Source organism: Mytilus californianus, unplaced genomic scaffold (assembly GCF_021869535.1).
Source record: "Mytilus californianus isolate M0D057914Y unplaced genomic scaffold, xbMytCali1.0.p SCAF_9, whole genome shotgun sequence".
NCBI classification, from domain to species: Eukaryota; Metazoa; Mollusca; class Bivalvia; order Mytilida; family Mytilidae; genus Mytilus; species Mytilus californianus.
This window is the reverse complement of record NW_026262745.1, coordinates 11,243,215-11,387,393: the sequence shown is the minus strand read 5'-3', so window position 1 is coordinate 11,387,393 and position 144,179 is coordinate 11,243,215. Positions and strand designations below refer to the sequence as shown.

Genomic DNA, 144,179 nt, shown 5'->3' with positions numbered 1-144,179 from the left:
CCAAGCTGAAAATGAAATTACAACAATTTTAGGAATTAATGTGAATCTGGCAAATATTGGGACGGATACATGGTAGGCAAGTTTAATTGACCTCATCACTATTTTAAAAATAAACATGATTCCTTCCTAGCACAACAGATAAAGAAAAATTATTCGCATACAATTTTGGTAAATTGCAGCTTGCAAATACAGGGAAAAATCATTGGTTGATACATGTATCTTTTATATTTAGATTAACAGTCACTATACTTCAAAAAATGTTCATTTTACTATTCTATCCTTTTTCTTTATTTCTAATTTAGGAATTTGCAATATTTTATTGGTAATATATTGGTGGTACATGTAGTAATCTATTTATTTTGTTATTTGCTTTAGTGTATTGAATGTGAGATTTCTTGGTTAGTATTAATTTTGAAGAATTGGTGTATAATCCACTCCTTTCCTTGAAATGGCCATTTTTGATTTTTATTTGTATGTCAAATCTGGTTATTACTTGGGTAGGTTTGGTGGAAATGTCAACATTTGGAGCAAATTTATAATAACATAGATTAATTACCATTAAAAACTCCTATTCCCCACTTTGGTTTTTTTTAAGAAGCTTCACTGTATTGGTTTTTCTCTATGTCTAAGAGTGCTGTCTCGTCAAGTTGCTTAAATCTGCTTGTGTTTGGTAGGTGACCACTTTGGTGAAATTCAGCCTGATGTGTTTCAGCAGTGTCTAAATCCTCTGTATTTTGGTCGTTTAGTGTTACAGTGTGCTGTTCTTGGTTTTGATTTGTTTTAGAGTTCTGAACATTCTGGATTTGAGGTCATTTAGGATTCTGGTCATTCTGGATTTGAGGTAATTTAGGGTTCTGGTCATTCTGGATTTGAGGAGGATTTACAGGTTCCTTTGTTATCTCGTGTGTATCAATGCTTTGACAAGCTTCAACTAGCATTTCATCTAAGCCAGGAACATCTTGCTGCAATACCTCAAGAAGCTCAACGACTGCTTCAGTATCCCAATCATCAGGAAAATTCAATTCAAATGTTACAGGCGGTGGTGACAGATTTTCTACCTCCGAGTCGGAGATAACCTCCGGTTTCATTGTTTGTCCAGTAGTGAGTAGCAGACGGACTCATGCACGTGAGTAACATTTATTTTTTATGGTGAAAATAAATAATTTAATATCTTATTATCATTCAAATAAATATTTAGTATATTATTTCATTACACGATCAACGGGAAGTGAAAATAATTTTTTCTATCGTCGAGCGTTATTATCGCCGCCATCTTGTTTACATTGGTTACAAAAAGTAGTTCCGTCAACGTCGTCTATCGAAAAATAAATTACTTTAAGAGCTGCTACCGGAAGCCCTCTCGACCAATCATATTAACGTATTCCCTAATATGCAAATCATATAGGAATTATCAAAACATAATTTTCATTTTTCCGTATTTTTAGTTTGGGCAACACGACTACCGTTGATAACAAGAGTGAATTTAGGATACGAAGATTCTGCAACACTAGTGACACCCATCATTTCACGCATGATAGTTGGAAATCTGGTGATTAGTCGTTTCCGGTAAAATCACATCCAAGGATAGGTGGTCCGGATTACGACTACGTTCGTAGTCATTTGTGACAAAGATTATCCATAACAGTCAACCAAATTGTGATGGCGTCCTTAACGCTGTCGAACAGATGTCTTTAGATTTATCACCATTGGTTCAATGACGTCAAGTGTACGATATATAAAACAATTACGTGTATACTGAATTTTCACTTCTCCTTTTCCAACGATAGTTATACCCTGTTCATGAATCCATCTGTCCAGCTAACTTGAATGCATGATGAATTATCTCAGAAAATAATTGTACTTGAATTGGTCGTGCAGTGGATTATTCTTGGTACAAGCCCGTACACAGGGGGTCGGTGATTGGGGAGGGTTTGCAACCGACCCTCTCTGAAATCCAATAAGACGTTAAAAGTTTCGTTCGATAACAAATATATGCAGTATTATGGTCAAGATTGATGACTTTAAAATATGACTAATGATTATAAAAAGGTCTAAATATAAGCAAACGTTCGAACCTATATGCGTGTTGGATAAAAACAGCAATCTTTATATACAGCAACCTTTATACATGTACATGCAAAACTAATTTATCAGTTATAAGGTTTAAAGTACAGAACTTATGTGTTTTTTTTTTCGAAAAATTCTTAGTTAACCCAAATGTTAATGTTTTTCGATAACTTAATCTAACCTGCACGGATCGCCTCATAATTTGCATACAAACATTATTTATAATATATTAATGTCTCAAAAAAATTATGAAAAAATAATTTTCATTTTTCCGTATTTTTACAGATCATTGGACTTGATTTTCGCGAAAAACATCTTGGTGAACCTGAATTTTAAAGTTTTTTGAAGTTCAATTACTTTGTTTAAGTTTATTGTATATATATATATATAGTTTTAATACCTTCAAACAATATTATTTAAGGTTAAAACATTATAGTTCAATCAAAAATTCATAACAATAACCTTTTTTTTGTGTGGGAAAGAGACTCTTCTCACAAAGTTACACTGCAAAAGGGTCGAAAATAGAGATTTATGTCAGAATCGAAAAATTCGTTTAAATTTTTACCGCAATTGGGCATAGGAAACATAGATCGCACTTTTCGACTAACTAAATATTCAGATAATTTATTTGCTATTACAAACATTATGTTCAAAGATAAATGTGACAACGCATGCTCTTTATGTTTCTGGCCCAAAACGCCAAATGAAATTTGCATGTTTTCATTGAACTCAGTAGAGAATTATAATTCATGTTGATTATGACGTCATAAAAAACGCTGTTATTTAAATTTTGAAACAAAATTCTTATTTCCTATCACGTCATTGTTAGACCTATGATATATTGTGATAATCGCCATTAAATCTGTATTTCAAAATAAAGCGTAAACTTGGAGCAATATAAGGCCCTAGTCGAACATACTCAATCGATTTATGACTTTTGAACACCGGTACACTACTGTTGCCTTTATACTCCTTTTGCAAAGTAACAACAATCAATCAATTAATCTTGTATTAAGACAACGTAGTTATGCCTTTTCACACGTTTTAGATAAATAAAAAAAGAGCTCATATTTGTCATTATTAATCAAACCTTTACTTGTTTACTTTATGAAAAATTTATAAACTTAACTGTGGTATACAAAACAGATATTTCAAATAATAATATAAAATATGAATCATAAAATTACTTCAAATAATTCTCAAATTCAACCTCATTCTTTTTCTTGTTAATATCTGTTGCCTTATTATATTACCTGTGTCATGCAATATTCTTGAACATATATAAGTAGTTGTCTAGTTTGAACTTTAAAGCTCATTGATGACTTTTTGCTATACTTATAGTAAAATGAAGAAGTTATTGTTAGTGTCAGTATTTGCAGCTTATCTGAGTATATTGGTTGTTGCGTTTCCAAACAAACGTCAGATGACATCGACATCAGATTCAGGTATTGTTCGGCTTAGTTAGAATAAATCATCACTTCATTACCCAATCATTGGTCTGTGCAAATAATAAATAAATAAGTAAGTGAAAATATTAATTGTGCAAACATAATATACATATGTGTCTAACAATTACGGTTATAATTTTCTGTTATTTATTGACATGTAATGCTACAATCAGTGTATTACTAATACTAGTACTATATTACAAGTTATGAAAGATGTATATTTTTTTTTCAAATGGGTTGTAATGTGCTATTTCAATGAAAGAAAAAAAGCTAAATTTACGGTTTTTTTTATAAAAAAAAATATGATACAATATTGTTTAGCATCACGATAATTCAACATGATTGATTGATTGTTGCTTGTTTAACGTCAAATGAAAAATATTTCCTTCATATTTAGGACGGATACAAATTAACAATAAGTAAGTTTTGTAAGGTAGGAGTCAACCGGTGAAATGCGAAATATTTGGACTGCCACTGGAAACTAATAGTATGTTAGATAGGGGCATACAGTTTGACTTGCCAAAGATCACCTACAGAATCCTAATAAATTTGTAGCAAGGGTTTGTTAACCTGCAGAGTGCGTGCTATTCACCCTATAAAAGGCATCAGATTTATCGTCCCCATTCCTACCGGACGTGGCTATTTATTTTCACATTCCACACAGCCAATCGAACGCCAAACTTAAGCAAGGAGTTTACTGACAGACGGGAGAAATCCAACCCTTGGGGTCTGATTATTTAACAATTTTTGTTTTTAAACCAGTAATGAATTTATCACTTATATTAGTTTTAATTATGTGATGGTTATTCAATGAACCAAATATATTTTGTTGATGAATGTTATAGGAGTTTGTTTTTATGGTAAAACTGCTGAAAGTGTTCTTGATATTCTTGCAAACCGGAAATACAGAACAGTCACTCCTTCAGGTTTGTACTAAATTTTTATCATATTACTATGTAAATCGATTGTATGGACATAACAGATCGTTTGTGATTAGAGTGCCAAACGTTGTTGATTTCAAAGTTAAAATCAGATCAAGTTTAACACAAATTTCCACTGTGAATTTTTAATCGTAAATGAATTTAGGAACAACAGTAACATGTCTTAAGAATTGTCATGGCTAAATCCATAATTGTGCAATGGTAGTTTTTCAATGACACCGATCGGTAATGATTGAATTGACACCAGACATTAACCAATCAAAATTGGCGTACAACATGTAACATGTAATATTCCATTAAAATTGAAAATGAAATTAAGAGACTAAAGTACTACATAAGATGAATAGGAGGTATTCAATATTGTTTAACTTAATTTTTATATTTGCTTTTCGATATATCATGGAATGGGTTTTTTCATATTTTTCCAATTCACAGTTCGAAGACCAAAAGACTGTTCGGTTTTGGACCCTGAATTAGACTCAAGTGGGGTATATACGATATATCCGACAAACGGAAAAGGCTTCAAGGCTTATTGCGATATGAAAACCGATGGTGGACGTTGGACAGTGAGTTAATATCCAAAATGTATTGTCACATTTAGTTAGGTCTATCTTATGTTATGAGTAACGATAGAAAAAAATAATGAAGGCTACTTCTTGTTCTTCACAAAGTTCTGGTGTTCTTGGGACCAAAATGTCGAAAAGGGTTTTAACATTTTCGGTCACTATCAAAACGTCCCTTGGTATTTACTGGTTCTTTTTTATTACATATTATTCATTTGAAAAAAAGAAAGAGATATATTGTAATACAGGACTGTAAGGATAAAACGATTATTAAAATAAATGAATAGAACAAATAGTCAACTTGACGGATAAAAAGCAATAAATCAAGATTTTGTTATCGCAATCAGGTGCTTTTTAGTGTTCGTACTACGAATATTATAGTACGTACTACGAATATTATAGTACGTACAACGCATACATATTACACATTGAAAACTATCCCGGCGAAATGAAAAAGTAGGTTAAAAGTGATAATATACAAATAACATAGAAACTGCAAGCCCACAGACAAATTGGCAAATTTAGACAGAAAATGCATGTAAGACATTACAATTTAACTTCCTTGTATTGGTCAAATGAGATCTAGCTTATCTTAGTGGTGAAAACATCGATATAAGGTACATGTTCGCAACAATTTTGTTAACATTAAATTTGTCTGTTGAAATACTCAATCTCACCCTTCACACTCATTTTGTAGGCTTTAGTGTCGGGGTAAAGATCAAGATTTTTTGCAACTATATAAATCTATAATATTAATAAATAAATGGGTTTTTAATATGTAAAGATGAACCATATATATTTGTGTATTTAATGTTTATTACGTGCGAAGGTAGTTGTAAGACGAATGGATAGATCCCAGGATTTTAACAAGAAGTGGGATGAATATGAGAAAGGTTTTGGAAACCTTCATAGAGAATATTGGCTGGGTAAGTATAGTAAATAAAATTTACAAATATACATGACTGTAATTGAAGCATATAGTAACTGGTTGTATTTCAAAAGGCTAGTTGTAAATTGATAATGATGAACTTCCATGGAATAAGATCTAGAGGAATGGTATTCTTTTCAGTAAAAAAGCAAAAAACTAAATCTCATTATTAGCTTTTTTCCCTCACACGTGTTTTCTTCTATGTTTGTTGAAGTGCATTTTTATCTCTAACAATTGCTGTGGACTTCTAAGAACTCTTTGTTGAATAAGATATTACAAACGTGTGAAATAAAAATTGATGTGTCTAAAACTGTTCTAGTTTATATTTTATTTTTGGCAAATTGATGGCACATGAATTATTTATGTCTGATATTGTAGGAAATAAGTACTTACATACATTGACATCAAATGGAAAAAATGAAATGAGAGTAGATATTGAAAATTTCAAAGGCGAAAAAAAATTAGCTAAGTACTCTACATTCAAGGTTGGAAATGCTGCCTCTAAATACAGACTAACTGTTGGTGGATATACAGGAAACGTTGGTATGTAGCATATCATTTTATAAACACATTCTCGATTGGTATGCATATTAATCCATTGTTATGTTTAATAGACAAAACAAAGGACATGGGGTATCCATCCATGACAAAAAATCAGTGCATGCATAAGTAATAACACACATAAAGCAATGGAACTGCGCTTTTATTGCTGTTCTTCATCTCAAAGTTACAGGGAGGCCTTAAACACGGAGCAAAAAAAGAAAAACCTAAAAAAAAACCCTTAGCTCACTGCAAGTTTAAGAAGACCCCTAGCACCTGTTTGAGCGGAATATTTTGCAAAATTATTCGTTCATTCAAAGACTACATTTGAAAAAATCAATAGTTTATATATATGACTGATAATATTCTGACCTCAATTTGACCCAATCAATATAACAGTTTTATTTTTTACAATCTATGTATCGATGACTTATTTACTCTTGTTCATACAATACGGGTGTTATTAACAGGGGTGTGCTCCTGACATGAAAAATTCGCCAACAGAGTTATATATTTTACGCTCACTATCGCGAATTGGTTGACCGATACGGTGCGTCTGTATGTCAACTCACAAGCAACATTGGGTTGAGCTCTTATATCATTATAGAATAGCCGTCTGATTTGTAAATTGCCGATTATGTCCTATTTCTGGTTGCAATATTTTATCTGAATTTGGTTTCACATGGTATGTTATGTATGTACAGCAGGAGATGATTACTATGTCGCCGCAACCAATCTCCCTTCTTTTGGGCTTTATGTGATTCACTCCGTTTTTATTTTTTACCTTAATTTGTATTTTCATTTTTATGATTTGAACATCGCTGCCTCTAATTTACATCTTTTCATAAATGTATGATCAAGATATACGATGTTGATGAGTCTGAATTGTACCTGATTATTTCAGAGGTTCATAGACTAAAAAAAGAGCTTCAAAATTAAGAAGACAAGTTTTCATTATAATCTGACTGCATATTACCTCTTCTTGTGTATTTTAGCGGATGCATTTGCACATGGACACCATAATGGTCGGAGATTTACAACATCAGATAATGATAATGACCTGAACAGCTCTCTAAATTGTGCAAAACTCAAAAGAGATGGGAGTGGTTGGTGGTTTTCTAGTTGTGAAGCAGTGTGCTTTACTTGTCCGTATACCAACAACAAAAAAGGTTTTACTGGAAATGGGCTGTTGCAATGGGAGATTTGGAAAGGGTCTGAATATTCATTGAAATATGCATCAATGATGATACGTCGAATTTAAGTTTTCCTCAATAAATATATGTCTGATATATCTTCTTTTTTTCATTATTGATTCATTTTTATCATGTATACCTCAAACCAAAACTTAGCAGTATGTTTGTCAACAAGGTTTACAGTTATTACATATATCACGTTATTATAAATATGGGAAGTAAAACACATGACATTATCAAAAACGTTTTTACGTTTTTAATTCAAATTGGTTAGATACAGAGTATTCAAATTATACCAACGTCTGTCTATTTAAACGAAGTATTTTAATGAAAACCAACAAACATTAAAACCATACGTGTTGTCACCAACAATTAAAACTTCTGAAATTCTGCAAGTAATTCACCATAAAAATGTTACATACAAAATTATGACAAACATAATAAAACAGTTACTAAAAAAAACATATTATCACAAATAGCTAAAACTTTTGAAATGCAGCAAGCATTTAACATTACATATTTTACATAAACAAATATAGAAACTATTAAACATTAATATGGTTCCGGTAGATTTTTTTTGGAATAAAGACATCTGATTTATTTGCACGATATAAAAAAATGCCATTTAATTGCGTTGGTGTGCTGAGAATAAACACATAGTGATTTTTCTTAATAAGGAAGAACTGAATCAAACATCAGTACTGTTGGAGACTTGTTAAATCCAAATAAAACCCATTGACAGAATACGTGTTGCCTTAAAAAATTAACTATTATAGGTCAAAGTACGACCTTCAACACGGAACTTGGATCACATCGAACAGCAAGCTATAAAGGGCCCCAAAATGACTAGTGTAAAACAATTCATACAGGAAAACCAACTGTCTAACTTATATAAAAAACGAGAAACGAGAAACACTTATGAACCACACCAAGAAACGACATCCACTGAACAACAGGCTCCTGACACGTGCATAAAAATGCAGCGGGTTTAAAAGTTTTTACAGGCGCCAACCTTCACCTTAACCTGAGACAGTAGTGTGACACTACAACATACAAATAAACACTATAAAATATCAATTGAAATGGCTTAATTCGATCAAAAAGACATTTAGACAAAAACAAGTAAACATACACTGAACACATAAATAAAGGCAACAGTAGTATACCGCTGTTCGAAATTCATAAATCGATTGAGAAAAAAAAACAAATCCGGGTTACAAACTAAAACTGAGGGAAACACATCAAATATAAGAGAACTACCACACAACAGAAACACAACATTAAAATGTAACACACATAGAAAAGAACTATAATATATCAATATCAATGGCAATTTTCACATAAGTTTGATCAATGACACAATACCAATACAATATTAATAAAAAAGAGGTAGGAACAGTGTCAAAAAGACAACTCTATCCTGGGACAAAATGACGTGCTTTAAATAAAACAACGTACACAGGTAAATTTAAATATAATCATTTATACCGAATAAACATTTTTTACAAAATTAACAAATTTGTTATTTACAGTACGAGTACAGAAGTAATAATTTATCGTCATACTAAATACAAAGGTGGTTCAAAACGATTTTACACAAAAGAAGTAAACATTGAATTACAGAAATGCATTAAAAATTGTGTCAACAGGTCAAATTAACACGAAAGTACGATTCGAGAGTACTCGCAGTAGTCAGCACTTCGGTGTTGACATGAATATCAACTATATGGTCATTTTTATAAATTTTCTGTTTACAAAACTTTGAATTTTTCGAAAACTAAGGATTTTCTTATCCCAGGAATAGATTACCTTAGCCGTATTTGGCAACAACTTTTTGGAATTGTGGGTCCTCAATGCTCTTCAGCTTTGTACTTGTTTGGCTTTGTAGCTGTTTTAGTCTGGGCGTCGCTGGCGGGTTTTATGTAGACGAAACGCGCGTCTGGCGTATTGAATTATGGTCCTGGTACCTTTGATAACTTTTTACACCACTGGGTCGATGCCACTGCTGGTGGACGTTTCGTCCCCGAGGGTATCATCAGCCAAGTAGTCAGCACTTCGGTGTTGACATGAATATCAACTATATGGTCATTTTTATAAATTTTCTGTTTACAAAACTTTGAATTTTTCGAAAACTAAGGATTTTCTAATCTCAGGAATAGATTACCTTAGCCGTATTTGGCAACAACTTTTTGGAATTTTGGGTCCTCAATACTCTTCAGCTTTGTACTTGTTTGGCTTAGTAGGAGTTTTGGTCTGGACGTCGCTGGCGGGTTTTATGTAGACGAAACGCGCGTCTGGCGTATTGAATTATGGTCCTGGTACCTTTGATAACTTTTTACACCACTGGGTCGATGCCACTGCTGGTGGACGTTTCGTCCCCGAGGGTATCACCAGCCCAGTAGTCAGCACTTCGGTGTTGACATGAATATCAACTATATGGTCATTTTTATAAATTTTCTGTTTACAAAACTTTGATTTTTTCGAAAACTAAGGATTTTCTTATCCCAGGAATATATTACCTTAGCCGTATTTGGCTACAACTTTTTGGAATTTTTGGTCCTCAATGCTCTTCAGCTTTGTACTTGTTTGGCTTTGTAGCTGTTTTGGTCTAGGCGTCGCTGGCGGGTCTTATGTAGACGAAACGCGCGTCTGGCGTATTAAATTATGGTCCTGGTACCTTTGATAACTTTTTACTGAATAAAATTGAGAATGGAAATGGGGAATGTGTCAAAGAGACAACAACCCAACCAAAGAGCAGAAAACAGCCCAAGGCCACCAATTGGTCTTCAACGCAGCGAGAAAATCTCGACCCGGAGGCGGGCTACAGCCGGCCCCTTAACAAAAATGTGTACCAGTTCAGTGAAAATGGACGTCGCACTAAACTCCAAAACATATAATAGAACTAAAATTAAAAAAACACATAAGACTAACAAAGGCCAGAGGCTCCTGACTTGGGACAGGCGCAAAAATACGGCGGGGTTAAACGTGTTTTGTGAGTTCTCAACCCTTCCCCTATACCTCTAGCCAATGTAGAAAAAACAAACACACAGCAATACGAACAGTAAAACTCAGTTTAAAAGACGTCCGAGTCCAATGTCAGAATAGGTAACAGAAGAAAGTAAGCAAAATGACAATGATATATAAATTAATAAAAGGCTGCTAGCAGTTACTGACATGCCAGCTCCAGACCTCAATTAAACTGATTAAAAGATTATGTCTACATCATATGAAAATCAAGCACAACCCCTCCCGTTAGGGGTTTTGTATCATACCATCATAAAATATATGAGAAGAACATAACCCGTATCATGCCAACAACTGGTTTTAGAATAGATGTGTTTATTTTCGCTCCAAAGACCCTATGAGTGAATCAATATTAAATCCAAAATATGCCATCTTTGATGACCTGACAACAATATCGTAACTATATCCCTTCTGAATAAGTCTGTTTAAAGGTTTGGTTAGTATTTTAGGTGAATGACGACAGTTTTGTGCTTTGTATAGAATATTACCATAAAATATTGGATGTGAAATACCTGAACGTATAAGATCTCTGCATGCTGATTTATATTTACGAATGATGTCCTTGTACCGATGATAAAATTAAGTAAAAGAAAGCTAGTCAAAAGCCAAAAACAATTAATAATAATAAAAATCATGCATCAGAGACTAAAATCAATTAAAACACATCCCAGGGATTTAGCGTTTTAACGCCATGGACAGTCAAAGAAGACATGACTTGTGCAATGCCAAAATAAATGTACCGACATGCAGTAGGATCAATGGGATTAAACCTTAAAATGTTATATATAGATAAAGCAATCTCTAAATAGAAAACAAACGTGGATGTGTATTTATACATCCAAAAACCATTCGAAAAGAATACAAATTTAGTAATGTTTTAATTAGTTGATGACAAAATCGATGTTAATGCAAATGTAATGAATATTCAAATATCTTATTACAACATTAATAAGATAAACTTTACTAATAAATTTGTTCAAAGGTTCGATGAGTTTACACGGATCACATAGTGATTTCTGCGCTTTTAGTACAATGTTACCGTAATATTTAGGATGTGAAATACCGTTTTTAATAAGTTTTCTACGGGTACAGCCAAATGAAGCATATTACGACCAAAGCAAGACTGAAACTGCGAAGGATAATCTAACTCAACAATGAAACAATCAAAACAGAATGTGCTCGAAAGTATCAAAAGTTTTACCTAAAGTTTTTATCAAGTAATATTTTGTGAACATATAATTAGATGAAATGTGTCAAAATAAAATAAATACATGTACTTGTCATACCTAGGTTTAAATGAGAGATGTTCTTGGTAAACACAAATGAGTGGTCGTTAGCTTACTGAGGTTAAAAAGTTTGATTGAGGTTTTATACATCCTTACCAAATAACAATAAAATCAACAGCATATAACTGCGTCAACTTTATCTTTTTATTTGTGATGATTATAGATTACATGCACTTTTACCTTTAACAAGCTCTATGTCGTATTATAAAGTCGGAGATTGTTATGATATGAATGTATATCTATACATCTAATTCAGCCAAACAGACGACCTTTGAGAGGTGGATTCCTATCATAGCATTAAGAAACTGGTAATCAATTTGAAAAAAAAGACTGACTCATCAGATCCACACTTAGCACATAAAAAACCATAACAAAATAAAAACACAAATTAACAATCTAAGAGTACTCGCAGTTGATAGTTCAAAGCCAATGCTTACTAAAATGAAATATTTTCGCAGACTTAAATTTCAATCAGTTCACATCCATGCATTTGAGTGGTAATAGGACATAAGCAGTCTGCGAAAATCATTGGTTTGTGCAATGCCAAAATAAAAGTTTCGAAAGGATGTAGGACAAAATCTGTTCGAAACTGTATAACCATACATACTTACTTATGTTTACATTAATTGGAGGGAAACATCCATTTTGTGTCTGCAATAACCTTCTTTCGTCGATATTGAATTTGAGTCTGTTTTGTTAAATTTTTGTTAATTATGCACACTAGGTTCTATTATAGTCAATCCTTGTCATACTTCAAATATCAGTTCCGTATGTTTATTATATCATATCTGGTAGAGTATTACGAAATACTGAACACAAATAAGACGAAATTGCAATTATAAGATTCATTCTTTATTTTCTCACTCATTGTAATGAAAGTCTTAGTTAATTTAGAGAAATCGAACCATTAGTATACAGGAAAGACCTACTTAAAATGACTCCACGAAGCTACCCAAAAGAAAAAGACAAAACATTTAGAGTTGTTATTGTGTTTATCTCTACACTAGCAATGCCTTAATCTGAAGGGAAGTGGATTTTTTTCTGGAGGAATCAGCAGGAATGATTTCAACATGAAGGTTTTATTTACAAAAACGAAAGCTAAATACACGCCCAAACAGGCATGCTTATGGGATGACATTACTTAACAATACATATTCAGAATAAGATACACTGCATGACATTTCCTAGAATATATGTGTCACTGAGTCCTATTTCCAAGTATTATCGAGTGCAACGTTTTATAGAGCACTATAGTATTATATCATTACAAAGAACATGCATCTCATTCTTTTCTTTTTTTATTTCAATGAAATGGCAGTAATACTGTCAATAAACTTCCCGTCGGCAATTAGAGATGATTCTTCAATCTCCTCTTTACAAACATAACAACCATTCAAACTTCAATTTCTATGGCTTGACATTCCTTTTTATGGTTTCAACAACATCATTTAACTACATACACTGGTTTTTCAAGGATGAATTTCCACTTCGATGAAAGGGTGAATCCTTTAATTCCCATTTAATGATATCTTGAGCTTGGTTGTCTCAAAAACAGGAGCAATAACATTTCCGAGAAGCTTCACTTAATTCTGTGCTTTGGTTAGAATGTAAAAAAACTCTTTTACATCGGCACAAACATGCTTTGAAATAGAAAAATGTGAAAACATAAGAATGTTAATACCTAACATTTCTAATGAAACGATTTTTATATTTTCCAAGTTAACTGTACTTCCAGCACTTCACGTATACAACCGATACATAATGGTAATATCTAAGTTTTCAAAAAATCAGTCAAGATAGAAAAAGAAAAAACCATCATGAATACCTTTTTTTTCAATACTAGTAATGAATCAATCAATGGTTCCAGATAGATTATGTATTTATAGGGACATAATGCAGGTCAAAACAGCTGTGCCCGAAGACCTAAAAATCTCACATATAACGGTTATACATAACCTAATTAATATAGAATAAGCATTACATTCAAAGATATTGCAATGGTCTCTTCCACGATTCTCAGTAACAAACCTGTTTTGTATTATTCTAACTTAATGTCAGATATGGGATGCCCAAGTTGTTTATACATATATTAATATCCTATTGTTTGTTGTATATACTGTTTGTCGTAGTCTAAATATACTTACTTTACCAGTTTTTGATTGCACCTTTGAAATTTAAAAAATTCTTATATTTATGCTTTTTAGTTTCATTTTACATGAATCAGAATCATGCCATTTAAATTTCATGAATTATTACATAAATTCTTTGGTGTCTCCGTTTTTAAAATATTTAGCGGTTACGAGGACAATCAAAACAGTAGTCAAAAGAAAAAGGAGCAAAAAAAATAGAGAAACCGTAAGATTGAGCCACATTATCAGAACTGAATAATCAGTAAAACATCTGTCCGTACGTCTGAAACAAGTAGTTTCCGGTGAAAAGTTGAATATCTCTTTATGGTTCCGAAAGAAACTTCTATATATAGATGATGTTGGGAGGTTGAAAAACCTATTGATTTTGGCCAAGGCAGCTGTTACTAAAAATAGAAAAAAAAAGTGAGGGATTTGTTGCTGGATAATAAATAGAGTTGCCTTTGTTGGTATGAACTAAAACGTATGTAGATTGAAGATAAAGGGAAAGGGATATATCAAAAGATTAATACATTCGTGCGAAGTCAAACTTACGAATGCTAGAATAGACCACTTTCGAGTAATGTCCTTCACCGGAAAAGTTCGTCAAGAGACTATTTTTATAATACCGACTTTTGACTCCGGAGTGTATATTTTTTTCGTCAGGTTACCGCTTCTGTGGTAGGAAATCCTAGTACTCGGTCAAGTATGAAAATAGTCTATTAATAATAATTTATGAGCGCCTTTATGACGTCATTTCATTTACGAGATGGAGGGCCCGCCTGTATTCCTGCACTATTATAAAGTTCATCAAGCTTCTTCGTGGTTGTCATTATGCAGGATAACTAGAAAAAATGTCCGTAGGTACTTAATCACAATTCCTTAATGACAGAAGTGCTGATTATCAATTATATGAAATTAATTTGCAAAATAATTTGTGAAATATAGCATCATATTTTTTTCAACCGCTCGCTCAGCATGGGAAGGAAGTGACGATGCCCCTTAACGCAGGAATGATGTTTACTAAAACCAAAGTTTTTGACGGAAATGCAACGACTGGAAGTGGTCTATTAAACCATGTTCCAAATTTAACTTGATTATTCTGCCTGTAATAGGCGTTTTTAATTGACAATAAAATATTTGATCTTGAACTTGTGTGAAAATGAAAATATATGAGGTGCAATTAGAATTTTGTCAAAATGTAAACAATTGATCGATAGAAAGAAAGATGCATAGCCAATTGATTGGTCATTACGTCAAAGGTCAAGATCACGGTTTCAAAAAAGGCATCTATCATAATTGGTGCAAAATTCGTCAAAATATAGGTTTTCTGCATAAAATCGCTTAACTACTGCTTTTTTTCCAGGATTATTCATATCTGACATGTGCTTCCAGACATGATGAGTTAGCCAGCGTCAGAGGACCCGTGCCCAAATGTCTGTATGCTAGGGCTTTAGACAACGTATTTGTACCATTCTTTTGGGTTTCCAAAATACTATAATGACCTTTTTTTCCCAGTAATATTGTAATGTACTTAAAATTTAGTTTTTGGCAATTCATAATTTGTCAAAGAAAAAAATTTAATGTAACAATATCATTGGGGATGTCAGTAGTCGTCAATCAATTTTCGGTTCGAGAAGCATAGAGTGACGGTTTCTACTTGTTTGTTTGATTTCTTCTTTTTTTTTATTGAAGGTGTAAGGAAATTTATAATGGAAGAGTCTACAAATTGTTTTTGTTTATACTAATATTTCATTTTTTTCTTGTATTGTTTTACATGGGAAAAAATAGTTAATAAATCCCTTCACGTTTATTTTTTCGAGTTGAAAGAGCATTCAAGGGTCGCTCATCATTCCTTAAAATACAAACGACTAATGACATTATTTGTTCATTGGTTTGGACATAATGGTATCAAAAGTGTTCGTTAAATGAATTTCCAAGAAGCATGACATGTTTGAAAATAGCAAGATTGTATTGCAAATTGAGTTACAAAGTGAACGGAATGTTTTGATATCTATCCTATTTGTTTATCCGGAAGAAATCACTCTAATTCCCTAGACAATAATAGGAACTCTAAAGAGTACAATAAAATGTTCTGTGTACTTAAAGTATAGGATTAATGCATCCATTGACTATATCTGCATGGTTGATCTTATTGGCTAAGCTTTATGATTGTCAACATTTCAAAAGTATTATGTTAAAAGTTCATTTCACGAATAATACATTTTTGTTGGAATTTTAATTCTGATTAATATGTCATTTAAACATGTACCTCACATAATAGTAGATATATTATTTTGCATATTTTCTAAAGTTGTAGCCGATTTAATAATAAAAAACGATTTCAAAATATTCTATAACAACATCTCTTCTCCGTTTTCACAGCTAGATTTTATTTTTGTCTGAACATATTTTATTCTATATTAATATTCTTGTAATTGTTATAATATACATCAAATGACATAGTTACAAACCTGATCTTGAACAGTATCAAAATGTTTTTAGAAATTTACCTGTGACGTTACTTTTGTGGCGTTCACCCAGTCGTGTGAAAGACAGTTCGTGGTTCTGTTGTGCTGTTTTGTGTGCTGTCTTATTTTGTTTTACGTGTTCGTTTTTATTCTGTAGTTAGCATGTCGAAATGTACTATTGTATTGTTTATTTGTGTATTTCTCTGTCCTGAATGTTCTTGCATTTATTTGTACTGTATTCCTGTCATGTAATGGTGTCATTTTAGTGTTATATTTAACATTGACATAAAAGTGCGAGGTTTGGCTAGCCACAAAACCAGGTTCAACCCACCATTTTTTTTTTCTCTTAAAATGTCCAGTACCAAGTCAGGAAAATGGCAGTTGTTATCTTATAGTTCGTTTCTGTGTGTGTTGCATTGTCGTTTGTTTTTTGGTCACTTCGATGTTCTGTTCTTTCGTTGTTTTCCTCTAATAGTTGATGTGTTTCCCTCGGTTTTAGTTTGTAACCCGGATTTTATTTTGTCTCAATCGATTTATGACTATCGAACAGCGGTATACTACTGTTGCCTTTATCTATCTTTATTTTAACGTTAATATTCATTTAAGAACAAAACATATGAATGTTTGGAAGGTGTGTAATGAATATAAGGGAATGGCCTACGAAAATAATAATAAAAGATAATAGTCCACAAATTTACTGCTATGAGAATAATGAAGTCCTATATTAGAATACATAGATTAGAACCTGATGAAAAATTAAAATCATTTAGAAAATCCTGTTTATAGAAAAAAAATTGTTTATCCTGCAGACTGATCTCTATTGTTAAAATACGTTGCTATATATGAATGTTATGAACTTGGAGTTTCCACAGTATTTCTTTTTGTGCTTGATTACGAATAATAGGATGCATGTGCTACATGTACCACTGAAAGAGGATGAAATTCTAATTATTTTCATGATACTTTTTTTTAAACGACAACAGTAAATTTCTCAATTCAACCTACGTGCCCATCACTCTTTACGATACCTTTTTAAACGTAATACTCTTTCACGAATTTGGAGTATTCATGTAACAGTTGAATGGTCTAAAAAAAAACAATCAAACTTCCAACATAACGACTACTAGTATCATATATCCTTATAACAGTAGGACAAAACATAAAACAAACCAAAGATAGAGATGCATTTTAGATACATCTTTCACTTCAGACAGTACTTAAATCAAAGCTTGGGCAATACAACATAATCCTTAAGTCCATGAGGGATATCACGTCTATGAAGTTTGGTACATGTTTCTTGTTCGTAGTCATGTAAACATTGCTATGTGATTTTTAAATCTACACAGAAGACGGACTGACACAAAACGGTCAAAATCACTTATACTGATGTCGACTTTGACTGATGGAGTTTTCATCTTCATTTCTAATAAACTTTTTTTTAATGCTAAGTCTCATTTTATTTTTGACAATTCGGAATAACTGGCTTTTAAACGAATGGTGTTTGAAATAGGATAGTGTATTTTTCTGTTAATTTTTATACAATGGCAATTTTGTAACTTGAACTATTTTTTGCTTCAATAAAGTAAATATTTGTTAGCATGGCAGGTGTATTTATATGTAGCTAATTTAGTTAGTTTTGTTTTTTATGTTTCATTTTATTTTGTAAAATGCATCCACCACTTATTTAGACTCAGACTTTTTTTGGTGCATGGCATATGGTATGAATACTTATTTTCTTATTCTCCCTGTATTTAAACATGTCTTGACAGAGGTTTGATAAATTTTGAATAACCACACGTTGGTTGAATTTGTATCATGCAATTCCCATCAAACCCATTCGGAACATAGCACACTGCATTTTCCGTTAGTTCGTTAACGAAACAGACTTTTTCAATTAACCCCTTTGACTGCATTGTCATGTTTTTCACTTTCGAAAATTAAATTTTCAAATTCTAAAATGGTAAGTTTAAAAATCTAAAGATCTCTGGAGGATAAATATCGAAATTAGCCAGGTGGTGTGGTAGCATCTGTATGTCTAATATTCTCAGCCCCAGATTGGACTTAGATATGTCTAATTTTGTTTTATTGTGTTGTTGGTTGCTGTCTTAATTATGTTTCCCACGCATGTGCTTCATTCTAATATGTCTGATTTCATTACGTCTGTATTGCTTCGTGCACTATTGGTATTCAGGCGGATAATGATTACATTTACGATCTATCATTCTATACTAAAATACCATCAGAAAATGTTTTACTCAGCTAAAATCGTCATAGGATAATTCAAATCTGGCATTCAAGCTAACCATGTTACTGTCAATTTGTAAAAGATCTCCGTCAAGAAAATGTCACCAGTAGTGATAATGGTAGCCGTTTTATTCTAATTTGTTGTCTTCTCTATTATATAACAGCATCTGGAAATCGCATGTCGAGACGATGTCTTTACAAACGTGCCATTTAGGTGTTTAATAAAGGTGCCTTAAGATGCTTACGTTTTCCTTCGTGTATCGATCCTATCACATTTGATGATAGTTGAGACCTAACAAAATTATGTTAATGATTTTGATATGTAAACAATAAATATTTTCAATGTCAGGCTTTAACTATTTAATTTTTATGCATCAGCATTTTCAGAGATGCCGTAATGTTCATTATAAATTACATAAAATGTAACTGGACACTGTATATTTGTAAAAAATATAAATATTAACTTTGAAATATGTATGCACTATCCGGTTTTACATAATGTCTTGTTTGAAATTGGAATTAAATTTCGAGATAAAGTTTCCAATTATCAGTTTTAGCTAAAAGAGGTGAAATCATAACAGAAAAAACAATTCAATAAAATTTAAAACCTTAAATATTAAAGTAAGCTTGCCTCGTAATATTTGAACATTAATTGTCACATGTTACGTACGCATATATGTAATATACTGGACAATATATATTTGTAAAAAAAATATAGACATTAAATTTAAAAATATGTTTGCACTATCCGGTTTTACATAATGTTTTGTTTGAAATTGGAATTAAATTTCGAGATAAAGTTTCCAATTATCAGTTTTAGCTAAAAGAGGTGAAATCATAACAGAAAAAACATTTTACAAAATTTAAAACCTTAAATATTAAAGTAAGCTTGCCTCGTAATATTTGAACATTAAATGTCACATGTTACGTACGCACATATGTAATATACTGGACACTATATATTTGTAAAAAAATATAATCATTAACTTTGAAATATGTATGCACTATCCGGTTTTATATAATGTCTTGTTTGAAATTGGAATTAAATTTCGAGATAAAGTTTCCAATTATCAGTTTTAGCTAATAGATGTGAAATCATAACAGAAAAACACAATTTTATAAAATTTAAAACCTTAAATATTAAAGTAAGCTTTCCTCGTAATATTTGAACATTAAATGTCACATGTTACGTACGCATATATGTATAATTGAGACTTTTGTTTTTGTTTATTCACTATTATTCAGTTTGAAATCGATCCGGTGCAATAGACAGAATTGTTTGGGAAAACTTCCAACATATGTCTATCTTGAAGCCTACTGTTTTGATACAGACTATCTCATTTGCGGTCAATATCTTAAGATAAAAATGATTGATTGTAATGCATATGTTGTCTGCATGTCATTTTAATACTAAAAAGATTAAGTTAACGTTCAAACCATTTGCCGCATATTGATATTTGCCTTGCTTTCTTTTTCCAGGAATTACTTTTGATGAATGATCTTGCAGCAGTTAAAAAAAATAAGAAGATGTGGTATGAGTGCCATGAAATGAAACAACTCTCCATCAAAGTCACAATGTATAAAAAGTTATCAATTATAGGTCAAAGTACGGCCTTCAACACTGAGCCTTGGCTCACACCGAACAGCAAGTTATAAAGGGTCCCAAAATGAATAGTGTAAAACAAATCAAACAGGAAAACCAAAAGTCTAATCTATATAAAAAAGAGAAACGGGAAAGACCTATGAACCACACCAACAAACGACAACCACTGAACAACAGGTCCCTGACTTAGGACAAATATAAAAATGCAACGGGTTTAAACGTTTTAACAGGTGGCAACCTTCATTCTAACCTGAGAAAGTAGTGTAACATTAAAACATAAAAAGACACACTATAAAATATCAATTGAAATGGCTTAACTCGATCAAAAAGACATTTTAACAAAAACAAGTAAACATACACTGAACGAATAAGTTTGATCTATGACACAATATAAATACAATATTAAAACGTAGGTGCCTATACAACATAAACGTTACGGGTAGTAATAAAAAAGATGTAGGAAGAGTGTCAATAAGACAACTCTTACCTGGAACAAAATGGCGTTAATTAAAAGAACGTTCACAGGTAAATTAAAATATAATACTTTTGTTGTTTGAAGTACGGAAGTAAACATTTTTTTACAAAATTAATAAATTTGTTGTTCATAGTACGAGTACAGAAGTAAAAATGTATCGTCATACTAAATACAAAGGTGGTACATATTTAAAATGGTGAGACGAGATATAACACAGAATAAGTAAACATTGAATTACAGAAATGCATTACAGGTTGTGTCAACAGGTCAAATTAACACGAAAGTACGATTTGAGAGTACTCGCAGTTACTGAAAGCTATTTAAAAGCCAAAAACAATTAACAATAAAAAATCATACATCAGAAACTAAAATCAATTAAAACACATCCTATGGATTTATCGTTTTAACGCCATGGACAATCAAAAAGACATGACTTGTGCAATGCCAAATAGTATCGACAGGCAGTAGGTTCTTTAGGATTTAACCTTATAATAAATATGTACCATGTTGTATATAGATAAAGCAATTTCTAAATAGAAAATTAAAGTGGATGTGTATTTATACATCCAAAAAACCATTCGAAAAGAATACAAATTTAGTTATGTTTTAATTGTAGATGACAAAATCGATGTCAGTGCCAATGTAAACAATATTCAAAGATCTTATTACAACATTAATAAGATAACCTTTACTAATAAGTTTGTTTAAAGAGATTTCCGCGCTTTTAGTACACTATTACCGTAAAATTTAGGATGTGAAATACCGTTTTTCATAGGTTTTCTAAATTTACTAATCAAATCTTTGTATCTATGAAAGAATTTAGTAAATGTTTTAAGTAATTTATGGTAACGAAATCCCTGACTTAATAATTTACCAGTGATGCATTGATTACGTTCGTTAAAATCTATGACATCACTACACACACGGGCATAACGAACGAGTTGGGATATATAAACACCGTATGATGGAGCCAAAACCTATTTTAGGAACAATCGGAATAAATTATTTGATATTATTTACATTCAATTACATTTTATATATTTTTAGAACTAATACATTTTGTTCGTTATTTTTTTGGTTAAATATTATCACAGTTTGCTGAAGTACTATATGGAGAGAAACTGTCATAAGAAGATGTAGTATGATAAACGCTGACCACTATTTGCCCCCCAAAAAAATGCAAACAATAAATGTAAGCATTCTTTGAGTTATGTCTTTTGCTTATCGGGGCTTCGGTGGTCTAGTGGTTTTAGAAGTTCATCTACAGAAATCTGCGATTTTAGATCCCACTCGTAGTAAGGTGCGTTCGACTCCGATACTAATCAAATTAAATTGTCAATTGTCCGTATTCCTGTCAAAGGTCATGGTTCTCTGATGGTATTCCCGCTTCCTGCACCAATTAAAACAGATCACAAAGATATACCCTGAAAGTGGCATTAAACACCAACAACCAATCCATCAGTCTTTTGTTTGTAATATGCATTTTGTATTTTAAATTCATTAAATTAAACGACAAAAATTTCAAGACAATATCGGAGTTGTAAAGACTTATTTTCATATTAAAACGTCCTGAACTTATACAAATTGTGAATAAATTAAGCAGCCATTATAACAAAAATCTGTCTTTAACTCTAATGAAGTTAGTTTGGGGGTTGAATTAACAATTTCAGAATCTAATGGGATATGGGTATTTCTTTTCATTGTTCGTACCCCAACATAAAATAACGTCACGTCATTCAATTAGTTGTTGAATTTTCACTGTTTACGACGTTTTTTAATAAATTACAACGTTTTGGTGTTCGCATTTGAAAATATAACTCATATACGCCTATTTTGTTGAAAAAATGTTAAGATTAAGTTCACTTTTAATTCTGAAAAATTTCAGTAAAACTTACAATTGATGAATGTCGTTTGACTCTTTTGAGAGAATAAAAAATCATAGAATATATTGATTTATGAAACGGCTAATCCTAGACATATATTTCTGAATAATCTATTCGTTTGATTGTTCTTTAACGTGGATGGCATGATTCCTAAGAATGTTCGTTCGTTACCTTGGAACAATCCTGTTTGTCCAATGTACCAATTTCCAGCGTATATAATTACGTAGATAAGATTGCTGACGCATAGATAACAGTATAATTTACTGTAAAATGTAATCCTAATTGGAACTAATAGTAAATGCATTCCTTTACCTATATTGAAATTTCTCAATTTAACCATAATTTCTTTTTAGTAAATGTAACGTAAGAGACAGTACATTTGGACGCAAACACTGAAATGATAAGTATCGAGTTTTATAATTTGTTATTAGATTTAGCAACTTAATTATGTCTTTTGATTTCCTGTTCTTATCAGAAATTGTTATCTCTATCAATTTGCACTTTATAGTACTTTTCGAATAAATAAACTGATATCTTGGGTATAAGTCAATGCGTCATCGAATTGATATTTCAAAAGAATTTGAAATGTTTTCGTAATTCTAGTAAGATTACAATTAGTTCTTGGTGAAACACTTGACTGTAATTTCAAAATGCACACAGTTGCATTATTTTGAATTAAAAATGTATCTTTAACTTTATGTCTCGTGAGTTTTTAAAAACATTTTGTGATTATTTTTGATAAAATACACCTTCAATATGCATGGTGTATGCAAAAACATAAAAATCGTCATTTATAAATCTATAAACGTTGTTAAATTAAAGACTGTTTTTGAAAATAATTGAATTGCAATCAAATTGTTATTTATATTTTGATCGATCGTCTGTTTAATGACGATTTGATAAAAGCCGCACCAAGTATAGTGAATCAGGTACAACGCGCTTTGGTTTTAATTTGCTGCGATCTGTCACATTGGAAAAATGGACAAAATTTGATTTTGAGACTTTTCGGACATTTGTGACATAATTTCGTAAAATCAGAGTTTTTATTATATTTGCAATATTTCACTTAGGGATTTTGTTGTGAAAGATTTATGTCAAGTTAAGAAGAATAAGCTAATCTAATTTCATGTTTCAAATTGTTTTTTTCAATTCGCTACAATTACTTCAATCTGATCTTTTATTCTTTTATATATTTAATTCGATAAATAAGTCTGTATGTTCTATTGTTAATAATCATCGATGTGCTATTTTTTCTATAATCCGTTAATAGTATTTGTCACTCATTTAGAGGAATATTTGTCAAGTCTATTCAAGTAATTTTTGGTTTGTTATATAAACTGTTTTATCATATCGATATGGCAGATTGGATTTAGTATTACACTGAGCAGTTCTAACTCTGCACAATTGCATTCCATGCTGAACTATTAAATTATATATAAATTTGATTTATTAATATTAGAAAATCATTTTTAATATTAATAAATCATTTTTTAAAATCAATACTTAAGGAATAAATTCCACAACGACTTGCCATAATATATCGCGCAAACCAGAGTCGTCATTTGTTGCAAAAGTTAGTCCCAGAGTCAGAGCCCGTGCAGACACGTAGTAGTGTTCGTATAATCTATTGTGTGTGTGTTTGCAGGCCAACACACATTACCCTATCACAAGATACCCCAGTTTTTATTTGTGACAGATCTATGCGCATGTCTAGATTAAATATGTATGCTCTATCCGGTTTCACACGGTGTCTTGTTGGAAATAAAAGTAAAATTTCAGAATAAAGATTCCAATTATCAGTTTAAACTAAAAATATTTTTTTCGGATTTTCAACCTTAAAAGAGTGTTTTGGTCAGTTTTACACCCAAAAACGCCTCTCAAACCCAACAGAAGTCAAATTTGATGAATTTGATAAAATACTTTTAACCACTTCGCCCCCAATCCCGCCTGTAGTCCTGATGGCGACCACCATTCTTTGATGACCCGTATGACCCTCCATACTTTTTTAGAACTGCAACAGCCGAACTGTCTTGACAGCAGGGAATTCCACAATGCAATTCATGGTCCATAAACTCTTCTCAGATGTGTATTTATGAAAATATGGCAACTTTAATGGCCTTTTAAGAGTTCAAAATCAGAAAAACGTGAAAAGTGGCCAAAATCAGGTGGGATGGGCGTCTTTTGATGACCACTACGTTACTGGTATGGGCTTTAGGTATAAACTATTATCATAAATACATGCATAGGTGGTGCAGAAACACAAGGAGGTACAATATGGCTCAAAGAAATCTGGTCTGTAAAACTAGGTCACCGTTTTGTCAGAAATCCGTAAAAACAGACAATTAGGCAGACCTGGCTTGACAATGATAATTCCACAGTAAGACACTAAGTCCACATTAACTTCCAGTCAGTATGGATGGACTGCTATAACTATTAGGTAATACTTGAATGACAAAGAAACACAGTTTGGTCAATGTTCACCTCTCAAGGTCGTATTAAAATCGAAAAATAGACTGAAAATTACCATTTTTCAGTAGGGGTGGGTTCAAACAATTATTCAGTTTTAAATCGATCAGGTTCAACTAACATAGTTCTCGGAAAACTTCAAACAGACGATTTTCTTGATGCCTACTGTTTTCATAAAAACTATCTTATTTGCGGTCAATATCTTTAGACGAAAATTATTAATTGTGATGCAGATGTTGTCTGTTTGTCATTTTAATACCGAAAAGATTAAGTTAGCGTTAAAACCAGAATTCGCATATTGATATTTGCCCTGCCTTCTTTTCCAGAAATTACTTTTGATGAATGATTTTGATGCTTTTTTAAGCAGTTAAAACTATTTTTTTACAGTAGTATATTATCACTGTTTTTCTGACGTTATCACGCCTACTTATATGAAATAACCATATGGAGAAACAAACATAAATAGATGTATAATGTTAGACACTAAGTGGTCTAAGTAGTTCTTCTACAGAAATCAGTAGCCTGTCAACACTTAGGCAAGGTGCGTTCGACTCCGATCATAATTGAATAGGACAACCAATTGCTAGTTTTCCTGCCGATGATTGTGGTTATCTTTGTGTTATCTGGCTTCCTCTGCAAATAAAAACTTACTGCAATGATGTACCGAGGTGCGTTGAAAGTTGCATTAAACACCACCAATCAATCAATCAGTCAATTATGGTTGTTAAATTCATTAAAGTAAATGACAAAAAATCAAGACAACTACTTAACTCTCTCTACGTGGTAGCACACAGTAAATGCAATAGGTATATTCGTTCAACGGTGTTACTGTTGGGACCTTGGAGCTGTAAGTAATTCATAGCAAAAGTCAAACAGGGATTGGAAATGCACAAGTGCTCGAAAACCTTGTCATAGCTATGTATAAATATAAGTTAAAGTAGAGCAAACAACAATGCAATAGCAACAAAAATAACCAAAAAGAGATAAATAACTTCATGCGTTTAAAACAAGACTGGTGTCTGTACAATATTGTAGCCCTTCCAAATTTTTCTTTTTTTTTTCCCCCGTATTAAAACGTCCAGAATTTACAAAATGAGTCCCTAAATTAAACAACCACTATCAAGATCTGTCATTAACATCAAAATAAGCTATTTCTTATGTTAGAATTATGGCTCTTTTCATTGTTCGTACCACGCCACGTCACGTCATTTAACTTGTTGAATTTCCGAAAACAAATCCGGGTCACAAACCAAAACCGAGGGAAACACATCAACTATAAGAGGAAAACTACGGAACAACAGAAACACTGAACTGCAAAAAAAAAACAAACGCCAACATACATAGAAACATGACTATTTGATAACAACTACCATATTCCTGACTTGGAACAGGACATTGTAAGAAAAAATGGTGTGTTGGGCCTGGTTTTATGGCTAGCCAAACCTTCCGCTTATATGACAAAGTTAAAAATACCGCTAAAATGACAAAAATACGTGACAGGAATACAGTACAAATAAACGCAAAAACACCCAGTACAAAGAAACATATAAATAAATAAAATAGTAGTACTAAACTACTATTTACTCAAGAACAGTTCAGTATAACTTACAATTGATAATAGATGTCTGATTCTTGTTAAAAGAAAACACAGAATATATAAATTTCTGAAACGACAAATCCCAGACATATTTTTTCTGACTGATCTATCCGTTTGATTGTTGTTTTATTTAAACGGCATGTCTGATTCTTTCGAATGTTTGTTCGCTACCCTAAGACAATCTTGTTTGTCTGATGTAACAACATCCAGCGTATATAATTAAGTAGATAAGATTTTCTGACGAATAGATAACAGTATAATTTACTGTAAAATGTAATCCTAATCGGAATTAATAGTAAATGCATTCCTTTACTTAAATTGCAAATTTCTCAACTTAACCATAATTCCTTTTAAGTAATTGCATCTGAAGAGACAGTACATTTGGACTCAAGCTTTGAAATGATATGTTGCAGAGTTTTATAATTTTGAAATAGATTTATTAACTTAATAATGTCTTTTTATATACAAAATAACAAGTAACCGAAATTGATTTGATGTACAAAATATATATTTGCAATGTTAAGTGTTGATGCTAATTTCAAAATGATACCTGAAAAGATAATACCCGAACCTGGAACATCTTGGCCTCAGGATTCCATAAGAATATTACCAATGTCAACATCAACTGAAAAAGAATTAATGTCATACCCGTACAATACCATAGGCTTCCTTTCGAAAATTTGCAATCGACCAGCATTGACATCAATAAATAAGCTACATGTAAATTATGAATGGTTGAATAAAAACATTATTGTGTAAAAAGACAAATATTCAGAAGTTTATATTTTCTGTATTTCTAGATGACTTGATATTTTTGATATTGAACTATGTTGCCTTTTGTTAATTCCTGTTTCTATCAGAAGTTGCTATCTCTACCAATGTGCATTTTATATTACTTTTTGTTATGAATAAACTGAGGACCTCAGGAATTCCAATGGGAACCAATTGTGCCCCTTTTCTTGCCGACTTGTTTCTTTATTATTATGAGGCTGACATCATACAGGAACTTCTTAGGAAGAAAGATAAGAAGTTAGCAATATCCTTTAACTTTACGTTCTGCTATATAGATGATGTTCTCTCACTAAATAATACAAAATTTGGTGACTATGTTGAAAGAATCTATCCCATCGAACTAGAGATAAAGGATACTACAGATACAGTTAAGTCTGCCTCATATCTTGACTTACATCTAAAAATTGACAATGAGGGTCGGTTGAAAACAAAACTTTACGACCACAGAGATGATTTCAGCTTCCCAATTGTGAACTTTCCATTTCTATGTAGCAACATTCCAGCAGCGCCTGCATACGAAGTATATATCTCCCAATTGATACGATATTCCCGGGCTTGCATTTCCTATCATGATTTCCTTGATAGAGGATTGCTGCTCACAAGGAAGCTATTAAACCAAGAGTTCCAAATGGTGAAGTTGAAATCATCCCTTCGTAAATTTTACGGACGCCATCACGAGTTGGTTGACCATTATAGAATAACCGTTTCACAGATGCTATCGGATATGTTCCTTATGTCGTAACTACAATACCCTTCCCTTTTCACGAATGTGACCTACCGATTTAGACTATTTACCGGATTTGTAATAACATAATCAACACGACGGGTGCTTCATGTGGAGCAGGATCTGCTTACCCTTCCGGAGCACCTGAGATCACCCCCAGTTTTTGGTGGGGTTCGTGTGGCTTAGTCTTTAGTTTTCTATGTTGTGTCATCTGTACTTTTATTTTTGGCCATGGCGTTGTCAGTTTGTTTTCGATCTATGAGTTTGACTGTCCCTCTGATATCTTTCGTCCCTCTTTGGTAAACATACATAAACTGGTATTTTTGAAAGTTTGTTCTCAATTAAAGTTCTTAGGAATTTTATCATTAATCATAATTCACCTCGTAATGCTGTACTTGCATCAAAGTATTGTGTGGGTTAAAATAATGATATTTTAAAAGCATCTGAAATGGTTTCGTAATTCTAGTAGGATTGCTATCAATTCTTGTTAAAACACTTGACGAACATTTCAAGATGCACAAGCATGCATTACGTTGAATTGAAATTTATTTTTAATTTATGTCTAGTGATTTTTCCTTAATTTTTGTGATTATGTTTTTAAACTTAAACCTTCAATATACATGGTGTAGGCGAAAACATAAGCATTGAAATCGTCACAAATAAATTTATAGACGTTGTAAACTTCAAGACTGATTTTAAAATATATTCCTTAATTGCAATCAAATTGTTATTTATGTTTTGATCGTCTGTGGAGTGAAGATTTAATAAGGAACAACAAATATGTTAAATTAGGTACAACGCGTTTTTGTTTTAATTCTATGCGATCTGTGTGCGTATCTATATTAACTGTTTATAGATACATGTTATTTACAAATTGAACTTTATTTTTTTATTTGCGCTTAAAATTATTTGTTTCTTAATATTTAGTTGTGCTTAAATTTTAGTTGTGCTTCAATTTTGGTTATGCTTCAGGTTTGGCATGTTTAGATGTGTAGTTTAGTAGTGCTTTGCATGTATTTCAATATGCCTGTGCTGTCTGTATCTATGCATTGAAATAATTGCTGCTTCTATATATATATCTTATATGCATGTTCTGTGTTTTAATGTTATGTAGATGTTATTTATATTCGGTATAAAGCTCTCAAGAGCTTATGTTTGTAATGTTAAATGCGTACCGAATCAAAATAAAACTTTCGTATTCGTATTCGTATTCGTAGATACAGGACAAATGTTCTTAACGACAAAAAATACTTGATCGACATAAAAAGAATAGCCAAAAGAATATAGTATCATTTTTTCATGAAGGAAGTTGAACCTTAGTTTCTCATTTTTTCTTTATCTATAAAATGTGTTTTTTCAATTATTAACCGAAAACTTTTGGAATTGTATGTTATATTCAAACCATAAACGAAGCACTGGTTACTAGGTCGATAATACCCTCAGGGCCTCAGTCCACCAGCAGCTGTATCGATCAAATGCTTGAAAATAAAAACGTGATTCAACTCCTTACGCCTCTGCTAGATAGGAAACAGGCCTGTCGTCATTGTGCAAATCTGTCAAATTTTTAAGGAATACCACTTTTTTTAAATATCCAAGAACATACTTACCTAATGAAAATGGACTTGAAAATTTTTTTAAACATTAGATATTATAATATAACACTCAAGTGCCTTTGCTCATTTGTCATATGAGCAACAATACATTTGTTCAGTTTTTAGAAAATAGTGTGGGGATTCCTCTTAATTTAGTTTTCTGATTCCCTACTTATGTCATGCAAGCTGGCAATATATATATATATATATAAATATATATATAAGTGCCTATAAATAGCAGCACATGACATACAAATCTATGGGAGTGTGGATTAATCAGTACAGAGATTAATTCAATTACACAAATAAAATTATAGATTGCCTAACAATGTAATTTTAACACACTATTTAGTATGTAAGTATAAGAATGTTTAAAATATTTACAAAATGATGAAAATAAACGCAATATTTCGCTAGACTAACTAGCTTTATCAAGCGTGCATCTATCCAGGTGAAATCGGATGTAGATGATAAGAAACTTTTGCAGCTCAATGTATATGTTGCACTTGAATTTAGCTGCCTTGAAAATAATACATAATTTGGATGAAGTTCAAGATTTCTACAAAATTGGTAGTTGAAGTTAGCAACGTCCATTGGCCAATATTACAGGATAAAAAGGACGATGCTGTGTACTAAATTATTCTTTATCTTTCCTGTATCTTTTCTCATCTTTTTCGTTAAGACCATCGGGTTCTAAAGTGTGGAGTTGGTGGATCCAAAAATTTTCTCTTCTCCTTCTCGCCGTGGTGTCCCACTCGGTGTTGACTTCTATGATTTGGAAGGTAACATTATCAAAAGAATGTTTCGTTGAACGAAGATGTCTTGTGAGAGGACAGTTTTTGTTGGTTTTGTACCATGAACGATGGTTATTGAGCCGAATATTAAATTTGTCCATTGTTTCTCCCACATACTGAATGCCACATGTGTCACATGTTAATATATAAATTGAGTTCTCCGTTTTACAGTTGGAATTTGAGTAGATGGTATAATTTTGTTTAGTAACGGAGCTGATGAAAGATTCATGAGCCGTTGGAATGAAATTCTGTTTAACTGTTCAATCCAGCTACTTCAACTGTTACTTTCTTTCACAACCACAAATTACAAACAAATTGTAAATGAAATATCAGATATCATCAACAATAGTAACATTTCACGTGACGATTTACCAATAATTAAACGTCGCCTCGCAGATATTGAAAAAATTGAACTATCCAATTATAAAGAAAAACAAAGGAATAAATTTCAAAGAGATAAAATTCACACTGTCTATTTAAATCAGGATATGAATGATATCAATACAACAAACCATAAGGTCCCTAGAAAAAGAAAATTCAAAAGACGGAAACAAAAAACTGAAAGCATTGTTGTAAATTTGTCATCTAAAGAACTTACACGTGCTGAAGAATCTCTTTTAAGTAAAGGTTTAAACTTCTGTCCTATCCCATCAAATGTAAATAACTTTCAGCTAGACGAGGACTTAGACCAATTCGCTAGAAGTTTACGCTTGAAAGATTTTTTCTACAATAGGGGCAAGAAAAACCTTGAAGAAGCTGGATTAACAGATTCAGATACTGACACCAATGAAGAAGTCACGCCCATCCCAAAATTTAAGAAAATTAGTTCATGGAAACCACCTAAGAGTAAAAATGATAACTTGGAGTCATTCATTAACTACGTGAAGTCTGATATAAAGTCCTGTATAACAAATACAAGAAATTATAATTTATCCAAGTCAGAAAGCATTGCTTTGAAAGCGTTAAAAGATCAAGAGGATATCGTAATAAAACCTGCCGACAAAGGGGGCGCTGTGGTTGTCATGAATAAAACAGATTACATAGCAGAGGGAAATCGACAACTTTCAAACTCCATTTTTTATAAACAATTAACCACAGATCCAACACTAAATAATATTCGAAGGATCAACACCATCCTTCAAGAGATGTTCGACAAAAAGCATATAGACAATGACACCTTTGATTATCTCCGACCTCTTGAGAACGAAGCAAAGGCCGGAAGATTCTATATGTTGCCTAAAATACATAAAACGGGCAATCCAGGTCGACCAATTGTTTCAGCAAATAGTCATCCAACTGAAAAGATATCAGAATTTTTAGACCATCATCTAAGACCTCATGTGAAAGAACTACCCTCTTACATCCAAGATACGACTGATTATCTAAAGAAAATGGAAAGCCTCAATCCTCTACCAAGCAATACTATACTTGCATCCATGGACGTGTCTTCTTTATATACCAACATTCCACAAGACGAAGGAATAGCAGCGTGTGAAGAGGTATGGAACACTCGTAGTGAAAAAAATCCTCCAACTGAGTGCCTTGTTACACTTCTGAAACTAGTGCTAGAGAACAACAACTTCTCTTTCAATGAAAAACATTATCTCCAGATAGACGGTACTAGTATGGGCACAAAAATGGCCCCGTCATATGCCAACATATTTATGGGCCAACTTGAAAAACGCCTCTTGGCTAGTGCTCCATACCAGCCCTTATCATGGTTCCGATTCATTGACGATATTGATTTCAAATGGACAGATTCACAAGAACATCTTAATGAATTTCTAGGACACTGTAACTCTTTCCATCATTCAATAAAATTTACATATGAATCATCTATGGAGAAAATAAACTTCCTCGACACTACGAGTTACATCAAGAACGGAACCATTATAACGGACCTTCATACCAAACAAACGGACAAACATCAATTCCTTTCTCCTAAAAGTTGCCATCCTAAACACTGCTCCCGTGGCATCCCATTCAGCCAGGCATTGCGAATCAAGAGAATATGCTCTACTGAAAATACGCAAAATGCTAGACTTGGACAACTACGTAAACATATAGTTGTTCGAGGATACAATAACAACATCATTGATAGTGCTTTCGAAAGAGCAAACAAAACTAGTCGCCAAGAACTTCTAGAGTACAAAGATAAGAATAAAGCAGCTAACAGAACACCCCTTGTACTCACTTACCATCCTGATTTTAAAAATGTGTCTTCCATTGTTCAGAAGCATTGGAAAATTATAGAAAATGATTCAAATCTTAAAAAAGTATTTTCCTCACCACCAGTCATGGCCTTCAGAAGACCTAAAAACATCCGTGACAAATTAGTGACATCTGTATTAGCAAAGCAGCCTACTCCATCTCCCGGTTGCTACAAACAATGTGGTCGAAGGAACTGCTTGTGTTGTAAAGCTGCCAATACAAGCAGTTCTTTCATCAGCTCCGTTACTAAACAAAATTATACCATCTACTCAAATTCCAACTGTAAAACGGAGAACTCAATTTATATATTAACATGTGACACATGTGGCATTCAGTATGTGGGAGAAACAATGGACAAATTTAATATTCGGCTCAATAACCATCGTTCATGGTACAAAACCAACAAAAACTGTCCTCTCACAAGACATCTTCGTTCAACGAAACATTCTTTTGATAATGTTACCTTCCAAATCATAGAAGTCAACACCGAGTGGGACACCACGGCGAGAAGGAGAAGAGAAAATTTTTGGATCCACCAACTCCACACTTTAGAACCCGATGGTCTTAACGAAAAAGATGAGAAAAGATACAGGAAAGATAAAGAATAATTTAGTACACAGCATCGTCCTTTTTATCCTGTAATATTGGCCAATGGACGTTGCTAACTTCAACTACCAATTTTGTAGAAATCTTGAACTTCACACAAATTATGTATTATTTTCAAGGCAGCTAAATTCAAGTGCAACATATACATTGAGCTGCAAAAGTTTCTTATCATCTACATCCGATTTCACCTGGATAGATGCACGCTTGATAAAGCTAGTTAGTCTAGCGAAATATTGCGTTTATTTTCATCATTTTGTAAATATTTTAAACATTCTTATATTTACATACTAAATAGTGTGTTAAAATTACATTGTTAGGCAATCTATATATATATATATATATATATATATATAACTGAACAGTAAAATTGATTTCATAGAGGATGACGTATGATACATTTTTTGTAAGTCCATTTTTGGTCCCTTGAATTTGAAAAAAAAGATGTCTTGCATATTTCCTAAAAAGCTTCAAGGTTTTTCACTTTGACAGAAAACTACGGAAATGTACGAGCAAAAAAAGTTCTTATCATTCATTTTAGATATGAGCCATATCCTAAGCCAAAGGTCTTGTCATTCATTTTAGATATTAGCCATATCCTTAGCCAAAGGTAAGAGTTGATGAAATTTGCCATAAACTGTATAAAATGCCAATTTGGATCAAATATCGACATGTTTCTGACACAATAGTGACATCACAACTGACATTTCAGCACTAAAGTATCCAGATTATATCAGCATATTAATCTTTTACTAAATTAGTATGATTTTGAAAGGATTAAAGACTGTTCTCTGTATTTAACAATATCAGGTGTCAGATAATAGATCGAATCATACCTCCCCCTTATGAATCAAAATATCAATGGTTGATACATACCCGTCTTTTAAAAACACCAATACAAACAATTGTCATCAAAGACGTAAACGAATATAACATATTTGTGAAGGTGTGTTTTGGGGTATTAGTGGTGGGAGGGAGGTTAAGGAATTTCCACTGAATAAGTTTGCATTCATTCAGGAAGTTACTTTGAAATCACAAAAAAGGAATCTAAGTATTGTTGTGTTGGTCGTTGTCTCGACAATGTTATTTCGATACGTGTCAACAGCTTTTCAGAAACAACAAATATTTCGTTACGGAATAGTGACATGAACAATTGTTTTATTCTTTCAATTAATTACAGTCATTACCATATTATTGTTATACTTTGAGATTTTCTAATTTTGTTAGTCTGATCTCTAAACATTTTGACCTTTACAATTCTGTTATGGCTTTAATTATTTTACTTGCATGTTTGCTTAAATTATTTTCTTCACAAGTTTGATTTGATTATTGTACTTTAAATTGTTTTTCTTAACAATATTTCATGTTATTTTAGAGAACTGGTGATTAGGGAAAATTACACGACTACAAGTACAGACTACATATTTTGAATTGCTTCCTTTAACAGTATTAATGGCTACATCCGTCGCGATATTTTCTAAATTCTACCGTTTTATGTTAACCATTATCAAATCTTAATTCAATATATCCTTACGTAATTTTCTTTTCAAATTAATTCTAAATATATCGACTATTTACTTGTCTTTATCGTTTCATTCTTCGGATCATGTCATAAATTGTACTTATTCCTCCATAATGTAATTACATGCTGGTATCAGTGGGCGGTTCAATCTCTCTCTCTCGAACGAACGAACGAACAAATTCAAACATGTGCACAGCGAAATGGGTTGAATCCTACGTCAACACGTCTTTAAAAAAGTGTCTAGTGAAGATTTTATTTAAGCTTTTATTACATCTGTCCATGTGGATCATGTCTTTGGTTGATAATTTTGTTACTAGATATACGTTAGGGTGATTGTGATATCCACTGCATTTTAGATTGTTGAATTAATTGCATAGTTACACACTATGTAGAGGTTGTTTATTTGGCACAATCTTGAGGTCATGTTGTAATTATAGGAACGAAAGAAGAGGAGGCGTCTTTTACAATTTATCATGTCGAAAGAGTGAGCTTTGATTTCTTCGAGAAGCAATCATTTAAAGACTTCACTATATGTCTCCTACTAAAACTTTTCACTCAGTAAACAATTTGTGCCAATTGATACAAGGAATGAAGCACGCAAGGTGACCATTAAATTCATTTCATTCATTGACTTTTGGAAGATACAGGTATTGCATTAGCAATTATTATGCTTATATCATGTCTCTTCATTTGATTTATTTTTACAGCCGGAACTAGTCGGATAAACTTCTATTGAATATTTTAATCGTCGATGGCTGACAATGATTGCGCAGCTTATATAGTGATTGTTATGTCAATATATAAGTATATGAGCCATATTCGTTTTGCATTTAGTTTTTATAAGTTTACACCATAAATACTAGTTTGCTAAGCTAATGGTATATTCTAGAGATTTGCCATACTTAGTATTCGGTTTTATCAGAATCAAAATTTACTATACCTGTAATACCATTGCAAAACATGTTTAAATTGAAATGTTCACATTATTTAATTGTTTCTTATAATTGAACTAATATTAAATTGTATTCAAATTTGTTGATATAAAAATTGCATTGATATAAATTTTAGCATTGTATATAGAACAATAATGCTTAGTTATAATTTTGCAAAACTTATTAGACAAGAGCTAAATGTTCATATCTTTAACAGAAAATAACGAAAATACTAATGGGGCACTCAAAACAATTAGACAAAGTAAGAACTACAACACAATGGCCAAAAGAGAAAAACGGTCACAAAACACTTAACAAAGAGAAATATTGAACAACACAAATATCACTAACCGCAGGTTAATAGAAGTGCCCTGGAAGGGTAGGCAATCTATGTTGCAATAGTGGCACTCGTCGTGTTGCTTACGGCTATTAAAAGTGGATAATAATGAGTAATTGTAAGGTTAGACAAACAAAAAATAACACATAACACAATGACTAAAGATTTATGACAGATGATCCACGAAACGTTTCACACGGATTACAAAATCGGCAAATATACGCTTTTTTAAAAACAGCTTCCTTGATTTCGGTATCAATATACTGTTGTTATTATGTGCATATGGTAAAGTATTGTTTTTACAGTATTTTTCTGTTTTGTTTCAAAAATGGCAAGTTACAAAATATATGCAATATGCCAAACAGTAATGATTTTCATTCAAAACATAATCCTCATCACAACCTGTTTGAGATTAGTTAGTAATAACAATTCTAAAGGATGTATAATTTATAAAATACTTTCTGTTCATCCAAAAATCAAATGAAAAAACAAGAAAATTCACATTTGAATGGATGTAAATGATAGGTGTACTACGTCTTGTAATTTTATATTCCCATATGTGGAGTAAGATCTGCTCACCCTTCCGAAGCACCTGAGATCCCCACCGGTTTTTGGTGGGGTTAGTGATGCTCAGTCTTTAGTTTTTTGTGTACTGTTGTTTGTCTGTTTGTCTTTTTCTTTTTTAGCCATCGCGTTGTCAGTTTATTTTCGACTTATGAGTTTGAATGTCCCTTTGGTATCTTTCGCCTCTCTTTTACTCCTACTTCAAATTTAGCAATTTTTGAAATAGCGACTTTTTCAAAAATTCGTGAATAAAACATCTTACAGATAATATAGGTTGTAAGTTGGAACAAAAATAGTTTTCGTAATAATTTAATTTAAAGTAGGCTACAAGTTCATAGTTTAGATACGTCAGTATTTGACTTAATGAGGTAACACTGTATTTAAATGTACATATAACGGTTGAAGAAATATAAGAAAACATTCATAAGAGGCAACAGTAAGTAAGGACATTTTTATCACGTCTTCGATTGTGTTTTACCATTTACGTCGTCTGGTCTTTTAAGTAACGAACATGACCTATTCCCGGATATGACTGTTTTGCTGAGTGTGAATTCGTATTCCTATAAGACGTGTCACGGTATTTGTTATCCAACATTCATGTGTTTAGTTATGATGTTGTATTTGTAATTCTGATCGGATATTGTTAAATATCTTATCGTTTGTAGTTGTAATTCTACCCCCTTTTTTATTTTCTATTCGTATGTAGAAGTAAAGATAATTAATCACCCAGTTCATTTCTATGAATTTAGTTTAAAGCAACTATATGTACACTATTTATTTGTTTTACAGTTTGATTTAGAAATAATACCGACATAGCTAGATAATACAATTAATTATCTAATTAGTAACACAATTCTATATTGATATTCTTGTAAATGTTATAAAATACATCAAATGAAATAGTTACAAACCTGATCTTGAACAGTATAACACAAAATTTAGAAATTTACCTGTGACGTCACTTTTGTGGCGTTGACCCAGTCGTGTGAAAGACAGTTCGTGGTTCTGTTGTGCTGTTTTGTGTGCTGTCCTATGTTGTTTTACGTGTTCGTTTTTATTCTGTGGTTAGCATGTCGAAATGTACTATTGTATTGTTTATTTGTGTATTTCTCTGTCCTGAATGCTCTTGCATTTATTTGTACTGTATTCCTGTCATGTAATGGTGTCATTTTAGTGTTATATTTAACATTGCCATAAAAGTGCGAGGTTTGGCTAGCCACAAAACCAGGTTCAACCCACCATTTTTTTCTTTAAATGTCCTGTACCAAGTCAGGAAAATGGCAGTTGTTATCTTATAGTTCGTTTCTGTGTGTGTTGCATTGTCGTTTGTTTTTTGTTCACCTCAGTGTTTCTGTTGTTTCGTTGTTTTCTTCTTATAGTTGATGTGTTTCCCTCAGTTTTAGTTTGTAACCCGGATTTGTTTTTGTCTCAATCGATTTATGACTTTCGAACAGCGGTATACTACTGTTGCCTTTATTTACCGATTTTCAAGTCTCAAAATATCATCACGAAGATACAACTCAAGGTTAAAAAAAGGAGCAAGATCGGTGGCGTTGACAGGGTAAGTACCTGTACGCATGTATCAGCCACCAAGCGCATCCACATTCCATCAAAAGGTCACAACTGGAATAGGACACAATCGGAAAATTTACAGATCAGACGACTATTCTGGTATCGAAAGATCTAAGCCCGTGAAAACATGTCGCTATTGAATAGGGACATCGATACATCGTATCGGTCAAATAATTTGTGATTGTGATCGTAAAACTTATGTAACGACAACTTTTGTCGGTCTTCCTTGAAAAAATTTAGCTGTAACTCTGTAGCAGCAATTTTGAATCCGGAGAAAACCTACAGAGAATGAAGTCCATAAAGTGTGATCATTGACAATCGTTGACTATCATTTCAAATATATATACATGCCATACGATGAAGAAGAATTATCGGAGATGTAATGTAAGGACTAAATTCTCAATTACAGTATAAAATCAATAAAAAAAAAACATAAGGATAAAAATCAATATACTAATATTTCCAAAATCTTTCAATTTATGTTTTCATACTTTTGCATTTGCTCAATTAAACAGAAATTCTTTCCGGTATCGTTTATCTCTTCTGGTATCGTTTCTCTCGGGACTTTTTTGCTTAATTGTACAGGAAGGAGCATCAGATGAGTTTCCGCAAATTTTGTGTATCTGATTATCAGAAGAATATTGGCAGTTAAACAAGGAAAATAAAGTCTGAATCATTTTGAAATGAGTCTAGTGCTTATTCATATGATTCCATAGCAGATAAAATTAGTTCTCTGGGGAAATAGTCCTGATTAATTAGGACGAAATAATAAGTTACTGCGAGCAACGAGTTCTATATGTGTTTTCGTATCTATAGCCAATTGAATTGAGATTAGAAATATACTGTTAATTTGAATGATCAGATCGAAGGAGAATTTCAGGAATATCATATACATTGTACTGCGTTGCCTGTTTTTTTTTTTTTAATATTCAGAATCTGCTTGCAGCAATTGAAAAATGCTTTTTATTTTACATACTAAAACTTTTTATTTTAAATAGATACTGACATTTGATAATTCTTACGTTTTCCATTTCTGATCACGTAACATAGCTTGCATAAGAAAATGGGCTTTAAATATGCAGAATGTAGGCGTAACTAAAAATATACGATACGATCCAATATTTAGGAGTCGTATATATCCAATATTTTCATGGATACAACAGAAAAACAACTTTTTACAATTTTTAAATTTTGCAAATAAATGACGTCACAAGTGAATTGCATAAAAGTACACAGCATCGAGAGCTTTTACAATGGCGTTTGATAAAATTTATACATAAAGCCAATTTGAATGAGAACCGCTGATTCTTTCTTTAAATGACAAAACCAACAAGCAACATATGACTCTCACAACAATAGACGTAAACACATGGTTCATATAACTTGACATGGTACCAGTTTTACATGCGAATAAGAAGACCAGAATAATAATAAAATTAGAATTAGAATTCAGGTCTCAAAAAGGGTATACGGTCTGAACTAGAGTTCTTATTATTGTGTTCTCTGTCTAAAATCTGAATAGCATAATAGTATTTACAAGTGCATGAACAATTGCATGCTTTTACTTGTAGTTTCACAGTTGAATTGGTATTGTTTAGTGTTCTGTTTAGTGCTAAGTAGGATATCGAACAGTTGACTCTGGTATAGTGATGAGTGATGAAAATGTTGTTTTATGGAGGAATCTAAATAGAAATCATTTTGATGGATAATTGTTTTTATTAGTTAGTGTGACGAAAGGTGTTAGTCACAAGCAATTGGTATCAATTATGACCTCTATGTTAAGGAATTTTATTTCTGAAATGTGAACATCAACAAGGTAATGTCCGTAGAGGGTTTTATTTTAATAGACTTGACATTTGAAGCTATATTCACCGTTTCTGTTGATTAAGCTATGATTCTTGGATGTCATTGATAATTATTATACAAAATAGAGGATTTGGTGTGATTGCAATGAGATAACTACCCACGATAGTCCAAATGACCTGGATTGTTCTTACTTATTAATATTTGAATCACAAATTCACCAAGCGCTAATATCTTTGTTTCTTAACACATTCTTTTGTTGTTTTTTTTTTTACTTTTCATATTTTTTGTTCGTTTTATATATTTTTGTAAGTGGTTAATTGCTTGATTGGTCGAATAGAATATTTGTATCATTTTCGTTTAATAAATTTGCACTGCCGCACACATATATTATAAATATAAACTATTAGCAATATGTTGCAGCTGGAGACTTACAGTTCCTTAATACATATTCTGTATTTTACTGACACTAGTAAATGAGTTTTAACCTTAAAGGATTATTTTAATCACCATATGAAAAGTACTGTTCATTACTTTTTCGGTCAATTCAGTATGGCGTTGTTTTGTACAGTTAAACTATTGAAAAGTCTGAACAGATATAAATTGACTGCAATAGAATTATTTAAATAAATCGGAATGTACCGTATTGAAAAATTCTGAAAATTGACGGCAAAACATGAATATTTTCATACAAAAAAAGATTATTTTGGATAATACATAAAAAAAAGGTTCACTAGAATTACCAAAATGACAAAACCAACAAGCAACATATGACTCTCACAACAATAGACGTAAACACATGGTTCATATAACTTGACATGGTACAGGTTCTAATGATGTTGCTAAAACCAGTTTTACATGCGAATAAGAAGACCAGAATAATAATAAAATAAAAAATAAAACAAATTGCCCACTCCTGCAACGAACATGATGACAATGTAATCAAAGACAGAGTTAATCATTGAAAAATACCTAATTCGTTGAAGCATGAATATGGAGATAAGCATATTTCCTACAAACTGTGTCCAGATAGTGTTAATGCCAAATATTACTGCCTCAGTTCTAAGAACGTTTTCAATAGCACATAATAAAAATTAATTAATCTTTTTAATGATTAATGTAAAAAGGGAATGTGACACTGAGCATATATGATAAGAGGTGACCTTACAAATTTTATACATGTATGTTCATATAACAGCATTCCGGATACAGAAATCACTAACATATATTTTATATAAATACATAATCAATCAAAATAAAAACTGTGCATCTAATGAAATAGTAAAGTCATTCAAAATTCAAATAGGACTGTAGGTGGATCATCACTCGTGTTGGCAACAAGGAATAATGAAATTTACTTTAACATTGTACAAGATATCATCGAACGACATAATATAGTTTATTTAAGCATGTTCGATCAATTGGACTTCATCATCATGAAATATATCATTTAATAGTTCAAGAGAAAATCGCATTTGTACATGTTGTTATATGAGTTGTATAAAAATGAACATCGTTCTTGTATAAGTATGTCCTGCTTTTAGAGTTTTGAGGCTAAATTTTACCTAAATATTATTGTTCAAGGCCAACTAATAGAAAGCTTGTATTTCTATTGCAAGCTAGCATAAAGAAGTTAATCTAATAATTAAGTAAAGATCACAAATTATAATTGCATAACAACTGTATTTCTGTGCTTGTTATGACTTTATTATGTTGTTCTCTCTTTACTGTCATTATTGTCACTTTAGATATTATGTTATTGTGCTATAGCATTATGTTTACTTTTGCAATAAAATATTCATTCATTCATAATTTAACTGAAGTTCAATTCTACGACTATGCTTTCGACACCTGAAAAATAAAACTTCGATCTCGCCTACTCATAGGTTAGACAAAAACTGACTATGAAGAAAATTCAATTAACAACTTCAAAACAGATACTAGTATAAAATACACACAAAAACAGCGATAAGATGTATGAAAAAAAGAAACATTCTTTGGTAGAATTTGAGATATTGTAGACTATGTTAATTACAGTTGTTACTGTCTAAGTGGCAGAAAAAAAATTATGTCCACTCCTCTCATCCGTTCATGTTCTTAAAATTTTGAAATGATTTTCCATTTTGGTCTGGAAATGCCGATAAAATGTACCTTCTAATCTGAATCACGTCTGAAAAGCCTGATATTACATAATGATTACATAAAATTGACATATTTTTAATCAGTTTGTCTTCATTCACAGTTCTATTCTTGTAAATTACATAAACTTCCAGGAAAATGATAGACAATATATCCATCACTACAAGAACATGTTGAAAATGTTCTAATTACGAAAACTATCGTGTAATTACGAGATAATCCTTTTTTATCTCGTAATTACGAGAAAATCATTTTTTATCCCGTAATTACGAGAAAATCATTTTTTATCCCGTAATAACGAGATAATTATCGCGTAATTAAGAGAAAACTATCGCGTAATTACGAGATAATTATCGCGTAATTACGAGATAACTATCACGTAATAAGAAGATAATTATCTCGTTATTACGAGATCATCATCGCGTAATAACGAAAAAACTATCGCGTAATTACGAGATAAGAAGTTTTTTATCTCGTAATTACGAGATAATCATCGCGTAATTACGAGAAAACTATCGCGTTATTACGAGATAATCATTTTTTTTATCTCGTAATTACGAGATAATCATTTTTATACGCCCGTTTACGGGACGTATTATGGTATACCGTTGTCCGTCTGTCCGTACGTCGTCAACATGTCGGACATTAACTCAAAAACGCTTTAACTAATTTGCATAAAACTTTAATAAATTGTTTATGTCTATTGACGTGAGCTCCCTTTCGTTTTTATAAATTTTAGATTTAACGTTTCCGAGTTATGGGGTTTTATTCATAATTAATGGGGGATTTTCCAGTTTCCGGACAAAAAATAAAAAATGCTTTCAGCAGTTCTTATAAAACTTTGGTGAATTGTTTATATCTATTGATGTAAGCTCTGTTTAGAATTTTATAAATTTTTCATTTATCATTTCTGAGTTATTGGGTTTTATTCATTAAAAAAGGGTGATTTTCCAGTTTTCGGACAATAACTCAAAAATGCTGTCAGCAATTCTCATGAAACTTTAGTGAATAGTTTATATCTATTGATGTAAGCTCCATTTACATTTTCATAAATTTCTAATATGACATTGAGAATTAATTGAACTCTATTTGTTTATAGTCTGACAACAGATTTACTTAGTATTGCGCAACAGCACAGTGTATTGCACAACAGCAAGAAATCTTCAATTGAATATAAATTCAATTCATATAACCAATTTCAAGTTCTTTGACTACATTTATTCAGAAACCTATAATATGTCAAATATTTAATAACAATCCAAATTCAGACCTGTATCAAGCTTGAATATTGTGTCCATTTTTGCCCCAACTGTTCAGGGTTGGACCTCTGCGGGGGTATCCAGCTGCGCTCAGCGAGGCAGTTTATTTTACGCGATAGATTTCTCGTAATTACGAGATAAAAAAAATGATTATCTCGTAATTACGAGATTGTTTTCTCGTAATTACGCGATAGTTATCTCGTAATTACGAGATAAAAAACTTCTTATTTCGTAATAACGCGATAGTTTTCTCGTAATTACGCGATGATTATCTCGTAATTACGCAATGATTATCTCGTAATAACGAGATAGTTTTCTCGTAATTACGCGAAAACTATCTCGTAATTACGCGATAGTTTTCTCGTAATTACGCGATAATTATCTCGTAATTACGAGTTAAAAAAATGATTATCTCGTAATTACGCGATAGTTTTCTCGTTATTACGAGATATTTATCTCGTGATTACGTGATAAATATTTTGTTTTGTGACCCTTATAGGCTTTCGTACCAGCGATGTACATTGAAAAACTCAGAAGTCACAAATCAGGTATTAAAAGGATAACTGGTGACTCTTGCCATTTGATAAGGGACTTTCCGTTTGAATTTTCCTTGGAGTTTGGAATTTTTGTTATTTTACTTTTTGCAAAACAGGTTAGTGTGGTACACATTGGAGCTACCGTACAATCGGAGTTGCATGGAAGACAAGATGAGAATTACTCATAATGTATGAATTGATCAACAGTAATGTACACTCAGAAGGGACGGGGAAGAATTTTTATCAATGTCTTTACATCAAACAAGTAGCACAGAAATATTTTATGATAAAAAGTGCATCTGCAAGAAAGCAAAACGATATCACAAAAGTGTTATTTGAATATATTCTATATTCTATGTGTTCAGAGAGAAAAAAATCATATTTCTAACAAATAAGATGCCATTTCCTTATTCTTACATATACTTAAGATATAAATATAATATTTGAAAAGGTATCTTCATAAGAATTCGAAGTTATCATGATCATCTTAAAACTTTAAACCAACAAGATCCCAAGTAAACCAATCAACAAATTCTCAGATAACCTATTATTGTGATATTATCTTCCTTTACTACAAAATACCGAAAATATTAATCATTATACAGCGGCTTTTTAAATTTCAAAATGTTAATGTCCTTCAATATTATAATTACTGAAACATTGCCCACTGAATGAATTAAAGTCTCAGAGACAAACAATGATTTAGATCATAAAACCTTATTATGAATGCGAACATTTGTTTCTCTCTATAATCATTTCACTTGTTTAGATGAAAAGAACAGTAGCAGTGAGATAGCAAAATAAATGCCAACACACAATCAAATGGCTTTGTAACAAAGCACATACAAAGAACTACGACTTTAGAAAAAGACGAATAAAACAATTCTGACCACAAAATATTACACGTCTCGTAACTAACATTTGATTAAGTCCAAAGTGAATTCTGGTGCTCTGAAATAGTAAGCAGTCCAAAATTTGTCGATCAAGGACTTCCTCATCTTGGTCGTTGGTGCACTTAAGTTACACGCATGTCACAGAGTTACATACCGAATATTTGGCGGGCAGTTGTTTACCCTTGGCCTTAATTGACCAAACACTGACACCTAATGAAAAACACACATCAAATGCTATATTCTAATGTTCTCCCAGATCCCAAGAGTTCCAACTAGTGAAGTTGAAATCATCCTTTCGTATATTGTACGGACGCCATCACGAGTCGGTTGACCGTTATGGAATATATGTTTCACAGATAACGACGGATATGTTCCAATTGTTGTAACCACAATCTCGTCCCTTTCCCCCCGAATGCGACCTACCGATTTAGACATATCACCGAGTTTGTACTTACATGAGCAACACGACGGGTGCCACGTGTGGAGCAGGATCTGCTTACTCTTCCAGAGCACCTGAGATCACCCCCAGTTTTTGGTTGGGTTCGTGTTGCTCAGTCTTTAGTTTTCTATGTTATTTTGTGTACTGTTTGTCTTTTTCTTTTTTAGCCATAGCGTTGTCAGTTTATTTTCGATTTATGAGTTTGAATATCTCTTTGGTATCCTTCGCCTTTCTTTGATTAACGTTTGATTTACATTTGATATATATATACATGTTGATATCGTATATTTTCAACTACATATATTATACACTATTAATATTGATATTAATCATTGATAAAGAAAAGTAATGCATTTACTTAATCTAGAATGAACTGTTATTAGATTACAAGCAATTAGGTTAAAATGTTCTATATGTATAATTTTGAAAGAAATTTGCTTGTAATAGCATTTATAGCATATTTTTTTAGTTTTAATTTATCATGTTTTGATTAGTATACCACATTATTGCATATCATCCATAATATACCAGAATCAGAATAATTTATTATACTGTCACATACCAATATAAAACACAATGAATACAACATTACATAATACCGGTATGCAATTTAATTATTGGTACCCAGTCAAATTACTGACTTATAAAACACTTTAAAAATAACACATACTTTAAACAATTAAAACTTATGCATCAACAATATCATTACATGCACACAATACCTTCTTCAATAAAACATGTTATGCAAAGTTTTTGCTAAAAATAATTGAATTGCATCACTTGACTTAGAAAATAAATTTGTCTTGTAAATCAAGATCATTATGTCTCAATATATATCACCAGATTTTTTCATTTAATCATATCTTAAATCTGCATAAAAATCGCACTCTAACAAAAATGTTTTTCATCCTCAGCACAATTCTCTATACAGTATATACAAGTACGTTCATTTAAAGGAATTTTTGACCTGGCGTATCTACCCGTTTTACCTGCCAGTGGTAAACAGCCACTTTTAACATTTGACAAAACACATCTATGCTTCCGATTACGAACTAGTTTTACATAAGAACTAAATTTTAAAACATTTTTATACTCCCTAAATATACGTAACTTATTACCGTTACAGTCAGGATTGTTCTTCGTCCAAATTATCTCCCCATTACGCCAGCTAATTTTTACAATCGTAAAAATGGAAGCCATTGTAGGGATGACGCGCTTCCAATTTAGCTCTTGAAAACCGATATATTTATCCACATAGCACCAATACCTTATATGCCAGTTGTATTTTATAAGACAAATGTATCTACTAGCTATTGAGCATCATTTACGGTACTTTTCTGCATTTAGTCAACTTAAAAATATTGTCTGATCGGTTGTCAGGGGGAATTTTCGAAAGTTCAAAAACATTTGAAAAGATTCTAATTAAATATTACGTGGAAGGGCAGACTAATAATTTTCAGAGGTTGAAGACTAATAACTCTAGATAACACACGCACAAAATAAAGCTTTTTTGAAATCATGCATTTTTAAGATCTAGTTGTAAAGTCTGTCGTCAAGTACTTTTAGTAAAAATTTGTTATTCGAACATAACTACTCTGTTGTTGTGACTCATTAGAAAGGTATTTCACTTGACCAATATATTTCATTTTTTAGTACCATGAATTTTAAATGTTATGAAATCAACTTTTTGCCTAAATATATAAAATTATTAGAATCTGAAGTGAGATGATGTATCAAATATTTTTGCTTTATACGTTTTCAAGACAGAGGGGTCAACTCAAGCACGCCCGAACACAAAAAGGTGTACTCGACTTTCTCTTTTCGGTGAAATTATTGCACATCTTTAGGATTTTCTCCCAAAAAAACTATCGCCGAGGGCAAAGATGCAACTTAATGCTTTGAAAAGATCAATCTATTAACTTTCTGTTAAATTTGTTTCGGCGGAATTTATGCTTACGTACAAAAAAGATCCACAGCCGACTGTTTTATGAAAATGTGTCTATAATTTAAAAGTTTAAGTAAAAACACGTATATAAGATGCATAAAATCCGAAATTATGCACTTTCATTAAACTTTTAAAACCCATAAAAACAGATGTAAACAATTCAAATATACCTATTTGACCTTTTTGACCTTCTCTAACAAAGAGTTCCATTTCTTTTGTTTAATTTCAACTGGGTAGCCGCCTGCGTTACATTCATTTCTGTCATTGAACAATTTTTCAACCCACTTAATTTTATGTACTAGTATTTCACAAAGTTTGGATTTTGTTTTTTTCAACTTATGTCTGATGGAAAATGTATCGTTAATAGCATTTTCAATAAGATTTTTTCTTTCTGTAAACACTTTTTATCCCATGACTAGAACAATTCTTACTCCACGCATGAACCTTATATGTAAAACTTGTATCGTAAGTATTGCTCACTCCAGGAAAAAGACAACAAGTTCCCAAAATTTCTGCTGATGTCGTACTTTTAAGCCTCATATCACCCTGAATGGCTATATTTGACGTATTTGAAGCACTTTCTAAGAATAATCGACATACTTTGTTCTGTATTACTTGCACATTTCTCCAATTTGTATGTCCCCAGATTCCAGAACCATAGTATAGAACGTGCTCAACTACAGACCTATAAAGTTTTGTAAACACATCGTAAGTCATTCCACCACACGAAATAAATTTAGCGTACAAGGCTTAAGTGCTCTGCTTGCTGATTTAGTAATCTCTCGTACTGTATGTTTATAATCATAAAATTCATTCAAATGCAGTCCCAAATATCTGTAGGATGAAAAATAATTAACCGAAATTTCTTGGCATTTAAATTCAACGTTAGATCTAGCAATATTTTCAATACGAAAACGATTAGTCTTTGTTTTTTTTTTTCTGTATTTAATGTATTTCTCAATTTTCTCTATCAGGTTTTAAAACAGATCAACATCTTTTGTAAATTTTGTTCATTCGGAGCTATCAACGCATCTTCATCAGCGGAAAGAAGAATGGATACATTTAAATCACCAATATATACACCTGCATTAAACGAGCGAATATCATCCGCAAGATCGTTAACGTATATGTAATATAAAGTAGGAGACGCTTTACAGCCTTGTTTAACACCGTATTGAACCGGAAAAATATCTGTCAAGTTGTTTCCTAAATTCACAGCACTTTGTGTCGCATCGTAAAGCGACTGAATTGCTCTTTGAAACGTTCCGTTCATACCAATTTTTATCAGCTTATACCACAACATATCCCGATTTACATTATTAAAACCCTACTTCGCACCCACGAAGCAAACGAAAGAATCTTTATTTTGTTACTTTCTATTTTTGATAATTATTGTTAATACGTATAGATGACCCAAACTATTTCGATTACAACTAAATCCGTTCTTCTCTTCTGCTAACGTGTCATTTTGTTCTAACCTATTTGTCTATCATATATTCCGCATATATTTTGCACTGCACTGGTATGAGTGAAATTGGACGATATTAAAGTGGATTAGGAGGATTCGTGTTTTGTTTAGGAATTGGAGAGATGATACTGTAAACACTTTTTATCCCATGACTAGAACAATTCTTACTCCACGCATGAACCTTATATGTAAAACTTGTATCGTAAGTATTGCTCACTCCAGGAAAAAGACAACAAGTTCCCAAAATTTCTGCTGATGTCGTACTTTTAAGCCCCATATCACCCTGAATGGTTATATTTGACGTATTTGAAGCACTTTCTAAGAATAATCGACATACTTTGTTCTGTATTACTTGCACATTTCTCCAATTTGTATGTCCCCAGATTCCAGAACCATAGTATAGAACGTGCTCAACTACAGACCTATAAAGTTTTGTAAACACATCGTAAGTCATTCCACCACACGAAATAAATTTAGCGTACAAGGCTTAAGTGCTCTGCTTGCTGATTTAGTAATCTCTCGTACTGTATGTTTATAATCATAAAATTCATTCAAATGCAGTCCCAAATATCTGTAGGATGAAAAATAATTAACCGAAATTTCTTGGCATTTAAATTCAACGTTAGATCTAGCAATATTTTCAATACGAAAACGATTAGTCTTTGTTTTTTTTTTTTTCTGTATTTAATGTATTTCTCAATTTTCTCTATCAGGTTTTAAAACAGATCAACATCTTTTGTAAATTTTGTTCATTCGGAGCTATCAACGCATCTTCATCAGCGGAAAGAAGAATGGATACATTTAAATCACCAATATATACACCTGCATTAAACGAGCGAATATCATCCGCAAGATCGTTAACGTATATGTAATATAAAGTAGGAGACGCTTTACAGCCTTGTTTAACACCGTATTGAACCGGAAAAATATCTGTCAAGTTGTTTCCTAAATTCACAGCACTTTGTGTCGCATCGTAAAGCGACTGAATTGCTCTTTGAAACGTTCCGTTCATACCAATTTTTATCAGCTTATACCACAACATATCCCGATTTACATTATTAAAACCCTACTTCGCACCCACGAAGCAAACGAAAGAATCTTTATTTTGTTACTTTCTATTTTTGATAATTATTGTTAATACGTATAGATGACCCAAACTATTTCGATTACAACTAAATCCGTTCTTCTCTTCTGCTAACGTGTCATTTTGTTCTAACCTATTTGTCTATCATATATTCCGCATATATTTTGCACTGCACTGGTATGAGTGAAATTGGACGATATTAAAGTGGATTAGGAGGATTCGTGTTTTGTTTAGGAATTGGAGAGATGATACTCGTTAACCATTCACTAGGAACATGGCTTTCTATGAAAAAAAAATATAACAGTGTGAAATAGACAAAGCTGTAAATAAGACTGATCACCTTATATATCATTCAAGTATTAAACTAAATTAGACTAAGGAAATCTATTTTGCAAAACATAAATTGCAGTTTTACAGATAGGAGACAACAGTCGAAAGAATCGAATATCGAAAATCTACCGTTTAACCGGACCTTTTTTTGATGTTAATAGATTTGATATTATTAAGTGTATATTGAAATAATTGATAAATTTTGTTGAATTTTAAAATCGTTATCGTGCTACTTAATTTCTCTAGTAAATTGATTACTATTGTTACATGTAACCTTGAAAACGTTCCTATTTTACAAAATAATTAGCAGACAGACAACTTTTCTATCAGCTCGGAGCAAGATCTAAAGTAATCATAATTAGCTTAGAACATGTATTTTAAAAGTTATAAGCTTTTTAAATTTTACGATTATTTTTATTATTTCACTTTGATTTAATATTGCGTAGACCTACATGTAAATATGCCACCTCCATCGTCCAAGGTTTTCTCATACTTTTGAAACACGGATTCAAAATATTGAAATAAAATTTATGTGGATGGAATAAATGTATAGTGGGTGGAATGAGTAACACGCTTAATCATCTCAAATTGAAACACTCCAAATAATTTTTCTGAGACATCAGCGAAAATGGAATAATCTCCGGTTTCAAATATTGTGAATTCGACGAGATCTAGTAGATCTTCATTTTGTCAATCTAAAGTTACTACAAAATTCATAGAACATATGTTAGTATTGGAAATTTCAAGAGTAAAACTTCACAAGGAATGCATAAAGCAAGGCCTTATAATGCACAAGGATAATCTTCGATTCATCGTATCATAAAACCGTGCATTTGTAGAGTACTGTAGATAAAGTCTTAAAACATCAACTTAACTTCCGGTGAATCGGTCAATCGATCGAAAGATTATCCGAGTTACCAATTATGCAAAACGGTTCAATTTGACAACTCTAGTTTCTTACATTTGTTCTTGAATAGGGAATTTTCATAATTTGTCTATGGTAACTAATAGGCCATACTTCTGTTAGTTTTTTTCGGGTTTGTTTTTCTTTCTTTTTTTTCCGTTGAAATTGGAAAATTCAATTAAGATTTAATAATTCCTTTTTCAACTAAAAACCAAAACAACTCTTTTACTTGAAAAAGCATTTCTCCGTAGTTTAATGCACTATGTTATGCAAGCATGACATCGATTAATTAAATTACGTACTTTCACGTAAACCAGTCAGTATCGTTTAAACTCTTTTTTTCTATTTTTCAATGAGTAATCGACCATACAAATGTTTGTTTGCTACTTGAAACATATATACCTGATGCGATCGAATCCCTATTTCAAAGAGTAAATTAAAGTATTATTTCAAAATTTCGAAACGAATTATTCTGTTTGAACATTAAATTTCAAAAAGGGATAAGATCAGGTGCTGAATAAGCTTTAACGTATAGCAATGCCTGTCTAAACAGTTGTAAAAATCCGATTGGTCATGTCCAAACAGAGAACATTTGCATCCGTGAGACTTAAAAAAACACACACACATACCAACAACAGCATATGAGTTACTTAACGAATACAATAGTAAGCAAAACATGTAAAATAGATGTGCGCTATATACTTAAATGTAGCCAAAGATATTAGACAAAACTATTTAATAACACAGCTTTTTCTCTGAAAATTTTGACGCATTTTTCTCCTAAAAGATGAGCGCTGTATCAGCATTGCTGACTTCCTTAATTAATTACTACGAACTCAATATGATGTTCTTTACAATAATAAAAAATTCGTTTACGCTATTTTTTATAATTACTAAAGCCCGTGCAATCACAAAACATGCAAAAAAGATCTACTATGATAGCAATACGTTTTATCTCATCAATACAAATACACGTACTACATGTACTATAATGGTGCAAATTATCTTTATATCGATCAAATAAATACATTTATCCTATTGACATAAGACTAAATGCCTATTTTTATTATTTTTGTTTTGTTTTTGTTTTTTTTGTTTTGTTTTTTTTTGTTATTCAAAACAAACAGTGTTCAACTTACTTGCAACTATCTACTTAGATTTTTAAATTCAAACTGTTTACCAGAAACTAATATTATTGTGTTTTTAGTTTGTTTTTTAATTCTGAAATCGACAAAGTCCACAAAGATACTCTATTTGTGGATTTGTCGCACTATTGTTAGTAAATTTACTGTTAATGCAGTCTATTATTGTGACATAATTGTCTAATACAAAATGAATCGAATGGCTGCTCTGTCTCCGATTCATTAATCACGGAGTGTAAAGAAATATCGTTTGATGAATTGCTAAGTATCTTCTTGTGTCACTGCAACAGAAAATGATCAGTAAGCTTGTTATTGTTTTGTTGGTTTGTTTGTTTTTTTCTGGGTTTTTTTTTTTTTTTTTTTTTTTTGCTATTGTGCAATACTCATTCATTAGTTTCCTCTAAAACAATTGTTATAATACCTGTTAATTGTTGAATGGAAAGCAATTGTTATAATACCTGTTAATTGTTGAATGGAAAGGCATATTCATCCGCAGGGAATTAATACATATATAGACATGTTATAAATCAAAGACTGTTTCTACTTTGGATTATCCTTCATTTTCATTTTGAGGGTAAACAGTCAGATTTTGACAAACGTAATTGCAATTTTGAACAATTATAAGATTTATGATTTAGTTCAATGTAAAGACACATTTTTGTTAGAAAATAATATACCGAATGAAGCTATGATAATGTGCACTTTAGTAATGATTGAAAAACTTTTTCACATTACCAGTTGTAATAAATACGAGAAAAGTATACCTTTAACTTGGTCATTGATATTTGTGATTTGTTAAATAGTACAACGTTAAGAAAAGTTAATGGTCCAGTTTTTCTCTTAACAGAAAAAATCATTCAAACACTTTGTGATATATAACTCTAAAAAAAATGCGTTTATCTACTTTAGCCAGCTTTAGGAATCACACTGACCTCTATTTCATTTTATTATTCATTTATGTTATTGCTTTCCTATTCAACCAGACGTTACTAACTTAACTGTAAACCAATAGTGTCCAGTAAAAGATATAACAATAATAAAAGGCAATTACAAAAGGAAGTGCCAAACAATCTTAGATTCTATGTACCATGTGTGACAAATAAGCAATATAAAATAATGTTGATGAAAGTCCGGTTCATTAAGCAGTTTTATTGAGTTATGAGATCTGAGTCTTTGGTTTTGTTCGTATAGATATCATGCACGATCAGATAGGATAAATTCACTAACTTTGTTAGCAAGACGGAAGTGTAATCACCGAGACAAATTTAGTAAATGTCATTATTTCGCGGTTTTATGTCACAAACAAGGTGCAGCACAGTAAAGTTATAATGTGTTTTTTCATTCAACAAATGTGGTAGAAGTGATTGTTCAGCAAAGCCAAAACCTGTTTACAAAGCACCCATATTACAATGAAACAAATGTATATAATAATGACTACGTCAATTCATAGCTAAAACTTAAATTATTGTAAGTTAGTTTATTGTGCATTACTCCAGCAAACTAAAGCATACATTGGTATATATATTATAGATTTGTGTGCTGTATTTAGACCCCTCTACAAAGAAATTTGTTTTGCATGCACACGTATAAAAACTGCGGTTGTTATCCAACGCAATCATAGGTTTGAACGTTGTTTTCAATTTAGACTTGTTTATATTTTTTCGTTTGGGCTTGAATTATATTTGTCTTCGAGTTTATATGATCCGTTCATCCTATTTTGACTCTTCAAAATTCAAGAGTCAATCCCAAATTGAGGTAAATTATATGGCCTTCCAAATACCGTTTCGATTCCTAACATCACTGAAGAGACATTAATTGTCGAAATCCGGATATGGTGTACAAATTTTTGCACCTCATGTTTGCGGTATACCATCTTTTCCGCAAGTTTATTGTTTTCTGTTTGGTATTAAATTAATATAATTAAGAGCCATTGTGTTACATCTGTGGTCCGTTTATTTGGCAATCGCCATGGCAGTCAGCAGGGTTTAAGAACATTCGTTGTTCGACCTGCTAGTCAAATGCGTTTTGTTAAAATATACTTTTTCACTTTTTTGGTCTTTTGGAAAATGTTGTTTGTGCTGTATTTAGACCCCTCTACAAAGAAATTTGTTTTGCATGCACACGTATAAAAATTGCGGTTTTTATCCAACGCAATCATAGGTTTGTACGTTGTTTTCAATTTAGACTTGTTTATATTTTTTCGTTTGGGCTTGTATTATATTTGCCTTCGGGTTTATATGATCCGTTCATCCTATTTTGACTCTTCAAAATTCAAGAGTCAATCCCAAATTGAGGTAAATTATATGGCCTTCCAAATACCGTTTCGATTCCTAACATCACTGAAGAGACATTAATTGTCGAAATCCGGATATGGTGTACAAATTTTTGCACCTCATGTTTGCGGTATACCATCTTTTCCGCAAGTTTATTGTATTCTGTTTGGTATTAAATTAATATAATTAAGATCCATTGTGTTACATCTGTCTGTGATCCGTTTAATAGGCAATCGCCATGGCAGTCAGCAGGGTTTAAGAACATCCGTTGTTCAACCTGCCAGTCAAATGCGTTTTGTTAAAATATACTTTTTCACTTTTTTGGTCTTTTGGAAAATGTTGTTTGTGCTGTATTTAGACCCCTCTACAAAGAAATTTGTTTTGCATGCACACGTATAAAAATTGCGGTTTTTATCCAACGCAATCATAGGTTTGAACGTTGTTTTCAATTTAGACTTGTTTATATTATATATTTATATACTTGAAGTAACCCACGAGGACGCTTAAATAGATATATGTGAATACAACATTATTTATATTTTTCTTCATTTCAGTTTCAATGAATATTTCGTATAAAACATATTCTCATGTTTCAAACAACAATTGTCAGTGTTTATGAAAGACCTTTCATAGATTATATCATAGACATTGCATTTTCCCACCAGTCTATAATATTTGTAAAACTTTGTAGATGCAAAGGATGACCAAATAAATAACATTAGAAGATAGTATAAAATTCAAACCCGATGATAATGGCGGAAAGGACATCCGATCATAATTTAATGATTCGAGTAATTCACTAAGTAAGCCTAAACCCGCTGCAATTGTTTGCACCTGTCCTAAGTCAGGAATCTGATGTTCAGTAGTTGTCGTTTGTTGATGTGGTTCATAAGTGTTTCTCGTTTCTCGTTTTTTATATAGATTAGACCATTGGTTTTCCCGTTTGAATGGTTTTACACTATTTTGGGGGCCCTTTATAGCTTGTTTTTCGGTGTGAGCCAAGGCTCCGTGTTGAAGACCGTACTTTGACCTATAATGGTTTACTTTTATAAATTTTGACTTGGATGGAGAGTTGCCTCATCGGCACTCATACCACATCTTCTTATATCTACTAAATGAAGAAAGATAATGAAGGATAACAAACAACAGTTGGCATACTGACTTTAGGGTAGATAACAATACTGATTGGTTTTATCTGGAAGCTGGAGAAGCGACACACAAAATCAGGTCTCATTATATAATACAATAGATATACTCAGGAAAGAAAGAAACATTAGAAAGACGAATTAAAATGTCTTGAAGTGGATATTGCTTTAATCTATTTAAAGGTAATTGTCATTACAGCGACGTTACTCGGTTGTTGCGTTTTGTTTGAATATAAGTGAACTACAGCTGCTCAAATGTATACTAGTACTCATGGGTATACGTTTAATGGTCTTCTTTGGTTTTTTCGTTTTTAACGCAATTGCTACTTACACGCTCTTTTTGTGTCCTTTTTGGTCATACAGCTCTTCAACAAATGGTTTATCTACATCCTTAGCTTTCAAATATTTGGCTTTGAGCGTTCCTGATAAAGCTAAATCTAGAAAACGATTCGGACGCACGATATTTATTTTTTTTTGTCTTGGTGGTTCATCAGAATACAGTAGTGTTAGAGCACTATAATCTTTTAACGACAATAAAAATTAATTGAAGCAAAACAACATTAATGTCTCAATGGAGAATTGTGTCATTATCGTAGAAGTATCTTGTAAGCTGATACATTAATTCCATTGCACAGTAATGTCCTTGATGTCACGTTCAGCTATATTTATGGCCATCGCTTCTATCCCCTTGAACTTGAAATGGCAGAAACACAACTACAGTTGAGATTAGTTCTAAACTCTCTTCAGAACTGAAAAATCTGTTAAGTAGGACTGTCCGATTCTGATCTAAGGTAGAACAGTTTTATATGACGTTGATACGAGCAGCTCTCTGATCAATGTTTAGAACAATTGTAGTCGTGAAGGAAGTCAAGTACTTTCTTGGATTCAAATTGGTAAGACCTGGATTTATGTTTATTTTGTTATTCTTTTAAAGTTTAAAATATATTTTTAATCAAAACTTTTTTCACTTGTAAAGTGTAGATAAAGACAGATAAAATATTTAGATATACAATGAGAGTGGTCGGGTAGTTTTATGACTGAGTTAATCTGAAAATTATCACATTGCACAATCGCATGTAAAAACAAGACACAGATATGTGATTTAGTAAACAGGTCCTTAAACTTATGAACAAAATATTGATAACAAAAATAATAATTATTTCAAAAAATACCAAAACTGAATAATCATAAAAAAAGTACACAGATAGTCTATCAAGATATTAATGATGGAGTATTATTAATAATTAGAGAGTTACTGAACCAAGGTATGTATTGCGCCATCATGACTTGATTGATCAGTATAGAATAATGGAATGGCTGGTACAAAATGGTGTTTTCCACTTTTTGTGGTACACTATTTTGCTCCTGTCCTCGTTCTCGACATCCTTGCTGGTAATTCTTAAGTTTTTAGTTTTATGTATTCAGTGTAATTGATTGGATTTTTAACATACGCTAACCCGTAACCATTCTCAACAGAACTATACTGAGCTTATTTCCTTGGTACTTTTTTTATTTTTGCGAAGCTGATGCAAACTAGTGACGAGATAACGCACCAATGATTTCCGATTCATGCTCTTATAAGGCCATTATTTTTAACTGGTTTTCAAGTTCCGTCTAATGGAAGGTTACGACTGTTTAGATATGTCACTGATCATTTTCATTTTTGTTTCGAATAACCTTTTATAGTTTCCTGTTTTGATTGCTTCATGTATCAGTACGTTGTAGTTCATTACTGACCGACAGAGATGTAAAAACAAATATTCATTAAACAAATCATAGCAAGCATTAGAGTTTTTGTCTCCAGTATTTACAAAATGGATTCTCGTATTAACGAGTCTTTAACGTCTGTACGCTACTGTTGCTTCTAATTAACTGTCCAGACATATAATACATTTGAATTTGATTATAATAATCTTCAGGGTAATATGTATATTGCGAGAAAGACAGTGCGTTAATAAAATTAAAGTTTTAACAATTCGGTTATAGCAAAGATGATTTCCCACCTACACATTTGACTGAGGATTTTATCTTCAATCATATTATAGTTTTCAGCTAATGGATCGTCCTTGTAATCACAATGGTGGTATTTTAGTTTGTGTATATTCATCTTGAGTAAACTGAAAATAAGAGCAACTCAGTTGGCGAAAGTATACTGTATATTTAAAAGACGATATTAAGTTATTTTCTCTCAATAAATATTTTTTGACGAATGATTAATACATTCCTGGCAGTTAAGGTTCGGTGTATGAACCTACTTGATGAAGTTTAATCCAATAAAGCGCCTAGAACGCAACAAATTTATACAACTGCTTGTTTTTTTCTTTTAGTCATACTGTTATTTAGTTTATTATGCAATTAAAACTGTGTTCCTTCTGGTTTATTTTGTTTCTCTCTGTTCATGTTCCTAGTTTATTTTCCTACACATCAACGAATTAATGAAATCTTGTTAGGAGTGCAATCCATTATCAGAAAAATAAGTCAGTTAACATATTCAAACTAATGAGTATGTCTAATCAAAAACTATATCTTGGTTCTATCGGTAGCAGTGTTGGCAGCTTTGTCCAAAAGGTGGTTGGGGGTAATTTCAAATATATGTACTCTTGTATTGTGGTTACCATGTACCTATGGTTTGTCAATTTTGTACTATATTAAAGTTAGAAAAAAGGTATTAACATTAATCCGCTTCTGCGGCACAATAGTTTAGCCCTGGTCTATTTAGATCTCGAATTTTCATTTTTCTATGTGTTGTTTATGACGGTTCTTCGGGTTTTTTTCTTCTTTTTTTTTTCTTGTGATCATGTTGTTGTCTGTCTTTCCTAGACTAATGGTTTTTTTTTCATTCAATTTGTCTTCTGAACATAATAAGGGCAAGCAATGTTGTATTTATGTGGGGAGGGTTTATCATATTTATAAAAATCAAATTTGAAAGGAATTTTTTCAACAGGTCTATAATTAGAATATTTGTATTACTGAAATAACACATTATCTTATTGTTTCTTCAAATCAACATTGTCTACGCTTTCTACTTTTAGACAATATATAAAGTTCTGACAGTCGAAGCAACTTTGTCCTTTATGTGTATCTCAGTTTGAGGCGGGAGTGCTAAAATGTAATTACAATTTAAATAATGATAATTTTGTCTGTAATATGAATATAGAAACAGTTCTGTAAATGTGATTCCAACGTGGTTTCTAATGTAAACGATACATGCTACCAAATGCATATCATCTCATGACTGATATTTTCAATAATGCTCCATGTATCATTACAACAATTTCTTTCTGAATAATTAAATGTTTTCCAAGTATACCAATGTATAACAATAAGAAGATAGCCAATAACAACTAATAAAAATGATCATGTATCTAAGACTAAATTATCAATCAGTACACATCCAAAATCAAATTGATTTAGTGTAAAGATGTCATTAACAGTCAGAACAAAACATGATCTTGTGCAATGCCAAAAATATAGGTGTCTACAGATTGTAGAAACGTGAATGCGCATATGTGTATAACAATAATATTCAGTATGGTTTTAATTTACTGATAACAAAATCAATATTTATACCAATAGAATCAATATTTAATGACATAATTACAGTGTTGAATTTGTAACCTTTTAGAATAAATTTATTTTAAGGTATTGATAAGATTCCCGGATTGTAACTTAATGTCCGGGCTGCTCGGTAAAGAACATCCCTGTAAAAAATAGGATGTGCTTATCCGTTTGATTTAGGTTTTCTATACAGCTTAACTTCTAAACCAAGTCTTTGTCTTTACCAGTAATACATAGATTACGCTCATTAAAATCCAATACGTCACTACAGACACGGTCATAGCGAACGAGTTTGGATATACAAATACCGTAAGACGTTGCCAAAGGAACATCACCGTCCAAAAAAGGAAAATTATCAATAAGGAAAGAAAATAATCCCTTTTGTCGTAAATTTTTGTGAAGAGTTTCTCGTGTAAAACTGGAATATCTAAATCTAGGAAAGGACAGTTATTGCTGTTATTATTTGATTTTTTTAAAGTAAGTTCCTTTGAGTAAATTTCGGTAGTATATTTAGGGAATTCTTGATTATTTAACGAAACAACATCGTCAAGGCAACGGTGACTGTTCTTGAATTTATCAATTGAATGGAATTTAGACTGGTTTGTACTGAGTTTGGCCATATACTGTGATTCATAAAAGTATAAGAACAAGTATGCTTTTAAGTGGGCACACTTGGTGTTCATAGAAATACCTACAACCCGTCTATAAACTTTATTGCCGAAATGTACATAAATGTTGTCAAGGAGAAAATTTACAGCTTTAATCATCGTATCACACATCCAGTAAATATATCTAGCATATTTACCTTTCGCATTAGAGAAATAGGCTTTATATGAGTTGCAGCAAATGAATTTGCAATCAGATTTTTCGAAAGACCATTTAATGAAAAAGAAAGGAAATAACAGGACCATCAAACTAACGAATTTATCTACAACAATGTAGTTTGTCTTCTGGAAGTTAGTCTTACAAAATCCTACGTTTCAAGTGATCATTGTCTTTTTTCCTGGATCTTATAACAGACTTTCTCTCGGTAACCTTTATAAACAAATTCTAATGTGACAACCCTTACGTTAATTTTCGTTTCCTTGATGTTGTTGGTCCGTTGGTTCCTTCTTGTGAAGTGTAATTTATATTTTCATTACTGGAATACTCATACTGCATTGATACGATAAGCACTTACAGGAGTTAAACACAACTGGTATTTCACATTTTTATATCATGTTAAAGTTGTTCATTAGGCAAACAGTTATATGATTGCTGCTTCAGATTTTGGGCTAAATACACAAATAAAAAGTGTGTTGCCCGCTATATGTCTTATCTGTTTTTCTTTCTACAAGTATGTTTCAGGGTTGCTGTCTCATTGATGCAAACCCCATGTATTTTGTAAATTCATAACTGCCATGTAATATTAACCTTCATTAATGGATAACGATCATTTTTTACACGTGCTATTTTCTTACTTGTGATAATTGTGAAATCGGCGGTTTTAAATCATTTCTTGCTCGACTTTTAATGTGTGAAATTCGAAATTCGTTCTATAGACGAAATGAGCATTTTTCTAGCTTACAAATGGCGATAAGATATTTTCAAATCTTGAGCCAATTTTACTGCGCTTCGCTGTGGAAAAACAGATTTTCATACTCTATAAGCAAATATAATGGTCTTTGATGTAGATTTTATAAGAACCTTTTTTTCAAATATATTCGTCGTATTTATTTTATTATGAATCAGTTTGTATTCTTTAACCTAAAGCATTAAAACATTACGTTAACAGTACAGTAAACACATTCTGTTTAAAGAAATTTTGCACATGCAATTTAATTCAATATTAATCTAGTCGTAATGATATCCATACCGCAATCTTGATAGGTTTTTATATGCCTACATTTTAATGACACGTTGTCAAATTAAAACCTGTTTTGTTACAAAGTAGTCCGAGATTGCTGCTACGGCCGTCAGACGTCAGAGCAATCTCGGACTATATATAAAATAAAAAAGCACATTTCATTTTTTCTAATAGAAATTACACTATTGTTGTTCTGATTGGCTTAAACATAATGCAAAAGCAAAGCATAGTGAGCATGCAATTCTCCATGATCTCCATTTTAATTTGATTTTTCTGTGAACCAGCTTCTTTGAAACTTTCAGGTCTTTCAAAATACTTGAAAACAATAACATAAGTTTTATTAATAGCTTTAACAACACATATATTTTAATTTTCAGAGGATTAGTTTTAACGCCTTTTTTTTACCAATATCATGGCTTTTTCACTTACGACTTATGCACCGAAGATGTCGATCAAATCCAAATTTGACAACGCAATTAAAAAAAAAACGAATGACGTCGCGGAACAGACAAACATACAAACTAGGTCACAAAACACTTGATAGAGAACTAAAAATTGAGCTACACGAACCCAACCATTAACTTTGGGTGTTCTCATATGACCCAGAGGGTTTTGCTGATAAATATAAATAAGAAGATGTGGTATGAATGCCAATGAGACAACTATCCATCCAAGTGACAATGTGTAAAAAGTAAACAATTATAGGTCAAAGTACGGCCTTTAACACATATCATCTAATGAGCGAATCAAAATATCACTTTCTGCGGATATGAATTTTGAAAATTATTGCAATAAACACGATTTTTAATACGTAGCTGATTATGTTTTTTAAAAGTAATTACTACTTTATTCTTTTCCATTCTTTTTCTATTAATAGACAATACGAGCAAATAGATTTCAAATGAGCAGTTGATGATCTTTATGGAATTGGTTTTAGTCCCTAAGTGGAAGAATAATATTCAATTTAATGTGCGCTCCTATTATAAGTATCTACACTGAAAGAAAATCAGAATCATTCAGAATTTAATCGTATCAAAGAGATTTCTATAAAATACAGTCATTAAATGATGTTGTGGGAAGAAGATGTAGCAGTTGACGACTAATTTCATTATATGTCAGACAATTGTTGAAATTATCACTTCTTTTCGCGTTCATCAAATTCGTTGCATTTAATAAATCACATTATAATGTTTTTGCGTGCATGAAAATTGACCGAGCTACAAAAAAACTTCAACAATTTTTCTTAAAACGATTTAATTTCAACCGGGAAACTAATTTATATTATTATGCAGCATTCTTATAAATAAATTGATTTATAATCAAATTGGAAAAATTTAAATCACGCCTTTCATTGAACTGAAATAAAAACAGTAGTTGGAAATTTATATATATTTTCTCGTTGTGTTGAAGACCTATTGGTGGCCTTCGGCTGTTTTCTGCTCTTTGGTCGGGTTGTTGTCCCTTTGACACATGCCCCATTTCCATTCTCAATGTTATTATGGACAATCCTTGTCTTTTTTCATTGGGATAAATCTATTGCAACATAGCACACAATTAAATGATTAAGCCTGTTCATTGAAATTTTAACAAATGGTTTTTTTTTATTCCATTAAAAAAATGTGCCGTCTTTTTTCCCCTTGTTAAAGTTCTAAAAAAAGAAGCAGAAGAAACCAAGTGGACAGTCAAATTTATAAATTAAAGAGAAACTGACAAACCACTTCGCAAAAAAATGAAAAAAAACGATGATAAGATAAAGAGGTTCACAATACAAAACATAAAAAATATCTAAAAATTAACAACACTAAAACTGCGGATGTTTTAAGTGCTCCGAAAGGGTAAGCAGATCCGTCGTGTTGCTCATGGTATTCACAAATTAGTGCTCATCCTGTTGGTACATTGTAGCTGCACTGTGCAGATGTTTTATTTATTTTTTTGTATTTTTTTCAACATATTGCATAGAAAGACAAATGAAGGGGAAGAGGTTTGTGTGCAATTAAAACCTTGTTTAATCCTACCACATCGGTTTTTTTTTTCTGTACCAATTGCAAGTCAGGCTATCTGGACCTTTTTTTATTGTTTTGTTTGTCTTCGTTTGTACGTTATTTTTTTTTCTTAGGATATAGTTTTGATGGTTGGTATGGTCTATTGTACTGACTAGTGTTTTTGATATTGTTTTATTATTGTCATATCCAGACATTTCGAGCCAAAAGGGGGTGCTTCTTCGATCGTCCATTTAACAACCATTGCACTAGAAAATACGGGCAAAATTGGTGTTTTTTCCATATGAGAAACATATAGATTTACTAATTTAAATATTAAATAGTTTCAACCTTCTACATAAAATAAAAAGGAAGAAGGGACTCATTTTCAAAGATGATAAACAAAGAAAGTTTATGTCTAAAATAAAGGCTTCCAAATGCAAACACAACCAGAACAATCTAAGTTATATCTGGTTATGCAAGGTATTCATTGCTGTTAAATTATGTTCTTATTGGGTTATTTATATGATATCTTTATTATACACTTCATTTATCAATAAAATAAAAACAGTTGAGGGATAATTGTCAAATAGAATACAAGCCAACGACACAAAAACACAAGCTCATGTATGCCTCAGAACAATTGAACAATCATCAAAGAGTGTCCTAAGAAATATTTGCTAAAAAAATACATCCACTAAACGTAACAAATATGAAGTCAATGAAAAAATTAAGCATTGTGGTGATGTCAAACAAGTGAACAGCTGTCTTTAATTGTATTTTTAGATTTAGGTATTAACGTAAAGGAGCTTATTTCCATTATACTATTCACATCATATGCGCACCTAGTCTTTCTGGATTAAAATATTCATCGTTTAAAAAAAAATGAAGATGGAGCAAAAGTTTACAAAACATTGCACATAAAACTAAGCATTAAGGTAGACGAACCCCACAAAAAGGAGAACAAACTCAGCTACGACCCTTTCTGCACTGATTGCAATCGTCGTGTTACTCAAGACAATAGACTTTATAGCTATTTGGGAATCTGCGACACTTGACCCGAGAACTTGCGATACTTGAACTTTTGACGTCATACAACAATCACTTTTTCTTTGTGGCGTCAGACGTTTTCTCTTGCGACGTCAACATTTTACGGGAACCTCTGTGATGTCCAGTAATGTCTGACAAATAGAGATAAGGTGTATTAAAAATGTAGACACTCAGTGATAGGCAAAAACAAGAAAATGAGGAAGGTATTATTGATACGACAAACAAATTATATCTGTGGTGACTCAGATTTACCTTAGAAGTGACTCAGATTTACCGTAGATGTGACTCAGATTTACCGTAGATGTGACTCAGACTTACCGTAGATGTGACTTAGATTTACCGTATATGTGACTCAGATTTACCGTTGATGTGTATTTAGAGTGGTGGGTCCAGTAACGACGAAAGGGGCTATTCATATGTGTAATAAGATATTTGTTTTTCGTTTATTGTTTTGTACACTGGTCAAGTCGTTAATTTTCTTGTTTGAATTGTTATACATTTGTCATTTCGGGGCTTTTTAAAGCTTGCAATGCGGTATGGATTCGGCTCATTGTTGAAGGCCGTAGAATTACCTATAGTTGCTCACCTTCTACGTTATTTTGGTCTCTGGTGTAGAGTTGTCTCATTTGCCATGATAATACATCTTATTTTTATATCAATAGTTTTGTCAAGCGTCAAAATATAGAGTAACGCTTATTAAAGAAACACCATTTACATGTAATATGATCGGCAAGATTTTATTTGAACACATATTCTGTCTTAGATTTGATAAACTACAATCAAATATTACTACTGTATTTAGTGAATGAAGATTCCTTTTATTAATATTTGGTCTGTACACAAACTTGTATTACTGAGTGATTTAAGACTTTAGAAAGGGAGTGTTTCGTTGTTTCTTATAAGAGTAGCTTCTAACTAAATCATATTGACAAACATAATACTTGTTTGATTTATGTCAGCTGATATTTTTCTCCAATGATATGTAATAATAACTTTCAGCCAGCCGAAACATTTTACACGAATTGTTATATATATATATATATAATCTGAATTGTTATATAATGAGATTAAATGAATTTATTGTAAGTGACAACTGCTTAAAAAATTTAACGTAGTAGTACCATGTATTTAGAAAGTGTCATCGCTAGTTTCAGTATATTTATTTGTCGTGATAGGAAGAAAAATAGGGTAGTAAGAGATATTCCTCAGGCGCTCATTGTGCTTGATTTAAAATGCTGCATTTATTCCTGGATATTTCTATGGATCACATGACCATTTATACAACGGACTCATGAAGGGCAGTAACTCTTACTGTACACATTTTACTATTTTTCATCTGTTTTAATATATATATATAATATATATATATATAAGTGCCTATAAATAGCAGCACATGACATACAAATCTATGGGAGTGTGGATTAATCAGTACAGAGATTAATTCAATTACACAAATAAAATTATAGATTGCCTAACAATGTAATTTTAACACACTATTTAGTATGTAAATATAAGAATGTTTAAAATATTTACAAAATGATGAAAATAAACGCAATATTTCGCTAGACTAACTAGCTTTATCAAGCGTGCATCTATCCAGGTGAAATCGGATGTAGATGATAAGAAACTTTTGCAGCTCAATGTATATGTTGCACTTGAATTTAGCTGCCTTGAAAATAATACATAATTTGGATGAAGTTCAAGATTTTTATAAAATTGGTAGTTGAAGTTAGCAACGTCCATTGGCCAATATTACAGGATAAAAAAGGCCGATGCTGTGTACTAAATTATTCTTTATCTTTCCTGTATCTTTTCTCATCTTTTTCGTTCAGACCATCAGGTTCTAAAGTGTGAAGTTGGTGATCCAAAAATTTTCTCTTCTCCTTCTCGCCGTGGTGTCCCACTCGGTGTTGACTTCTATGATTTGGAAGGTAACATTATCAAAAGAATGTTTCGTTGAACGAAGATGTCTTGTGAGAGGACAGTTTTTGTTGGTTTTGTACCATGAAATACAAGCAGTTCTTTCATCAGCTCCGTTACTAAACAAAATTATACCATCTACTCAAATTCCAACTGTAAAACGGAGAACTCAATTTATATATTAACATGTGACACATGTGGCATTCAGTATGTGGGAGAAACAATGGACAAATTTAATATTCGGCTCAATAACCATCGTTCATGGTACAAAACCAACAAAAACTGTCCTCTCACAAGACATCTTCGTTCAACGAAACATTCTTTTGATAATGTTACCTTCCAAATCATAGAAGTCAACACCGAGTGGGACACCACGGCGAGAAGGAGAAGAGAAAATTTTTGGATCCACCAACTCCACACTTGAGAACCTGGTGGTCTGAACGAAAAAGATGAGAAAAGATACAGGAAAGATAAAGAATAATTTAGTACACAGCATCGGCCTTTTTTATCCTGTAATATTGGCCAATGGACGTTGCTAACTTCAACTACCAATTTTGTAAAAATCTTGAACTTCATCCAAATTATGTATTATTTTCAAGGCAGCTAAATTCAAGTGCAACATATACATTGAGCTGCAAAAGTTTCTTATCATCTACATCCGATTTCACCTGGATAGATGCACGCTTGATAAAGCTAGTTAGTCTAGCGAAATATTGCGTTTATTTTCATCATTTTGTAAATATTTTAAACATTCTTATATTTACATACTAAATAGTGTGTTAAAATTACATTGTTAGGCAATCTATATATATATATATATATATATATATATATAAGTACGTCTGAACCAGTGACAACTCTACGATAGATTTTATCCATCGGATCACCAGTGATGGTGATACAAGCCTGAAAACACATTCTGTATATAAATGCGTTTTGTTAAAATATACTTTTTCACTTTTTTGGTCTTTTGGAAAATGTTGTTTGTGCTGTATTTATTCCCCTCTAACAAGAAATTTGTTTTGCATGCACACGTATAAAAATTGCGGTTTTTATCCAACGTAATCATAGGTTTGAACGTTGTTTTCAATTTAGACTTGTTTATATTTTTTCGTTTGGGCTTGTATTATATTTGCCTTTGGGTTTATATGATCCGTTCATCCTATTTTGACTCCTCAAAATTCAACAGTCTATCTACTAAATTGAGGTAAATTGTATGGCTTTCCAAATACCGTTTCGATTCCTAACATCACTGAAGAGACATTAATTGTCGAAATCCGGATATGGTGTACAAAAACCTTTGCACCTTTTGTTTGTGGTATACCATCTTTTCCGCAAGTTTATTGTTTTCTGTTTAGTATTAAATTTATAATTCCATTTATTACATCGGTGATCCGTTTATTTGGCAATCGCCAATGGCAGTCAGCAGGGTTTAAGAACATTTGTTGTTCGACCTGTTAGTCAAATGCGTTTTGTTAAAATATACATTTTCACTTTTTTGGTCTTTTGGAAAATGTTGTTTGTGCTGTATTTATTCCCCTCTAACAAGAAATTTGTTTTGCATGCACACGTATAAAAATTGCGGTTTTTATCCAACGCAATCATAGGTTTGAACGTTGTTTTCAATTTAGACTTGTTTATATTTTTTCGTTTGGGCTTGTATTATATTTGCCTTTGGGTTTATATGATCCGTTCATCCTATTTTGACTCCTCAAAATTCAACAGTCTATCTACTAAATTGAGGTAAATTGTATGGCTTTCCAAATACCGTTTCGATTCCTAACATCACTGAAGAGACATTAATTGTCGAAATCCGGATATGGTGTACAAAAACCTTTGCACCTTTTGTTTGTGGTATACCATCTTTTCCGCAAGTTTATTGTTTTCTGTTTAGTATTAAATTTATAATTCCATTTATTACATCGGTGATCCGTTTATTTGGCAATCGCCAATGGCAATCAGCAGGGTTTAAGAACATTTGTTGTTCGACCTGTTAGTCAAATGCGTTTTGTTAAAATATACATTTTCACTTTTTTGGTCTTTTGGAAAATGTTGTTTGTGCTGTATTTATTCCCCTCTAACAAGAAATTTGTTTTGCATGCACACGTATAAAAATTGCGGTTTTTATCCAACGCAATCATAGGTTTGAACGTTGTTTTCAATTTAGACTTGTTTATATTTTTTCGTTTGGGCTTGTATTATATTTGCCTTCGGGTTTATAAACATCCAAACCTATGATTGCGTTGGATAAAAACCGCAATTTTTATACGTGTGCATGCAAAACAAATTTCTTGGTAGAGGGGTCTAAATACAGCACAAACAACATTTTCCAAAAGACCAAATGAGTGAAAAAGTATATTTTAACAAAACGCATTTGACTAGCAGGTCGAACAACTGATGTTCTTAAACCCTGCTGACTGCCATTGGCGATTGCCAAATAAACGGATCACAAGCGTAACAAAATAGATCTTATTATATATATATTATATATATATATATATATTCAGTAAGTGGTCATAGAAAACAACAGGAATTACATGCTATAGATGGTACCCATGTACAGTATTATTTTGATTCTTGACAAAAATCTTGTTTTGTCTATACACGAACTCTTTGCTCCCTGTCAGTAAATGAGATTTTTGTCGTATCTAACCGCATTTAAGAAACATTTCCATCTTTTTAATACGTCTGGGATATATTGTTTCGTCCTGTCAATTAGATAAACTTGTAACACAATAGTTCTTGTAGTTCGTACGCATATTCATTAATAAGAAACAAATGGGAATATTTGTTATTAGATCTACTAATCTGTCAATGTTAAACGTTTTTATCCTACTGAGGATTCATTCAGGAAATTATTTTGCTAATTTTAATTTACCTTTTTAATAAGGCTGCAATTGAATTGATACTGACAGAGTCTTTTGAAATAACAAATTAATCCAATTTTAAAAGGTAAAGTTGTGAACGTCGAGCAGATGTACTGGTTTATTTTAAATCTTCAAAACACATATTGATGATTTTTGTCCATTTCCCTGATTAATATAACAGTCAATTAGATTCTGTTGAAATTTTTTCACGTATTCTATGATTTAATCTGTTTACTGTTGCGATGTGACCGCCGGTATATCGTCTGGTGGAAGCTTTCCCATTAGTATTTAATAGTAATTATCTGTAAGCTACAACCACATCATGAAACCATTAGTCTCGGATCTTCTTGAAATTCTATTTTCTGATAGCTGTTTATAAACATATCAGAAATATGGTGATAAAATGCTGCATATGTAATTTGTTCCATGATTTTTGAGTTGGGCTCAGAATTGCATATTTTGATGGAGGAAAATATATTTTTTCATAAAAGTTAATTGCAAAATTTTGGAATTGATGAGAATTGTAACATTTGTTTTTTTTAAAATTACATTTAATTGGAAAGATTTTAGGGAAAATCCAAATTTAAAGGAAAAACAGGTGAGCAACAATAAGAAGTGTAAATGGTTTTCCATTTTATTCCAGAAATCGTACTATATGAATTTTGTATTGGTCCATAACACTATGTCGCATCGGCACCCGTTAAAACGTGGTTATTAAATATAAAATATCAATATTGTTCAGTATTTATTTTAAACAAAATGTTTGGGATTCCGGATGCAAGGATGATTGCTAATGGAACCCAATAGAGTAATGTTTTATGAAATTGACCTTTTTATCAAAATATTTCAAAAGCAACAACAATAGGTGAATGAATATGAATATGGAATGGAAAATGTTGTGCATTTAATAACCTTCAGATTGACCTCAATGTCAAAGAGGGACGACAGATAAAAGAGGGACAGTCAAATTGATAGATCTACAACAAACTGACAACGCCATGGTCAAAAATAAAAAGACAAACAGACAAATAATAGTACAGATGACACAACATAGAAAACTAAAGACTAAGCAACACGAACCCAACCAAAAACTTGGGGTGATCTCAGGTGCTCCGGAAGGGTAAGCAGATCCTGCTTCACATGTGGCACCCGTCGTGTTGCTTATGTTATTATAAATCCGGTAAATAGTTTAATTTGGTAGGTCACATTCGTGAAAAGGGAAGGGTATTGTAGTTACGACATAAGGAACATATCCGATATCATCTGTGAAACGGTTATTCCATAACAGTCAAACAACTCGTGATGGCGTCCGTAAAATTTACGAAGGGATGATTTCAACTTCACCATTTGGCTCTCTTGGTTTAATAGCTTCCTTGTGAGCAGCAATCCTCTATCAAGGAAATCACGATAGGAAATACAAGCCCGGGAATATCGTATCAATTAGGAGATATATACTCCGTATGCAGGCGCTGCTGGAATGTTGCTACATAGAAATGGAGAGTTCACAATTGGGAAGCTGAAATCATCTCTTTTGTCGTAAAATTTTGTTTTTAACCGACCCTCATTGTCAATTTCTAGATATAAGTCCAGATATGAGGCAGACTTAACTGTATCTGTAGTATCCTTTATCTCTAGTTCGATGGGATAGATTCGTTCAACATAGTCACCAAATTTTGTATTTTTTAATGATAGAACATCATCTATATAGCGGAACGTAAAGTTAAAGGATATTGCTAACTTCCTATCTTTTGTCCTAAGAAGTTCCTGTATGAAGTCAGCCCCATAATAATAAAGAAACAAGACGGCAAGAAGAGAGACACAATTGGTTCCCATTGGAATTCCGACAGTCTGTTGAAAAACACGTCCTCCAAACGTAACAAATATGTTGTCAATCAAGAAATCAAGTATCTTGATAATGTCAGTTTCAGAGAATTTTTTGTTTGAATCAGAGTGATTCTTTACAAAGTAGGATTTATCCCTCCCCAGGACAAGTTACTTGTATCTACGTTCGCCATTCTTTTTAATGAAACAAAGTAATACCAACTCTTTCAATTTGTCTTTTAGTTTGGAATGGGGAATACTTGTGTAAAGTGTAGAAAAGTCAAATGTTTTAATACTATTGCAAGATGAGAGAGTCTTAGATTGTATGTACTCTAAAAGATCTTTGGAATGTTTTAGTATCCACATCTGATTCACGCCACCTCTAGAATAGGCAGTTTCACAATAACTTTGGAGCCCGGCTTTGATTGCTGATAAAATAGATGTTAATAATTTAGAGAGAAGTTTCGTGGAGCACTTGGAAGACCCAGCAATATACCGTTGTTTGTAAGGACACTTATGTAGTTTAGGTATCCAATACAGTGATGGAAGATCCAGTTCTTCATCTTTGGTTGAAATTCCAAAGGAACATAGAACAGACCTATGATTATCCAGGATTTCCTCTTTGGTAAGTGTCGTGAGGGTATATGTTGAGTTTCCAAGTGAATTGTCAATACCTAATTCATTTATCAAGCAGTTTATGTAATGATATTTACACACAAAAACGATAATGAATGACATTTAGACTATTTATTTGATTCTTTTTTTAGGTAATAGGCAGAACCATACATAAATGGGAGAAGTGTACATCACGATTTAAGCTACAATTCGGTACAAAGGTTAAAGGTCAAATGTCAACATCATTTTAAAAGTGCTAAGCAACCACCCTTAATTTTTTTTTAAAGAACATATAGTAACAATACAAAGTTTGGTTCGCGACTTCATGAACTCGTATTTAATCCCTAGGGCAAAGGTCAATAGACAAGGTCATCACCAAAGTTCTTAATACACATTCATGTATAATGGAAGAAAACTCCATAGCAATTTCCTCAGGACAGATTTCGGGATGATTCATTTGTTTTGTGGACGGAATATTTAGAATTCTTCATTGCTACGAAAGAAAATTGAGCTATTCAGTGAAGTACAAAGCAGGGTACATAAAAATAAGGAGTTGAGTTATAAATAATTATATCTACATGTATCTGATAGTATCGTGTTATCTTTCTGTATGTATGCAATTATTATTGCTGGACATTCACCATACAATAATCAACTTTTTCATAGTTCCTCCAATTTCATAGGTATTAGTTTGGTTTGTGGTACAACACGGCGGTAGTAGTTGTTTACAAAGCTAAATAGATCTGTATTTTTATTAAGTTTAAATGAAACGTATTCTTGTTACAAGAAGAGCTTGATTTAACTGGATACTTTCAGTACACCTATGTTAATCCATTCCCATACTGCTGATCAGCGTGGTAGCTGAGTCAACCTCTTGGTAAATAATTACTTTTCTTTATTTAAAAAAAAGACGATTAATTAAATTGTTTCTACTTTGAATGGTAAATAATATAAAACAAACTTTTAGGATGGGCGTATATGTTCTGCATGTAGAAGTTTTATCACCAATAATGCTACAGTATATCGAAATTAGAATTCTGCTGTAGACATGATAAAGGAAGGACTATAACGTCTAAAGATTGATTGAACAGGAAGTAACTTGATTCACAGTAAATCGTACATACATCAATAATCCTAAATCTCATTTAGTAAACAACTCTAACGAGAAACATCAACATAAGGATGTTTAATTGGGAAGAAGAAACATTATTGTTCGAATGAAGGAAATTAAAAGCAGGAAAAACATTTCAATATTATTGATATTGTCTGACCATTTCTTTAAGGTCTTTTGCTTTCAACCGTAGCCGTTCAATTTCACAACAAAATCCAAAAAATCGTCTTAAACAATTGAAATGTACAAAAATAATAAGAGCTAGGAAGGAACTCAATTGAAACGATCTCGTGTTTACGAAAACTAATACAACTTAAGACATAAAGATGAACTCTATCCACCATTCCTTCTTTTCCCTTACAAATACCACAAATACAACAATAACTACAGTTGTTTAGAAACCATAAAACCGAGGATGCTACTCACAGTACAATAAAAGAAAAGCAATCTCTTGAGTGTATAAAGATAATAAAAATTGTGCGAATTAAATGTCAAAATGAAACATGAACTATTTATCGAGCAAATATTAGTAAGACAAAACAAAAATAAAACTTAGCAACTAGGTGATTGATGAATGTCTGGAACATTAGAGCAAATCTATTTGCCTTCTTTTATAAGCTAACAGCTACATTTGATAACAAATAAAATTTAATCTAAAAGGTTCATCCACATTTATTTTTGTGAGTTTCGTTTTGGGATTTTATAGTATGCCCTTGGTATCGTTTTTTAAAAAACAAAACTGGTCATTTTTTTGCCAAAATTTTGAATTTCTCCAATTTTTTATCAGAGACGGGAAATTTATAGTAAACATTTACAAATCATTAGTAATTAGTCATCATATTATGAATCCTCTCTATTGTCAGCGCCTGAATATATCATACAAAATCTTAGTTGATATGAATAATAATGTGACAACATAGGTATAGTAAGCTCACAAAAGAACTGTTTTCCATATAAAAATCTTCAGATTTAAAGGGTCATTTGCTCTCACATTCTCATATGTGATTTATTACATACTAAACTCAATTGAAGGTCACATGAATCTGAGACTACTATGTGTTATAGTAGTCTCAGCATGAATATAGATTCAATGAGGTTGAATTATTGACTTGCAAGTTAATAATACATCGGCGATGTTTTTGAGCTTATTTTAACAAATGTGAACCAAACTGACTGTTTTTAACGAAATACTATTTAAAAACTCCGCTTTTATTAATTCTTGAAACAAAAAGAATCGTATTTAAATGTTGTGTCTAAATCGTAGATAATATCGCTCCTTTAATATATGAAAAGTTCAAGATTATTAGTCCATCTCAGTTGATGGGTGTCTATTGTTCATATGAACACATGTTTATGTAGTAATTTGTACGATATTTCCCCCTTTTTAAGGGTATATCTGTGTATTATATTGACTTCAGACATTTGTATCTTCTCCTACCAAATTTGCCTCAGATGTCAAATATCAAGCCGTGGTAAAATCATAGAAAGTAGAAAGAGCGGAAACCTTATTAATTTTAATGATGTCATTCGACATAAACTTTTACCAATTAAAACTTTGTCATTTGGAAGAACTGCTGTGAACACATGGAGTTGTTTAATAGCTAGTTACATGCTCCTTTAGTATCAGACAAATAGTGCTGAAAGATCAATGGGTTGTTTGCTACATGTCAAGGTTTTGTCAAATGCTGATAATTGTTCATTAGTATTCTGTTTGATACCCAAGAAAGAATGCAATAATACATAGACAGATTTATGGGAAGTAACTGGTTTAATAGGAAACTGTATAGAATTCAATAATCCCCTTCAATCCTCAATCATTTAGAGTATCACATGAGATATACCGATAAAAGGATGCTGGAATATTACTAATTTATTCATTGACGTTAGCTGCAGAGGATATAATGGTTCAACTCATGGAAACATAATTAGAATGTTTTTATCAAATATAAGTTGTTGCAGAGTTCTATTTGTTTGTTTTATATGTGTTTTTGAAGGAAGTCGATTGTTTAATGAAATGATGCTCTTTTTCATTGTTTATTTAGTTTTAGTTTGTTGTAATGGTTTTTTTTATTGTGTCTGGGTTTTCTAGGGGTCAGAGTAGGGATTGTTGGGGGTTGGTGAGAAGTGGTTTGAATTGAGGTATAAAGGGTTTGGAGTGGCTTGTAGCAGTTTAAACAGGGCTGAATTTTTCATTTTGAGCTAATCTTAAAATATGAGCGCAGTTAACATGTATAACAAGACTCAGTCCATTGACATGACATATACTAGTATTCATATGTCTAATCGCAATATCTATGAATATTATATATGTTGAGGTCCTTGTAAATTCCTTAATGAAAAAAAGAATCTGTTCGGTTGGGTTATTGTCTCTGTAACGTTTAATACTTTTATTTATATAATTTGATCGAATCAGGGACAAGTAGGACGATGGCAAGATGATATTTAAAACGAAAATCGAAGAACACAAAAATATGATACGATTGATCCAACAAAAAAACCTCCCAGCAGAAACCAAAAATTGAGCAACACTTACCTGACTCAAAACCGTTGTAGAAGTTGCATAGCACTCTCTTGTTTATAAACAACCTAGTAAAGTTTTATGAACTATGAACGTATGTTCAAAATACTGCACGTACTAGTGTTATCAACCTAGATTCTTAAAACTGTATAATGTTGTGAACCTATGTACAAAACTCTCTAAATTTAGGTTTTCAAAACACCCCATGATAACTAGTTTAGAAAATTAGTTAAAATATGTGTTTTAATGACCTTGACTACCATTAAGAGTCTTGCACGGTCGGTATGCGTAAATACAAAAAAATCAAATTTAAGCAAATTAAAAGTCAGAATCTTAAACAAAGTTGGATACTATATTTGCTATCTGTTTGTTCTCTTTAGAAAAGCTTTATGTTTATTTAATGAAATAATTAAACAAAAATCTATACTAGTACTACTCTTATAAGTTAAATGATAACTATTTATCCTGTCTTTTATATGTTCATGATTTAGTTATGGTTGCTACGCGTAGCTGCTAAAGACCGTACGATGACCTATAATTGCTTACATCCACGTCATTTGAACTCTGGATGATAGTTGTCTCTTTGGCAATCCTTCAACATCTCCTTATTTTTATAATAATGGCTAACAAAGAAGCCATGAAAAGCTACGTTTGTGTTGCAGTAGTTGAGATTTGAAACTGCTACACCGTCACAATCTCTCTTCGTTATTCATCAACAATTTTCCAAACGTTTTTTATTGTTATATACAAAAAAGGTTGTTTCCGTCTAATGTTTTTAAACTGATTGACGTATATAATTTGAGTATGATGTATTTTACTGAATTTTAACTTATTCTTTTAAATTTCAAAAACGTTAGAATTGTTGATTTCCCTAGCGAGTCGTTCAAGTAACTTTCTGACAAATCTTTTGCGATTAATCATATTTTGTTAGTTAATCTACTTGCAGAATGATTGACAAATTGAATCCCTAAACAGAAAGTGTAACTTATTTAGTGCAGCAGATGCATATTTACTCGATATTTTAAAAGATAATAATGTAGGTTGATACTAAGGTGACTATCCAGAAGATCAGATATGACTGCAACAAAGATAATTCTTTTCTCAAACATATTAAGGAAATACTACAAAATTAGCAAAGTATTCACGAATACCGATATTCAAGTGTTCAATAAATAGATATGTCTAATGGTTTATATATTGAACAAAACTATTTATTTTATAATTTTAGCAATTGTAGCAGTTGGTATCAGCAATATACTTCTGTTGGGAACCATGCTTCATACTAACACACACATACACACACGATACACCAATACAAAACAAGAGAAAATATCAACTGTGCTACGTGCACTAATTTCCAACTGTCATACTAGTGGGAGGTTTAGCTAGATTTAAAACGAGGTTTAACCCACCATTTTCTTTGAAAAAAGTCTGTACCAAGTCAGGAATATTACAGTTGTTATTCACTTGTTCCGTTCATTTATAGCGTTTAGTTTTGTCAGTTTTTATGGATTTCGCTTTTTTAGCTCACCTGGCCCAATGGGCCAAGTGAGCTTTTCTTATCACTTGGCGTCCGTCGTCCGTCGTCCGTTAACTTTTACAAAAATCTTCTTTTTCAAATTTAACTTGGCCACAATCATCACTAGGGTATCTAGTTTAAAAAATATGTCCGATGACCCCGCCTGCCAACCAACATGGCCACCATGGCTAAAAATAGAACATAGGGGTAAAATACAGTTGTTGGCTGATATCTCTGAAACTAAAGCATTTAGAGCAAATCTGACATGGGGTAAAAATGTTTAACAGGTTGAGATCTGTCCGCTCTGCGATTTTCAGACAATCAGACAATCCGTGTTGGGTTGCTGCCCCTGAATTGGTAATTTTAATAAAATTTTGCTGTTTTTGGTTATTATCTTGAATATTATTATTCGATAGAAATAAACTGTAAACAGCAATAATGTTCAGCAAAGAAAGATCTACAAATAAGTCAACATAACAAAATTGTCAATTGACCCCTTAAGGAGTTATTGCCCTTTATAGTAAATTTTTAACAATTTTTCGTAATTTTTTGTAATCTTTTACGAAAATCTACTCCTCTGAAACTACTGAGACAAATTTTACCAAACTTGGGCATAATCACCATAAGGGTATCTAGTTTAAAAATGTGTCTGATGGCCCCGCCTGCCAACCAACATGGCCGACATGGCTAAAAATAGAACATAGAGGTAAAATGCAGTTTTTGGCTTATATCTCTGAAACTAAAGCATTTAGAGCAAATCTGACGATGGGGTTAAAACGTTCATCAGGTTTAGATCTATCTGCTCTGAAATTTTCAGACGAATTAGACAACCCTTTGTTGGGTTGCTGTCCCTGAATTGGTAATTTTAATGAAATTTTGCAGTTTTTGGTTATTATCTTAATTATTATTATAGATAGAGATAAACTGTAAACATCAACAATGTTCAGCTAAGTTCAGTCTACAAATAAATCAAATGATCAAAATTGTCAATTGACCCCTTAAGGAGTTATTGCCCTTTATAGTCAATTTTTCGTAAATTTTTGTAATCTTTTACAAACATCTTCTCTACTTAATCTGCTGGACCAAATAAAATTAAACTTAGCTACAATTTTCAATAGGGTATCTTGAATAAAAAATATATCCGATGACCCTGTCATCCAACTAATATGGCCAACATGGCTAAAAATAGAACATAGGAGTTAACTATAGAAGTCTAAGGGACAATTGAAAAAAAAAAAAATTTCAAATGGTCACAACTTGAAAACTAATTTGAATAATGATAAGGGGTCTTCAGTAACTATTGTGAGACTAAAATTGGATGACCTGCTTTTAATTTAACTACTGGGCCAATTAAACCAAACTTGGCCTCAATCATTATCAGGGTATCTAATACTATTTATAATGATTTTAACCTTATTTTACATGATTTCCAAAAACACAGTAGATACAGGTGAGCGACACAGGCTCTTCAGAGCCTCTAGTTGAATTCGCCTTGGAATTCGTTAATTTTGGTATACTTTTTTCCCTTTTTAGATAACGATTTTCCTCCTGTCGCAACCTATGGCGTGTTCATTTCACAACTTGTACTGTTTTGGTAGAATGTTTTCAAAAAAAGCTAACTTTAATGGTCGTAACATTACATTTACACGACATCAATAATCTCCCAGATTTTTACTATTATTTATCGGTACAAAATAGGCTGTTTACGTCAAAGGTTTATAAACTGATTGAGTATTTAATTTGAGTATGATGTATTTTACTGAATTTTAACTCATTCTTTTAAATTTCAAAAACGTTAGAACTGTTGATTTCCCTAGCGAGTTGTTCAAGTTACTCTCTGACAAATCTTTTGTGATTAACCATATTGTGTTAGTTAATTTACTTGCAGAATGATTGACAAATTGAATCCCTAAACAGAAAAGTGTAACTTATTAAGTGCAGCAAATGCATATTTACTCGGATATTTCAAGATATAATGTAGTTTGATACTTATGTGACTACCCAGAATATCAGATATGACTGCAACAATGATAAATCTTTTCTCAAACATATTAAGGAAATACTACAAAATTAGCAAAGTATTCACGAATACCGATATTCAAGTGCTCAATAAATAGATGTCTAATGGTTTATATATATTCAAATCAAAACTATTTATTTTATAATTTTAGCAATTGTAGCAGTTGTTCTAAGGATTAATCGACATATGTCTTTGTATGAGCAATATTCCTGTGTTGGGAACCATGCTTCATACTAATACACACACAAACGATACACAAATACAATACAAGAGAAGATATCAACTGTGCTACGTACACTTATTTCCAACTGTCATATTAGTGGAAGGTTTAGCTAGATATAAAACTAGGTTTGACCAACCATTTTCTTTTGTCAGTTTTTATGGGACTTCGCCTTTTTGAATTTACCTTGGAGTTCGGTATTTTCTGTATACTTTTTTTCCTTATTTAAATGACGATTTTCCTCCTGCCGCAACCTATGGCGTGCACTTTTCACACCTTGAACGGTATTGGTACAATTTTTTCAAAACTTTAATGGTCGTAACATTACATTTACACCAAAAATATTTTTTTACAGAGATAGATAGCACAGACTCAAATACTAAAAGCAACATAACGGTAAATGTGTTATGTTTCTCATATAAAAATTCAATATTATTTCTCATCCCACTTTCTACTTAATGTTATAAATGAATTTTTAATGTTATGAAAGGTTTTAGATAAAAGGGTTACTTCGTCCCCACAATACTGCTGATATCAATCAAATTTTATAATGAACCATCATTAATATTGTACGAAGTGATGTTTCTGATTTTTTTTTTATTGGTCAGTAGTATTCAGCAAACGTCTAGATCTGTGCCTACGATATCTGGCTTCCTGTAGTCGCGACTTCATTTCAATCCTACTTTCCAAATTATGAGTCTTGCGTTTTTTGTTTTCCTTTTCAAGTTAGTAGTGATTCTGTTGGTAGCTTGATTATGCCACATTTCCGACATATGATCTAATTGGTCAAATGGGGGTTGTATGCACACGTATGACTTGTTTAACAAGAATCTATGACAAACATGATGATTTAAACTTTCAAATTGTCAAGTCCCCATTTCTCAGCAGTAACATACCCTTTGTTCTATCGTGTGGCGTTTACATATTTCAACTAATACGCTACGCTTGTGCAAATTCACACTGTTATGACTTTATTAGAAGGAGTGTGCTCCTTAAAACAGTCCAGAAAGCATCATATCTGAACTTCATTTGTTTGTATGACATAAATGTTAGCAAATCTAATAACTCACAATAATAAAGTTTCTTCATAACAAAACTTTTCATGTACATTGAATCATAGGAAACATGATGCTTTTATTATTTGTAGTTTGACCATGCACTAGCTTTCTTTAACTACGAAAACTCTTCTATCTGCACTTTGTGTCCATTGCCTTATAACTGTTTTTGTGATCTGACGAGTCAAGCATTTCACGGATGATTTTTAAAGTTTGTTCTTGTGTTGTTCTGGTACACTACTGTCCTAGGTTAGAGGAGAGTTGAACGCTCATTAACATGCTTTACCACGCCACATTCTTTTTGTGCCTGTCAAAATTCGAAAGCCTGTAATCCAGTGGTTGTCGTTGATTAATGTCTGCCATTAATTTTTTTCGTTTATTGTTGTCCTCATAAATCAGACCATTTTATTTTCTTTTGAACTGATTAAAATTGTTCTTGCCGGGACCTTTTATAGCTTACTATACAGTACTATGCGATTGATCAATACTATTTTTTATAAAGGCCATACATTTCCTGTTATTGTATACATGCTCGTAATATGGTCTTTGCTGAGTAATTGCAACATTGTCAATCATACCAATTTCCTTATTTTTATACTAACTAGACGCAACTGATGTCTACTTTAAAAGGCACAGTTTACTTTGACTATGTTTAAGGTACAATCAACAAAACTTGTATCAACTCTTGTCATACAAAATTTCTCAATACAAAAAATGTAATCAATATATATTTATGAGAAAATGCTTCGTGCTAGCCATGATGAATAAGTCTAACAGTTGAGAATCACATGTTTTTTTCTTAAAGGATTCAGTTGAAAGAGAAGAGTGCATTTTTCAAAGAAATATCCATTATTTCCCTAAGAATCTTGTAATGTTCATCAAAGCACTGTATTTGAAATCATCCCTATATTATTTTATACGAAAATATTCTATTTAAAATGAAAATATTAAGTAGTTGCTATCTTCATTCTTAAAAAGGAATGTAATTGGTGCAAAAATAACAAATGCTTTCAACAATACGTAGGGATTACGATTAGGATTAAACTTTTTTTCTGGATTTAAAACCAAATCAAATATACCACCATTAGATAAACGAAAGTATAATAATACTGTTTTCAAATATAACTTTTATTTTCATTTTGAATACACAAAAGTTTTCTTTTGAATCATAAATGTATCATACAAATAATGTACATTCATTTCAATGTTATGAATAATTGTTTTTAAAATAAGCTCTGAGCATATTAAAAAAAATAAAAAAATAAACGATAAGAGCTTCTAATTGCATGATAGAGTTAGGAAGAAACCTGAGTAGAAATTTTACAATCGGAATACTTAAATCAGTATCGCAGCTATAAAAAGTTTATAAATCATAAATTGCTAGTCAGTGTTGTTATTAATGAGTGTCTGTACAACTGCCAATCCGATTTTATCTGCAGGTTATTTTGAAATGCTTCATCTTCAGGATAAGGTTGAACTTGTTGACGAATCAACTTCTTCACCTTTTCGTTTGCATGCTTCATGAAAAATTCTTTAGATAGCATAATACATTCAGCACCACGGCTAACCTGAAACAAATTAGACATCATTAACATTTAAGTTTTTTTATGCCAGCATGCACTTTAAGTTTTTGTGTAAGTTTTTGCTTTTTTGCCTGTGTGTCTCGAGCATACCCGAAGACTTTCATTCCAGAATAAAAAGACGAATGCAAACATTGCAGTCATTATTGAAAATGGGGGATTCACCAGATGAACATCATCCATAATGTTTATTTTCATTCAATGCATGCAACATGTACTACATCATTTAAATCAGATGATATCTCAAATATTTGAGCAATCAGTTTAAAATTTCCTATAAGAAAGTAATTTCATTAGACAGATTATGAAATGAAATAAAAACTGCATGATATTAAAACTTTTATCATATGTTCTTTTAAAAGTGTAACAAATGTAAGCAGTTCATAAAGTCCCAGAATTTAACAAATAATTAAAGATTAAACTTAATAACTGTAATGAAGCTTTCATTAATCAAAACACTCAAGGCCTTCAATCCAAATACGGGGTTTATGTGTTTTCTTTGTAATCATAAACTTACCAAGCTTACAACTGTATTTGTCCTTTCTGCATCACTGTCAAATTCTATAGTTTCTAAACCCTGTAATGATATTGAGATTAAACAAAAGACTATCTTAGCACATTCCCTATTCAGTTAACCGCCAGCAAGAAAGTATTGCCAGTACAACGTCATTTGTTTTCATATTTTCAATATGACAAAAGAGGAGAGCACATGTCAATACGACACAGATGCTTTTACTGGTTGTTTATCGGTAGCAAGTCAGCGGTTGAAAATGACTTTAGTTTAATCAAAAGACAGTAGACTGAAACGCAAAAAGTTGACTTGTAACTGCCGAGGGTCCTTGGTTTTCTCGAATGTTCTCAAGCTTGCCGTCAAGAAATGGCATTCGATCTGAAAGTTTAAGTAAGTATGAAAGAAAAAGTATAACAAAAATACCGAGCTCCAAGGCAAATTCAAACAGGTGAAGTCCAGAAATAATGACAAAATCAAACAATATCAACCAACGGAACGAGTGTATAACAACTATCATATTCCTGTCTTGGTACATTCATTTACCGAAAAATAATGGTGGTAAAACCTAGTTTTATAGCTAGCTTAACTTCCCATTTGTATAATTATGGTACTTGTATGAACGATATTTGGACCATAAAAATTGAGAGAGAATGTCACGAAACCAGAAAAGACATTGGTAAACGTTTCAGGACACTTGTTACGTTGATAACCATTATTCCATTATTTGAAAATTGTGTCATAATTATGTAAATGCTTTAAAAAAATGGAATTTAAAAGCAGTCGCGTTTTCGCATTACAAGTAATTAGAAAATTGCTTTAATTTATATTTTGCTACTTTTTAACTACATTAAATCTTTATTCTTTCCTTATACATTAGTATAAAAGTCTGTGACACATCCATTCTCTTTAACTAAGATATACGTTTAAAGAAAGATAACTTATACTTACAAATGCATCTCTTGGTTTTAGAGCTTCAACTTGAACATATACTGGTGGTAGTTTCCCTGTGGATAGTTCTTTCGGTTCTGGTACAGGTTTTGGAGGTCGGCATTTCTCTGGTATAACGTAGTTCTGTTTTGGTCTCTTTACTGCCTAAAAATTATAAAATCCACCTGTCCATTGTGTACCACATACTGGTATTTCAATGTTTGCTGAATTTATAGACCATTTAATTATGGTATTAAATTAGGTAAAAGCATGAGCAGTATGAAAGCTTAAGGTATATGTTAAGTATAATTAATTAAGACATTATTAAAAACAATAATTTACAACTACCTGAGACAAGTTTACCCTTAGAAGAATTTGGCTACTGGTATTCCTTTTTAAATCCAGTTTGGTTACTTCGTTCTTAACGTTTCTACGTATTCATACACCCCTAGCTATCGTGTGTATAGTTTCAGGGCTCCAAATGAAGATGAATTGAGAAAAGCTGTTCTGACCCAAGAAATTTAACTATCTTTTAAACGACTTCATGCAATTACTTGTTTTTGTTAGGGTTTTTTATAAGCCGCGATACACAGATTAATTATATTGGTAATTATAAATGCACTCATGTGCAAATAACTGGTCAATAAAAACATGGTGATAAATAACGGCGACAGTAGTTTACTGATGTTCGATCAGGAAAGGACAAATCAACGTAGCAAATAAAAAATGCGTGAATTGCATGAACCCCAGCATGCGAATTCTCCAATTTGATAACATAGTCTTGAACAAATTACAAAAGAATCGGAAAATAATTACAACAAACTATTTTAATAAATAACAAATTTGATAAATGCTGTTACTTATTACTAGGTTTGAACAATTCACGGACAAAAAGAAGGGTGCCGGTAGTGCTACAAGCATTACCTAGTCTTCAGAAAGACATGATTTTGTCACTGCTTTTTAATGGATTCGTAGGGTCAATATTTGATTTTATGTGTAATGATTTGTAAACTGTTGTTTATCTTTTCGTCCTGTCTGTTTTGGCAATGGTGTTGTTTGTCTTTCTTTAACCCTTGATTTGAGATTTTCTACTTCAATGGTACCATTTCATTTTTTTTAGCTTCATTATTTGTTTTTTAATTTAATTGTAAAAGTGTAGTACATTTTATTGTAAATATATATTTCTAAAAAACAACTATCAAATACATACAAAATGAGCTTTTAACGTGGTGGGATTCTTTGAGTATTGATCTTTAGAAAATGTCTGTGCTTCTGGTGCCTCATGTTGTTGTTCCTCTGGTGGACTGTTCTCTTCATTCTGTAAAGATATGTAAAAAATCACCAAAGATACCAAGCGTGTTTCGCCTACATAAGACTCCTCAGTGGAGCTTATATGAAACAGTTGGAAGGCAAAATCGAATACGTAATTGAAGAGCATTAACGTGGCTTGAACAATTCACAACAATTATGAAACAAGAAGAAACATCCACGCAATGTCGTGCTGACCATACCGAGCTCGTATTTCAAAGATCAGATAACAGGAAGTAGATGTAGGACAGATCCGAAAAAAGCTAATAATTTACATCTTCTCGCAGATAAGCTGTTAACTATGAAGTCATTATGTTCAGCAGTTCTTGTGAAACGTGTGACGAAACAGTTAAGGTTACCCTAAAGATCATTAACACCAAGTTTTGTTGCATTTTCTTCTGTAGCTTCAGAGGAGAATATCTTTTAGAAAGAACACAAAGGACACGAATATTAGTCAAAATCAAAGGCTATAACTCCTTAAGGAGTCATCCAATTGTTTTGGTTGCCGAGCAAATTGCTGATATTGCATATGTTCCATTTTTTTAAAATTTTTTACCAATCGATTATAGTTTTCGAGATAATTGGCAAAAACTTTAAATTAATTAAAAATCAACATTTACGCGCTTCAAGTCCTTATGGCTGCGGTCATTTTGCATTTTTGTCGATTTTTTATTGATGATCTTTTCTGCCTTTAACAGTTTCTACCTTCTTTAAATAAATATAGTTTTCAAAATAATAGGCAAAACATGAAAATTAGCCAAAAATTGTCATTTAATGGCAAATACTCCTCAAGGAGTCATCTAGTAATATTGGTGAAATTGTTGGTAGATTTTGATATTTTCAGAATTTTCTGCCACTGTCACATTTTCCCTTATCTCTAATGGTTTTCAAGATTATTAAAGACAATTAGTGCATGTTAGACTATTTACCGGATTTGTAATAACATAAGCAACACGACGGGTGCCACATGTGGAGCAGGATCTGCTTACCCTTTCGGAGCACCTGAGATCACCCCCAGTTTTTGGTGGGGTTCGTGTTGCTTAGTCTTTAGTTTTCTATGTTGTGTCATCTGTACTATTATTTGTCTGTTTGTCTTTTTATTTTTGGCCATGGCGTTGTCAGTTTGTTTTCGATCTATGAGTTTGACTGCCCCTCTAGTATCTTTCATCCCTCTTTTATCCCCTATGTTCTATTTTCAGCCATTGCGGGCATATTTGCTGACTGACTAGGAAAAACACAAATGTTATACTAGATACCATATGGACTAATCAACCAAAGTTTCTTTGAAATTGGTTCAATAGTTTTAGAGAAGTTCTTTGAACAAGTTAACCATGACGGTCGCTAAGAGATGGCAATACCTTACGTGGCATTATGTCCAGCTATTTAGCAATGTCATAGTAATCGACCTCATGAATGATAAAACCAAAGTAACAAAGACCACAGACCCTTATGATCATAAATCTTATTCCTTGTAAAAAAATTAAATGCTTAGATTTTCAACTCTATAGGGTTGTTCTTATAAACGTTTGATATGCTGGACGGGACAAAAAAGGATTGACATTCCTTTTTGATACTTAATTTATGTTTTGATTAAGCAGAGTCCAACATTAGTTATGATCTTTGATTTCGAAATTTAAAAAATATTCAATATTCAAAGCGAAAATAAAAACAAAATATTCGAGTGTTGCATTATGAATAATATTGGAGATTAAGATCCTTTTGTATTGATCAACTCTGCATAGAGAACACTCAGATGTAAATGTTTGACAAAATATAATCGTTCATGGCCATGCTTTGCTACAACTGGATCAAACTGCTTTACAAAGAAACTGTGTAACGTTTAAAAACGAGGCATGGAAATTAAGACCGCAGAGCATTGGTTAATATATTGTAATTGTTATAATTTATCTCTGCATAATTTGGTTAGTCCTCTGTATTCTGTCATATTTGTCATCTATGTACTTTGTTATTCTACTACAGCAATGTTGTTACTGACGCAATAAAGATTTCTATAAAAATGTATTCTTAGGGGTACCGGTATGAACAAAACTAGAGTATTATCTGTATGAATTTGAAAACACAAATGTTGTATATCAAAAACCAAAATGAATAACCAAAATGAATATCCATCTGTGCAAGAAGGTAACGAATTCTTGACATTTCATTTTTTTTTCTTGAAAGTTTTGTATATCGGAAAACAAAAATCAAACCTTATTTGTCTCTATTTTAAATCCCGCATGTCCAAAGTTAACAATAAGCAAATATGTTCAAATAATCATTGATCTAAAAGTTCAGTTCATCATTGGAAAAAAATGTTAAAATTAACAACATATTTCCAATGAAGAAAATTACAAAACTGCTTTAATATCATACCTCTTCTTTCACTGGTGCAGATTTAGACCGTCGTTTTCTTCTAAGGCCTGTATCAACTTTGGCTTCTAAAATGGTTGATAATTGTTCATCAAAATTATTGCATTTTGTTAATTGTTAATCCATTAACATTAAATGAGAACAATTTTTATGAAATTTAAAACTCCAATCAAATTTATTCAAAAATTTGGTATTCCTGGATTGCAAAATTATAAAAGATTACTTTTTTTCATAAATGAGTACATTATAAATAATTACAAATGAGAGGTAATAGTATGTTCAAATCTCATTAATCCATTCAGAAGAAGCACTTAGAGGTAAAAAGCAAAAACTGAGGAAATCGAATTAATTCCAAAAAAACAAGACTGAGTCTTCCGATCATAAAACTTTAAGCAGTATTCGGAGTACAAAATTTGTGCTCGAAACATCGAATCCAGTTTGTTGATAGGTTGACTTTCCGTTTGAGTACGATAATCGTACTCGGCTACTACGACGTGTGTGTTGACATGATTAATTCATGTAACAGCAGTTTACCGATGTTCAAATCCTCATAAATAGATTTCGAAGAGACAAATCAAGGATACAAGCAATAACTGTGGGAATCATATGAACTCCAATAGAAGCGGGATCGGGTGCGTCGACGGGGTAAGCGTATTCTACTATTCATGCATCACCGGTCATACGAATTCAGTCAAAATGTCAACATCTGGAATAGGACACAATCGATAAAATTACAGGTCAGACGATTATACTGAAGATCTAAGACCGCGAAAACATGTCGATAGTGAGTTAAGACATAGACACATCGTATTGTCAACCAATTCTTGATGGTATCAGTAAGACTTATGTAGTGTCGATTTTAGTTGTTCTTTCTCGTTACTCTGCTGGAGTCGCTTTTGTGTAAGGAGCACACTCCTGTTAATGAAGTTCGAACAGTGTAGAAACATTTTCTTCTGCATGTGGATTGCAGTTCAGTGAATGTAGGATATTTTCTCAAATAGGTCATCTGACATTAAAAGTGCTTACTTTTGGAAGAATAAAGTTGGTTAGAAAATGTTGAAACAAAACTATCATTTGATTTTTTCATCAAATTATTTACCTTTGATTAACCCAGGCAATTTTGGTATTGAAGGATCTTTGTCTGCGTTTTGTCTAGTGTTGAATCCTAGTCTAGGTGTCACACCTTTAAGCTGTTTTAAAACTTGACAGAACCCCTGAAAAACAAGGCCAGGAAATACTTTGGATAAGATAAAATATTAGTAAGATGCACATAAAAATAATATGTTTATACATTTCTAAGCTACTGACGAAATATCTTTTAAAACAAACTAACGTTTATCTAATTCAAAATTGGGGATTTCCAAGAATAAAAATATGAGAGATAAAGCAAAATTTAAACACTTAATCATCTTCAGAAATACTCATTTCAGGAATATTTTAAGTTGTCTGAAAATTGCATGCTGAAAGCAATGAAGTTTTAAATTTTGGTTATAAAATACAGATATATATATAAATGCAAACATTTTCTAGATTTGGTATTGACGAATTATCAAAGACAGCCAATTTTTGTTTGACCATTAAGAAAAGTAACATTAGATTAATGATGTTCAAATCGATTAAGAAGAGACAAATCAAGGTTACAATCACAAACGGCGGAAATTAAAAAAACTACATTAGGAGCATTGACAAACAACAAATGAATTAGTTTATATTATTTATTCCTATATTTCAAGACTTACCGATTTTACAACATATATCCATTCGTTATAAGTACTGTCTTTCACAATAACAACATTTCGTCTAAAATTTGAAAAACAAAATATAATATATATTTTTTCAATTTTACAACCGTGTTTGTTCTTTACTGTATAAATGGTTAAAATTCTTGTCAAACATAAGGATATAGTATTCAAGTACTGTAAAATTCAACATTCAATTTGCAGATTTCAACGTTTTATAAGCCTGGTATCTTAGATGTTTTTTTTGGCAATCAAAATAATTTTTATTCTCGATCAGCTGATTAACGAAAACAACATACTAGATGAACATAAAATACAAAGCAGTACCGAAAAGACACTTAACCCTATGGTATGTTGATCAGTTTTAGTTTTCTATGCAGTGTTTTGTGTGAGGTATTTTTTTTCCATGTCTTCGACTTCTGTATTTTAAATGCTCGCTTGGAATCTTCTATTTCTTTTATACTGTTATATTGCACGACATGCACACAGATAAAATGTAAAACAATATCAAATTAAACATTATCAACAAATGCTCACATACATAAATCAAACTCAGAGCATTGATATTGATTCATACATATATAATATATATATGATAAAAAAGGGCATAATCCTAGCGTAAACTTGCTGTTATTTTCTTCACTTACTTGAAAAAGTGTAACAAACATTTCTCTGGATGTTCCAATAAATTTTCAATAGGCCAGTCTTTCATAAAGTCGCACTGACTGAAAAGGAAGGAAAACACCTTCATATTTATGAACGGTAACTAGTCAAATGTTCAATCAGTTTAAAAAGGCAGCGAAGCTTAATATGATTGAAAGGAACTGTGGTGAATACGTCAATGTGACAGCAACCCAACGACAAAAATAAGCAAAATATAGCTTTACATCCTTAAAACTCGATTATTAGATCAATTCAGCGAAAAATCATTTATTGATATCAACTAGTTTATTTTAGAAATATATAAATATATTTGATGTAGTGAATATCATTTAAAGTGAGGCAAGAGATAAAAATGAAAGTAAACATTTGAATATAGCTTTCTAACCATAAACACATTACAATGTTATTCTATATTGTAATACAATTTACTCTGCATGTATTCAAAAGGAAACAAAACTAACCCAAAACGGTCTTATGCAATCCATGTTGCAGTGGTTAAAAGGTGAACGCAAAAACAAATATCGCTTTTTATTTTGAAATATACAAATTACTACTAGTATAAAGACATGTTAAAAAAACATAAAGTTTTAACCAAACCGTCAAATCAAAAAAATATATACTCAATATGAATATAAGGAGGACAATTATGATTGCCAATAAGACAACTATACAGCATAAATAATTAAGGACAATGTTGACAAACTTTCAGATTGCTTTGGATGGAATTTCTTTACGGGATGAAGCCATTTAAAACATTCAAATACTATGTATTGTAATATTTTCTACTACGATATTTCCTGCTGTTATATTCATCTTAAAATCACAGCAACATAGACTGCTTAAGGCGTTTCTCGATTATGTATATATATATATCTACGTGTGAATGCATACAGAAAATTATATTACAAAACGGAATTAAAATGTCAAGTGTGTATGGATATAAAGCTACAATCACATCTTTACTTAAGATCAAGAAGAAAGAGAGGAAAACATTCAGAGATGTAAAGGTTTTAATTAAAATATTGTAATCAAATAAATTAACAGCCTATGAAGTAACAAATATCCGGTTCGTCTTCATATAATCAATATAAAAGAACGATTATCTGTTCTTAATAACAATATAATCTTCTTAGATAAAATCCTTAATACTTCCTGTGATGAATATATATGCTTTGCACCTCGATAAACTATGAAAACTCAAATAACCTCTTAATATTATTATATAGATGTGAAAGATATTTTTTACCTCAAAATAATATATAAAATTTTCACGCTGAAGTTCGTCGTGTAAAAATGACCTTTGCAAAATTGACTTCAGTTAAAGTATTTTTTGTGGTAACTTAACCTAATTCAGCAGCATCATTTTGGATTTTTTGCCATTGTTCAACAATCGCAGTTATAAAAGCATGCAAACATTTCTAAATTCACAGAACATTCAACAAAGAGAAGAAATATCATGCACTGACGTAGGAACCGTGGTGGAAGGAGGCAATTGACTTTGTTCCCTCCCCACAACGACCACCTGTTGTGAAAAAAATATTGCAAATATAAAAAGAAAATGGAAGAAGACACTGATTTTTTTCTGTAATTTTTTCCCCGTGTTTTAGTCTACTCCTACGCTACTGTGACATGTGTATTAAAAAGTTTAATAAAATACTTTACTCCAAGTCAAATTCAAAAAAGGTAAGTCCATAAAAACTGACAAAATCATACACAATCAATCAACGGAAATAGTGAAAAATGAAAAACAATTGGATGTTCCTGACTTGGTACAGTCATTTTCCAAAGAAAAAGGTGAGGTTAAACCTGGTTTTACAGCTAGCTAAACCTCCCACTTGTGTGACAGTTGTTTATAGTTCCGTTATTTAGGCAATATAGACAAAATTGGGTGAACAACCAAAACAGACATAATACTAATAGGTAAATGTGACAATAATTGGGAACCTCCATCTTAAACTGTGTAAACACACATCACAGACATACAACGCAATGGACTACAAAAATTCTAACGAACATGCAAATTAATCTAACAAAGACGCCAATAAAAAAAGTGTAAATTTGACAATGACGTCAAAAGAAAAAGGTTTTTTTCGTTGACAGTACATACCATATATAGGATACACTTTCCCGATAAAGTAAAAATTTAGTAATCATACACAAGGGTAAACAAAATAGAAACAAAACTTTAAAAACCTTTCGTGTCCGAATCGCACCTTAAGCGTATTTACCTTATAAACTTGATGTGGTCAGGAATATCGTCAGGTCCGGCTCCACTCATAAAGATATCAAAGAAATCTGCGCGTCCAATGGTAAGTAGCTGTACAGTTCCTTGACTTGTAACTGTAGCTGTACGTCTGGAGTGATGTAACAAGGCAAGTTCCTAAAGATAATAAATAGGTAGTTTAAAAGTTATCATATATCAGACATACTACTTCAAATGAATGTGTTTTTGTTGACGTGGTGAAGTCGTCGCTTGGAAAGATTTACACAAGCCATCACGAGTTGGTTGATCGTTATGGAATATCTGTGTCGCAGATGGCCATGGATATGTTACAAAATTCGTAATGTCTTCACTACAATCCCGTTCTCTTTTCCTCGATTGTTATATCAACAAATGAGACTAATTACCGAATTTGTACTTATCATGAGCATCATGACGGGTGCCATATATAGAGCAGAATCTGAGATCATTCCCGGTTTTTGTTGGAGCTCGTGTTGCTACGTCTTTATTTTTCAATGTTAAGACAAGCAACAGTTTTTAAATTCAACATGGAGAACAAAAGACTGAGGTAGCAATAAACAGTTAGGAAAAAATATTAAAATTTTCCCTCATAAATTTTCATTGCCTTCTTGCAATATTAAGCTAACTGTTTGTGTCATATATGTGCATATGTATGTAATCAGAATCTTCCATAGATTTCATATCCAGTATATAAAATAGTAAAATATAATTTCTTTTTAGTGTATCCATGGCAACCATCTGCATTTTTTTGTTATAAAATATAGCAAAAAGGGGGGAAAAGATGTGACATATTTCCCCAAAATTTGACCAAAAGTAGAATTTCAATCACTTCAAGTAATACCTTTTCTGAAACTGTTTACATATATCTTTCAATATATCCAATGAAAATCATATGTCTTTCGTCTCATTTTTTTGTAAAATTGCGTCAAAAACTTCATGTAGAAAAAAAGTGTTTGTAAACATTACATTAATTTCTGGACCGATGACCGGTCTAGCTATGAAAATACGGAGAGTCAAACAGAAAATAGCCCATAAAACATGTAAAAAATAATTTTGATGTTCTTATAAACCACCTTTGAAGGCTAAATTAGTACTCAGCTGTCTAAAAATGAATTTTATTACACAATAACTTTCATATATGAAAAATCCACCGGGGCCAAAATGCGAAACCAAACTCCTAACTGTGTATTGCTACCTGAGCAACACGAACTCCAACAAACACCGGGAGTGATCCGAGTGTTCCGGAAGAGTAAGCAGATCCTACTCCACATGTGGCACCCGTCGTGTTGCTCATGTTAGATGGATTTGGCTATTTTTAGGTCCTTTTTGGTTTATTGCTCTTCAACGTTTTTGGTCTTTATACACACTTGGCTTTCAAATATTCGGCTTTCAGCGTTCCTGATGAAGAAAAATCCAGAAAAGCGCTTCGAACGCATGAAATTTATAACGCGTTGTTTTCATTTTTTACAGCACTGAGTCGATACCTCTGCTGGTGGACTATCAGTCCCCAAGGGTATCATCAGTTCAGTAGTTAGTACTTCGGTACTGACATGATTTATAACAAACCATCTGAAATTGCCCGTTTATAAATTTTTAAATTATACAGAAACTAAGGTTTCAACTCCCTCAGGCAAAGTTGGCCTTAGATGGATTTGGCTATTTTTTTAGGTCCTTTTTGGTTTATAGCTCTTCAACGTTTTAGGTCCTGAAACATCCTTGGCTTTCAAAAATTCGGCTTTGAGCGTTCCTGATGAAGATAAAATTAGGAAAGCGCTTCGAACGCATAAAATTGATAACGTGTTGTTTTCATTTTTTTAGTACAACCCCGGTGATAAGTCTCATTTGGTAGGTCACATTCGAGGAAAAGAGGACGTGATTGTGGTAACGACAATTGGAACATATCCGTCGTCATCTGTAAATTGATATTCCATAACGATCAACAAACTCGTGATGGTGTCCGTAGAGTTTTTGAAGGAATTATTTCAACTTCCCCACTTGGAATAGCTTCAATATGAGCAGCAACCCTCTATCAAGGAAATCATGATAGGAAATGCAAGCTCTGGAATATCGTATCAACTGGGAGATATATACTCCATATTCAAAGCTTATAACATTTCTCTATTTTACTTTGTGTTTGATCGATAAATATCTGATATTCAACTTACAATTGTTTGTAGAGAATAATACTTATATCATACTTACTCCAAAGCTCATCCCTTTTCTCATTATCGTTGCTGTTTTGACAAAGGAAGCACCAGTTTTAGGGTCTTTAAGTAGCAATGTGACAACAGCTGTAAAATTACAGTTTTAGAAATTTACATATAACATCACTATTTTTTTTTTAACAAAATCACAATCAATTAAAACGAATGCAATTTTTCGTTCATTGTATTGACGATTAAAAGGTCTTTGTATAAGATCCTCACTTTTTTATGAATCGTTTCATTTATCAACAATAAGATTGAAAATTCTACTAAAAAGTTGTTCATTCTGTGCATCAAGTTTTAAGGATATATTTTGTAGTTCAGAGTGGATAAAGTTTTACAATACACATTCACTATTGTATACCTCATATGAAACTATTTAGTAATTTAAATGAGACAACAGCAGTTTATTAATATTCTAAATTCGTACATCCATGTAGAATAAAGTCAAATCTGAGGTCAACCTCGGGACCAAAGAAAACTGACCTCATGAGAGAGTTGATCTTTGAATTGAGGTTCAAAATGAATTGGTATTACAACAGTCTGGCAAAAAGAGGGTGACCTGCCAAGGCAGATTTTAGCTTAATAGAGATTGTCTGTATAGCAGGTTTTACCGTATACCAACTAAGAGAAAAGAACTTAGCATGCATGAAGTCTAGTCTCCACCTAATATGTCTTTGTAATAATTTAATCAACATAAATCCCCGAAAGGGTTTGTCGGCCTTAGCAGATATCTGTCCAAGCAGTCATAGCTGTTTGCACTGATTAGAGAAAAATAGCTTCATGGACAACTTACCTTGTCCGGAAAGAATGAAATAAAAGTTTTCTGCAAAATGACCCTGTCGGATTATAATCCTTTTCGGTGGTACTCTGAAATAGATGTATTCGTTTTTCAAATGTTAACGTTTGATTTTTTTTCATTCATCGAACCCACTTCTACAATAAGGAGGGATGTTGGGCAAAACCATATTTCATATCATTTGGTACTAACAAAATTTCACAATCATACCCATCGGTAAGTATAAACATGACACTTTTTCATTAATTGGATTTATCTGATAAGAAAAAGAAGACCTAAGGTATAAGAATCATTTATAAAAGTGTTCACTATTTTGATCTATTGAAGAGCTATTTAGGGTGTCCCAGGTTAGGGGAGGGTTGGGATCCCGCTAACATGTTTAACCCCGCCACATTCTGTATATATGTGCCTGTCCCAAGTCAGGAGCCTGTAATTCAGTGGTTGTCGTTTGTTTATGTGTTACATATTTGTTTTTCGTTCATTTTTTGTACATAAATTAGGCCGTTAGTTTTCTCGTTTGAATTGTTTTACATTGTCTTTTCGGGGCCTTTTATAGCTGACTGTGCGGTATGGGCTTTGCTCATCGTTGAAGGCCGTACGGTGACCTATAGTTGTTAAGTTCTGTGTCATTTGGTCTCTTGTGGAGAGTTGTCTCATTGGCAATCATACCACATCTTCTTTTTTATATTTTTAAGATACTTACAACTCGAACCATGCTACTGAAGCCAACTTTTCTTGCATATGAAGTGGGTATTCAGCAAACGATCGAAGACTTTGTAGTCCAAACATTGCCTGAAATTATTGATCATTTTTCTGTGAATAAGCCATTCTTTTTTGTTAAAAAATTAATGATTATTTTGTTTAAAAATATCATTTTTTCACCAAAAAAAAGTCATGTAAAAAAATTTAGACAATTCAAATGATTACTTTTCTATTCTGTCGTACATATTTGAAAATCTGCAAATAATGTGTTCACAAAAACATTTTGGTTTTATGTATTCAATTTCTTTTACTTGTATACTAGTCTTTTTTGCCATTGTGTTACCTATTGTGCTTTGACTTGTGATTTTTGATAGCCTCTTATTTTATAATCAACTTTTTGCCCCATCTTACAGACAAATTGTTTGTGGTGGAGATTTTTGAAACTTTGAACGTTAATGCGATTTCAATGGAGAACAATACTTTACTTACCGTTTGGATCTGTTCTGGAGATCTTTGTTCTGATGGAAGACTAAGAATATTTTTCACTTCTGTACTGATATTTATCTATAAAATAAAGTAAATTTGATTAAAAAACAATATTAAGAAAATCATCTGAATTGGGATCCAGTACCGAATGAAGCTGAATCTCCCATTATTTTCTCAGCGTTTTACTTACTTTTTAACTTTATTGTTTCCGCTAGTGTTTTGTTATAGATAATACTCTGTCTCTGACCCAAAACATTAAAGAATACAGAATTGAAGGATCCTCATCCAGAACCTCATACATGTCTGTTAATTAGAGTTCTGATGTTACAGGATAGTCAGCATTCCAAACAACAAGTTTCACGTGTTGTCCTCACTCGTAATTGTTACGAAAATATTAGGTCCATTCAACATATTGAAAAATTCAAAGTATCGGCAAACGAGAATTACGTGTCTGAAATATCCGAACATTGCTCACACGATGCAAATTAACACTGTCAAGCTGATGACCAAATATGAAGTAATAATACTGAGTAGTACCTGAGAAAAGTATGATGAAAATATTTGTTGTACAAACGGACGAAAGGACGATCAGGCGAACGAACGGATGGACATGAATGATTGCAATATGCATAAACAAGATAATTCACGGCATTTTGGGTACTTGAAAATAATACAGATATGTCAATATAGAAATAAGAAGTTGATGTATGATTGTCAATGAGACAACTCTCCACCTGACTGTTACGTGTGATTTCAAAACGCTATATTTCTTTGTTTGAGATAATTTGTCTAGAGATCTCACATTTGAAGTGGTAACTTCTTGTTTATGATTCTGTAACATCTGGCTTTAACTGATCATTAGAATGGTAATCATTGAGACTGTGATTCGTTACTTTAGGTTTTGGAATGAAAAATACAATTCTTCATTCTAATTACAATCCATTGAATTGAACCAATTTTTTTTATCATTCAGACGTTTCATCGTTTGTTTTTGTTTTATATTTTAAATTGACTGGTGATAGCCATCACGAATTGAATGACTGATACGATGTGTCTGTGTCTGAACTCCCTAGTTAAATGTTTTCACCGTTGTAGATGATTTGTAGATACCAGAAGAGTTGTCGGACCTGTAATTCTACCGATTGTGTCCTATTATCGATCGACATTTTTACTGAGTGCCGATTCGCAAGACGGGTGATGCATGCGTAGCAGACGACGCTTTCTCTGTCGACACACCCACTTTTGTTCCTTTTGCTGAACAGAAGTAGTAAGTGTTGTCTAAATAGTCATTGTTTCCTGTCTTTTTTAGTAGAATCCATTTAATTATATATTCACTTTTAAAGTGGCATTATTTATAAACGTTCTGAAATCATCTGTGCAGTACGGACATGTTATCAAATTTGGCGACCTTAAATTGATTTGGCGAGAGCTTTTCGTGTGCATCTTCTAATGTGTTTGCATAGAATCTATCTTAAGACCAAAACATTTCAGTTCACATTCATCATCAACACAGCTATCAACCATTCGAAATAAATGTAAATTGTTATAAATAAGGATATAATACTCGTTCTCTATAAAACCAGAATTTTATATTTATTTCATTTGCAATTAACAATAATTAGTTAAGCCAAATATTTCAAAAGCAATTGAAATAGTTATTGATTTTCAATTTATAAAAGTACAATAAAAGCTGAACGGTTTTCCTTATCAAGTTTCTTTCTGTAGTAATAAATGTGGGTTATCAGTTATTAATATTTAACAAACCTCTTTTTTAGCTTTAAAGTAGTTTGGATCAAATGAAAGACCTGAACTCTTTAATGTTGACGTTTCTGCTTCGCTCGCAATGTCTGTGAATGTTTTCATACCCATATCAGTATCACTGTAAAATGCATTATAAATATGTGAGATCTATATTTGGGTATATTTATGCTTTCCTTTAAAATCAACACTCGTCATCCAACTTAACTGATATTTATATTCGGGAGTACCTTTCACTTTCCCTCTAAAAGGTTTAAAGTTTCCCTCAACTCCAGAAAACCACACGCATAGTCCGAATTCCTCGTCATCAACGCTTAGAAATAGTACAGAAAACTTAGGCACTGCATTGTTGACCTGTTGAAGGAATACATTTACTAAGATTTACATCTACTGTGCATAAACTTCAGATTCACCAGTAGAATTATGATAATTATTCCTATATTTCTGTGGATAGTAATCCGAGACCTTATGCCTATTCATATGTGCAATTATCCTGAACCTAATGTCTTTTCTTTTGTGTGATTATCCTGAATACTAGTATAATACATATTCCTGTGAGTAAAAATCTTTAACCTTTTACATTTTCCCTTGTGTGAAAGTTCTAATTTTTTTACAGCACTGAGTCGATACCTCAGCTGGTGGACTATCAGTCCCCGGGGGTATCATCAGCTCAGTAGTCAGTTCTTTGGCACTGACATGATTTATAACAAACTATCTAAAATTGCCCGTTTATAAATTTGGAATTTATACAGAAACTAAGGTTTCAACTCCCTCGGGCAAAGTTGGCCTTTTTTAGGTCCTTTTTGGTTTATAGCTATTCAACGTTTTCGGTCCTTATACTGTACATCCTTGACTTTCAAATATTTGGCTTTGAGCGTTCCTGATGAAGGTTAATCCAGAAAAGCGCTTCGGACGCATGCAATTTATAACGTGTTGTTTTCATTATTTATATGCATATTCATGTGTAATAAACACGAACCTTATGTATACCCCTGCCTATTCCTTTGTGTAATACACCCAAACCTTATGTCTATCCCTGTCTTTATTCTGTGTATTATAAACCCGAACCTTTTTTCTAATCCCTGTCTATTCCAGTGTAAAATAAACCCGATCCTTTTGTCTATTCCTGCCTTTTCCTGTGTGTTAAAAAACCCGAACGTCATGCATATCCCTGCCTTCTTTGTGTGTTATAAACCCGAACCTTATGCTTATCCTTACCTTTTCCTGTGTGAAATAAACCCGATTATTTTGCCCATCCCTGCCTATTCCTGGAAAAATGTACACACAAATGCATTGCCATAAAACTGTACGAAAATATTCATAAATGCTCTTTTACAAAGCAGAAATACAGACGAAAAATGAATGTGAAGTTAGCGGCCGGTTCGTTATTCGATATCCAACCAGCTGCTAGCTGTCGGTTCGATATTCAAATTTTTTAGTTGAAAACAATAAAAATTTAAATATTCGATACCATTAAAAACATGATAGTTATAGATAAAAGGAGTAAAAAGATATGAAGAAAATCGTTTTATGACCCCTTCAAGCTGTCGTAAATTCTCGTTTTTCTCAAATCTAAACCCTAATGTAAATAGCACATTTGTCTTTATGAAATATAGATTTTAATCAATAAAATGCAATCAAAGATGTACTTCTATACAAAATATTTCTAGAAACAAAAACATACGATCACTCTAGTAACATTTAAAAATATAAATAGAAATAATGATTTAAAGCCATAGAAAAAAGAAATCGTCGAAAATTCAGGTAAAAGGGTACAGGGCGATAGCTAGACCCCCCTGATGTCTCAATCTTCATAATATTATGCAGATAGTTAGTTAATATAAAGATACAAATGACATCAAAAGGAATTTGGTAAACTTCTTGTCTTCTATGTTTACGGATGGGCTCAAAGTGCCAGTTTGATATTCAAAATATATAGTGAAAACCTACCGGAGACTGCTTAAATGACAATGAGACCCCCTGGTCTTTCAATGCCCATAAAATTAAATGATCTTTTAGACTATGTATATATAAAGATCGTATCAAAAGGATTTCCCAGAATGATATCATCTTCCATATCTACGGAGGACTTAAATTGTCACTTTTCAGCTATAAATCGTCGAAAATTCTCCGGTAGATTTTCACTAGATATATTTTGAATATCAAACTGACACGTTCAGCCCTCCATAAACATAGAAGACGAACAGTTTATCCAAATTCCTTTTGATGTCATGCATATCTATATATTAGATAGCTATACGCATAATATCATGTAGATCTAGCCAACTCCCTGTGCCCTTTCACTTGAATATTTGACGATTTTTATTTGAAAAGTGACACTGTAAGCCCTCCGTACATATTGAAGATGACATTTTTCTGGGAAATCCTTTTGATAGCACCTATATATGTAGGGAGTCTACAAGATAATCAAATCTGAATATTGAAAGACCAGGGGGTCTCACTCTTTTTTCAGCGTTCTCCGTTAGGTTTTCACTATATATTTTGAATATCAAACTGACACGTTCTGCCTGCCATAAACATAGAAGACGAAAAGTTTACCCAAATTCCTTTTGATGTCATTCATATCTATATATTAACTAACTATATGCATACTATTATGAAGATTGGGAGATCAAGAAGATCTAGTCAATGCCCACGGCCATCTTTCCTGTATATAGTTTGAATATTTAGTCAATCGAAAATATCTTTTTTTTTTGGCTTTTCATAGTTGTTTCTATTTATATTTTTAAATCTTACTAGAGTGGCCGTTTGTTTTTGTTTCTTTAAATATCATCTGTTAAATGTACATCTTTGATTATATTTTATTGATAGAAATCTATATTTCATAAAGAGAAATATTCGATTTACATAAGGGTTTATATCTGAGACAACGAGAATTTACGATAACTTGAATTGGTCACAAAAAGATTTCCTACATCTCTTTTTTTACTCCTTTTAACTATTACTATCATGCTTTTAATGTTATCGAATGTTTAAATTTTTATTATATTCAGCTAAGAAAATTTGAATATCGAACCGACTGCCAGCAGCCGGTTGGATATTAAATATCGAATAATGAATAACGAACCGGCCGATAACTTCACATACATACTATTTTAGATGAAAATACAAAGAAAAATCAAGCGTCAATGATGGTACAATATCTGATTTATAACAGCTCAATAGTCCCGTGCCCTTCTTATCCACAGGAAATGAAACATACCAAGTCTTTAGCCACACTTCCTCAAATAATTAAAGGGACTGAGCATAAACTTAAGGTAAATAAATCTATAAATCCTACCCTTGACCCGCTGCAGAGGAGAGTTTATGAACCATAATGATGAAGCGTGTATATTTTCGCCACATGTCTCTGGCCTGAAAAGGGAAATAAAAATATTAAATATATATTAAGTGACCTTAAGCGCACAAAAGTTTAAAAAACAAAATACGCTTGTTTCTACACTTGTTCTTACATTTTGAAATGAAAACAAGATATATAAATCTAGATTACGTACTTTAACGCTCAAGTGCATACATTTCTACTTATTGTCGTTGTCTTCAACAACAACAACGGAGGTCATCATGGATCATGTTATCCTATACTCTTGTTCCTTTAAGATATGTTATAATTCTATTTTAGAATGTGCACACTTTGCTTCAATGTAATGTAAGAATGTCCAGCACCATCAAAACCAAGTAATATAAGGGGGATATCTTGTTCAATATTTGAATATATTTGTTTCTCTCTGCAAATTAAAGAAGTAACTGATCTTTTTGAGTCAATTTGAAATATCATAAAAAATTTTGATCAACAAGAGTAAGTTCAACACTAATTGCCTTTCAGTTAATAAGTCAGTGGCGGCGATAGTTTTACTGTAAGATCTATTACACCCACTCATTCCTAAAACCCTGCATCTTCCCCTGAAAACCGAGTGTTTACTATTTTTTCTCAAAATTGAAGAAACTAAGCCCCTTTCGTTATATTTTTCCAGTTGCGCAGAATGCATCATGTGTTTTAGTTCAATTCAATTATAGATTAATGACGGCTCGTTCTGTATTATCAAATTGGTTTTCCAATTCATGATTTAAATATTAATGCCTTTAACAAAGATAATATTATTATCGTTTCTGCATTGTCATAACTAGACATTCATTGCTGATACAATAAACTTTATTTTAAGAAAAATCAAGTACGTTTTCATAATGAATGAAGTGAAATTTTAAGTGAATAAAAAAGTAGCATTTAATTTGTCTTGTTAGATAATTTTAATACAGATCGTGTTGTTTAATGGTTATAAGCCAATATATTTACTTTCAATAATTTGAAGCTGAAATAGTATTGGAGCCAAGAGAGAAAATTTATTAAAACTAATAAAAGCTACTTTAAGAACGTAAATAACAGCTGTAGCAAATAACTGTTTTATCGAAATAAAAATATAGTTTTGATGAGTATTAAAATAGAAATCAGCACCAACTTATGTCAATGAGAGTATGTAATGCTCCTTCAATGGATAGAGACGACAAGCTGCGAAAACAAATGTCTCAAACACTGGCGGAATGTTTCTACTTTAATTTGTTCATTAATATACTAGAAACCTACATGTATTTTCTAACAGTTAGAAAAAATTGACAAATACAATCACGCAGAAAGTATTTCTACATAATATCTTCAGTTGAATTCATTTTTAAATGTAGTTGCAGAATGTGAATATTTGTGTGTAGTTCAGTTGAAGAATACGATGCAAATTAGTAAATCTTGCAACAATCGACTTCGTGACAGATGTGATATTATTCAACCCTTAATCCATACGATAGGGGCGAATAATAACGTATCCAAAATTTGTCTTATTGAGTACTTCGTCAAAATGTTAGTTAGTTGAATGACAATGCTTTTTTTTTCGAACGAACATTCATTTATTTCAGTAATACCTGGTACGTCTGACATTACGTTGCAGGGTTTCCTGATATGTCACTATTTTGAACTCAGATTCATATTTATAGTTTCGTCCTGAACATGCATGAAATATTTGCCACTGGACGTTAAGCAACCAACAATCAATCAATCAATCATATTGATAGTTACTGTGATACGGATGGAAAAAAAATATATTTTGCTATATCGGTTAAAATTTGTTTAATTTTTGCTTGATTTTTAATATTCATTTCGTATATTATTTTCACATTGTTGCCATGACAATACACTAACATTGGGAGTATAGTACGTACCTGTCTAGATCTGAGCTCTCTAGATAAGAGGTTTCCTTTCATTGACACAGAAGATCTAACAGATGCACTTTTCCTACCGCTGATAGCAAACTGACTCCCACTTATATCCACTGGGGTGATAGATAGGGATCGTTCCTTCCCTATTGTCTCAGTTCCAGTACGGTAACCGGAATCCGTTGGAGTCTCGGGAGTATCTATTGGTGTTTCACATAAATCAAAACTTTCTATCTTCACATCCAGTTTTTCTTCTTTTTTAAACGATTCACTAGTTTTTTGTTTTTCAGTTTCTGATTTTTCCGACTTCGAATCTTCCTCTGCGATAAATTTAATTTTCTTGGAACTAGATTCCTTCCCTTCATCTTCGCTTGTATCCGGTTCATCTGGTTCGATGTCAGCATCTAAGTATCCTTTTAAAATATGACGGTACCTTTTAAACAGGTCAAACCCATCTTTCTTCTTTTTCTTAGACTTTAACGCGTCAAGTTTTGCCTTGTCTTCTTTTTGTTTCGCAAAATTAAACCGTTTTATATTTGTTAAATTACTTCCTTCATAATTTTCGGGTCTAGAATAGTAATCAAGGTCCGTTTCTGGAGGCTCAACACTTGTCTTTGCTGTATCCCCTTCCATAATTGTTATAAAACACACATATGAATCCAAAGAATGTTTTCTGCAGTTGTATTATTCTGAATCATGATTTTCTCTTTTGCCGTCGTGAAGTACCGTTATTGTGACGTTACGTCATTGTTATACTGGAACTTCATAATGGAAACGTTCTGAAAATTGCTGCGCGAATACGGGTTTTATCTGTTTTCGGTTAGAAAAAATATAATTGCCTCGTGTGTTTGATTTTTCTCAACAGAAGATTTCTACAAATAAAAGAAATTATCAATCCATAATCGCTCAATTGATGTGTTATCTGAATTGCAAAGCAAATAAGTTTCCATATAATCGCATGTCAGTTCCGAGAGTTGTACATATCCCATTTAAGAGGTACACTTACACATGCCATTAAGTGACATGCATTTTTCTCTAACTAGTTGGTAACCTATAATAGGTAACAACGGTGAAAGAGAAAAACTTCCTAAAAAGCTTTTACACACCTGAGCCAAGTGGTCATATCGTAAATCGTTGTCCTTTACAGCCCACTTAGACCATGTAAAGTGTATATTCTTAACTGACTATATCTTTCTCTTTACACCATGTGATAGGCAACCGTAGTAAATAAAGTGATCTGAAATTGATCTATAAATCCATCTACCCTGTTTGATCAGTGGGTTTATTGAAAATTGATGTATAGCATGGGTTTCAAGTGTCTTTATGTTTTGATCAATACGAAATATAAAATACAAAACTTTGAGATGCTTTAAACATGTTAAAAGGGAGCAACGCGTTTCCGGTCTGTATCTGACGCCGTCATTGATTTATCAAATTCTTTCATGTTTTGTAAAGACCTAATTCTGCAATTCAACATTTTATTATCTCTAAGTATTTGACTTTTATAATGAATTGACAGTGAAATTAAATTAACTTTCAGAGATTTAGATATAACCCCGTGGTGTAGAGCAACAAAAGTATACAGACAGTACTTTCATTAACACTGTCAATTAGTTTTAAAAATTTCGATATGAAAATACGTATAAAACCAGAAGATTTAAATGCCATTAAATTTTAATGAACCTTTTAGTTAAAGTTCATATTTAGTACAATTGTTGCATTATACTTAAATCACTCTGTAAGATTTAATATCAATAAAAACAAAATTGTATGGATATTTTACATTAAAAAAGTGACATTTTAACGTTTTTATTACAACATTTTAGCATCTAAAGATATTTTCAATTCAAATTCATTGCTTTCGTGGTGAAATTAAACAATGTTCCAATGGGCGTAGATTTTTCCCCTTATTTTAAAATACCATTTCATCATCTCACAATCTCTTAATGCATATTATGAATAATAGAATACTGTGCGTTGCACATTGCCGAGGGCTTGACATAATAACTTAAGATTGCTTTTTACTAATTCTGATGCAATTTAATCCAGTATATTTTAAGGTTCAATGAAAGAAGCTTGGTTTATTTTTTTCCAGATTTTAATGCAGTTTTTTTAATCATAACTAACGATAACCCCGAAGTTTTCGCTAAAAAATCATCACAAAAGTTTTAAACATTATTGGGTTTCAATTTTAAAGAATTTAACGTTTGTCTATCCACAGTTATGGAACTTGATTTGTGAAAACTGGTGTTTTCCATATTTTTACGATAATTCGAGCAATATTTCAGATTTTAAAAATTTTACACACGCTAAGGGCTTACTTTCTGTTTTCGATTTCGGCGATTTTTAATATACTAGTAAATATGATTGTGATCGTTATGTAAAGAACTGGCAAAAGTTTGATCTGACGCCGTGAATTTCATGAAAAACTATGCTTTTTATGTGCTGCCTTTTTTGGAATAGCAGTAGATTATAATATGCAACCACCAAAAGGATGTGTCGGTATTAACAATAACACGTAAAATGAAGAGAAGTAAGCTGAAATTATGAAGAAAATTTGAATAAAATATCTGAAACACAGAAATAATATAAAAAGAGGGGTCATCATGCCCCCAAAGCGCCTTTGGCTACTATCTTAAACACATATGTAAAAGTCATTGAGTATCGTCAGGTGAATCTTTGACTCGAGGAACTCATAGAGTGACTTCATAATCAAAGAAAACTCATATATCATCTAGATATCTTGTTGGCTTTTGTTGTATTGTCTGTAGGAAATGAGAACATATTATTTCTTTTTGTTCAATAGACAAGGTTAGTATGCAGTGTTTGATTCCAAACGACAGTACTAAACATTTGTTTTCTTTCATTATTCCCTTTCCTGCCTAAGTTTTGTGTTATGTCCGGGTATTCCGTTTTCCTCCGCCGATAAGTTGCCGCAATGAGATTGTCAAGAGAGTTGATAATGTAAAAATGAAATATAGAAAAATAAAAAAAATATAAAAATAAGGATATGGAAGGATTCACACCCTAATTTAGGAAACTTGTAACTTTCGCGTTTAGAATTGCTACACCAGTCGGAATAGTAATCGAAAACCTTTTAAATGATTTGAGTTTCATATGATAATTTCTTTAAAAGTCTTTAGATTAATTGATTGATTTATTGGTGTTTAACGCCACTTTCAACACTATTGTGCTATTTTGTGGCGGTCAGTTTTTATTGGTGGAGGAAGCCGGAGTGCCCGGAGAGAACCACCAACCTTCGGTAGGAAAACAGACAATCCTATTCAACTAAGATTGGAGTAGAGCACACCTGTCACGTGCGGGGTTCGAACTCACAACCTCAGTGTTGACTGGGTAGTGATACAGTAGTTCGACTACTTAGACCACTCGGGCACCGAGGCCCCTTAAAGTCTTTAGAAGGTTCTGGATTTTCAAACATTTTTGCAGCGGGTATCAGTGAAGGGACATCAATTGTCGAAATGCGCATCCGTTGCAGTAAAATTGGAACCATTTGATTGTTTTAACAACCTACCTGGTCGATATGTCTACTATTGAGATGTTAGACTCCGATAGTATCATCACCTCAGAAGTTAGTGCTACGATACTGACATGATTATTACATTTCTTTTTTGGTTCCCCGTTGATAAATTTACAAATTATTAAGAAACTCAGGTTCCAACCCCCTCAGGCTAAGTTGACTTTAGGGGAATTCGGCTATTCTTGTTAGATCACTTTTGGTCGTGTAGTTCTTTACGTTTCTACACCCCGGGGCTTTCAAACGTGTGTAGTTGAGCGTAGTTGAGCGTTCCTGATGTAAGTAAACCCAGAAAAGCGCTTCGGACGCACGAAAAGTTTAAAGCGCTATTTTAATATTGGTCTTTTTTTAGGTTAAATCTGCTCTTCAACGTTTGTATAAGGTTTTGGATTTTCAAACAATTTACCTCTGACATCACTGAAGAGACATAGATTCTGGTGCAAAAAAAATGGCATGTTTTTCCGGATCCATTAAGTATGTAAAATTTAACGTTTCAAAAAGATGCAACAAACAGCTATCATGTGTTTCGTTTTGAACTATTAAATTTTACTGTCTCGTGATCCGACATGTTAAATTAATGTTTGTATTAGGACTACTGGAGATTTTCTGACGATGGATAGGACACAGTGTGTATACTATTTACGGTCTCTGACCCTGATAAATTTATAAGTCGAAAGTTTAAAAGGCAATCAAATTTAAAGACATTAATTCTTATACCTACAACATCTTAAATTATGATATACAAAATTTAGATAATACAGCGTATAAAAGTATAATAAAAGCTAAATTAAGAAGCATCACTGACCATAGTTTTGTCGTGTTCGAACTAATTTGATTCAATTCAAAAAGTTTCAAATTAAAAAAACTATCATTTTGCCTCAAATGAAAAACAGCATGTGTTCACAGAGGGCGGTTGATTGCTTTATTGATATATATTTATCAGTTTTAATCTGTTTTGAATTTATTTATTGCAAGGATTTATGTAGTAATTGTTACGGTATACGTCCTTGTTTATTGATTGAAAAAAATTGAACCATGTAATTCAACGCAACTTTTATTTCACGCATAATTATATATACAGGCGTTTAAAAAATCTACTTCTCGGTAGCGAAAAATAAGCATTTATTAGTAAAATTTACGGATAGAAAAGGATTAAAACAGGTTAACAAGAAACATCAAATGGCCCCCAAAATAACTTGTCACAGCAGACGCAAAAGTACACATTGCATAGCTGTGTTAATATTCTAAACACTTTTTAGTATCTTATTATAGTTAAATATGAACATATATTAACAAAAAACAGCACGGCAGAATTACAGTTAAAAAAATGTTTATTTTCGTATATATATATATTCTATTGTTTCAGACCATAAAACTTAGTCCAGTTTTCGTCAGAAAAGGATTTATCAATACTTTAAATTTTGACAGTAGTTCTTGCCAAATATTATGACCATGTCTCTACGAATTAATTGATATTCATAACAACTTAATAGTACCTGATATGTAGTACATAGCAGTTTTAGGTCTTATTAGGCCAAAAAATATACATCTGTTTACTGTTGTATGCTGAAAAACAATTGTGTCGATTGGTATGAATTTTTTTCTTTACTTTACATGTACACTTAAGGGAGACATTGAGACTATAAAGTAATAGTGATTGACGGAAAATGGTTTAAATCAAAGCATCGTCGATGTTGTGATCCAGCCATATTGATACATGTAGCTAGTCTGATATTCTTTCTGACCATTCTTTTTTCAATATTTTTTTCCTCTTTTCATTTCCATAATCTTACTATAAAATTAATGTTTTATGTTATTGTCAAATGATAGGGAATTTTGCAATACTGATGTAAATATTTATATTGATATTTCAATTTTAGACACTAAGATTTTTTTTTATAAATATTTGCAATTTAATGGTTTTGACAAGAATGGAAAGGGAAATTGTCAAACAAGTGATATATCTCTTTATATGCCATTAATAATAATTGGCTTAATAATTTCCAGAAAGAGGCCTTGGTAATGCACTTTCTCAACAACAAAAATTTATAATAACTATTTTTTATCTTAATTGTTGTTCATTCTTCATTTAGAAAAAATACATTTCCTGTTTTCAAATTTTAATGTACAAATACCTAATGCTGAGATATGAAATATATATGGAAAAGAAAGTAAAATTTGTGTTGTATTAGACAAACTTGTATTTTTATATTATAATGATAACGGAATAGAAACTAAGTGGATATCATATATTAAAAATATTTTTGATAATTGTGGTATGTCCAATATATGGAATGGACAGTTTGTTGATAAATGGGTGTCAAAATGTATTGAGCAAAAACTCAAAGACCAGTTCCAACAAGAATGCTTTGCTTTTGTTGCAGACTCGCCTAAAACTTTATGTTATCGTATTTTTAAAAAGAGTTTTCAATTTGAAAAATAGTTTTCTTTTTTGCCTTACAAATTTATTCATACATTTTGCAAATATAGATGTGGAAGTCACCACTTGCCGATTGAGTCTGGAAGGTGGCAGGGTTTACCGAGAGAAGACAGAATCTGCCGTCTCTGTGACTCAAACGACATAGGTGACGAGTACCATTACATTATGAATTGTGGAACATTTAAGTTGGAAAGAAAGACATTTTTACCGAAATACTGTTTGTCAAACCCCAATATCTATAAATTTGATCAACTGTTTAACACATCAAATATTGTAATATTAGAAAAACTATGTAAATTTATCAAAGTTATAAATGTGAAAGTCAGTCCTCCAAGTTAATTTTATTGTATTGTTCACACATGCATGTAAAAATTGTACCTTATAGTTATATTTATGTATGTTCTCTATAACTATGTAATTGTAGTTTTATGAGAATAAAAGTATATTCGTATATATATTCATTCGAGATACACGTATTTCCATTTATTGTTAAAATGGCTATTATATCTATGGTATTCTGCACCATCTCTAAAAACAGAGTGATCGCATAGATCCAGCATGGCTGAATCAAAAATAGTTTTAAAAGGGAGTACGTTTGATGACAATACACACACAATTTTTTTTATTTTGGCCTAAGTCATATATCTCAGCAAGCCTTCCTAACTTTAAATTTCTGTAATATATACCAATAAACACTTATCTTTATCTCAGAAATAATGACTATTAAATAAGTAAATTCGTAGTCCTCGTGTCAACATTAACTCCCTATTTACTTCAGATTATATAACTCGTGTTTACAAAATCTTTTGATTTGATGTATCACGTATAAAATTTAAACAGATTTTGACTTGTATTAATTTACTTGGGTATGTTATACTCGAGTACTTATCATTTATTGCTGCCGTAAATAGAAAATGGTCACAGGTGCAAAAATCGAGTCCAAGTATTTTTTGACATGTAAACACAATACTTATTGTGTTAAATTAGTAAAATATAAATTGAAGAGTACTTGTTCTTACGCATAACGTATATATTACGTAAAAATGAACTCGGGATTATTTTAAAAAGTTTTGACAGGAATTAACTATTGGGACAATGATGGACAATGAAACAGGCCAACTACCAAATCCTGACTTCTTAAAAATAATTAGGTGAACAAACAACAACGAACAGCAATGGCCAAGAAACACGAATTTAAGCTTACACCTCTCTGCAAGTCAAAAAGTCTTTTATGAAAAGGAAATCTCTAAGTCTTTTTGGATTTTTTTACAACTTTTGCTTTAAAAGAAGCTAGGATTGTGAGGTTAATATTGCAGTGAAATTGTTCACCAAGAAGAACCAAGGATTGATGATTGTTCTTTGCTCTCTTTAAAGTGTATATAGTGTTTAATTAAGATAATCTGGTAAATGGAGAAAAAAAAAATTATTTCAAAACCGCACTTTTGCCATTTTACTTATTACAGTGCTGATAAAGATCATTGTGTTTGCTTTGTTTTCTCATGTATAATTCTTTTTCTTTGTGAATTGCTTTCTTTTAACTTGATTATTTCAGAGACATAAGTGTTAAATGTAAACGAGACAACGAACCAATAAAATAACGGTAAAACCAAAATATCGAAAAATTGTGTATTCATTGAAGTTCTTTATCGTTAAAATATCATTAACGGGATAAATACGCGTAACTACAAGTTCTAGTCTACCCTTAGTTTATTTAAAATTCGCATATTAAAATCTAAAATCAAACAGTCTTGGGTACGGACGTTTGTCATGCCAAATAGTGTACACGCAAAATTACATACTGGTCAAACACAAGTTCTCAGAACATGAACTTATCTTTCTACACTGTCTTTTCAATGGATGTGAAAGTAAACATTCTTCTAACTTATACAATGAAATATCTATTGCAGGAAATAATACATTTTGTTTCCGTCATTACCGTTCATTTTACCAGCTTTGTCATCATTGGTAACTTTGACCTACTTATACCATGTGAATTGGAACGCAAATATGACAAACCACGTGTATGATTGCTTAACCATTGATAGACACCAACTATATTACATATCCTTTTCAAACTATTGTCCAGAAAAACTGGACATTCAAGTCAACATTGATTCACGTCTTATATTTATTTTATTTGCTTTACGTACATGGAATATTTGAACAAAAGTCAGTTTGACGAAAGATTTTAAAAGTAAATAGTTACTATCAAAAGAAGTTATGATACACTCAAAACGATGAAAAACATATTGTTCATTTTTGAATAGCCAAAAATTATATTTCGGAGAAACGTCTGATCATCTTTTATACTGGAAAGCAGGTACAGAACCATGTGAAAATATATACGTTTCTTTTTATCACATGCGGTCATTGCAAGAATATTTTGGAAAAGAAATCATCAATGATCAAACACACTTATTATCTTTTAAGGGTAACAAGATAAACCTAAAAAAATCATTGACTCTGAACAGGTATAGAATAACTTATCCAAGAATTCCAATATCGAAAAATATTCAACGAATGACCGCAGCACAAAAGTTCGAGTAAATTTAACAGAAACTATCAATAGTATGTCATCAATATCAAAGTCTCCAAATGACACATCAACATCAGTCTCCAAATAACAAAACCGAACACTGAGAAATGTCAAACGACAACCTGTGACGAGGTTCCAGCCGTGCGATAAGTTGCGGTCTTAAACTAGTTTTTTTTATCACCTCTCCCTTATTTATGTTGATCAGTGTACTAACAAAAGGTTTATCAAAGAACAGACATAAAGAATCATTACAATCATTGATAATAAAAACACAAGTACTAAACAAAACAATATTGATTATACCATCATCGAAGAATGCTCTTTATTACTGAAAGCAAGCTCAAAGTACTAAACTTGCTGATATGAAATGCTGCCATCCTACACTCTTATGTAGCTGGATATACTTTACAGTTGATTAAAAAATACACCAAGTTATTTTATTTGGAATTGATATATTTTTAAACATTTATAAAACAACATGTGGGGTACAAGCCAATGAGATAGCAGCCCGACGATATACAAAAATAGATCTTATCACAATTTGTCGAGCTCTGACTCTATTGCCTAGAGTCTAGAACAGTACTGAACAAATAACAGAAATATCCATATAACAAATTTCCTTCAAGGAAAAGAAACCCAAGTTTTTAATTTGAATAAAACTAAGGAGAAGCGGGATGAGTGCCAATGAGAAAACTATCCACCAGAAACAAACAGATGAGGATGTAGACAACTATGGGGTCACCGTACGGCAATCGACAGAGAGCAAAACCAATATCGTATAGTAAGCTATAAAGGCCCGTACATCACTTAATGTTAAACAATTCAAACGAGAAAACCAACGGCCTGATTTATGCTAAAACAACAAATTAAAAACAAGCATGACAGACAGCAATCAACAACAACCACTGAATTATAGGCTCTTGACTCGGGACAGTCAAAACAGAATATGGCGTAGCCTTTTTGCTATATATATATTTTTTTAATATATATTTGTTTTATATTTTATAAAAAGTATATATATATCCACGTATAACTTACCTGTCACAGCAAGTGAAGTTTTATCCAATTATAACTTTCCATCACTATAAACAGATTTAAATGTCAAATTTTCACATATCCATAATAAAAAGGATTAAATGATCATATGGTGATGATAGCCAGCATGAAAAAAAAAGTGTATTCCATAAACCTACTGGACTTGTGATTTTTCAACTTAAAATGGATAAGTTCGGATTTGTTTAAATTCCCTTAAATTTGAACACCCAATACTAAACAAATACAAATAATGGCACTTAAACTTTAGGATTTATTATGTAAATACGAAAATATAATTGAAGTAACTTTTAAACTGGAAATTTGAATTTTTGCTTTCTTTGTCACAAATCAGGACTTGTCACTTTGTGAAAAAAGTATTTTCTTATGTTGAAATTAATACATTAATTGGTATTGAGTATAAGTGGGCTTTTCAGTAAAGATTTGCCCTTTTAATTTACATGTGTATAAGTTTATTAAGCAAGATTTGTTTGCTTTACTGTAGTATTTACTTGTGATCTTTGTTTGATGGTTGGTTATGTTTAGGAGTATTTATTACGGTTTGAGAAAGGTCAAAGATTTTTAACCTTTATATAAAATGTGTCAAGTGAAAAATGATCTGGTTAAAAATAAGGGACAATATCAAATGTTAATTGATATAACATGCAGTTGGGGAAAATGTACTAAGTTCCTTTGTAATTCTAAAATCGATAGTCAAAATTTACAGGCTAAAGAAAATTCTCCTTAAATCAATTGATGCTGTCTAATTTCTGCCATCAGTGGCGGATCAAGGTGGCGTAGAGGGCGTATGCTCATCACGATTTATATGATTTTAAAGCATAAAATCGTCCAATTTTTGCATCGCTCGGCGGTAAATCTTAAGTTTTCTGCAATTATACCCCCTTTCAAAAATCATGGATCCGCTTTGTCCATGGTACACAACCCTAACGAAATAGACTTGATAGCGTAAGTATTTGAAAACGAACTACAAACAAGCTTCTCAAGTTTGAGAAATATCCCCTAATTGCAGTTGAAGGACGTAAAGCAACATCCTTGACTTTTGCTGTCACAGTGTAAATGTAAATTTTTGAATGTATCAAGTTAAGTTAAGACTCACCAATACTATCATGCGTTTATTCTTTCATTCTTGTATCTAGTGCCGTCTGAAACGAGAAAAAAAAATGTCGATCATTGAAATAAAATCTGGTCTCCCATTCTCTCTCATATAGCACTGCAGTCCATTAGTCAAATTAATGAGGGCATGAGGTGGACCGCCTTTGGGCTTTCAATGTTCATAAAACGTGCGACATTATATATTTTAGTAAACTATTCCCAGATAAAACATTACCAAGTAACCTATAATTTAAATATGCTGTAAAAATAAGAAAAAACTATCATAGATTAATTATCAACAGTTATAACGCCTTCAGTTCATATGATGTAAGCTTAATTGTTCATAAAGATAATAAACGGATTAATAAATAAACCGACAATTAGATTTTGGTTAAAGCAAGGATTTATATAGTATCTTACTATATAAATCCTTGGTTAAAGGTAAATATTATTGACTTTTTTACAATTCGTTAAAAAAATATACAAGGAGTGACATTCTAACCAAAATCCCTAACATACATTTTAAACTAAATCTAACAGTTACAAAAACACGTGATTTTACACAATGACCAGTCCATAACAGCCTATTTGGAATCGGACCTAGAGTTCCAGCAGGCCAAAAAAAGCCAGGGACATCATACTATCATTTTTGTATGTTTTATATGTATTTATCTACATTATACATATATGATTGATGATGACTGACCATGTGTTTCACATCAATATAACCAACAAGCTTATTATAAGCGACACTGGTTTTCATTTTCCATTAGGCAAGTATGTTGAACTGTTACAGTAGATGTCTTCTAAGTTTGTAAGTTTTGAGGTTGTTTTTTTTTTGTAGCTGTCTCATAGACATATACGCTTTTTCTCCTTCCTTTCACTACTCTGTTCAGTCCCAACTGGTTATACAGACCCTTGCATGTTAATGCTTTCCAGACTTTGGTTTTAAGCATTCCTAATATATCGATATGTTCATATTAGGCAATATATGTGATACTTAAGATTTCTTTCTTTTACTGTGAATATATATAGGTCTACATGTATACATGTAATTAGTTTATGCATGCATGTGTGTGTATATCTGGATATGATTACAGACTAAATAAGAAAAGAATCATGTCTTATTTCTTAAAAAAAACTTTACTCCCTTTGGGTTATTTCATAAAACAAATATGCACGTCTTTCAATAATTTAAGTGCAATTTATTATACCAAAAATTTAAAAGGCACATTCTAGAAGATAAATTTTAAGTAATTATCATTGACATATCGATATGTAATATGAATATCTTAAGTGGCTTATATTAATTTGAATGTTTGTCAAACAGCATATTTTACTTTTAAGGTTTGCATGGATGTATCAATACAAGATTAGCTTATTAAATTTAATAACACCCCACCATAAGAATTATCTTTCTTTTGCACTAATAATCTTATAGAAAAAAGGATTGAACATTCCACTGGAAGAAAGTATAAGTTTAATGGATTTAATAATGACTAAACATGTTTCATCTTTTGGAATTTATGAAGAACAATTCAAGATATTTTAATCATAAATGTGCACACTTTCAGACGGACTGCATTCTATCAGGTATGCTCAAAAGTTTTGAAGATTGAATGATAAACTTTTGAGGGTCTGGAACGGTTTACAGAATAGGGAATAATGGACTAATACTACAGAATAATGGGCCAACAGAGATTAAAAGATAATATTCAGCAATAACTTTGAACTTTGACATATACAATAAAAATGAAATACTAACTTTGATCAAACAGCAAACAAAGAATTGAGAATGGAAACAGGGAATGTAATCATGTTTATGGTAATACTGATAAAGAAACAGAGAATGTATTTCTGCAAATATCATTTGTTTGTTGCAAGAAGTTGATATTTTAGCCGAAGATACATGATTTTTTTTATTAGTTGTAATTTGCTTTAAACATTAAACTAGGGGTCAGTAACTGCGAGTACTCTCAGATCTGTACTTTGTTTCTATTTTGTTGTTAGGACTTTAAGTTGTTGTTGTGGGGAATTGTTTTTTCTGCTTTGTATTGATCTTATGAGTTAAGCCCTTTTCAACTGATTCTTATAGTTTGTTCTTATGGTGTACTGTTACACCACTGTCCCAGATTAGGGGAAGGTATGGTGCCAACAAACATATTTAACCCCACCGCATTCTGTATGTGCTAGTAATTCAGTGGTTGTCATTTGTTGCTGTTTATCAAATTTGTTTTTCGTTTGTTTTGTACATAAATCAGGCTGTTAGTTTTTTTCTTGTTTGAGTTGTTTTATTTTTGTCATTTCGGGGCCTTTTACAGCTAACTATGTGGTATGGGTATTGCTCATTATTGAAGGCCATACAGTGACCTATAGTTGTTAACTTCTACCTCATTTGGTCTCTGGTAGAGAGTTGTCTCATTGGCAATCATACACCATCTTCCTATCTTTATGATAAGTTAGTTCAGTAATTGTTTTCTGTCAACTTGTGGTTTTTGATTGTCTCCTAGGTTGTTTTTTTCAACAACTCTCCTTTTTGATAATTTTGTATGAATGCACAAATTATGTGTACGATAAAAAGATAATGAATTTGAATCAAACAAAATCTTTGAATGGATTTTTTATTATGAAAATAGAAATATAAAAAGCACCATAAACAACAACAATTAACAAGTTCAGGCATTATAAATACATCTATATATAACACTCAGGCACTTTATATCACAAAGAGTACTTTTTATAACAGCAAAAAACATATTTGTGCAATAAATAAAAGTACATGATTATGACAACTTCATTTATTTTAAAGGCCAAAACTAGACTTAGTATGTAAAGTTTGCATGTTTAAACATGAGTCAGGATATATAATAAACAGTTTATAACTTTTATAACTGTACAGAAACAAACTGTATAGTAAAAATCAGCACTTTTTATGTGAGGTTACATTTTTAGAATGAATTTTAACAAGAGCTCACACACTGAAATGTCTTGGCTGCTTTACTGATCATAATTGATTTACGTTGAAAGTCCTCTTTGATAAAACTTTTGCAACAATCATCACATAACTCAATATAATCAATGATCCTTGTGAATAAGGTCGAGAACAGATGAACCTTGTGAGAAGGACAAATACAACTCATAATCAATCCAAATACCATACATAGTCAACGTATTGTTTATAGTATCTGAGAAATGGACCAAACCATGAAATCTTAACATTGACAAATGATCCATTTCTAAGATACTTTAAGCAATAGGTTAATTTTATTTGAACGGATTGTAAGGTGTACATGTCTGACTGGCAGGTTTCAGCTGTCCCTGACTTCTTTAACCTTGACCAATGATCCATGAAATCTGGTGAACCCTATCTGACAGACATGTAAACCTTGTAAGGATCCCATATACCAAATATTGTTATTTCATAATTCAAAATAAGTGAGAAAATCACATGACAAAAAACTTAAGTTTTTTTAAAAACATTCAGGAACCATTAAAAATGGGATCAAGCAAGATGGACACAAGACAGCTGTCACAGGCAAGACAAAAAAAAGCTGCTGATAAAGTTTATCAAAAGTCAAAAGATTGTAAATTTTATCAAACATTCTAACTAGTTTCATCCCTATAGTATTTACTCCCACAGTTTTAAATACATTTTGAACTAAGGAAGATATATAAAATGATACTTTGACTTTCCAATTACACAAATTTTTCATAAGATATAAAAAAAAATTTTAACAATGAATAAACGATTAACAAAATTATAAAACATGTAACACTATGAGGAATGTAAAAGATAATATCATTTTGACTTGTTCCTTAAAAACCTTTTTTTCAAAAATGGTTTACATGGATAATACTGATATAAGTCTTTTTTGTGAGTTCTCTAAAAAGGCCAACAGGGATCAGGACAATACTGGAGCCAGGTCTCCAGGGTACCAGCATCTACCTGCATCAGTGCTGTGTATGTTGTAAGCTGTAATTGAGAGTTAAATTCTGTTTAACAACAAGAAATGGCAATTAAAATTATTCACTCTCAAATGAAAGAAGCATTACTTGTTGCACAGAATAATAATAAATTGATCAGAAAAAGGTTTAATTTTTTTTTTGTATAATTTTTTAAGCAAAGGTTTCAAAGCTTCATGCCTGTCACTATCATCAAAATATTTTTCTGTCTAAAACATAATTATAATGTTTTTAAATCACTGGTCTATTGCCATTGGGACGATCAAACAACAAATTCCTCCAGCTATAATAAAAATTTAATAGAACTAGCTATCTAGAACCTAAATATCCTAAATAATTATTAATTAAGACGTCAGATTTTTTTCTTCAGACTTGGCTTTATTTGATGATGTGTGATGGTTTATTTTCATATTGCAATAAGACATTTAAAACAATTTAAAATTTTACCTTATTAAGTACAGGTTTTGAAGAAAGGACATCAAAAATCCCTGGCCACCCAACATTCTGAAATAAAATGGAAATATCTTCAAAAGAGAAAGCATTACATAAGTTAAATTTATTTTTTTTATTTAAATGTCACAGACTTGCATATCTTGATTTTTACAGATTCATTAGTTTGCAAATGCATCTTAATAAATATGCAAAAAAAAAATTTCGGCTGCAAAGTGCAAAGATAGTTTGAAGCATTTTTATTCATGCAAAATCAATAATTTGAAAAGCCAGATTTTCCAGTGTTGAAAAATAAAAGGTCATTCTTCAACATAAAAATATCTGAAACCTGAAATCTAATAATGTTAAGTATAATATTATAAAATATTTTTCAATAATATGTCTGTCTCTATCTTGAAATAAAGAAATGTTATACTGAATGACAAGTGGTGTGTGATTTCCTAATAATCTATTAAAAATTTTCAATTTATGCAAAAAAATAAATGATTTTGACAACAAATTGCACAGTAAATATTCAAGTCAAATCAAACACATTTTATGACTTCATATAATATTAGTTATGGTTTTATGAGAGTAATATATTGCTTCTCATGTTTTCAACTTTTCATAAGTTTGTGTGACTCCTCTGGCTTTTTCCCAGGCTTATCATTAATAAAAGGTATGCCTTGAAGCCCCTATATTTCTCAATTTAGGGTGTTCACTACTCTTGTTTTTGACCTTTTGGCAGATATTCAGAATCCTCTGGTTTTATCCATGTAGTGCCAATAAAAATTTTGCTCATTAAACACTACTTTTCTTTTTTATAATTTTATTACATATGGTTTAAAAAGCCATATAAAATCTTTATTTTTTCATAGTTTTAAAAGAAAAAAGGTGCCATTTTTAAAATCTATAGAAAATCATTTTCCGCCAAATTTTCAATTGCTTGTATCTCAAAAACAAGGAAACAGACCTTTCATTTTTTATCTGCTTTTTTAGTTCGGTTATTTAAATACTATAAACTTATAACAGTCTTTTCAAAAGCTTATCATTTTGAAACAGAGTAGCCAACATCCTTAAAAAAGAAACCTCTTAAACATACTTCTATAAATGTTTACTTCCATACTCCTAACAACAAAATTATTATATTTAAATTTACCTGTGTACGTTATTTTATTTAACACCATTTTGTCCCAGGTTAGAGTTGTCTTTTTGACACTGTCCCTACATCTTTTTTATTAATATTGTATTTATGTTGTGTCATAGATCAAACTTATTCATTCAGTGTATGTTTACTTGTTTTTGTTTAAATGTCTTTTTGATCGAGTTAAGCCATTTCAGTTAATATTTTATAGTGTGTATTCTATGTTGTAATGTTACACTACTGTCTCAGGTTAGGATGTAGGTTGGCGCCTGTTAAAACGTTTAAACCTGCTGCATTTTTATGCAACTGTCCTAAGTCAGGAGTCTGTTGTTCAGTGGTTGTCATTTATTGGTGTGGTTCATTTTTCTCGTTTTTTATATAGATAGGACGTTGGTTTTCCTGTTTGAATTGTTTTACACTAGTCAATTTGGGGCCCTTTATAGCTTGCTGGTCCATGTGAGCCAAGGCTCCTTGTTGAAGGCCGTACTTTGACCTATAATTGTTTACTTTTTATACATTGTGACTTGGATGGAGAGTTGTCTCATTGGCACTCATACCACATCTTCTTATTTATATTCTAGTAAAATATTTCGAAATTGTGGATATGTTTGCACATCCCAGTTGGGTTTTTTTTTGGTTTGATTATTGTTTTGGTCAATAGAAAGCTGAAATTCTAAAAACTCAGACATGATTATTTCATAATTTTGATTTTAACAAACATGATCATGTAATTTTTTAGATTGGAGACCATGCATAAAATATTTATTGCTTACATTTTGAGTCATGTTATGCATACATCTATTAGCAGGTGTTCTCCTGTCATCGACAAACAATGGGTTTTTCCAATGATCATAATTTGTCTCTAAGATGTACCATTTCCCAGCATCTGCCATATTCCAAACATCTACAGCCTTGTCCCTATCCCTTGTTATCACACAGCCCTAAAATTGACCAAACTTATTTCTTTTGATTTTGAAACTTAATTTAAATCAAAGTGATGGAAATCACTCATGGAAAGATTAGAAGAGTAGTTTGAATAATTTCTAATTATATAATTTAAGTATGGTGTGGACAAAAAAAAGAACATTAATAGAGAAGGAAAAGCACTTTTTCAGTAGATAAAATTAGCTAAATTAGATAAAAATTGCCTGAAACTTTGCTGCTCACAGCCACGCCAAATTGAAACTGAAGTGAACGCACTTTGCTTCAAACAATTTCTTAATTATTCATGTAACTGGTCACCATGAGAGCCACCTTTCCATTGGTTTCAGTCAGTCTCCTGACCAAATATGGGCTGACGTCCAAGAGGAAGACATGCCCCAGCTGTAATTCAACACCACATTGGCCTGTTGTGGAGTTACAATTAATCAGTACCCCATAGGATGCACATGTCTGATAGTATTTCTATTTTGATTAATATCAGATCCTGAACTGTATTGAGCTACTAGTTCAGAGCCTGGTGAGGAAACCTTGGAAATGTATTCAATGCTTGAATAAATAATCAAAGACAGGTTTGGGCTAAGTAATCCACAGTTTAATTATAAATTCCAATTAGATGCAAACATATAATTGGAAATACATAGATCAGCAAAACTGTGGTACTCCAAAATTTGCCCAAACCTGTATAGAAGTAGTGTGTTGGAGATGTTAAGAAGATGTGGTGAAGGCCGCAATAAAAGCCTGCATTACCTGATTACGGTATGTTAGAGATGGGTCTATATATGACTTGTATGCATCGCTACACCAGTCCCCATGAGCTTGTATGACCTCACTAGGGAGGCTACATTCCAAAGTAAAGGAAGCCTCACCCCTGTGAAAACTATGACCCGAATATTGGTTGCAATCAAAACCCAGATGATGCAAAGCCTGTCTTAAGTGACTTAAAAAAGGCTGGATATGTCAGTGGGATTACTAAACTTTTGTGTAAATAGATAAAAGCAGAGGAAAGGGTTGTGGTCTGAGGGACCAGATTATGCAACAATAACAATGCACCGGCAGGACAAAATGGGGAATCCTTTATGGGGGGAAGGGGGATCTCTAGTACCCTTTGTGCATACTGAATTGTCTTGGTTTTGTGGATTCTCAGAATAACACCTTGTGGTTGGAAAATAATATCCTGTCTACTCAAATGAACCTTGGGATAAAATTGTGAGGGAGAAGTGACTAAAAGGTTGGATTTTCTTAGAAATGAGAAAAAAAAAAACCAGCAGCCCAGAAGGCCAAGTCCCCAGGACAAGAGAGGTTTATTGTGGTAAAAATGTGAATCGATGGTGTGATGGGTAATTTCCTTCGCAGAATCATTAATAGCTTTTTGTGTCTTAAGCAAGACTGGCACAAAATACACATCCAAGTTGAACTCTTAGCAGATATTACTTGGTGGCATGATTTTATGGCTTCCTTTAACAGGAAATCCCTAATTTTAGATAAAGTACCCATCACATCACCATCAGTGATAACAGATGCTTATAGAGAAGGAGGGGGCTGCCTCTCTGATTTAGACTGGTTCTATGTCAATTGGAACCAATACTTTCCTGCTTGTTTTAATTTTCATATTAATGAACTTGAGGCTTTTTCGGTTATCTTAGCTGCTAAACAATGGGCTAGTACTTGGGAAAATAAGAGAGTCATAGTTCTTTGTGATAATATGACCACTGTAGCCTGCATAAATAAATGTACATCTCGTAACCAGATTTTAATGGGGTTTTTAAGAGAACTATTCTTTAAAGCTGTTCATAGCCCAGGTTTTAGCAATGTTGCAATAATGGTCATAAAACATAATACTGTAAACAAACCTATTTCATGTATACTTTTTGCATATTGAGCTCTTTCCAACCAACTTGAAAACCATTTGATATTTCATGATTTTCTATTTTTTATTGCACATTTATTCATATAGGACCAATTTTTCATTGACATGACTTGCTTACATTCGCCTTATTTTTTTCATATTGTTAACTTCACAAAAATAAATTAGTTTACATTTCTTTCATTCATAATGATGAAGAAATCTAAAATACATAAAAAACAAAGAGTCAATAGCATATTCATATATATATTCATAAGTAACAATGACCAAATAAAGCATAAACTGAAGGTTCAAATCAAACTTACCTGTCCAGTTGAATTTCCACCAACAATGAAATAAGCTGGGGCTAACATCTGTGTCATGGTTAAATTTTTCTTTGCTTCTTCATAATTGTTTGAATACAGAAGGGTGTCTCTGGTTAAAAATCCCATCCACTGTCCTGTTCTTATTCCAAGTATCCATTCAATTATTCCTTAATGAAACAAAAAATTGAGATATAAATTAAACACTATTCTAAAACTGACAATGTCATACAGTTAATAAGTTCAGTGGTCTTGAGGTAGAGTGCTCAATTTGAGAGCAGGATAGTGTGAGTGTGAAACTTGGCCAGATAGAACCAAAGACTTGAAAATTGGTCTTTGCTGTTCTTTCTCAAATAATGTGGCAGTAAGGAGTACGAGCAAAGGCTGGTAGCCTCAGTGTATGAAAAATGTCAGGGTACAGTGACATGTGTCCTGCAGACTAACCTTGTGAACTAAAATCTTAACAAGGAAGACAGCCAACTGGGTTTTCTGTATTTTGAAAGGTGCTTTTAAGCTTTTTTTACCTGCATATTCTATGCCTATTTTTCACAAAATAAAATGAAATTTTCAAATAGATCAAGGACCCTAACTCCTGATAGGCAAAAATGAAAATTCTCAAAACCAAACTGAACCACCATTATGTCATCAGAAAAAGTATATCAAAATGTTTAGAGGACTGGTTAAACAGTTCATAAGGAGTTGTACAAAAATGACATTAAGTGCTATTTTCAATCTATCAAGGACCATAACTCCTGAACAGTAAACGTGAAAATTGCCAAAATATAACTTGATTTCCATTTTGTCATCAGTAGCAACATATTATAATTTGAAAACCATTTGTTGAAGGGTTCATGAGTTCTTGAACACAAACAACTTTAAATGCCATTTTCCAATATATCAAGGACAATAACTCCTGAACAGTACGAATAAAAATCATCTATATCCAACTTGACCTCTAATTTTTAACTTGCATCAACATATTAGAATTTGAAAAGCATTGGTTGAACAGTTCATTAGTTATTGCACGGAAACTGTTGCTAATCCTAGGCCTGATGCACATCACCAATTTAGATGTAAGTTTTGGAAATACTTAGTGTATTATAGTTAGGATAGATAAAGTAACTGTTGCCATGTTCTCATAAGTAGAGAAAATATGAAAAAAAAGAAATAGGTCACATTCATGAAAATTTAAAAATGGGATTTAAAGCCAGATTCACATTATGACTTGTAACTTTTAAATATCATTTAAAATGAGGAGGGAAAAGACTATTCAGGAAATATTTCTTACCGATAAAACCTCCATTCAAATCAAATCTCTCATTCATCGACAATGTAAACACACCCTGAAACACAGAATAGAGAATTCAAGAGGTAAAAGGTTTGTTTAAATTGTAATTATTAACTAAATGTAATGCAATACCTTAGCAACTTAATATGAAGACTAGTAAATTAAGAATTTAGATAAGGAATTTTTTCTGATATCTTTTAAAATTAAAAATATATATCGATAAGAAAAAAAAGCTTCACGATTTTGGATAATAACTGATCTTTATGAATACATTTGTTGTTTTATAACACTGCAACTGATTCATGACTTTATAGCAAGGGAAATAATTTTAGTGGTCACCAATTTGCTAATGCAAGTAAGATGTATATTATCCAACCTAAATCCTGAACAATTACCATCATTTTTATTTTTGGCCTTATCATCAATAATTACAGTGTTTTCACATACATTGAGTTTTGTATGCTTTTCCTATAAACCAAAAATAACTTTTTAAATATGTTGTCTATTACCTTGTTTTGGCTCCAATATTTTTAAGTTTTTGTAGTTATAAAATCAGACATTTAATTTTTTTTTTGTACTGTACCTGTATAAAAATTATTTGTTAAAGTCAGATATATGTAATGTTCATTCATGTTTATATTTATGTATGTATTGGAGAAGACATTACTAAGTTGAAAAACTTGTGTCTCATCCATTTGTCCTTTTTGAACAATAAAATATGTTTAAACCAATGATTACATACCATGAAATGAAGAATGTCAGTATATGGGTGAAGGATCAAAATTGTATCAGTGCTTCAGTAAAAATTTAAGTTTTTTTGCCTCACTGTGACTTTGAGATGAAGAACAGCAATAAAAAGCGCTATTCCTTTGCTTTTTGTGTGTTTTTTGCATGTACTGATTTTGTGTCATGGATGGATACCCCATATCCTTTGTTTTTCTATTATGAAATTTCCTTCATTTGGCATGTTTAGTTCAAACATCTAGTCAGAGTCTTTCAGAATACCTGTAGCTTGTTCCAATTACAATTACCTAACTTATAAAAAAATTTCTTATCATTGGTAGTTAATTAAGTGATAATTTAACAGAAAACTTTCAAAAGCTTTTATGAGTCAAAAATATTTTCAGAATTGTGAAAACATTTTGGCAGATTTTGAGACCTCAATTTGGAGCAAAGGAAGGTGTTATTTACTAACTGCATGTTCAGATATATACTTACTGGTTTAATTGCAGTTAAGACACCAATATAACCAGCATAATGTACAGCCTTAAACACGGTCTTCCCATCTCTCTGGTAATCAACATTCAGTATCATAGGTCGTAGCGCCTCAGTTATCTCCCATGTGTTGTTTTTCATGTCCCATCTATATTGCAACAAATATATAAAAAATTTAGATAGAAACATAGAAAAACTATGTTTGACATAATTATTTATTATGAAACTTAGCAACTTTAAATGTGGTTCAATGTAATCTTTAAAATACCCCATGCTGTTTACAACCATCTACAATATATACTGGTCAGTTAGTACTGTTATATGCTTCAATTAAATTTTATTTACAACTCAAACAATCAGGAAACCCACAAAAGTGTTCTTTTTAATGCTTAATTTTAAAGAAAAAATGTGACACAATTATGTATTTTCATCTGTTGATTTTTAAGTAACAATGGTCGTACAGAATTCATGGCTATATTTTGAATAAAGTGTTTTAACAAATGCTTGTGTTAGGCAAGATATAATATGAGCTATTGTTTACAAATAAAACCCCTATTTACACATTCAATGAAGAGCAAAATGGCCTGTAAATGATTACCATGAAATTATAATCTGATTGACTGATTAATGTTAGCTTAACCGCCAGTGGCAAACATTTCATGAATCATAATTTAAGGAAATATATAAATTTATCAAAAATAAGCTTACTGAGTTATTAGACATACATTATGTCAGTATATTTCATTTTTATCAGTAAACATTGACTTACAAGGCTGCTTGAGAATATTGCTTATTTCACGAAACACATTCACAACGACCTGATGATTCTTGGTTTCTGAGACGGAATTAATAAGTATAATCATGATTTCTTAGAAAAAATTCTAAAATAACAAAAAAAACAAAACTGAAGTAATGTTTATGGCAAGCTGTTTTACTATTTATTCTAACTTTAAGATATCTCATATATTACATCAGATATCTTATATAATCTAGTTTTTATAAGATATCTTATAAACTTTATAAGATATCTTATAAACTTTTTAAGATATCTCATAAAGTTTATAAGATATCTTATAAAAACTAGCTTATATAAGATATATAGTTTATAAGGTATCTCATTTAATTTTTAAGATATCTCATATAATTTATATGATATCTTATAAAGAAAATTATATGAGATATATTATAAATTATATGTGATATCTTATAAAGTTTATTACATATCTTGAAGTTAAAAGAAATAGTAAAACGGCTTGCCATAAATGTCTACTTTATTAATTGAATTAGAAAAACCTATACTTACCCTAAAAATAATCCAAAATCTAGATTTCTGGCATGAAACAGTTTTCCTAAAGAAGAAGAAACATTTGTTTAATACCAAGTAGTAAATAATGCATCAAAATATTAGCTCAATGCATAAAATGTCTAGGGGAAGATTTGTATTAACCATATCTCAACACTATTCTATGAACTGACATTATTTCAATCACTTCTAAATAGACCTTATAGCTATTTGGGAATATATGCATAACTTGACAAACTGATTTTGGACAATGGAACTATTGACATCATACGATAATCATTTTTCTTTTTGTGACATGAAAATTTTATGCAAAAGGCTGTGATGTCTAGTAATGACAGACAAATAACAATAAGGTCTATACTGCTTGCTTGGTGAAGAAACAGCAAATACCAATTTCAAAGTCTTTCATTAGAAATCACATGAGTTGTCACATGGTCTTTAAACACAATTATTGTTCTTTTGAAATTTATTTGTAATCCCTAGTATTTTTTTTTCTGCAAGTTTATGCATAATGAAGAAAGAATGTAGGTTAGAAGGTATTGTGAAGAAATTCTGTCACAAAATATTCCAAACAATATTGACATAAGGAGATGTGGTATGATTGCCAAACCAATGCGAGTCCAAATAACGTGGATGTTAGCAGCTATAGGTAGCTGTAAATCCTTAGACATTTAAATATATAACATTTTGCAAATACATTTATAAAATCAAAGCACGAAAGCGCTGTAAAGGCAGTTAATTACAGGTTGTGTGTATTTTAAGTCCAGTTATATCATTATCTTGCATAGTACAGTGTACTTATCAGAGGTGGCTTTCAGTATTTAAGATTTAGAGTTCTCTAATGATATTGAATAAGTTTTATGAATGTCATATTCTGAGCACTATATGAAGGCGATTGTTCTCACTTGTTTATGAACTAGTGCATTATGTCCAGTTTGTACCTTTTTTATCTATGTTTATAGTCAAATTAGTTATCAAAGGTACCAGGATTATAATTTAATACGCCAGACGTGTGTTTCGTCTACATAAGACTCATCAGTGACGTTCAGATCAAAATAGTAACAAAGCCAAACAAGTACAAAGTTGAAGAGCATTGAGGACCCAAAATTCCAAAAAGTTGTGCCAAATACGGCTAAGGAAATCTATTCCTTGGATAAGAAAATCCTTAGTTTTTTCATTGGCAATCATAACACATCTCCTTATTTATATAATGATCTATATTCAACGACCTCAGGTACCAAAAAAATGTATGTAACTAAACTATGATGGGAAACCTTTGACTTCTTTCTTTATATAAACTTTTGATTTGGTACCATAGAACTATGTAGAGTAAATGTACATTGCAACATGTCAACTCTTTCAACTCCAAGCAAAATTATATTTCCAAGCATAAAGTAATTTATGAATGAAATAAAATGCTCCGCTGGGGCACAGCTTGATACGACCGCAGAGGTCGAACCCTGAACAGTTGGGGCAAGTATGAACACAACATTCAAGCTTGATTCAGCACTGAATTTGGATTGTAATTAAATATTTGACACAGCATAGGTTTCTGACACAGAATGAAAGTGGTCTAAGATACTTAAAAAAATTTAATTTACCTATTCAAACCATATCATTATTATTTGCTTTTATATATAAATCAGAAATAACCAATTTAAAATGGAAAATTTAAAGAAAAAAAAGGAAAAAGAATCCCCCCCAAATTTTTTGAACCCCCTTATGATTCATCACCCCAAAACTCAATTCCAGCCTTCCCTTTGTGGTATGGTACCTTGCAGTACAATTTCAGAGAGATCCATACACTTGAACACATGTTATTGTCTGGAAACTAGAAAAATGCTTGTTTTTGGCCCCTTTTTGGTCCCAAATTCCTAAACGTTTAGGGCAATTACCCCCAAACTCAAACCCAGCTTTCCCTTTGTAATATGGAACCTTGTAGTACAATTTCATAAAGATCCATACACTTACACACAAGTTATTGCCATGAAACTAGAAAAATGCTTGTTTTTTGCCCCTTTTTGGCCCCTAATTCCTAAAATTTGGAGGCAATTACCCCCAAAATCAATCCCAGCATACCCTTTGTGATATGGAACCATGTGATACAATGTATGAGAGATCCATAGACTTACACACAAGTTATTGTCATGAAACTAGAAAAATGCTTGTTTTTTGCCCCTTTTTGGCCCCTTATTCCTAAAATTTGGAGGCAATTACCCCCAAAATCAATCCCAGCATTCCCTTTGAGGTATGGTACCTTGCAGTACAATTTCAGAAAGATCCATACACTTGAACACAAGTTATTGTCTGGAAACTAGAAAAATGCTTATTTTTGGCCCCTTTTTCCTAAACTTTTTGGGCAATTACCCCCAAACTCAATTCCAGCTTTCCCTTTGTGATATGGAACCTTGTAGTACAATTTCATAAAGATCCATACACTTACACACAAGTTATTGCCATGAAACTAGAAAAATGCTTGTTTTTTGCCCCTTTTTGGCCCATAATTCCTAAAATTTGGAGGCAATTACCCCCAAATTCAATCCCAGCATTCCCTTTGTGATATGGAACCTTGTGATACAATGTCAGAGAGATCCATACACTTACACACAAGTTATTGCCATGAAACTAGAAAAATGCTTGTTTTTTGCCCCTTTTTGGCCCCTAATTCCTAAAATTTGGAGGCAATTACCCCCAAAAATCAATCCCAGCATTCCCTTTGTGATATGGAACCTTGTGGTACAATGTCAGAGAGATCCATACACTTACACACAAGTTATGTCTGGAAGTTACAAAAATGCTTATTTTTGGCCCCTAATTCCTTAACTGTTGGTACCATAACCCCCAAAATCAATCCCCACTTTCCTTTTGTGGTATTGAACCTTATTTTAAAATTTCATTGAGATCCATTCACTTAAACTAAAGTTAGAGTGCGAAAACTAATGTGTCTTCGGACGACGACGCCGCCAACGTCATACCAATATACGACCAAAAAAATTTTTTTGCGGTCGTATAAAAATGAGTTCTTAATTAAGAAATAAACTGATTCGCTGAGCGCAGCTGGATACACCCGCAGAGGTACTACCCTGAACAGCTGGGGCAAAAATGGACACAATATTCAAGCTTGATACAGGTCTGAATTTGGATTGTAATTAAATATTTGACATATTATAGTTTCTGAATAAATGTAGTCAATGAATTTGAAATCGGTTATATGAATTGAATTTATATTCAATTAAAGATTTCTTGCTGTTGTGCAATACTTAATAAATCTGTTGCCAGACTATAAACAAATAAAGTTCAATTTCTTCTCAATGTCATATTTGAAATTTATGAAAATCAATAGGGAGATTACATCAATAGCTATAAATAATTCACCAAAGTTTCATGTGAACTGCTTAAAGCAATTTTGAGTTGTCCAAAAACTGGAAAATCACCCCTTTTTTAATGAATAAAACCCCATAACTCAGAAATGTAAAATCTAAAATTTATAAAATTCTAAAGGAGCTTACGGATTGATAATTTAGTCTTAGATGCAAGATTTTTTTATCAGTTGTTAGTGGCTTTGAACTAGCTGTCAGTAACTGTGAGTACTCTCAGATTTGTACTTAGTGTCTTTTTGTTGTTTGGATGTACAACTACCCGACCACGTCCACTTGTATTTGTATTTATCCATCTGATGAGTTTAGCCTCTTTCAACTGATTTTTATAGTTCGTTCTTATATTGTATTGTTACACCACTGTCCCAGGTTAGGGGGAGGGTTGGGATCCCGCTAACATGTTTAAGCCCGCCACATTCTGTATGTACATGTATGTGCCTGTCCCAAGTCAGGAGCCTATAAAAGTGTAATTCAGTGGTTGTCGTTTGTTTATGTGTTGCATATTTGTTATATTTGTTCATTTTTTTACATAAAATAGGCCGTTAGATTTCTTGTTTGAATTGTTTTACATTGTCATTTCTGGGCCTTTTATAGCTGACTGTGCAGTATGGGCTTTGCTCATTGTTGAAGGCCGTACTGTGACCTATAGCTGTTAATTTCTGTGTCATTTGGTCTCTTGTGCATGTGTGGAGAGTTGTCTCATTGGCAATCATACCACATCTTCTTTTTTATATTTACATCAACAGATATAAAAAATTCACCAAAGTCAAGGTGAGACAAAAAAACTTAGTTGTAAGATCTCTGAAATTTTTTACAGGGTACGAGTTTTTCTCATTGTTGGAGATTGTACGGTGACAGTAACACCTGTAACTGCTTAAACCCATTTCTTATGCACTTTAGTTTGATAAACTCACTGAATATCATACCACATCTCCTTATTTTTATATGCATTACAATTTACATGTGCATGTAATTGTAAATATATATATATCAGAACAAAATTCATTGCGTCACTTTTATTTATGCATCCTTTGGCACAATACAAGTTCTAATATTACACAACATAAAACAACTAAATGTTATTTCAGATGAAAGTTTTGTTTCAGTTCCATTCATAGGATTTATTAGAATTTTGTATGTTTTGCCAAGTCCAATTATTCGCTCTATGTGACATAGAGACATAGTTGACTAAACCACCAGGTGTCGAACATTCAAGAATTTTCAGTGTTTCTGTTTTTATTTGATGAAAAGGTTGCCTGAGCTCTAGGAGCTTTAGGTTTTATCACGGGATATTCTGTGCTGTCAATAATAATCCAAGTCGTAGGAAACTTTAATTTGAAGTTGGATGGTGAAAAATACCTGACTAAACCACTAGATGGCCAAGTGTTAGCCTCACACCACTGTTTAGACATAAAAACAATCCATGTATACACAATATTCTTAACACTAGATTCAATCTAGAATCTAGACAGTTCAAAGTTGGTTGTATGATGCCTCAATTTCATCAAAGTCATAAAAAAACTGATTTTCAACTGACACCCTATCAATTTGAAAATATATGTATCTCAAACAATGTGCTGCTGGACCAAGTGTGGTCAAAACAAATAAAAATTTAGTATACAACTCTAAACCGGTATAAAAATGCATGGCTGTGTCAAGTGTCTTCATTTCAAAATTCTCTGCGGAAAACATAGGCATTGATGGTGTTTGCGTAATTCCATCTGTGAAGCTCGGCAGTTGGTGGTGGACAGTCATAAATCCTTTCTGCAGTATGAATGACTTCTTCAGGAAAACCAACTTTACAATCAAAACTTTCCTCTAGATTTCTACTACAATATTCATCAAGTTTAGTTCTTTTGTTTTCACAGGAAACTGCCCTGATTTTTCTTTTTGCGGACGATTCAGTCTCTTGCTTGGTCCAGGAAAATAGGCTGGGAATTGCAGTAGACTTAAGTCTCTGTATGGTGGGTTTGCGCCCTGAAAAAGGTTATAAAACATTAGTTTTTTTATAATTAAATGAACTTCCATTAGCAATGTATACTTTGTACTACCTGGCGAAATATTAACTAGATTTATTCATTACAATCTGGATAAAACTATGTTTGCCTGATTCAATGTATGTTATGTAAATCCAAAGGACAAACAATGAGAGACTTATGCAGCAAACGTACATTGTTTGTACCTAAATAACTATAATATAGATGAGAGCATGTCATTGTTTTGTTCCTGTTAACATTGTCATTGATATTTTTCAAGAAAGTCTATGAGGCATAGCTTATACATTCCTGTCATTACTACATTAGCATAATTACTGCTAAAATAATTCTCAGTATGATATACCTCTTGTAAGAAATCATTATAATTGTAGCAGTCACCAAAAAATCTCAAACAGATCACATTGAATCGTAATCCAAAAAATTATGACGTCTTGAATTACCCACCCCCTTTTATTCTAAAACGATAATTGCGGTTGTAAACAGACTTTGGTTTATTCGCATGGAGATTACATATATAACTATATATTTCACAAAGAAAATAGAGTTTTACCATGAATAGTTTCTTGCACGTAGTCTTTTTCAGTAAAACGTGCCTTGCAAACAACAGCTGATTGAGATGGACTCCACGATATCATCGTGTTCTCGTCCAATCTGCGTATGGGCCATGGCGTTGATCCAACTTTTCCTTCTTTTTAAGTCATTTGGAAATGCATGTCCTCCTCTTAAATGACATCCAGGTACACAACAACAAGTACTTGGCATCGTTAATTAAAATTATAACTGAAATAGTTGCACAGTGCAGAAACCGGAAGAAGAGGAACAGGATCCGCTACCACGGCGCCACCTATTCAGGAACGATAATTTGCTACTTTATATAACTGCGAAAATAACGTTAGACGGGTTCACGTGCATAAACAGAAATGCGCTTTAAATTGTATAATATAATTCATGTTCAGTCGACCTTTAATTATTATATCAACGACTGAAATGATTTATAAACATCTAGATTGCAGATAACACTCGAAATTAACCCGAGCTCTTTCCACACGGAATTCAAATAATTCTAGTTTGTCAATCGGTTGACTGCTTATAATGCAAAATACTAATATATCAAAAGTTTTTAAAACTAACAAAACACAATGATCGTTTCTCTATTTCCCAATGTAAATGAAATGAAACAAAAAACATTTTATATCGCAATAAGAAGAGGAGAGAATTCAACATTTCCGGATCTACTTGGAGTCTAATGACCCCCCACGTAGATAAGTTGGATATCGCGGAAGGAAGGATTAACCCGGCAACTAGAAAGGCATTAAAGCACTGCCTTTAAAAATTATAAACGAAGCTGGCAAAACTTTCTGCAAATTTGATATTATTTTCCCAAGAATAATACATAAAAGGGAATAACAGGATAATTTCCCCAAATACCACACAGTACAACAGACAACATTAACCACCAAAACCTTACTCCTCTGAAGAAAAAACTTGATATCCAAACAAAGACAATAAACAACAGATGGTCTAGATAGCCTGACATGAAACAGACACAAACAAGTGAAACTGTGAGCTACTGCTCACTGATGATACCCCTGCCCAAATACTTGACGGTAAACAGGAAGTTGTTGAGTGATTAATCTGAAAATGCATCACACGGTATAGCTGACTTACATAAAACCTGAAACCAAATTTCAGAAATCCTTACAATGTAGTTCCTGAGAAAAATGTGACGAAAATTTTCAACTTGGATGTCATGTGTAAAATGATGTAAGTGTTTGGTAAACAGGAAGTTGATTAAAAAAAAAATGAGGAAAGAGTAGACAAAATATAAAAAAAATTTTAAAATGTATACCTTTTTTGAGTACTGTAAAATGATAATTTGTAAACTACCTGTATTGTCTTCTGCAACAATTGATGTACAAACTGTAAAGACTTCATAAAACAAATTGTAGATAATTACTTCCCCTGAAATATAGAATTATCTCCCTTAGTATTACTTTAAAAAAAAGTTGAATGTTTTCCAAAAAACAGAGTATTATTAGATAATGTCATCTCAATATATTATTAGTTCCTTTGATTTTAAGAAGAAGAAAGTAAGACAGCTGAAATGAGAAGGAGTCATCCAATTTTAAATTCATTTCTTTGTTTAAACATGTTAAATTGGACCACAAACTACAAAAAAGTACATGTAACAGGCTATTATTTTAACTTGGAATTACTTTCAATTATGGAATTTCCATAATTTCTTGTGCTTGAAATTTTTAATAAATTCCATGTTTATTCTGTATTATAATGTTTTGAGCGGTGCATAACACTCTCCATACAATGTATTTTGTATAGAAAGTGTTGTGCGCCGCACAGTACATTCTATTGAAAATGTGCTATCTTCTTTGTAATAGAAAGTGTTGTGCGCCGCACAGAACATTAAAATACAGAATAAACATGGAATTTATTAAAAATTTCAAGCACAAGAAATTGTGCTAATTCCATAATTAAAAATAATTCCAAGTTGAAATAATAGCCTGTTATGTGTACATCCAGTTTTGGACCTGAATTTTGCAGTATTTAATATATAAATTCTTTGTGACTTGTATCAACCTACAAATAATGAGAACATTTTTATCTCAAAGAAAACAACGAAAAAGGAATTAAGAAAGTTTCTCTTTACACTATTCAAATTTCCTTTTGCTTTTTAAATTTGATCTGAATGTGGCCTTTGCGACAAACACCGATGCATTTTATACTACTGTGGACTCATTTATTTTTGTTTGTATCAATTTTTGTGGATTGAAGAAAAAACGTATTCTCCTAAATATTTGATTTAGTGGTTTTGCAAAAGTTTGTATACAAGCCTTTAGAAAATTTATACTTCCTTGAACATTTAAATTTGTGGTTTTTATGAACCCACATAATCAAAGCAAATTGGTACCCCACAAATATTAATGAATCCACAGTATTGTTCATTAAATAATACCTAGTCCTAGTCCAGAAGCTGTTGCAATACCTCTCATCTCATCAGCATATGGTTGTGGTAAAGTGGTGTCCATGCTTTCCTGATAAATAATGTAAAATGTTTAAAAAAATTATTTGAATATTGAATCACAATAAAAATTCTACATTTACTTCTTGTGAAACACATGTTCATTCCTCCTTTGACATTATGAACAGATACATCATGTTAAGGAGGGGTATTTGCGAAAAATACCAGTCGAGAGAATGTTTAATTTCGCGAGCCGTAAGGCGAGGGAAATTCATTCTCAAGACTGGTATTTTTCGCAAATACCCCTCAAGAACATGCTATATCTGTTTAATTACACCGAATGTTAACGTACAAAACGCATTGATGATCGTGACATTACAAGCGTCCAGTCGGATAGAGTATAATATTTTTTGGCAAATACCACGGCAGAGAGGGTAAAAAAGGCATATCCTTTTTGCATATACCCCGGCGCTGTTTAAAAATGAACAATATTCGTTTGATAAAAGTAAATTGGTGAAAAATACACTGGCTATCAACCAATCAAAACCCAGGATTCTTACATAAGGTGTAATTATAACATAAAAATTATAACAGGAAAATAGTTACACGGTTTGGTCCTAACTACAGCCATAAGGTTGAAACTTAATCAGGAATGGTTTATCTTTCCAGTTTTTGGTTGTTCTGGTTAGGCCATTTTGGTTTTAATGCCTTTAAACATTTTGTTTGCTTTTCACATGTTTTTGTCTCGACTGTACCCAATTATTGTTATTCCTGAAATGTGTCATGTAACCAGTAATTAGCACCCTCTCTTCTTTTGTTTTTTTTTTAGAAAAAATGAACATTTGGTTTTTACTATAGTTTATACAAAGATCTATTAATTCTGAAAAGTGTATAAACAGTTTCTATTTGAATCAGAATCTTATGTAAAAACATTTTTCAGAAACATTTCAATTATTTATAGAAAATTTAAAGGTGCTACATGTACCTATTTCAATCTAAATTCAGTCCAGAGTAAATCTACATCTTTTTAAAAGAGACAATGCTTTTATTTCTAATGGAACTAGATATCAAAATATTTTGTTCATATTGTTTGATCCTAACAACAGACTGTGACCCTAAAACTGTTCCCTTTTTGAGAATAGAATGGCCTTTGTGTAAAACAAATTAAAAACAGTTTCCTTGACATGGTAAATGCATCTATTTTATAATAAATACCCCTTGTTTGTTGAGGTAGTTGATTACTGCATTTACAGTCCCATTGCCAAAGTCTTCAGCAAACTCTATAAACTTTTTTAGCAACATTTTTATCTGAAAAATAAAAGGAATGTACAAAAATTATACATGTATTCATGTAAGTGTAAAAATGTATACCAAATAACTTATTTATCAATATTCTCATTCAGAATTATCGATAATCATCATAATATCAGATATATTTTCAATACGTCTAATGTAAGAACATACATAATTTAAAGGAGCATATGCTTTAATTGAGAATTGTATTGACATCAAGATTTTTATAATGAAGACATATATTCAGATGATATCTAGCTTCATAAAATAAAAATCCTTAGAAGTTCTTCCCTTCTTTAGAGCTAATAAAAGTATGTTGTTGTAGAATATTTAAAATTAGAATTCTATAAAGATTGAAATGCTTTATTCCTGTATGCTGAGAGAGAAATGTGTTACTATATACATGTTAAGGAAAATCAGTAAAAAGTGAAGTTATCTCCCATTGAACATTAATATTTTTAGGCAAACTTTTATAAATATTTGTGAACAATTTAAAAAGAAAATATTTCTATTTCACATCATGCACATTTTGACTTTTAGCAAGCATATTATTGCTTATATCTTTTTTTCCAGTTTAGATGTCAGAAATGTTGATGCTTATGTGTTCAATGTCATTGAGAATATATACATGAACTTGTATATCTAAGTATCTAGGTTATTTTTGTGTAGGCTTTTCTTAGCTGTATTAATAAAGCATATTGTCTATATTCTAGCTGAGTTTATAATTGTTGATTGACAATGCAAAGCAAATGAATGGTGACATTATTCTAGTGCTTTCTTCGCATTGAAATGTGGATTGCAAATATAGCAAACATCAGCCATACATCATGTACATAACAAATTCCTGATAAATGTATAAAGTTTATATATATTTCTTTCAAAACTGATGGCAACTTACCTGACTTCCTTTATTCTTTGCTAAATTCTGCCATCTTTGTATTGGTGGAAGGTCAAGATTTAGAACATATGTTGGAACAAGATGGCTATGTGAAAGAAAAAAATATCTTAATATATATAATTCCATAAGTTTTTTTGTCAAATCTAATTAGCAGGGAATATTCAACTTATCACATTCTTGAATGAATCACAGAATATTGAGGCTATATAAAATGAAGCAAACCCATAAATAATTCTATGTTTTAACTATGCTCCCATCACTATAAATTTAAGCATCTGTGTTTAGTGAGTTTTTTGTGCAATTAACGATACACAATCTGGTTAATTTGCAGGTTAAATAATCCTTTACAAAATTGGAATGAGAAAACTTTAAATCTCTATTCATATTTTATAAATGCCAATAAAGTCTTTTCAGAGATTGATGTAATATTTTTTAAAAATGTAGTTCTCTCTTGCATATAGTCTTAATATCTTATTGAGTAACCCATACCTTTTTTCAGATGGAGGGTAGGCATTGGTCACACAAGTTTCTTTAAACTGAAAAAAAATAACAAAAAGCTCCTGCATAATTAGTTCCACAAAAAAGACAATTTTAAATTCATAAATAATAAAGTCAATATGCAAATGTGTTTGCCAAAAGATTTGACATCATTATATAATAATAATAATAATAATTGAGAAAATATTTTCTTGGATATTTAATTTTGTGGTTTTGCCAAAGTCTGTGCATTATATAACTAGCCTATTGAAATTTGTACTTTGTTGAACACTAAAATTTGGGATTAACTAAAAACCATAATACATAAATTGTATTGTACTGTATTGTTTCACATGGATACAAAAGGTGGTTCTTAAAGCAGTGTTATATTAACTGAGTGGATAGAATAAAATAAAGTGCAGGTAGTTTTTTTTTCATCTTCAGAAGTCATGTAAAATATGATTCTCAAATTCCCTAAACATTTCACATTTTCTGGAACACAGATATCGTTTAACTCTTTGCTATAAAATAAAATTCAGGTATATTTTTATTATTATCTTCAGAAGTCCTGAAAAAATGAATCTCAAATTCCAAAAACATTTTACATTTTCTGGAACACAAATAGAGTTTAACTCTTTGCTATAAAATAAAATTCAGGTTTTGTTTTATTATTATCTTCAAAAGTTCTGAAAAAAATAAATCTCAAATTCCCCAAACATTTCACATTTTCTGGAACACAAACAGTGTTTATCTCTTTGCTATAAAATGAAATTCAGGTTTTTTTTTATTATTATCTTCAGACATGTCAGAAGTCCTGAAAAAAATGAATCTCAAATTCCCCAAACATTTCACATTTTCTGGAACACAAATAGCGTTCAACTCTTTGCTATAAAATAAAATTCAGGTTTTTTTTTATTATTATCTTCAGAAGTCATGAAAAAAATGAATCTCAAATTCTCCAAACATTTCACATTTTCTGGCACACAAATAACATTTAATATTATATATCTAGGTCCTGCCAGGTTGCAAAACTTTGCAACTAACAGGTTTGTTGAAAAACAAAAAAAATAATGTCAATTTTCAAAACTGTGAGTTAGATACCTTGTGTTGTATTTTAAAGGTATAAAGGTATTTTTTTATTCACAGATATGTGGCTGTGCCTTACTGTGCCTGTGGGAACAAAATCTGATTAGTTTTTACAGGATTTTTTTAGTATACTCAGACAAGTACAAAATTATAGTATCTAATACGACGTGTAACATGAATTTATGAAATGCTTAAAGTACCGGCGGCACCTGTGCTTGTACAAAAACAATAACCATAAACACTGAAACTACAGCTGCCTGCTTCATTGTCAGACCCTTGTCATGTGATATTGTTTTTTACGATAGAGTAACTTCCCTTTTCCTGCCGATAACAATTTCCTGTTAACAATCCGGTGACATAAAAAAATATTGTTGATTTTTAAGTTTCTGATTAGATTCTGAAAATGTCTCAGGTATTTTTTAATAGTTTATAAGACAGTTTTATTCCCTTGATAAATGAGAGAATTTCAAGTGCACAGGTTTACACAGATTCAGTGAAAACCCGAGATAAAAATAATTAAAAAATCAGCGGGTCCTCTCAGTGTCGCACTTAAATTTGTTTTCACAAAGATAGTAATCAATACATGTACACAAATTGGAGTGACATACGATCAAATATGTGATCATTATTAAATTTTTTAATTAAAAAAGTCACTTTTTGCATGATGAGGAATTTAGCTATTTTGCACCATTAACAGTGACCATATGTTATCATGGTTATTCATTTGTTCAATTACTCATGGTCAGTTGTTGATATACGATGCAGTTCGGTAAATCCGCCCACATAAGGCTTTGACCGTATGTATTTTTGCTTAATTATATACAAATTGTATCAAATTTAATATAAATCGATTCACTGACAAATCAACTTTGAGTAGTTTATCTCATTTCCCCAAAAATATCTGAAATAAATTTTAAAATCAACAAAACAAGTAGGTCTTCTGTGTTTTTATCAGAAATGTGTCTGTCCGATTAATCCGCCCATGCGCAGTAACCATGGTAACTATGTATGGAGGGCCAGTTTATCGCAAATTTATGAAAGGAAAAGGTGATCTATTAATAGACCACTTACAAAAAGATTCCAGACAATCCAAAAAAAAATTTCAAGTCAGAAATGAGCTTTAGGAACTGTATAATATATATAAATAGATATTTTTCGTAATGAAGGATTTTTCTTTAAAATTTGACATGCAGTGATGATAAGTACAGTTCCTATGAATAAAATAGCAAACGAAATATTCAGGGAAGTGACAATTATGGAAGAAATGGGAGTGGGCGGAATTACCGGACACTACTCCACCTCCTCATACTGCATGGGCCTAAGACAATTAACCTTATCGCTATTTGGGAATCTGCGACACTTGACCAGATAACCTGCGACACATTTAACGTCATACAACAACGAATAACTTTTCCTTTTTGGCATCAAAATTTTACGGGAACTTTTGTGATGTCCAGTAATGGTGGACAAATAGCGATAAGGTGTATGTTATATATGCAATTTCATCACAAAGTTAATAAGAAAATTTCAAAAATTTCAGTATAAATACACATTCTTTTGATGGATTTCAAATCCTGAGACTCGTTAAAAATGCTCTACCGATAGTCTAGTACTGAATGAAAAAAATTGTGGTATATCATGTATATATATCTAAACGCCAAAGTACACAATATACACTTGTCCAAAGGGAGAATGGAAATTCATCCTGACCATTTCTACTGATACAAGCCTGTTTAAAACAATTCTGATTTTCAGTATCATAAATCTTTTCCTCCATGAAACTGAATTAAATATTATTAATGACCACATGATGATCCTTAAAAAAAGATTGACTGTAAAATGTATGTTGGTTTATGTTTTGGTGAGGAGGGGGATACATATATCATATCTTGTGGTGCATCTGTTTATTCCATTTAAAGGTTGACAAGCAGCATGAAGAGAAGGTTTATCACATTTGTTGTTGCAATGACTGTAGCCTACATGGATGAACATCTGTGTGGTATTTACATTCCTTCTAAATGGCCTTCAAATGAAATTTACTATAAGTACATTTATAAAAATGTTTTACTTGTTTACAGACTTACGAATTTAATATGGAAATGACATGTGAAGGTTGTGCTAATGCTGCTAAAAGAGTGCTTGGAAAACAGGGTGGTAAGTTAACAGGTCCACATATAATAACTTTCATCTGATGTAATAATTATAACAATAACTATTTATCATGTTTATAGGTACAAAGTATGGTATTTAGATGCATTTAAAACATATTAAATATATACTGTCATGACTGTGAATTCTGCGATTATTGTGTGCCTTTCCTATTGTGATTTTTAAAGAATGGACAAAAAAATTCAGGAAAATCTGCATACAGATATATGTAACAAATTCAGAATGTGAGTTCTTATTATTGCAATACTCATGCATCCAGTCGCATTATTCACATTAATAAAAACCTTGCAAAAATTTCTGAATTTAAATTACTTGTATTATTAAAAAAAATAATGTTATATATATCTTAAATTATCTTGCAGTCTTCAAAAATTAATTGACTCACAAACATGTATTTTGCAGCAAGTTATGTGTTACAAATAACAAAATTATGTTATAAACATTAGCTTCATCAACTTATTTTCTTCAGTATTGTGGGATGCATGAATAGTGAACTGACATGTAACTGCATATAAATGACCTTAATACTGGAAGTAAATCAAAGTAATTTACATATTTATTGTAGAGCATGTACAGAGAGTTGTTTGTGAATATTCATTTGCCTATGTGTTTAACCTTCAGCTAAAATTACTTTAACTACCTGTGTGAACTTCTAAAACTTTCATTTTTTTCAGTGAAATTTATTGAGAAGTTATGTAGTGGCCATTACAATTTTTTCAGACAAACAAAAAACGAATAATTGCAACAGTGTGAATTTATGAATAAATGTGTCATGTGTGTCTTTAAATAGATCAATATTAAGAATTTTGACTTTAAACACATTTTGACTGAAAATTTGGTGAAAGGTGGCCAGAAACATTGTTTCTAACCCAACTTTTACTATAAAGATAAACGTGAAACAAGAACAAAAACTTAAATTTGTTAGGATGGTACGATGCATATTATATGTGGATGAAAGTTTTTTGAGAAAAAAAAAATCACATTTTTTTTTTAGATAAAGTGACTGAAGTGGTTACTGATGTTCCAACGAAAACAGTGACAGTGACATCTACACTGTCAGCTGATGAAGTATTGGAAGTGTTGAAGAAAACAAATATTGCAGTGTCACTCAAAGGTTAAAATGGTTAAGTTTAAATGTTTAAGGTAAATATGATTAATAAGCAATTGACATGATTGATAGAGGGGAGTTTTAATTTGGATATGCCTACTCCCCTCTATCAGTTACATCAATAACACTAATTTGACCAAGAAAATAAAAGATGGCATACATTTTGGATGTAGATAAATACAAAGAAGTGTCAAATTGTGCTCTCTATAATTCTATAATTAAATGCCACATATATGTTTGGTAAGACAATCATGAATTTACAAATACATGTACAGACACACTACCAAAATATATTACAGTAGTTGTATATTACAGTAGTTGTATATTACAGTAGTTGTATATTACAGTAGTTGTATATTACATGCTACCTTATTGTTGAGATCAGAGACTGTAATTTAATTTATGTAAGTATTATAACTTCGTATCATTATTATGCTACTGTTTATTCATTGATTTTTGTGGGAACCAATTTTCATGAATTGAGTAAAACTTACATTTTCATGGTTATTGATTTTATTGTTTTGCAAAAGTCTGCATACATCATGTACATTGCTATGGAAAATTTGTAAATTGTGGACATTTAAATCTGTGGTTCCACTGTAGCAAAGAAATCCACAAAAATTGTTATACCACGTATACTAAAGAATCCACGGTATATTGTATGCAATACATCTCTGTTCAGTCTAGTAGACATAGTTTCACTTTGAATATACATGTTTTTCTATATACACAAAGCGAAGAACTAACCAATTTTTTATTTTTCATTATAGAGTGTTGAAGATAATGGTGGTTAGGTGCTATGGATACAAAAAAAAAAACCCGGTATTTTATTTATTCCAGACATGAATAAATACAATATTTAATTTTATTACACTAGGTTGCACATTGTACATCCAATTATCATTACATATACATATATATTACCTACATGTATTTTAATTAGCCTTCATGTAAAGATACACATTCTAGTACCATGAGTACTGTAATTTCAGAAATTTAGGAATTATTAAAATTGTGTTTTAACGAAGAGGGTCGTATAAAAATTTATGCGAAGTTTTACTTATGAATAAAATGAGATAAAGGTAGTTTGAGGTTTTTTTGTTTTTTTTTAAATTTCAATTGATTTCTTCAATGTTAAGCTAAAAAAATTATAGAGTTTCAAGAAATGAAAAAATAATGTAAAATGACATATTTTTTTGCTTATTTAAATAACCATCACTGGTCAGACATTTTTTCTGGCATATAAAAAAAAATACATGCATTCTTCTAGCTGCTATCACTGAAATAGATTTTACTGCCTCTTGTCACATTATGAACATGTACCAGCATATTTCAATAGAAAAAAATAAGACCAAACGTTCTTATAGGTAAACAAATTTTTGTAATTTTTTTAGAAATTTTGAAATCATGTCTAAAATCACTGTTGTACAATATCTTATCAAATGTACTGCATAGCATGGACTATCTATTGATTGGCTACTAAAATATTTTCTTGACTACTTGTTGGCTAGTTACAGGTATTGGTTATTGATTTTGCATTACGATGCTATTGCTAATTTTTACAGATTCACAAATAACACATGAAAAAGTTTTGGTTAAAAAGTGAGCATTTATATATGTTAAGCAATGTGTATTTAGAAATAAAAAAAAATCTCAACAAGGTTTTGTTTCAAATGCTATTGTCATGATTGTAATAACTTTAATAAAATACTGATTGTTTTAATTTGTTGAGTTAATTAACTCAGAAGTATTTTAAAATTAGTGACATACTAATTATACTGAAAAATGTAAATGTTTTTTTTTTAGGTTGAAACAATTATATTATGTACTATAAAATGCTTTATTTGAAATTTTCGTGGAAAACATTACAAAATGTATTTTTTAAGTCAGTTGTAGATAAGTAATGAAACCATATAATGATGTAATAAGATTTATATTTTGTCATATAATTGCTGAGCAATGTATCAAGTGTTTTCTATTATTGTTTATGGAGTGATGTTTGTCATGTACTAGTATTCTCATAAACATTTTTCTGAAAGAACATTTTATAATCTAAATAATTCTTTACAAATCATTTAAATATTTGATACAATATTAGTGAGTGGGTATTGCTTATTTACTTCATTTAAGCATTAGAAAAATTCTGTAAACCTTGATACTTTCACAAGGGAGTTATAATTTTGTGAGTAAGCAAACTGTTCAAAATATCCCCTTGGCAAATAGATGGTGTGAAGTGTGCACTTTTCATTCGATGAACTAAATTTTTAACCAATCATGAAATGGTTCTGCATGGAAGCCGCTAAAAATAACAACCACTAAAAATATCCATATTTAGATTAAAGCAGGTTGTTACTTTTTCCTGTTCTCTCCAGACTTTTGAGACTCAATTATTCCAATGATAACTTTAAACATTTGTCTATGACTTTGACAAACATGAAATGCTTGCTGATATGTTCTTTAATCTGTACATTATTTTGTAATTGTATCATTTTTAGTCGTGATCTGAAGAAACTTTTCAAATTTATTGAATATATTGGTGGTTATTTTGTTCATACTATGTATTAAATTGGGCAAAAAATAAATTGTTTTATTACCAAATTCTGTATTTTTGTTTATTTTCTTATCTGTTGGGATAGACTAATTTATAGGCTCTGACAGGTCTGTATTATATACCTGTTGATCTATATCTTAATATCCTGTTGACCAGTGAGCTACTGACTGGTTTTTGTTTCTAGAGTTCCATACTTAAGGGGGTGCGAGTAGTTGGTTTTGGACCCACTTAAAAACAAAAAAAACACTAAGCACTATTAAATATAAAAGTAAGGAGATGTGGTATGATTGCAAATGAGACAACAACCCAACATATTTAAATGTTCAGATGACAAGGATATAAGCAATTATGTATAATCAGCTATAAAAGACCTCAACTTGAAAGATGTTAATAATTCAAATGAGAAAACTAACATCCTTATTTATAACAAAACAATTTACAAAAGACAAATATGACAAACATGAACCAACGACAACCACCCAATTATAGGCTCCTGATTTGGGACAGACACAAAAAGAATGTGGCGGGGTTAAACATGTTTGTGAGTGCTCAAACCTCCCCTAGCCTGGGACAGTGGTGTAACAACACGACAAGAGAACAAACTGTTAAAATCTTAATAATGAACACACATTCTGTCCTCATTGAAAAAGACAAGAGTTACTCTGTCACTGGTC

General features: G+C 31.7%; 5 protein-coding genes across 6 annotated transcripts; 2 read left to right on the top strand and 3 right to left on the bottom strand.

The window, feature by feature from the left end:
• Nucleotides 1-3,390: 3,390 nt before the first annotated feature.
• Nucleotides 3,391-7,776, top strand: LOC127715248 (ryncolin-1-like). Its single transcript, XM_052221267.1, has 6 exons — nt 3,391-3,512; nt 4,361-4,441; nt 4,892-5,022; nt 5,849-5,945; nt 6,326-6,490; nt 7,483-7,776. Exons 1-6 carry the CDS (start codon nt 3,413-3,415, stop codon nt 7,746-7,748), a joined length of 840 nt encoding a protein of 279 aa, XP_052077227.1. The 5' UTR covers nt 3,391-3,412; the 3' UTR covers nt 7,749-7,776.
• Nucleotides 7,777-81,069: 73,293 nt separating this feature from the next.
• LOC127714910 (cyclic nucleotide-binding domain-containing protein 2-like) lies at nt 81,070-103,639 on the bottom strand. The gene is made up of 16 exons (XM_052220935.1): nt 102,473-103,639; nt 100,548-100,621; nt 97,253-97,367; nt 95,492-95,566; nt 95,004-95,092; nt 94,298-94,371; nt 93,500-93,588; nt 91,284-91,435; nt 89,040-89,117; nt 88,393-88,453; nt 87,753-87,867; nt 86,657-86,721; nt 84,186-84,293; nt 82,997-83,140; nt 82,055-82,114; nt 81,070-81,525 (listed from the first exon to the last, which is right to left on the bottom strand). Exons 1-16 carry the CDS (start codon nt 103,097-103,099, stop codon nt 81,328-81,330), a joined length of 2,124 nt encoding a protein of 707 aa, XP_052076895.1. The 5' UTR covers nt 103,100-103,639; the 3' UTR covers nt 81,070-81,327.
• Nucleotides 103,640-115,731: 12,092 nt separating this feature from the next.
• LOC127714911 (acid ceramidase-like) lies at nt 115,732-137,963 on the bottom strand. 2 transcript variants are annotated; one of them, XM_052220936.1, is made up of 13 exons: nt 137,878-137,963; nt 136,604-136,650; nt 136,115-136,199; nt 135,139-135,231; nt 133,918-133,996; nt 132,834-132,908; nt 125,573-125,618; nt 124,273-124,417; nt 123,055-123,109; nt 121,770-121,936; nt 119,432-119,599; nt 117,533-117,589; nt 115,732-117,095 (listed from the first exon to the last, which is right to left on the bottom strand). In XM_052220936.1, the coding sequence occupies exons 1-13, from the start codon at nt 137,941-137,943 to the stop codon at nt 117,006-117,008; spliced, it is 1,173 nt and encodes a 390-aa protein (XP_052076896.1). In that variant the 5' UTR covers nt 137,944-137,963; the 3' UTR covers nt 115,732-117,005. The 2 variants fall into 2 exon arrangements, with proteins under 2 accessions (XP_052076896.1, XP_052076897.1); XM_052220937.1 differs by having other exon boundaries at nt 137,887-137,961.
• On the bottom strand, nt 129,951-132,297 carry LOC127714913 (uncharacterized). Its single transcript, XM_052220938.1, has 2 exons — nt 131,497-132,297; nt 129,951-130,926 (listed from the first exon to the last, which is right to left on the bottom strand). The coding sequence occupies exons 1-2, from the start codon at nt 131,579-131,581 to the stop codon at nt 130,619-130,621; spliced, it is 393 nt and encodes a 130-aa protein (XP_052076898.1). The 5' UTR covers nt 131,582-132,297; the 3' UTR covers nt 129,951-130,618.
• Nucleotides 137,964-137,992: 29 nt separating the features above from the next.
• On the top strand, nt 137,993-143,552 carry LOC127714914 (copper transport protein ATOX1-like). Its single transcript, XM_052220939.1, has 4 exons — nt 137,993-138,089; nt 139,756-139,831; nt 140,841-140,989; nt 141,725-143,552. Exons 1-3 carry the CDS (start codon nt 138,081-138,083, stop codon nt 140,963-140,965), a joined length of 210 nt encoding a protein of 69 aa, XP_052076899.1. The 5' UTR covers nt 137,993-138,080; the 3' UTR covers nt 140,966-140,989; nt 141,725-143,552.
• Nucleotides 143,553-144,179: the final 627 nt, after the last annotated feature.

Coding starts and splice junctions, on each gene's coding strand:
- LOC127714913 (XM_052220938.1), bottom strand. CDS start 131,581: ATGATATCGTGGAGTCCATCTCAATCAGCTGTTGTTTGCAAGGCACGT. Junction 130,927..131,496: donor CGTGCAAGAAACTATTCATG/GTAAAACTCTAT, acceptor AACCTTTTTCAG/GGCGCAAACCCACCATACAG.
- LOC127715248 (XM_052221267.1), top strand. CDS start 3,413: ATGAAGAAGTTATTGTTAGTGTCAGTATTTGCAGCTTATCTGAGTATA. Junction 4,442..4,891: donor CAGAACAGTCACTCCTTCAG/GTTTGTACTAAA, acceptor TCCAATTCACAG/TTCGAAGACCAAAAGACTGT. Junction 5,946..6,325: donor TCATAGAGAATATTGGCTGG/GTAAGTATAGTA, acceptor CTGATATTGTAG/GAAATAAGTACTTACATACA.
- LOC127714914 (XM_052220939.1), top strand. Junction 139,832..140,840: donor AGTGCTTGGAAAACAGGGTG/GTAAGTTAACAG, acceptor TTTTTTTTTTAG/ATAAAGTGACTGAAGTGGTT.
- LOC127714910 (XM_052220935.1), bottom strand. CDS start 103,099: ATGGAAGGGGATACAGCAAAGACAAGTGTTGAGCCTCCAGAAACGGAC. Junction 95,093..95,491: donor CTCCAGAACAGATCCAAACG/GTAAGTAAAGTA, acceptor CAATAATTTCAG/GCAATGTTTGGACTACAAAG. Junction 88,454..89,039: donor TGTTTGTTACACTTTTTCAA/GTAAGTGAAGAA, acceptor TTCAAATTTTAG/ACGAAATGTTGTTATTGTGA.
- LOC127714911 (XM_052220936.1), bottom strand. CDS start 137,943: ATGAAGCAGGCAGCTGTAGTTTCAGTGTTTATGGTTATTGTTTTTGTA. Junction 136,200..136,603: donor TACCCTCCATCTGAAAAAAG/GTATGGGTTACT, acceptor TCTTTCACATAG/CCATCTTGTTCCAACATATG. Junction 125,619..132,833: donor TGTTGCAGAAGACAATACAG/GTAGTTTACAAA, acceptor CTTCTTCTTTAG/GAAAACTGTTTCATGCCAGA.